Genomic DNA, 143,134 nt, shown 5'->3' with positions numbered 1-143,134 from the left:
ATCAACATGGGTTTATGGAAAATAAATCCTGTCAAACTAACCTGATATCTTTTTTTATGACATGATATGTTTGGTTGATAAAGGTAATAGTTTTGATGTAATAGACCTCTGTAAAGCATTTTCGTGGTACCACATGACATTTTGATTAAAAAAAACTAGAATGATATAAAATTAACATGGCATACATTAAATGGATTAATCACTGGCTAAATGACAGGTCTTGAAATGTTACTGTAAATGGGAACTAATAATTGAGATGGTGCTCTTCTAGGAGGGTCCCACAGGAATAAGTTTTGGCCCTATATTTAACATTTTTATCAATGACCTGGAAGAAAACAAAATCATTAACGATGAAATTTGCAGATGACCTAAAGATTGGGGGAGTGGTAAATAGTGAAGAGGGCAGATCATTGATACAGAATGAGCTGGATCTCTTGCTAAGCTGGATGCAAGCAAACACTATGCATTTTAATATTACGAAATGTAATGTATATATCTAGGAACAAAGAATATAGGCCATACATACAGGATGGGGGACTCTCTCCTGGGAAGCAGTGACTCTGAAAACGACTTGAGGGTTGTGGTTGATGATCAGCTGAACATGAGCTCCCAGTGCAACTTGGTAGCCAAAAGGGCTAATGCTAGAAATTTAGGGCAGGAAAGGAGTGCAAGAGGTCATATCATAGAAGATTAGGGTTGGAAGAGACCTCAGGAGGTCATCTAGTCCAACCCCCCTGCTCAAAGCAGGACAAACACCAACTAAATCATCCCAACCAGGGCTTTGTCAAGCCGGGCCTTAAAAGCCTCTAAGGATGGAGATTCCACCACCTTCCTAGGTAATGCATTCCAGTGCTTCACCACCCTCCTAGAGAAACAGTGTTTCCTAATATCCAACCTAGACCTCCCCCATTGCAACTTGAGACCATTGCTTCTTGTTCTGTCATCTGTCACCACTGAGAACAGCCTAGCTCCATCCTCTTTGGAACCCCCCTTCAGGTAGTTGAAGGCTGCTATCAAATCCCCCCTCACTCTTTTCTCTTCTGCAGACTAAACAAGTCCAGATCCCTCAGCCTATCCTCATAAGTCATGTGTTCCAGTCCCCTAATCATTTTTGTTGTCCTCTGCTGGACGCTTTCCAATTTTTCCATATCCTTCTTGTAGTGTGGGGCCCAAAACTGGACACAGTACTCCAGATGAGGCCTCACCAATGTCCAATAGAGGGGAACGATCATGTCCCTCGATCTGCTGGCAATGTCCCTACTTATACAGCCCAAAATGCCATTGACCTTCTTGGCAACAAGGGCACACTGTTGACTCATATCCATTTTCTCGTTCACTGTAACCCCTAGGTCCTTTTCTGCAGAACTGCTGCCTAGCCATTCAGTCCTTAGTCTGTAGCGGTGTATGGGATTCTTCCGTCCTAAGTGCAGGACTCTGCACTTGTCCTTGTTGAACCTCATCAGATTTCTTTGGGCCCAATCCTGCAATTTGTCTAGGTCCCTCTGTATCCTATCCCTACCCTCCAGCGTATCTACCTCTCCCCCCAGTTTAGTATCATCCGCAAATTTGCTGAGAGTGCAAACTATCCCATCATCCAGATCATTCATAAAGATGTTGAACAGTCCATATAGTCCATTCCCCTGTGCTCAGGCAGGATTCAGTATACCTAGGCCATCCCTGATAGATTTGTCTAACCTGTTCTTAAAAACCTCCAATGATGCGGATTCCACAACATCCTAGATAACCTGTTCCAGTGCTTAACTATTCTTGTAGTTAGAAAGTCTTTCCTAATATCTAACCTAAATCTCCCTTGCTGCAAATTAAGCCATTTACTTCTTGTTCTACTCTCTGTGGACCTGAAGAGCAATTGATTACCATCCCCTTTATAACAAACTTTTACATATTTGAAGATTATTATAATTTCTCTTCTCTAGACTAAACATGCCTAGTTCTTTCAACCTTTCCTCATAGGTCACGTTTTCTAATCCTCTTATCAAAAAAAATGGACACACTTCCCAGTTTCTCCACATCTTTCTTAGTGTGATGCCCAAAACTGGACACAGTACTCCACGTGAGGCCTCACCGATGCCAAGTAGAGTGGAACAATTACCTCCTATGTCTTAATACAACATTCCTGTTAATACGTCCCAGAATGACATTTGCCTTATTCTCAACAGCATCTTCACTGCTGACTCATCTTCACTATAAACGCCTGCTTCTTTTCTGCGGTACTGCTGCCTAGACAGTTATTCTTTTTCAAGGAATGTCCCTGTGGGTGCTCCACTTTAGGTGTCTGTGCACCCTGTGCCTGAAATCGGCGACACCAGCATGGTCTTGTGCCACTCGAGGCAGTTACAAAGCACTGTGCAACCAACTGTCCCTCAGTTCCTTCTGTACTGCCTTTGGCTTGAGTTGGAACAACTTAGCAGCACCTCATTTACCCTTAGAAAACATAGCTTGTAGTATTCAGAGTAGCAGCCATGTTAGTCTGTATCCGCGAAAAGAACAGGAGTACTTGTGGCACCTTAGAGACTAACAAATTTATTAGCGCATAAGCTTTCATGAGCTACAGCTCACTTTGTCGGATGCATAGAATGGAACATACAGTAAGATGGATAGATCTATCTATCTATACAGATAAGTTGAAAGTTATTACAAACTGTGAAAGGCTAATTAAGATGAGCTATTATCAGCAGGAGAAAAAAAACTTTTGTAGTGATAATCAGGCTGGCCCATTTAGACAGTTGACAAGAAGGTGTGAGGATACTTAACTTAAGGAAATAGATTCAATATGTGTAGCTTGTAGTAGTTAGTTATCAGGGTTACTACCCTTACTTCTTTATTCTTTATCCAAAAATAAATTATTCTCCTCTATCCCCTTAGAGCAGGAAGATAAGTTAGAATCCTTCCAAGTTACTACTCCCTTTTACTGAAAACAGTGTCTCTCCAGCATGCCTGGATCACCCGGCTTTAAACGCTGTCTGACTTGCAGACTGTCAATTCCGATCTCGGATGGACACATGCTTTGCGTCCGCTGCCTTAGTGAGACTCTCATTCCCCAAAAGTGTCCACACTGCTGAACCCTGATGGCTAGAACAAGGAAGGTGAGAGACCTCCATTTAAAACTTTTGATGATGGAGAAATATTTGAGACTGGCCTCAGACCCCGAGTCAAGGACCCCTCCTGGCCAATGGTCACCATTAGCAGCCTTTGACAGAGGTCCTGCCTCAACAGCCTCCACAAAAGAGCCTGTACCTAAAAAAGCCACACTCAGGCTTCGCCTCGCTGGGAATCCACTAAGAAAAAGCAATTGCCTCCTACCAAGTCCTCCTTGGTACCGTTGGCACTGAGTACATCGGACTCTGAGGCACCAGGTCCCTCTGGCACTATGAGAACACAGAGAGCAAAAGACCGGAAGCGGGCAAGCTCGACCTGTGTCTCACAGGGCAAACTAATGCCCTCGGCACCAGTACACATGGAGCTGAAGAGGTGCTCGGCATCGAACAGCAAAATGGTGCTACCTGCAGTACCTACACAACATGGAACAAGACCTGCAGCATCAACTTCTGTAGATCATATGCCAGCAATGCCAACTCTGGCACCGACACACCCAGTGCCACATCAGTTCTTGCAACATACAGACCTGATGTCTCCTCAACGCCAGAATCTCCACTCCTTAGTACTGATGGCACTCCAACTTGATTGGTACTGAACCGACTGACTACTCCACCGCAGTCAGCTCCCACTCTTTCCAGCGATGCTGAAGATGAGGATGAAGGAGTGATTTATACACCTCATAGCTCCTCACCCAAACCTGGACCATCACACTGGCCAGAATACCCCTCTACTGCGGAAGCATGTACCTGGTTTGGGCACCTGTGGGCTCTGGCAGCCATGCCATTCCAACCTAACTAGCCATACTGGGATCTGTGAGCATTATACAGGGCTCAACATTGGAGGGCCCCTAGTCCATCAAGATCAAGAGCTCCACAATTGCCATAGAATCATACAATATCAGAGTTGGAAGGGACCTCAGGAGGTCATCTAGTCCAACCCCCTGCTCAAAGCAGGACCAATCCCCAACTAAATCATCCCAGCCAGGGCTTTGTCAAGCCTGATCTTAAAAACTTCAAAGGAAGGAGATTCCACCACCTCCCTAGGTAAAGCATTCCAGTGCTTCACCACCTCTCCTACCACCCTCAGAGACACAGGAAGAAATGACTGAGGAAACTGGGGGAAATCTCAGATCAGAAAGCCTCACCACCGCCTTCTGTCATCTTTGTCACCAGACAAAACGATAATGCTCCCACCACAGGGGATGACTTCAGGCAGTTCCAGGAACTCTTTAAAAGGGTGGCAGAGTCACTGGACATATCCCTCGAAGAGGTGCTGGAGTCCCAACATAAACTGTTAGACATACTCCAGACATCGACCTAAACAAAGATTGCGCTATTGGTAAGTGATGCTATTATGGAGCCTGCCAAAACCATCTGGCAGACACCCACAACTGCAACACCATCATGCAAAAGATAGATGCTATGTAGTACTTTCTGTCCTAAGGGAGCAGAATTTTTGTTTACACACCCCACACCAAACTCCTTGGTAGTGGAGACAGTAAATGAGAGAGGGAAACAGTACCACACCAGAGCAACCCCATGTGACAAAGACTGGAAGAGGCTAGACCTCTTCGGTCTCAAGACATATTCTTCTGCCCCATTACAATTTCACATAGCGAATTACGAGGCTTTACTGGCCAAATGTACTCTCAAAGATTTCTCAAAAATGTCAGAATTTATTGACCATTCACCCGAGGATAAAAAAGAACAGTTCAAGGCTAATATCGCTGAAGGCCATCTCATCACCAGGACAGCACTACAGGCCTCACTTGACTCTACAGACACGGCTGCACAATCCATCGCAACATCTGTTGTCATGCGCCATGCATGTTGGCTACATCTCTTGGGATTTCCTAGGGAAGTCCACTCGACTTTCGAGGATCTGCCCTTTGAAGGCCGAAAGTTATTTGTGGCTAAACCACATGAGTCCCTCCACACCCTTAAGGACTCAAAGGCAACCTTAAAATCTCTGGGCATCTACACACCTGCAAATAAAAAGAAACAGGGCTGGTATTATATCCAGATATTTCACTCACCGCCATACACACAACCCCACAGGCAGTACGACCAACGGCATAAACAAAGACAAACCAGATGTCGGCAAAACCAAAATCAACCTTCGACATCCCAGCAGTCCACCTTGAGACAACAATTTTGAAGGTGTGGTCGCGGGCATGAGACCACCATACTTTCTAACTCAGGAAACAGAAACTGTCTCCCGTCCATTCAGAGATCATCTGCCACCATATTACCAAGTCTGGAACACCATCACAACAGACGGGTTTTGGAAATTATTCAAAATGGTTATTCCATCCCCTTTACCTCTATCCCACCTACCCACCCTCCTTCCCTATCCCTCTTCAGTAAGCGCCACAAAGAGCATAATAACACTCTTCACAAACTTAGGGCTACAAATAAATAGGCAGAAGTCCACACTGACCCCCATCCAGATACTAGGATTTATCAGAGCTTGCCTCATCTGTGCAACAGGGACACTACCTCAACCACTCTTTATCAGACTTGTCAACTTAATTTCAACAGTGACAGACAGTCCACAAATATTGGCCAGGACATGTCTCCAACTACTAGGATATATGGCAGCAGCAACATTTGTTGTTGAACATGCCAGACTTCACATGAGATGCCTGCAGGCCTGGCTTCGAACAGTGTACAGTCCACACAGATTCAGCCTAAGTAGACAGCTCACGATGCTAAGGAAGGTAAAGGACTCACTCAAATGGTGGACACAATCAAGAAATGTCTGCACAGGGGCCCCATTTCTACAAAGGACCCCAACAATGACAGTCACCACAGATGCCTCTCTAATAGGCTGGGGAGCACATTTACTCAACAACACAATTCAAGGCTGATGGTCCCCTTCAGAATCCAACATGCACATAAACTTGCTGGAGCTAATGGCAATCCACAACACATGCAGTCGCTTTCTACCTCTAATAAAAAACAAAGCCATCAGGATCCTCACGGACAATGTAGTGTGCATGTTTTACATAAACTGCCAGAGGGGTGCAAGATCACAATCCGTATGCACAGAAGTGATATGGCTCTGGAATTGGTGTATCAGCAACAACATCCACATGTTGGCATCTTACCTCCTGGGATGCCAAAACTCAACAGCCTTAAGCTGAGATTTTGCACAGAGCTACGAATGGGAGATAGATCCCAGTGCTCTACATACAGTATACAAAAGATGGGGATTCCCTACCATAGACCTCTTTCCACCAGCACAGAATGCCGAGTGACCATGATATTGCTCCAGAGCAGGATTGCAAGCCCTCTCCCTAGGCGACACTCTCCTCGTCAAATGGGATCATAGAATCATAGAAAATTAGGGTTGGAAGAGACCTCAGGAGGTCATCTAGTCCAACCCCCTGCTAAAAGCATGCACCATTAATGTGTGCATTTCATCCGACCCCACTCTTAACTCGTGTCATACACAAGATCAAGAAAGACAAATCCAAAGGAATCATTAAAAAAGCTACTGTACCCAATGACTGGAAGATAGCTAATGTAACGCCAGTATTTAAGAAGGGCTCTAGGGGTGATCCTGGCAATTACAGATCGGTAAGTCTAATGTCAGTACTGGGCAAATTAGTTGAAACAATATTAAAGAATAAAATTATCAGACACGTTAAAGAACATAAATAGTTGTGCAAAAGTCAACATGGTTTCTGTAAAGGGAGATCATGTTTTACTAATCTATTAGAGCTCTTTAAGAGGGTCAACAAACACGTGTACAAGGGGGATCCAGTGGACATAGTGTACTTAGATTTCCAGAAAGCCTTTGACAAGGTCCCTCACCAAAGGCTCTTACGTAAATTAAGTTGTCATGGGATAAGGGGGAAGATCCTTTCATGGAGTGAGAACTGGTTAAAAGACCGGGAACAAAGGGTAGGAATAAATGGTAAATTTTCAGAATGGAGAGGGGTAACTAGTGGTGTTCCCCAAGGGTCAGTCCTAGGACCAATCCTATTCAACGTATTCATAAATGATCTGGAGAAAGGAGTAAACAATGAGGTGGCAAAGTTTGCAGATGATACTAAACTGCTCAAGATAGTTAAGACCAAAGCAGATTGTGAAGAACTTCAAAAAGATCTCACAAAACTAAGTGACTGGGCAACAAAATGGCAATGAAATTTAATGTGGATAAATGTAAAGTAATGCACATTAGAAAAAAATAACCCCAACTATACATACAATATGATGGGGGCTAATTTAGCTACAACTAATCAGGAAAAAGATCTTGGAGTCATCATGGATAGTTCTCTGAAGACGTCCACACAGTGTGCTGCGGCAGTCAAAAAAGCAAACGGGATGTTAGGAATCATTAAAAAGGGGATAGAGAATAAGACGGAGAATATCTTATTGCCCTTATAGAAATCTATGGTACGCCTACATCTTGAATACTGCTTACAGATGTGGTCCCCTCATCTCAAAAAAGATATACTGGCATTAGAAAAGGTTCAGAAAAGGGCAAATAAATGATTAGGGGTTTGGAATGGGTCCCATATGAGGAGGGATTAAAGAGGCTATGACTTTTCAGCTTGGAAAAGAGGAGACTAAGGGGGGATATGATAGAGGTATATAAAATCATGAGAGGTGTGGAGAAAGTGAATAAGGAAAAGTTATTTACTTGTTCCCATAATATAAGAAGTAGGGGCCACCAAATGAAATTAATGGGCAGCAGGTTTAAAACAAATAAAAGGAAGTTCTTTTTCACTCAGCGCACAGTCAACCTGTGGAACTCCTTGCCTGAGGAGGTTGTGAAGGCTAGGACTATAAAGAGAACTGGATAAATTTATGGGGGTTAAGTCCATTAATGGCTGTTAGCCAGGATGGGTAAGGAATGGTGTCCCTAGCCTCTGTTTGCCAGAGGGTGGAGATGGATGGCAGGAGAGAAATCACTTGATCATTACCTGTTAGGTTCACTCCCCCTGGGGCACCTGGCATTGGTCACTGTCGGTAGACAGGATACTGGGCTGGATGGACCTTTGGTCTGACCCAGTATGAACATTCTTATGTTCTTATGTTATAATAGCGTCAACATGGCCCAGGCAAACATGATTCCCATACCTTCTGAGGATGGCAATATGCCCACCTCAAACCCTTCCCCTAATATCTCACCACCTCTCACAAGATGCGGGACATGTTCACCATCCCAACCTCGCAGTTCTGCACCTAAAGGCTTGGCTGCTCCTTGACTAAGAGGGGTCGAGACTGCCTGTTTAGAGGAAGTAAAATACATATTACTGAACAGCCGTAGAATGAGTAAAAGAAACACATATATCCATAAGTGGAAACGGTCCAACACTTCGTGCCAAGATAGACAGATTTTTGCCTATATCTTGCTTGTTACCAAGGGTCCTGGATTACATATTAGAAATTAAAAATTTGGGGCTGTCCACAAGCTCTATCAAGGTATACTTGGTGGCTATCACAGCCTTTCACAAGAAGGTGGATGGGGTCACCATATTTGTTCACCCAACGACTAAACGCTTTCTTAGAGGCATTAAGAACGCTTACACCACAACAAGGAACCTGCCATTCGTGTGAGACGTCAACCTCGTCTTACGCTGACTTATGGGAAAGCCATTTGAGCTCCTCACTTCCTGCTTATTACTCCACCTATCTATGAAGGTGGCCTTCCTCATCGCCATCACATCTGCCAGCCAAGTGGGAGAACTAGGTGCCCTAATGGCATATCGCCCTTACACAAAGATAAAGTTACTTTAAGACCACATCCCAAGTCCCTACCCAAAGTCACCTCTCCCTTTCATTTGAACCAACCCATTTACTTACCTGTGTTTTTCAAAAAAAACATATGCAGATGAAAGGGAGGCATCACTTCACATATTGGACGTTCACAGAGCTTTGACTTTCTACATTGAAAGAATAAAAACATTTAGGAAATCATGAGACTATTTGTCTCCATAACAGAATGCTCAATAGGACAAACAATCTCAAAACAGACTATCCAAATGGATATCAGGATGCATCCACCTTTGTTACCAAAAGAGTCACCTACAAGTCCCAGCGGGAGTACACTCTACCAGAGCACAGGCAGCATCTGTGACTTTTCTCAACAACGCACCCATTACTGACATTTGCAGAGCAGCAACCTGGGCATCAGCCCACACATTCATGAAACGCTATGCTATAGAGCAACAATCAGCATCAGATGCTTGCTGTGGGCTCGCTTTGTTATCCACCATCCAAAAGGCAACTCTGAAGCCCCTCCCTTCCACTGAGAGAGACTGCCCAACAGGCACCTAAAGTGGAGCACCCACAGGGACACTCCTCAAAGAAGAAGAGAGGGTTACTCACCTTGTGCAGTAACTGGGGTTCTTCAAGATGGTTGTCCCTGTGGGTGCTCCACTACCCTCCCTCATCCCCCTCTACTTCAGAGTTTTCACACGGATTCTCTGCAGTAGAAAAGGAACCAAGGGACGGTTGGTTGCGCAGTGCTATGTAACTGCCTCAGGTGGTGCAAGACAGTAACGGCGCGTGCACAACCCAACAAGGCAGGTGCAGGGCGCACAGACATCTAAAGTGGAGCTCCCACCGGGACAACCGTCTCAAAGAACCTCAGTTACTGCACAAGGAGAGTAACCTTCTCTTCCCCCATTTTGCAGTCATGCATTTGATTTTTTTTTTCCTTCCTGCGCCTAGTAGTTTCTAATTATCTTTATTGAATTTCATCTTATTATTATTGATTTCAGACCAATTCTCCAATTAAGATTGGATTAGATTGAGTTCTAATGCTGTCCTCCAAAATGTCCAATTTTTTCAGTCTTCCCTCATAGGCCATGTTTTCTAGATCTGTAATCATTTTTGTTGTTGTTCTCTGGATTTTCTCCAATTTGTCCACATCTTTCCTGAAATGTGGTGCCCAGAACTGGACACAATACTCCAGTTGAGGCCTAATCAGTGCCGAGTAGAGTGGAAGAATTACTTCTCGTGGCTTGCTTACAATACTCCCAGAATGATGTTTGGTTTTTTGGTTTTTTTTCTTCTCCCAACAGTGTTACACTATTGACTCATATTTAGCATGCAATCTAATATGATCCTCAGATCTCTTTCTGCAGTACTCCTTCTCAGGCAGTCATTTCCCATTTTGTATGTGTGCAACTGATTGTTCCTTCCTAAGTGGAGTACTTTCCATTTGTTCTTATTGAATATCATCCTATTTACTTCAGACCATTTCTCCAGTTTGTCCAGATCATTTTGAATTTTAATCCTATCCTCCACAGCACTTGCAACCTCTCACAGCTTGGTATAGTCCGCAAAATTTATAAGTGTACTTTCTATGCCATTATCTAAATCATTGATGAAGATATTAAACAGAACCCGGACCCAGAACCGATCCCTGCGGGACCCCACTCGTTATGTCCTTCCAGCATGACTGTGAACCACTGAAAACTACTCTCTGGAAACGATTTTCCAACCAGTTATGAACCCACCTTATAGTAGCTCCATCTAGGTTGTATTTCACTAGTTTGTTTATGAGAAGGTCATGCAAGACCATGTCGAAAGCATTACTAAAGTTAAGATATACCACTTCTGCTACTTTTCCCCTATCCACAAGGCTTGTTACCCTGTGAAAGAAAGCTATCAGGTTGGTTTGACATGATTTATTCTTGACAAATCCACGCTGACTGTTATTTATCACCTTATTATCTTCTAGGTGTTTGCAAATTGATTGTGTAATTATTTGCTCCATTATCTTTCAAGGTACAGAAGTTAAGCTGACTGGTCTGTAATTCCCCAGGTTGCTCTTTTCCAGTCTTCTGGAATCTCTCCCTTCTTCCATGATTTTTCAGAGATAATTGCTAATGGCTCAGATATCTCTTCAGTCAGCTCCTTAAGTATTCTAGGATACATTTCATCAGGCCCTAGTGATTTGAAGACATCTAACTTGTCTAAGTAACTTTTGACTTGTTCTTTCCCTATTTTAGACTCTGATCCTACCTCATTTTCACTGGCATTCACTATGTGAGACGTCCAATCGCCACCAACCTTCTTGGTGAAAACTGAAACTAGGAAGTCATTAAGCACCTCTGCCGTTTCCACATTTTCTGTTATTGTCTTTCCCCCCTCATTGAGTAACGGGCCTACTCTGTCCTTGGTCTTCCTCTTGCTTCTAAGGTATTTGTAGAATGTTTTCTTGTTTTCTTTTATATCCCTAGCTAGTTTGATCTTGATTTGTGCCTCAGCTTTTCTAATTTTGTCCCTACATACTTGTGTTATTTGTTTATATTCATCCTTTGTAATTTGACCGAATTTCCACTTTTTGTAGGACTCAAAAAAGAGTTTTAGATCATTGAAGATCTCCTGGTTAAGCCAAGGTGATCTCTTGCCATATTTCCTATCTTTCCAACGCAGTAGAATAGTTTGTTCTTGTGCCCTTAATAATGTCTCTTTGAAAAACTGCCAACTGTTTACAATTGTTTTTCCCCTTAGACTTGCTTCTCCCACCAAGATAGCACTGTGCACATGAGAGCTTATGCTGGCAAAACTTATGTCGCTCAGGGGTGGGTTTTTTTCATAAGTGCTAGTGCAGACATGGCCTTAGAAAACATTGTGACAGTGCTCCTCTGCGTTGGTGGGTTCCATGCTACCACTTAGTGGTGGGCTGGTGTATTCCTCTCTACCTCAGAATTTCCCCATGTCCCTGGGCTTGCTGTCCATACCTTGCCTGAGTACGGTTCCTTCCGGCCTCCCTGACTGGGAAGGGGGAGGGAAGCCTCTTAGTCTTTGGTAGCCTCTCCGGGCCTGGTGGCAACAAACCAGGCCCCCAGTTCGGTCTCTCCCCTCCAGTGAGGTCTCTTCCCTCAGACCTTGGGGGTGCAGAAGGGCTGTTCACCCTGTTGGGTAGGGTTTTCCCTGCCCTTCACCTCTGTACCTGTGGGGTTTTCCCTCCTGGTGCTCGTCAGCATCTGCACCACCCAGCTCTCCAGTAGCACACTTTCCTCCCACCACTCCTATCATGCATGCCTATCTGCCTGGAGGGGAGGCTTTTAACAGGTTCTGGCAGGCCCTTGATTGGCCCCAGGTGTCCTAATTAACCTAGAGTAACCTCTGTTCGGTTACCAAGGGAAAAGGGACCCAGAGCACTGACATCATGCATGCCAAGTGGCTCCGGCTGGTGGTGTCAGGCTCTGCATCCCTGGACCTGTTTGAACAGGTCAGCCTCATGACCCTGAACAGTTTGCAGAAATGCGTCTTCAGCTACAACAGCAACTGCCAGGAGACGCCCAGTGACTACATCATGGCTACCCTGGAGCTCAGCTCCCTGGTGGTGCAGCGCCATCACCGCCTGCTTCTGCACTGTGACTTCCTGTAGCCATCTGGCCTCACACTGTCACAACATGCTTTATAGTGATAAACTCAAGGGTATCAAGTTCTTTAGCTTAGTGAAGAGAAGGTTAAGAGGTGTCTTGATCACAGTTATTTACTGCCTGTTAGGATATAGATATTCAGGTCTGTCTGTAAAGGCCTATACTCTAAGAATTTAGGTGTATTCTTATCACTTGGCTAGTTATAGAGGTACAAAAGAAAGAATCAAAATCACTGTCTCCCGGTGTAAGGGCCTTCTCTTACTGTGACAGTTTGAGGCCCTGTGCTTAGGCTAAGGCCTTTGACTAAGCAGCAGAGGCAGCCATAAGCTGGGAAGCGAATGGTTACATCCTCACATTCCAAACTAGTCACATTGAAATAAGGTGCTATTGGGCTGTTAGGAATACAATCCTGTCCTGATAATGCCTATTGCCTCCAGAGAAAGGGAAGTGCCTAGAAAATATAAAAGGAAACTTAGTTTGATAGCATCCTGTCTGGCAAGAATTCACTTATCAATAGCTGGGATGTGAAATCCTCACTTCTGTATTGTTTTGTCATTATAGTTCCCACTTTGCTATTGTTTGTCTGTATAATCTCTGTCTGGTTCTGTGATTGTTCCTGTCTGCTGTATAATTAATTTTGCTGGGTGTAAACTAATTAAGGTGGTGGGATATAATTGGTTACATAATCATGTTACAATATGTTAGGATTGGTTAGTTAAATTTCAGGAAAATGATTGGTTAAGGTATAGCTAAGCCGAACTCAAGTTTTACTATATAGTCTGCAGTCAATCAGGAAGTGAGGGGGTGGGTTTGTGGGTGGGGGAGTTGGGAACAGGGAATGGGGGTGGGGAAATTGGAATCATGTTTTGCTAAAGAAGGGAAATGGAAACAGGGAATGGGGGTAAGGATATTGGAATAATGTTTTGCTAAGGGCAGGAATGGGAATAGGGACACAGGTGTAAGAGCTTGGAAGGAGGATACTAAGGAAGGAAACTGGAATCATGCTTGCTGGAAGTTCACCCCAATAAACATCGAATTGTTTGCACCTTTGGACTTCGGGTATTGTTGCTCTCTGTTCATGCGAGAAGGACCAGGGAAGTAAGTGGGTGAAGGAATAAGCCCCCTAACACTGCCTACATGGGGAACAAATATTTGATAATGGATTCTTTAATTTAGCAAAGATGCAGCAAGATCCATTGGTTGGAAGTTGAAGCTAGACAAATTCAGACTGGAAATAAGGTGTAAATTTTAACAGTGAGGGTAATTAGCTATTAGAACAACTTACTAAGGACTGTGCTGGGTTCTTTGTTTCTGGCAATTTTTAAATCAAGATTGGCTGTTTTTCTAAAAGATGGGCTCCATTTAAACAGGAATTAATTTAGGGAAGTTCTCTGGCATGTTATACAGGAGGTCAGACTAGATGATCACAATGGTCTCTTCTGGCCTTAGAATCTGTGAATGTTTGTAACCAACCAGCAATCTTTGGGTTGCCAGGAAGTGTTGGTCACAGGTGGGCCAGGAGCCAAAGTTTGGGACTCACTGCTTTGATCTTGTGCTGGATGGCCAGTTCACCAGTGCTGACGTTGTTCTGAGCTGCTTTTAGCAGGACTTGTATGATAAGTGATGGCTCACTCCATAAACCCTGCCTGCCTGCTGGATGTGACTACCTTCTCCAGATGCCATAGTGAAGAGCACCTCAGGAATTTCTGTAAATAGTGAAAAAAACGTTGCCTGTCTATTCAGCAGAGGTCACACAATTTGTCATTCTGCTGTTTTCCTTTGATTAAAGTTGACAGAGCTGAAGAATCTGCAGCAGCAGTACCTGCAGATTGGCATGGAAACAGCTGAGATCTCTCACTTAAAGACTCGACTGCAGGAGTATCAGCTAGAGGCTGATAAACAGCATTGTCTCCAAGAACAATTGAGGCAGGACAGCATTTCCTGCCAACAGGAGCTCCACCAGCTCAGGTGAGAACAGCCCTTCTGCATAGTGGTCCATGGGGGCAATAATCTCCTTGATGCAAGATTTGGGGAGGTCCCATTGGGAATCGAGCGGATGGCTGGAGGATGAGGTCAGGTTGTTATATGAAACTCATTCTGGAATAAGCCAATGGCTCTTCTAATTTTGTTTTTTGCCTCCAGCGGTAGCTAGTATTGCATATTGCAGAGGAATGTATAACTGCCCCCATCCAATATTATACCTAATTTATGTAGTACTAGAACATGGGAGCAAACTTCTCCCTCCCCCACCTGGTGACCAGCTTCTTTTCTGAGGCCCCTTACATTGTTAACCTAATTTGTGTTACTGCAGAAGCCATTCTTACTTATGAATGACTAATTCTTTATTTTATTAGTTTGATGCCCAACCCATGCTGCCGTCACCCTTAACAAATGCAGTCCATAAATATTCCTACAGCAGTCTGTCCTTCCCCACAGAGCTAAAATTAACCAGCCAGTGAGAAGGCTAAGTGATTTACCTCTTATCCCTGCCTTGCACACTGACAAAAGTTGTTTATCACAGTCTAGTCCAAGCTGTCTGAAGACAAAGGAAAACATATTGTCCAGGGGTACTGTAAGTGTGTAGCAGTGAACATGCTGCAGTCCCCACGCCGACTGCAAAATGACTTTCTGAACCCTGCTCTGTCTAAGTCCTCAACTGTGTGAATTGGGTATCTCTGTCTCTATGCAGCAGTGTCTTGTTGCAAAGAAACTCTCCTGGCATAGGTTAACTGTGGGGAGTAATGAGACTGTTCCCCTGCTAGGCCTGTGCTGGGCTTCGTGAGTACTGCAGGTGACTACGCAGGACATACTGTAGGACGTGCCGTCTATAATGTTGACTATGTGTTGCTTTGCAGACAGGAGAAGACCACATGGGAGATGCAGAACAAGAGGGAAAAAGAGCAGTACTTGATGGCCTTGGCGGACAAAGACCAGCAGCTAAGTCACTTGCAAAGGATTGTGCAAGATTGTGTGAAGTCACCCCTGTCCAAGACGCAGGTCATAGAGGAGCAATATCAAAGGCAGGTGAGCAAGGATGGAGTTCCCTTCATATTATAGTGGATTTGGAAGCTTGGAATTCAGTCAGGAAGAAGCCAAAGTGATGGAGGATGGATCTAGACTGTTCTCAGTGATAGCAGATGACAGAACGAGGAGTAATGGTCCAAGTTGCAGTGGGGGAGGCTTAGGTTGGATATTAGGAAAAACTTTTTCACTAGGAGGGTGGTGAAGCACTGGAATGCGTTACCTAGGGAGGTGGTGGAATCTCCTTCCTTAGATATTTTTAAGGTCAGGCTTGACAAAACCCTGGCTGGGATGCTTTAGTTGGGGATTGGCCCTGCTTTGAGCAAGGGGTTGGACTAGATGACCTCCTGAGGTCCCTTCCAACCCTGATATTGTATGATTCTATGAAGAGTGAGGTCACAACATCTGAAAGCAGGTGGGTCAAATGTATTAGAGGGAAGTTTTTATCTGAGCGTCCTCTGTATGTTTCCATTCATGGGATGCACCAATTGTGCAGTGGGGATCACAGAATCATAGATTCTATGATCATAGGATATCATAGATTATCAGGATTGGAACGGACCTCAGGAGGTCATCTAGTCCAACCCCCTGCTCAAAGCAGGACTAATCCCCAACTAAATCATCCCAGCCAAGGCTTTGTCAAGCCTGACCTTAAAAATATCTAAGGAAGGAGATTCCACCACCTCCCTACGTAACACATTCCAGTGTTTCACCACCCTCAAGGTCAGCTCCCAGACTACTGCACTGGGCAGCACAGCATGGGGAGGAGGTGACCAGTCCTCTGTGGAGAAAGAAGTGGTTCGGGACTATTTAGAAAAGCTGGACGAGCACAAGTCCATGGGGCCGGATGCACTGCATCCGAGAATGCTAAAGGAGTTGGCGGATGTGATTGCAGAGCCATTGGCCATTATCTTTGAAAACTCATGGCGATCCGGGGAAGTCCCGGACGACTGGAAAAAGGCTAATGTAGTGCCCATCTTTAAAAAATGGAAGGAGGAGGATCCGGGGAGCTACAGGCCAGTCAGCCTCACCTCAGTCCCTGGAAAAATCATGGAGCAGGTCCTCAAGGAATCAATTCTGAAGCACTTAGAGGAGAGGAAAGTGATCAGGAACAGTCAGCATGGATTCACCAAGGGCAAGTCATGCCTGACTAATCTATTTGCCTTCTATGACGAGATAACTGGCTCTGTGGGTGAGGGGAAAGCGGTGGACGTGTTATTCCTTGACTTTAGCAAAGCTTTTGACACGGTCTCCCACAGTATTCTTGCCAGCAAGTTAAAGAAGTATGGGCTGGATGAATGGACTATAAGGTGGATAGAACGTTGGCTAGATTGTCGGGCTCAACGGGTAGAGATCAATGGCACCATGTCTAGTTGGCAGCCGGTATCAAGTGGAGTGCCCCAAGGGTCGGTCCTGGGGCCGGTTTTGTTCAATATCTTCATAAATGATCTGGCGAATGGTGTGGATTGCACCCTCAGCAAGTTTGCAGATGACACTAAACTGGGAGGAGAGGTAGATACGCTGGAGGATAGGGATAGGATACAGAGGGCCCTAGACAAATTAGATGATTGGGCCAAAAGAAATCTGATGAGGTTCAACAAGGACAAGTGCAGTGTCCTGCACTCAGAATGGAAGAATCCCATGCACTGCTACAGACTAGGGACCGAATGGCTTGGCAGTAGTTCTGCAGAAAAGGACCTAGGGGTTACAGTGGACGAGAACCTGGATATGAGTCAACAGTGTGCCCTTGTTGCCAAGAAGGCCAATGGCATTTTGGGATGTATACATAGGGGCATTGCCAGCAGATCGAGGGACGTGATCGTTCCCCTCTATTCGACATTGGTGAGGCCTCATCTGGAGTACTGTGTCCAGTTTTGGGCCCCACACTACAAGAAGGATGTGGAAAAATTGGAAAACGTCCAGCAGAGCGCAACAAAAATGATTAGGGGACTGGAACACATGAGTTATGAGGAGAGGCTGAGGGAACTGGGATTGTTTAGTCTGCGGAAGAGAAGAATGAGGGGGGATTTGATAGCTGCTTTCAACTACCTGAAAGGGGGTTCCAAAGAGGATGGATCGAGACTGTTCTCAGTGGTAGCTGATGACAGAACAAGGAGTAATGGTCTCAAGTTGCAGTGGGGGAGGTTTAGGTTGGATATTAGGAAAAACTTTTTCACTAGGAGGGTGGTGAAACACTGGAATGTGTTACCTAGGGAGGTGGTGGAATCTCCTTCCTTAGATATTTTTAAGGTCAGGCTTGACAAAGCCGTGGCTGGGATGATTTAGTTGGGGATTGGTTCTGCTTTGAGCAGGGGGTTGGACTAGATGACCTCCTGAGGTCCCTTCCAACCCTGATATTCTATGATTCTATGATTCCTAGTGAAAAGTTTTTCCTAATATCCAACCTAAACCTCCCCCACTGCAACTTGAGACCATTACTCCTTGTTCTGTCATCAGCTACCACTGAGAACAGTCTAGATCCATCCTCTTTGGAACCCCCTTTCAGGTAGTTGAAAGCACCCCCTTTCAGGTCGTGGAAAGGAGCTCGAGAGGTCATCTAGTCCAGTCCCCTGCACTCAAGGCAGGACTAATTATTATCTGGACCATCCCTGACACGTGTTTGGAGATTTTTAAGAGCAGGTTAGACAATGATGGTCCTTCTACAGCCTCCATAGGGAATTTATTCCAGTGCTTAACCACCCTGACAGTTAGGACGTTTTTCCTAATGTCCAAACTAAACCTCCTTTCTTCAATTTATAACCATTGCTTCTAGTCCTATGCTCAGAGGTTAAGAAGAACAATTTTTCTCCCTCCTCCTTGTAACAACCTTTTATGTACTTGAAAACTGTTATCATGTCCCCTCTCAGTCTTCTCTTTTCCAGACTAAACAAACCCAGTGTTTTCAATCTTCCCTCATAGGTCATTTTTTCTAGACCTTTAATCATTTTTGTTGCTCTTCTCTGGACTTTCTCCAGTTTGTCCACATCTTTCCTGAAATGTGGCCCCCGGAACTGGACACAATACTCCATGTGAGGCCTAATCAGCGCGGAGTAGAGCGGAAGAATTACTTCTCATGTCTTGCTTACAACACTCCTGCTAATACATTCCGGAATGATGTTCACTTCTTTTGAAACAGTGCTGCACTATTGACTCATATTTAGCTTGTGATCTACTATGACCCCTAGATCCTCTTCTGCAGTACTCCTTCTCAGGCAGTCATTTCCCATTTGTATGTGTGCAACTTATTGCTCCTTCCTTCGTGGAGTACTTTGCATTTGTCCTTATTGAATTTCATCCTGTTTACAGGTGAGTCTCATCTTACACTGGGCTTACGTTCCGCAGTCAGCGCGTAAAATGAAAATCGCGTCAAAATTACAGTCAGTCTAGTCAAAATTACATTGAGTGTAATGGCGGGCAGAATCGCCCGTACTACAGGTATAGTATGTAAATTATTTTTCTCTTTTTTTTTGTTTTTGCCAGCCGTGCAAAGCTGAATTCGCGCATGTTAAATGCATGTAAGATGAGACTCGCCTGTACTTTAAACCATTTCTCCAGTTTGTCCAGATCATTTTGAATTTTAATCCTACCCTCCAAAGCACTTGCAACCCCTCCCAGCTTGGTATAGTCTACAAAATTTATAAGTGTACTCTCAATGCCATTATCTAAATCACTGAAGATATTGAACAGGCCCGGACCCAGAACTGATCCCTGTGGGACTCCACTCATTATATCCTTTCAGCATGACTGTGAACCACTGATAATTACTCTCTGGGAATGGTTTTCCAACCAGTTATGCACCCACCTTATAGTAGCTCCATCTATGTTGCATTTTCCTAGTTTGTTTATGAGAAGGTCATGCGAGACAGTATCGAAAGCTTTACTAAAGTCAAGATATACCACGTCTACCGCTTCCCCCTATCCACAAGCCTTGTTACCCTGTCAAAGAATCTATCAGGTTGGTTTGACATGATTTGTTCTTTACAAATACATGCTGACTGTTACTTTATCACCTTATTATCTTCTAGGTGTTTGCAAATGGATTGCTTAATTATGTGCTCCATTATCTTTCAAGGTACTGAAGTTAAGCTGACTGGTCTGTAATTCCCCGGGTTGTCCTTATTTCCCTTTTTATAGATTGGCACTATATTTGCCCTTTTCCAGTCTTCTGGAATCTCTCCTGTCTTCCATGACTTTTCAAAGATAATTGCTAATAGCTCATATATCTCCTCAGTCAGCTCCTTAAGTATTCTAGGATGCATTTCATCAGGCCCTGGTGATTTGAAGACATCTAACTTGTCTACATAATTTTTAACTTGTTCTTTCCCTATTTTAGTCTCTGATCCTACCTCATTTTCACTGGCATTCACTATGTTAGACGTCCAATCACCACCAACCTTCTTGGTGAAAACTGAAACCAAGAAGTCATTAAGCACCTCTGCCATTTCTACATCTTCTGTTATTGTTTTTCCCCCCTCATTGAGTAACGGTCCTATCCTGTCCTTGGTCTTCCTCTTGCTTCTAAGGTATTTGTAGAATGTTTTCTTGTTTCCTTTTATATCCTAGCTCTTGATTTGTGCCTTGGCTTTTCTAATTTTGTCCCGACATACTTGTGTTATTTGTTTTATTCATCCTTTGTAATTTGACCTAATTTCCACTTTTTCTAAGTATCTTTTTTGATTTTTAGACATTGAAGTTCTCCTGGTTAAGCTAGGGTGTTGTCTTGCCACATCTCCTACCTTTCCTATGCAGTGGGGTAGTTTGCTCTTGTGCCTTTAATAATGTCTCTTTGAAAAACTGCCAACTGTCTTCAATTGTTTTTCCCCTTAGACTTGCTTCCCATGGGATCTTACCTACTAACTCCATGAGTTTGCTAAAGTTTGCCTTCTTGAAATCCATTGTCTTTATTTCGCTGTTCTCCCTCCTACCATTCCTTAGAATCATGAACTCTACCACTTCATGATCACTTTCACCCAAGATGCCTTTCACATTCATATTCTTCTTCGAGTAATTGATTGCTCATATGCATTCCACAATAGGTGTGCGTGCTCGCCACATGCACTGGTGCAAGAAGTTTTTCCCCTAATAGTACCCGTAGGGGATCGCCCCAGCAACCCCTGGAGTGGTGTCCCAGCGACCCCTGGAGCGCGCTCTCCTCCCACCCCGAATTCCTTCTTTTTACCAGTGAAGGTGCATTGGAACTGCTCTGCTCCAGCTTTTCTGCAGCTTTTCTCTTGAACTCTTGTTCATTCATAGTTAGTAGTACCTGTAGTTGAAGTAGTTTAGATTAGTGTTAGTTTAGTTTAGTGCGCCCGTGTCAGGGCATGTCCCATGCCCCAGGCTTTAAGTCGTGCGACACTTACAGGTGCCCAATGCCAGTAAGTGACCCGCATGCCAATGAGTGTTTACGCTGTCTGGGGGAAACCCATCTGAGCGATCTCTGCAAGATTTGCAGATCTTTCAAGCCTCAGTCGAAGAAGGAAAGGGACATTCGGCTCTGAGCCATTCTGATGGAGTCGGCGCTGACCCCAACTCTGGTGTGCTGCTCCGAGTCGGTACTGCAGTGTCGGTGCACAGCAACCCTTCAGTGCCTTCCACCGGTCGGCACCGCTCCCCATGCACGGGGCACACCAAGAAGGCTAAGAAGAGGTCTTCGCAGCTGAGACACCAGAGCAAGACCAGAGGAGAATCTAGACCCATGTTGGGCAGTTCTCAGTCCCCGTCGGCCACTAGGCCTCTGACTCAGGTTGAGCAGAGTAGCTTGGCCCACGCAGCGCAGGCCTCCCCGGATGTACGGGTGCCCTCCACGCTGGAGGCACTGCAAGCGGCCCGGGACGTTATGTCTCTGCCGGTACCTGCGGCACCGCTACCGTTGGCTCCCCAGTCCAGAGGCAAGCCACTGCTTGGGTCTCCGCAGTCACAACCTGATCGGTACCGTTTGTGGTCGAGGCAATGTTCCCAACACCGTTCGCAGCTCAGCAACCACCCCGTGTGCAGTTCGCGCCCATCCCCATCGACCCCCACCAGGTTGTCTGGCTGGATTCCGACTGACAGAGGTTCCAGGCACTGCTCCCCATCGAGATCGAGACAGACAGCACTGGAGGTCCTCATCTCCAAGAGGCTACCGTAGCCCGTCGTGATACAGGCATCAACGCAGTTCCCGTTCTTCGTCTCGCTCCAGGACCCCACTGCGGCACCGCTCCCGCAGTCCCGGGCATCGATCGCCGGCACCTTGCCGTCGCAGATCCGACTGCTGGAGCCGATCGTGGAGCAGCTGCTACCGGCGATACCACTGTTCCACGTTGGGATCATGGTCTCATGGTCAGCACCGTTCCTGACACCACCGCTCCTCCCGGTCCAGGGACAACGGCAGGTCGTACGCCAGCCGGGCTTCCCTTCGTAGTCGTCGGTTGATGGAACAGCCTAGTCAGGCGGAACAGCCCGCTCTGCCAGTGCCACAGCAGGTGCAGTGGCACCTGGCTCCTTGGCCGCCACCGTGTACCAGTGGGCCCCGTGGCCCCTGACGCAGCCCTCAGTGGAGGCTCGCTCGGTGGCCAGAGCCTTGGAAAGACCATCGGCCTCTCTTTCCCAGCCTCCCAGAAAGGAGTCGGTGTGGCGTGCATCTTTGGTTCCGTGCCCAGAGGACGACCAAGTGGTGGGATCTCTGGTACCAGTGGGTACACAGAGTACCACACCCGCATTCTCATCCTCCCCGATGAGGTGATTACGGCGCCTCCTCCCTCTGTTCCGGAGAACTCTAAAGCCTACCAGGAACTATTGAAAAGGGTGGCATCAAGCCTCAACCTTCAGGCCAAGGAGGTGGAGGAACCCTCAGACTTCCTCTTCAACGTCCTCTTGGCCTCGGCACCAGGCAGGGTGGCCCTCCCACTCCATGAAGGGGTGGAAAAAATTTCAAACACATGGCAAACCCCGGCTTCCTTGCCACCCATCTCTAAGAGGGCAGAACGGAAGTACTTTGTGCTCGCCCAGGGGCATGAATACCTGTACACCCACCCTTTTCCCAACTCCCTGGTGGTCGAGTTGGTCAACCACAGAGAGAGGCAGGGCCAACCAGCCCCTACTTCGAAAAATAAAGACTCAAGGAGGCTGGACTTATTTGGGAGAAAGGTTTATTCATCCTCAAGTTTCCTGTTAAGGGTGGTTTCAGAGTAACAGCCGTGTTAGTCTGTATTCGCAAAAAGAAAAGGAGGACTTGTGGCACCTTAGAGACTAACCAATTTATTTGAGCATGAGCTTTCGTGAGCTACAGCTCACTTCATCGGATGCATACTGTGGAAATCGCAGAAGACATTATATACACAGACACCATGAAACAATACCTCCTCCCACCCCACTCTCCTGCTGGTAATAGCTTATCTAAAGTGATCATCAAGTTGGGCCATTTCCAGCACAAATCTAGGTTTTCTCACCCTCCGCCCCCCCACAGACAAACTCACTCTCTTGCTGGTAATAGCCCATCCAAAGTGACCACTGTCTTCACAATGTGTATGATAATCAAGGTGGGCCATTTCCTGCAGAAATCCAGGTTTGGGGGTGAGAGAACCTGGATTTCTGCAGGAAATGGCCCACCTTGATTATCATACACATTGTGAAGACAGTGGTCACTTTGGATGGGCTATTACCAGCAAGAGAGTGAGTTTGTCTGTGGGGGGGCGGAGGGTGAGAAAACCTGGATTTGTGCTGGAAATGGCCCAACTTGATGATCACTTTAGATAAGCTATTACCAGCAGGAGAGTGGGGTGGGAGGAGGTATTGTTTCATGGTGTCTGTGTATATAATGTCTTCTGCGATTTCCACAGTATGCATCCGATGAAGTGAGCTGTAGCTCACGAAAGCTCATGCTCAGATAAATTGGTTAGTCTCTAAGGTGCCATAAGTCCTCCTTTTCTTTCTGTTAAGGGTGGCGAACCATCAGGCTCTCCTGGGACAGTATGAGTTCAATTTGTGGGGCTCTCTACCCAAATTCAAGGACTCCCTCCAGGAGCGTGACAAGAAAGAGTTCAAAGCTCTGCTGGAGGAGGGTACAGCGGCTGCCAGGGCAACCCTGCAGGCAGCGTCAGATGCCGCGGATACAGCTGCAAGGTCTATGGCCTCCGTGGTGTCCGTGAGGAGGGCGTCGTGGCTCCTGCTGTCCAGCAAGGCGCAGAACTCCTTGCAGGACTTTCCGTTCAATGACAAGGCCCTGTTTGCACAGCCTGAAAGGTTCCTGCACAATGCTTAAGACACTTGGCCTCTATGTCCCGACTCCGGCCAGGACCAAGTTTAGGCCTCAGCAGGCTCCCACCCAGGCCACCCACTCTAAATATAAGCCGCCTCATAAAAAGTCTCGGGACTATAAAAAGTGCCCGCAGACGCAGTCCCAGTCTGGCCCCCAGCCTGGGCCTTCCAAGGGGAAGCAGGCGGGAAAACGTCAGTTTTGACGGGATGCCTGGGGGCAACTTCCGAGTTCATACCAGCGATCCACCCGCAATAAAGCTTCCCTTCTCCAACCGATTGTGTGCTTTTCTTCTGGAGTGGTCGCGGCTGACTTCAGACTGTTGGGTCCTCAACATCGTCTCCTGGAGCTATACCCTCCAGTGGGGCTCTACCCCACCTAACCACCCTCAGTCCCAGTCCCTCCTGGGGAACCCCTCTCATGAGGCCCTGCTCAAGCAGGAGGTGGGGCAGCTCCTTGGTCTAGGAACGGTGGAAGTGGTGCCAGCAGAGTTCAGTCGCAAGGTGTACTACTCCCGCTATTTCCTTATCCCGAGAGCGAAAGGTGGGCTCAGGCCCATCCTGGACCTGTGAGGCCTGAACCAGTACATGGTAAAGCTCAAGTTTTGCATGGTCTCTCTGGCCTCCATCATCCCCTCCCTGGGTCCTCGGGACTGGTACGCCGCCCTCGATCTGCAGGACGTGTACTTCCACATTCATATATTCGAGGGGCACAGATGTTTCCTCTGTTTCACGGTTGGACAGGAGCACTACCAATTTATGGTCTTCCCGTTTGGCCTGTCCACTGCTCCCAGGGTGTTCACAAAGTGCATGTCTGTGATAGCAGCCTACCTCAGACGTTTGAGGATTCAGATCTTCCCCTATTTCGATGACTGTCTGGTCAAGGGCAGCTCCAGGTCGTGGGTGCTGGATCACGTGGCACTCCTCCTGTCCACATGCGCCACCCTGGGCCTGTTGGTAAACGACACCAAGTCCACGTTAGTTCCGGTGCAGCGCATAGAGTTTATTGGGGCGGTCCTGGATGTGACATCGGCCAGAACCTCCCTTCCACCGGACAGGTTCGAGACCCTAAGAGGGCTCATCGACACAGTCACAAGGTTCCCTGTGACCACAGCCAGAGCATGCCTCTAGCTCCTGGGTCACATGTCAGCATGCACATATGTGATTTGCCATGCCAGGCTCAGGATGAGGCCCCTCCAGCTCTGATTGGCCTCAGTGTTCTCCTAGTCCAAGGACAGGATGGACATGGTCCTCACTGTCCCCGAACCGGTGATTGCCTTCCTGCAATGGTGGTCCTTCCCGGGGAACATGCTCCACGGGGTCCCGTTCAGGGGCAGGCCCCCATCGGTGGAGCTGGTGTCCGACACGTTGGAGCTGGGGTGGGGAGCCCACGTGGGGAATGTTCAGATCCAAGGTCTGTGGTCCGTGCCGGACTTTGCCCTGCATATCAACATCAAGGCACTCAGGGCGGTCCGTCTGGCATGCGTAGCCTGCCGCTCGCACCTGGAGGGCAGAGTGGTCAGGGTTCTCACAGACAACACAGCTTCGATGTTTTACATCAAAAAACAAGGCGGGGCCCGCTCCTCAGCCTTCTGCCAGGAAGCCCTGAGGCTGTGGGACTTCTGCATAGCCCACGATATTTGTCTGGAGGCCCACCATTTACCAGGCACCCGGAATTCCCGGGCAGATCACCTGAGCCGAGACTTCTCCTCTCAGCACGAGTGGTCACTACACCCAGAGGTGGTGCACAGGATTCTCCAAACATGGGGCACTCCTCAGGTGGACCTGTTCGCAACACGGCAGAACCACCAGTGTCCCTGCTTCGGTTCCGGGGTGGGGGTTGGGTGTGGGCACCATCTCCGATGCTGTCCTCCTATCCTGGTCGGGCCGGCTTCTCTGTGCCTTCCCCCCGATCCCACTGATCGGCAAGGTCTTGGAGAAGACATAAATGGAGAGGGCCTGGGTCCTCCTGATCGCCCCAGCGTAGCCCAGACAACATTGTTACAGGACTCTCACAAACCTGGCAGTCGCCCCGCCGTGGCTGTTGCCACCCCGCCCGGACATGCTCTCCCAGGATCAGGGCCGCCTCCTCCATCCCAACCTAGTGGCACTCCCCCTCACGGCGTGGCTGCTCAGTGGTTACGCCGGGAGGAAAGGACGTGCTCGGAAGGGGTTCATCCTCCTGGAAAGCAGACAGCCCTCCACGCTTCGGGCCTACTTGGCAAAGTGGTCTCGATTTTCATGGTGGGCGGCTGATTGGGCCGTGTCGCCCGTGGCTTCCCCAATTCAGCTCATTTTAGACTACCTTCTTCACCTTAGAGCCCAGGGCCAAGCGCCCTCGTCCGTCAAGGTGCGCTTGGCGGCCATATCTGCCTTCCACCTGCCAGTGCAGGGGCACATGGTTTTCTCCTATGCCATGACTGGCCGATTCTTTAAGGGATTGGATCATCTGTTCCCGTATGTTAGTCCCGCAGTGGGACCTGAACTTGGTGCTGGCCCAGCCGACGGGTCCCCCGTTTGAGCCGCTAGCTACATGCTCCTGGTCGCACCTCTCGTGGAAGGTAGCCTTCCTGATGGTGATCACATCAGCCAGATGGGTCTCGGAGCTCAGGGCCCGGACCCCCGAACCCGCGTACACAGGGTTCCATAAGGATAAGGTCCAGCTTCGACCACATCCTTCGTTCCTCCCCAAGGTGGTCTCCACCTACCACATGAGTCAGGATATCTTCCTGCCGGTGCTCTGTCCCAAGCCCCATGAGTCCAGTGAGGAGTGCCGCCTCCACATGCTGGATGTGAGACAGGCTCTGGCCTTTTACCTGGAGCGGACTAAGCCATTCAGGAAGTCCTCACAGCTGTTCATCGCCTCGGCCAAACGCATGAGAGGTCTGCCTATCTCTACTCAGCGGCTCTCCAACTGGATCGCCTTGTGTATTCGTAACTGTTACGATCTAGCAGGAGTCCCCCCACCGCTGATTGTGAGGGCACACTCGACTAGGGCGCAAGCCTCTTCAGCTGCCTTTCTAGCCTATGTTCCCATTCAGGACATTTGTAGCGCTGCCATCTGGTCTTCGGTTCACATGTTCACCTCGCATTATGCGATCGTCTCCCAAACCTGCCGAGTTCGGCAGGGCCGTGCTCCGTCCTGAGAGTCTGTGAACTCCTACCCATCTCCAACAGATATAGTGTGGAATCACCTATTGTGGAATGCACATGAGCAATCACTCGAAGAGGAAAAGACAGTTACCTTTTCTGTAACTGGTGTTCTTCGAGATGTGTTGCTCATGTCCATTCCACATCCCACCCTCCTTCCCCTCTGTCGGAGTTGTCTGGCAAGAAAGAACTGAGGGTGATGGGAGCACAGCCCCCCTTATGCTGCTCCAGGGGTCACGGGGGGGGCATTCCCCCCTATGGGTACTGTTAGGGGAAAAACTTCCAGCACCGGTGCACGTGGCAAGCACGCACACCTATTGTGGAATAGACATGAGCAACAAATCTCGAAGAACGCCAGTTACAGAAAAGGTAACTGTCTTTTACAGCAAGCTTTTCAGATAGCTCTTTTAAAACTATTGGATGCAAGTTATTTGGACCTGCTGATTTAAGTGTCTAACTTTAGCAGCTTTTGTTTAACATCCTCCAGGTATACTAGTAGAATGGAAAGAGTATTATCACCATATGATAAGACTATATCATCTGATTTTTTCCCCAAATACAGAACAGAAATATTTGTTGAACACTTCTGTCTTTTTTGCATTATTATTGATAATTCTGCAATTTCCATCTAGTAATGGACCAATAGCATTGTCAGGATTCTTTTTGGTCTTAATACATTTTAAAAACTTCTTCTTACTATCCTTAACTCAGCTGACCATAGAGTTCTCCTTGTATCCTTGGGCTTCACTAATCAGTTTTCTACAATCCTTAATTTCTGCTGTATATTCATTAATATCAACTTCCCTGTTTTTCCATTTGTTGTTGTTGTTGTTTTGTTTTATATTTTTACAGCTGCCATCACTTATCTTTTAAACCAGGTGGGGATTTTTAACAATATGGCCTCCTTCCTCAATTATGGGATTGTGGTTTTTTGTGTGTCTAGTAAGGTGTTCTTGAATTATTCCCAATTATTGGTCACATTTTTATGATTGACCTCTTCCTCCTAGCTGATATGGCTAATAATTGTTTTCAGCTTTGTGAAACTGGCCCTTTTAAAGCACCGTGTGTGTGTGTATGTGTGTGTATATCTATGTATATATATAAAAAATTGGTCTGAATTTTATTCTGTTTGCACATTACAAATGTGATCAATCATGGTCACTTGTACCGGCTATACCATCAACTTTTAGGTCTGTGATCAGTTCCTCTTTATCTGTTAGAAAACGGTCTAATATAGAATTTCCCCATGTTGGATGCAACACTTTTTGAGTTAGGAAATTGTAATCTATAATTGTTAGAAATCTCAAGGATGTTTTAGTACTCGCAGCATAAGACCTCCAGCATGTGTCACTCAAATTGAAGTTTCCCCCACAGCTTTTTTTCCTACACATTATAGAAAGGTGCGTAAAGAGGTGGTCATCCTGTTCCCTAGTGTGTTTTGTGATCTGTAGCAGACACCAACTAGTCCCCTATCTTGAGCTTTATCTGTTAGGACCTTGATCCATAAGCATTCAGGATCATTTTTGTATGAGTTATCCAAGACTCAGAAACAGGTAATGCTATTTTTGACACAGAGTGCCACTCCCCCACCCCTTTGCTCACTTGATCCTTCCTAAATAGGTTAGAAACATTGATTTTAACATTGCAATCAGGCAAATCATTCCACCAGGTTTCAGTAATGCCAGCTAGATTGAATTTATGCTCATAAATGGGTAATTCCATTTTCTCCTTTTTATTACCCATGCTCCTAGCATTGGTGTATTGTCAATTCAAGAATTTCTCTTCTCTTTATATCCTTTGGTTCCTTGATTAATTTTGTTCTCAACATCTCATTTTCGTGCTGAGTGCTCGTATCGTCCCTCTTTTAACCCTCTCTGTTTGCTGTTAGTTCAACCCTTTTCTGACTATTCTAACCAGCCTGTCCCCAAGGAGATTCATCCCACTTCTGCTGAAGTGGAAGCCATTCAAACTATACAGCCTTCTTTCTCTCTAGGGAGCTGACCCCTGCCAAGCACAGACAAGGCTTTCTCCTGCTAAGGACAAGTGGTATTGAGGTGCCTCACAGCCCTGGGAAGCATCACAGCCCCACAAGTGATTCCATGGTTCCCAAACCAAATGTGGATTGTGACACAGATCCAGTGTGGATCCAGCTTTTAGACAGGAATGTGTGCACCAGACCACAAGGGTACACTTTCCTTTGCCCTCAAGGCCAAAGGGAAAAAGCACAGGTCTGTTCCAGCACCAGAAATCTCTCCTCCTATAATGCGGAGAGAATGCAGACATGAACCTGTCAGAACAGGTATTGCTGTGCTAACATCCCCAGAAACTGGGTTCTGGTTCCCTCTTACAGGTTCTCAGAAACTTGACAGATCATCCCTTAGCTCCCTGTTATGGGTTAGGCCCATCACCACGTCAGTTCCTTACTTGAATCTGGCACTGGACCAATGATGGGTGCTCTAGGTGTACCTCAGATAGATAATTTCTATGACTCTGACTATAGAGAATTCTCTTTGGCACAAGCATGCTGGTGTGTTAGAGGTTAGGGACCCTCAGTGTCCCAGCAGCAGCCATATAAAAGGTTCCAGATCCAGAGGCTCTGAGGGTTGTTTGTTACTTATATAATAATCCCTACTTATTTGTTGTTGTTCACGTGCAAAGTGCTGTACAGTTATCAGTCCTCTCAATATCCCTGTGACGTGGACTAGTGAGAATTATCCGCATTTAGCAGATGGAGACACTGGGGCAGAAGGTGTGGCTTGACTAAGGCTACAGATGATGTCCATGCCAGACTGGGATGAGATCTCAGGAATTCCTGATTCATGGGACCCTGTTCAGTAACACTGTAAATACTTAGCAATGCTGATCTCAAGCAACCACTCAAGGTATCAACAAAAAAAATGGGAAGAGCTATGTTTGGGGATAGTGCTTTAAGAAGCTCTCTTAGGATAGCAAGCTGCCTAATAAGGATGTTCTCTGCTGCTGATTTCATACTTTAAGCTGAAGTTGAGTATTTAGTGTGGTCGACAAAGCCACTGTCTCCGAGACCTTACAATCTATAGGTCCAAGTGGGAACAATACAGTGTTCAGGTGTGGAGTTCTTGCATGGATCATGTGAAGGAAAGGGAGGCAGAGTGCCAGTTTCTTTATTCTCTAAACTGAAGAGCCATAGGGGCAAGGATGGCTTTGCTGATGCTCTTGCACATTCCCATCCATATACTGGTGTCTTTTGAGCCATTGCTGCTGCAGATCTCTAAGGAGGCTGTTGGGCAAACAGGGAAGGTCAAGAGTCCCATGTGTAAGCCAACTGAACTTTCACTAATTGTTCTGCTCTTCAGCTGCCCTTTGTGCTGTGGCCATTGTCAAAGTTTGACTCAGACTCACAATTTATCAGACCTCTCTGTTTTATTAGCAAAGCTGCTCTGCTAATACATTTAGAAGTGAGCCCCCCGAGTGGGGCTTGTGTCTCTTAATTTATACAGCTTGCTGGAGAACAAGTTACAGAGAAGTTACAGACAAAAGAAGAAAAGATTTTAGTCACCACTCTTCGAGATCCCTGAGACCAGTCACGTATCTTCAATTACCTGCCACCCTTAACAATCTCCTTTAACAGCTTCCAGTTAACTTAACTAATTGCCCTTCACACCTTCCATTCTGATGCCTGCTTCTTAGACGTGCTGGCTCTATCTTAATTGCTTCTCCATTCAAAAGCTAACTGTCCCTACGTGTGCTCCCTCAGATACTTTGTAACATGTTTTGGCATGCCCTCTCATATACAATGTGTCCAGCATGTCCCCTTATACAACGTTATACTTCCACACCATTTACTCTCACCCCTTTGGCACTGGCAAGCAATGTTCCAGATATAGGATCAATGGAAGGTTTTGTGACTTGTACACCAGACAGGTGTGTGGTTAAAAAGGGGATGGGATTCAACAAAGAGATCTCAGCAATAGGTACTTTATCACTCTTTTCTTGGCAGACTTCTCCAGAGACCCCCAGCTCCAGTGAAACTTTGGGAGGGGACCCGTCCAGCCTAGAATCCGAGACAGATCGCCTCCGGGTCCAACTGGGTGACAGCCTGAAAGAGCTGCACCAAAAGGAGCTGAGAATTCAACAGTTAAACAGTAAGGTACAGCAAGTTGCCTCTGCCTGCTTATGGAACTTGGGACAAGGAAGAGAACAGACCTCCTCTAGGACTTGGAGGAAGGAGCAGACCTCTCCCTGCTTAAGGGGCTTGTGCTGGGAATGTAGGGCTTGGGGAGAACAAACTTCTGTCCCAGAGCCTGCAGACCCCCACCGGAGAAGTAATGAGACTCGGGGTGGATATCAGGAAAAGCTGTTGGACTGCAGAACAGCTTCCCTAGAGAAGAACTGGGGGCCCCATCACACCTTGACAGGGCCATGGGTCCAGCCAGAGAATCATCCCCAGGGGAAGAGCTGGGGCCCCGTTTCTCCCTGGCACAGGGGTGGATCTGCCTGGGAATGGTCCCAGAGGAAGGGCCAGGCCCTGTCACTCCCCATTAGGGAGATGGATCCAGTTCATGAACTGTTTTCTGTGGCGGGGAGCCCCAACACTGGGGACACTTTAAACTGGGCAAAATACTAATAACTATAGCTAGGGAACAGTCCTGCACTAGCTTCTGGGAGATTGATTTGGCTCCATCCAGTCCATCTCTTACATCTCTTACTTCTCCATTAGCCAGGTCTGTATTAAGGCATAAGCACTATGGGCCTGTGTCTAGGGCCCCAACTCCTGGAGTCGTATGATTACATCAGTATAGGAGTTCTCTTTTTTTTTAAAAAAAAAAGAAAAAAAGTAAGTTCCTTGCCCTTATGGTTGTGAAGAAAAGCTAGAAACTGTGGCCTGAGTGTAACCAATACACTCACTGTCTGAGTTTGCAGACAGCCTGAGATAATAGCTCCAAAAGGGAGGAACTGTCCCATGTATCTCAATGGAGTGTTAACTCTGACCCACTGCTTTAAAGGCACAGACAACCCATCCCAGACAAAGGTTTTATGTGGCAGAAGGAGAAGAGTATAGCAGACCCAGCCCGCATGAGATCATAGAATATCAGGGTTGGAAGGGACCTCAGGAGGTCATCTAGTCCAACCCCCTGCTCAAAGCAGGACCAATCCCCAACTAAATCATCCCAGCCACGGCTTGTCAAGCCTGATCTTAAAAACCTCAAAGGAAGGAGATTCCATCACCTCCCTAGGTAACGCATTCCAGTGCTTCACCACCCTCCTAGTGACTCATATCAACCCTCCTGTTGACTCATATCCATCTTCTTGTTCACTGTAACCCCTAGGTCCTTTTCTGCAGAACTGCTGCCTAGCCGTTTAGTCCCTAGTCTGTAGCGGTGCATGGGATTCTTCCGTCCTAAGTGCAGGACTCTGCACTTGTCCTTGTTGAACCTCACCAGATTTCTTTTGGCCCAATCCTCTAATTTGTCTAGGACCCTCTGTATCCTATCCCTACCTTCCAGCATATCTACCACTCCTCCCAGTTTAGTGTCATCTGCAAACTTGCTGAGGGTGCAGTCCAAGCCATCCTCCAGATCATTAAGGAAGATACTGAACAAAACCGGCCCCAGGACCAACACTTGTGGCACTTCACTTGATGCTGGCTGCCAACTAGACATGGAGCCATTGATCACTACCTGTTGAGCCCGACTATCTAGCCAGCTTTCTATCCACCTTATAGTCCATTCATCCAGCCCATACTTCTTTAACTTGCTGGCAAGAATACTGTGGGAGACCGTGTCAAAAGCTTGCTAAAGTCAAGGAATAACATGTCCACTGCTTTTCCCTCATCCACAGAGCCAGTTATCTCATCATAGAAGGCAAATAGATTAGTCAGCCATGACTTGCCCTTGGTGAATCCATGCTGACTGTTGCTGATCACTTTCCTCTCCTCTAAGTGCTTCAGAATTGATTCCTTGAGGACCTGCTCCATGATTTTTCCAGGGACTGAGGTGAGGCTGACTGGCCTGTAGTTCCCCAGATCCTCCTCCTTCCCCTTTTTAAAGATGGGCACTACATTAGCCTTTTTCTGGTGTCCGGGACCTCCCCGGATCGCCATGAGTTTTCAAAGATAATGGCCAATGGCTCTGCAATCACATCCGCCAACTCCTTTAGCACTCTCGGATGCAGCGCATCCGGCCCCATGGACTTGTGCTCGTCCAGCTTTTCTAAATCGTCCCAAACCACTTCTTTCTCCACAGAGGGCTGGTCACCTCCTCCCCATGCTGTGCTGCCCAGTGCAGCAGGCTGGGAGCTGACCTTGTTTGTGAAGACAGAGGCAAAAAAAGCATTGAGTACATTAGCTTTTTCCACATCCTCTGTCACTAGGTTGCCTCCCTCATTCAGTAAGGGGCCCACACTTTCCTTGGCTTTCTTCTTGTTGCTAACATACCTGAAGAAACCCTTCTTGTTACTCTTAACATCTCTTGCTAGCTGCAACTCCAGGTGTGATTTGGCCTTCCTGATTTCACTCCTGCATGCCTGAGCAATATTTTTATACTCCTCCCTGGTCATTTGTCCAATCTTCCACTTCTTGTAAGCTTTTTTTTTGTGTTTTAAGATCAGCAAGGATTTCACTGTTAAGCCAAGCTGGTCGCCTGCCATATTTACTATTCTTTCTACACATCAGGATGGTTTGTTCCTGTAACCTCAATAAGGATTCTTTAAAATACAGCCAGCTCTCCTGGACTCCTTTCCCCGTCATGTTATTCTCCCAGGGGATCCTGCCCGTCAGTTCCCTGAGGGAGTCAAAGTCTGCTTTTCTGAAGTCCAGGGTCCGTATTCTGCTGCTCTCCTTTCTTCCTTGTGTCAGGATCCTGAACTCAACCACCTCACGGTCACGGCCTCCCAGGTTCTCCTACTAATTCTTCCCGGTTTGTGAGCAGCAGGTCAAGAAGAGCTCTGCCCCTAGTTGGTTCCTCCAGCACTTGCACCAGGAAATTGTCCCCTACACTTTTCAAAAACTTCTTGGATTGTCTGTGCACCGCTGTATTGCTCTCCCAGCAGATATCAGGATGATTGAAGTCTCCCATAAGAACCAGGGCCTGCGATCTAGTATCTTCCGTTAGTTGCCGGAAGAAAGCCTCGTCCACCTCCTTCCCCTGGTCTGGTGGTCTATAGCAGACTCCCACCACTACATCACTCTTGTTGCTCACACTTCTAAACTTAATCCAGAGACACTCAGGTTTTTCTGCAGTTTCATACCAGAGCTCTGAGCAGTCATACTGCTCCCTTACATACAGTGCAACTCCCCCACCTTTTCTGCCCTGCCTGTCCTTCCTGAACAGTTTATATCCATCCATGACAGTACTCCAGTCATGTGAGTTATCCCACCAAGTCTCTGTTATTCCAATCACATCATAATTTCTTGACTTTGCCAGGACTTCCAGTTCTCCCTGCTTGTTTCCCAGGCTTCTTGCATTTGTGTATAGGCACTTGAGATAACCTGCTGATCGCCAGCATTCGTTGACTTCCACGATTCGACGGTCTCTACCCGGGCCTTTTCCTTCCACAAAGAGGATGGACGAGAACACCACTTGCGCCTCAGACTCCTTTATTCTTCTTCCAAGAGCCACGTAGTCTGCAGTGATCCACTCAAGGTCATTCTTGGCAGTATCATTGGTGCCCACGTAGAGGACCAGCAAGGGGTAGCGATCCGAGGGGTTGATGAGTCTCGGCAGTCTCTCCGTCACATTGTGATCCTAGCTCCTGGCAAGCAGCAGACTTCTTGGTTTTCCCGGTCGGGGCGGTAGATAGATGACTCAGTCCCCCTGAGGAGGGAGTCCCCGACCACCACAACCCTCACCCAAGCAGAGACAGTCTGGCAGTGGGATAGGTATTGAAGGACAGTGGGGATGGGCACTTGCTGCTATTCCTGCCTTCCTGGGAGAGAGAAGGGGGCCCTTGCTGCTCCCAGAGGGTGAAGGATCCCAGCTGCCATTCCTGGATGGGAAAAATTTCCTGATGCGGCTGCCCCTGAGCTCTCTGGGATGGGATGAGGGCCCCCTGCCACTCCAGGTGGGGTACAGGGCTATATTGTGGGACTGGACCTCTGGAGGGCCCTATATCTTGGTGTGTGTAAGGCTCCAAATTGCTTTAATTCAGTCCTGATGACAGTCTGTGGCCCTGGCACCAAGCGTCCTTTTCACATTCACATTGTGACGCAGTTCCTGCCAACTGGTAAGAAACAGATCCCGGACAGCTTCTCCTCTGCTTGCATTCCATATGTTTTGGGTCATCTCTCTTTGCGTGCGTAAAGAAACAAGGAACGATGTACAAAAGAAAATGATCAGAACTGCAAAGTCAAGCACTCAAAAGTTAGAAAATGGTAGAATTACGGTGGCCTGTGCATGCTTTAATTGTGGTCCCTTATTCCTGTGCATTTTGGTGCAGTCCCCTATGTTAGTCACTACATATGTTTCAGCTTCTGCAGCAAATTATCCAACAGACAACAGCCTCATTTACTACACAACAATGCCTTATTCACCATCCACCCTGGGCACTGAATGATCCAGGAATCCTGGACACATTCAAATCTCAGACACGTATAAAATTCTGCTCACTGAATTTTTCCACAAACTTTACTTGGCAAACTCAGTATTAAGCCTGGAGCTGGACATTTCGTATTCTGCCTACTTTACAACACCTAAACCCCTCAGCATTCAGTACGATCTGCAGCAGTGTAGTCCCAATAAAGCAGCAGTCATCATCATTCTTTAAGGGCTAAGCCTGCTCTCTGGGGGGCATCTTTATAAAACAGCCATCCTGATTACGTGAAGTCTAGTTTCAGTGAAATAAATTGCATGGCTTTTATCTTGACTGTGGCCCCCTTATCACTTGCCTCATTGCTGAGTTTGTTTTGTTTTTTTAAATCTCTGCAGTCTTCCCTCTCTCACTACCCAGTGTGACCCATCCTCTCTCCAGCAGAAAGACCTTCCCCACGCCAGTTCCCTTCTGCTGCTGGTCCTTACTCTCAAATGCCTCGTTGAGAGTCAAGAGCAGGGAGGTAGATTATATAAGGAAAATGAGCCACAAGTCAGTCAGTTTCTATCAACTTAGGTCATTGATCTTTAGTACCCCCTGCCTGCCTTCTGCAGCCCTACGGGTTCATAGATACTAAGGTCAGAAGGGACTATTATGATCATCTAGTCCAACCTCCTGCACAACGCAGGCCACAGAATCTCACCCACCCACTCCTGCGAAAAACCTCACCTACGTCTGAGCTATTGAAGTCCTCAAATCATGATTTAAAGACTTCAAGGAGCAGAGAATCCTCCAGCAAGTGACCTGTGCCCCATGCGACAGAGGAAGGCGAAAAACCTCCAGGGCCTCTTCCAATCTGCCCTGGAGGAAAATTCCTTCCCGACTCCAAATATGGCGATCAGCTAAACCCTGAGCATATGGGCAAGATTCACCAGCCAGATACCCAGGAGAGAATTTTTTGTAGTAACTCAGATCCCACCCCATCTAACAGAAGCCATCTCATTCCCATATAAACTAATATGGAAGTCACTGAGCCGAAGAAGTTAACAGGATTCAAAGAGGGATTTGGACATTTATGTTGATAACTCTTATAATGTTAGATATTCTTATTGCTAACACAAATTTTAGAAGGGATATTAAGCCTCCTGCTTCAGTGCTAAAACCAACCTCTAACTACTGAAGATCAGGATGAGACCTAATCTGGGGGCAGATTATTCCTCATCTGCTATTGTGAGGTTCTTGTACCTTCCTCTGAAGCATCAGGTACTGGCCACTATCAGGGATGGATCCAGGACTGCATGAGTCTTGGGTCTGATTGAGTCTGACAATCCCTACCTTCCTAATAAAGCTCTTTTTCTGTGGATGCCAAGGGGAGCAGCTTCTCTCAGAAATTCTGTTTTAGCATCTTTGCTCGGTCTTCTTCCCAGCTCTCTCAGATCTTTGAGGAGAAAAATGCCCTCTCTATCCAGCTGCGGGGCAGCAGCCAGAATCTCCGTGAGAGCCACCAACACTGCCGTGAGGTCCTGAACCGCTGCATGGCCCTGGAGAGGCAGCTGCAGGAGCTGCAATCCCCAAACAAGGACACGGTAAGGGGTGGAGTAATGGAGGGAAGGTGGTGTATTCCTTGTGACAGCCTAGTTGAATTGAAGGGCAATTCTCACTGCAGACTTTGTTTGCTGTATGACATGGCAGCTGGTCTGGACTCTGTTCTGTTTGAGACTTTAATCCGGCTCTCCCATTGCTTTACTGATTGCCCTGCCCAGCACTTGATGCCTTGCCGCACATATACTCTGTTTCAGAGGTCACTCGTGACAGATGCTGCTCCAGGAGCCCCTCAGGAAAAGAACGAACTTCAAAGAGAGTGTTACACTCCAGAATTGCAGGAATTACAGCTGAGGTAAGGACAGAGGGAAGGGTGTAAATCCTGACACAGGACCTTGGCTGATGCCCAGTGGGGCAGGGAAAAGTCTGAGTCCTGCTGTAGCACCCTAGAACCTTCTGGAATCTCTGAGGTGCACTCAGTTGTTGTGACTCACTATTCCTTTAGATGAAACCACAGACACTGACTGCAACATGTAGCAATTGCTGCTGCCCAGTGCGGGTCAGCTTAGCTCCCCATTCACTACGTTGGCTCATCAGTAGATATTGAGTTACATTTATGGTTCTGGTCTCAATCTTCAAGGCTCTCAATGAGCTGGACCAGGGCTGCCTCTTGGACTGAGACCTACTATGATAACTGTGCTCCTTGGGAATAATGGAACTAAAGGTGGGAGTGGGTGATGGAGCCCAGGGCTATGGAACTCCTTTTCTGCATTGACCTTCATGGCTCAGTGCAAGATCCACCTCCTCATCTCAGCATTCCCACAGTAAGTAAATAAAACCCACCTGTTTGTGGAGACAAGGGGGAGACTCTCCATGTACTAGAGCAGTGAATACAATATAAGCAGAGGTCCCCAGAGAGACATTTTGGGCATTTCAGTGTTCTATTTTCTACCAGGTTATCAGAGGCCAAACATCTGCACAGCAGCACAAAGCAGGACCTGAGGCGTTTGGAAGAGCAGCTGCATGAGGAACGAGACCAGCGTCTTGCTGCAGAGGAGGCTTTCTCAGCAGCACAGGATCAGATCAGGAGGTGGAGTGTTTCTAATCAAGCAAGCTGTGTTACCTTAGTGCATCACCAAGTTTCTAGCTGTCTGTCCATCTCTGCTTTTTATAGAATGTCCATCACTGCGAAATCTGGGCTCCACATTGGAAAGGCTGAAATTTGGTCATGATTTTTCCTTAAAATCCCAGTTTTAAAGGAAGCCTTATGGTCATTCCCAGTCATTTCTGAGCAAAGAAGGTTTCTGTCTGAAATCTAGGACAGTTCTTCCACCTGTGAGTAGGGAATCTCCATTAGTCTGCCCTGGCCACCAGAGCTTTTTGAGCCTTATCTGTATTATGGCAGTGCCCAGATTCCTCGCTCAGGATCAGGCCCATTGTGCTGGGTGCTTCACAGACACTCCACCAGGCATGGCTCCTGCCCCAGTGAGCTCACAAGTTAATTTGAAATAAGACTCAAACAATGGGAAGTTGGGGTAGGGCTGGAACTAAGGTCATGTCCTTCCACAGGGAGCTGGTAAGTAATTTGGATTCCCGGGGGTACCAAATTTTTACAAATGAATTCTCCTCAAGTGATGCCATAATCATGCCTTTACTGACTGACCGATTCGTTGTAGGCATCATGGCCTATTGTTTGTGGTTTCCTATTATCTCATTGTGTGTCCAGAGCACTGGTCAGGGCACTGAAACCTATTAATCATAGAATACTAGACAGGATCTCAGTGGATCATCTAGTCCAGTCCCCTGCACTCAAGGCAGGACTAAGTATTCTCTAGATCATCCCTGACAGGTGTTTGTCTAACCTGCTTTTAAAAATCTCCAATGTCAGAGATTTCATAACCTCTCTAGGCAATTTATTCCAGTGCTTAACCACCCTGACTCAAAGTTTTCCCTTGCTGCAATTTAAGCCCATTGCTTCTTGTCCTATCCCCAGAGGTTAAAGAGAACAATTTTTCTCCCTCCTCCTTGAAACAACCTTTTATGTACTTGAAAACTATTATCATGTCCCCTCTGTCGTCTCTTCTCCAGACTAAACAAATCCAGTTTTTTCAATCTTTCCTCATAGGTCTTGTTTTCTAGATCTTTAATCATTTTTGTTGTTGTTCTTTTGACTTTCTCCATTTTGTCCACATCTTTCCTGAAATGTGATGCCCAGAACTGGACACAATACTCTAGTTGAGGCCTAATCATATAGGCCTTAAACACCAGTCTCTTGAATCACACCCAGAAGTGGCTAGGAAGCCAGTGCATGAGCTGGAGTAATGCACTGTTTATGGCTATCACTGCCCAGCAGGCCAACAGCCATGTTCTGCACTGGTTCTGGCTTCTAGGTGACCCATGTGAGCAGCTTGCTGCAGTGTGTGTTCTAGCAGTTAATTAATGTTTCTCTGTCTTCTGCAGGTTGGAGTCAAGTGAATGGGCATCTGCTCTGGGTTCCAGCATTGATTTGTCTCCACCCCATGAACACTCCTTGCTGATTGACCCCATGGACAGTTCCTTTAGCAAGGTAAGAATACTACTGCAGTGGCTGTGTCCAGGGAACTAGTTTCATAATGTAGGACATGTGAACAACTGCTGCTGCAGAGGAATGTGGCCAGAACATGGGGAATGGAACGATGTTGATTCTAAGCACTGGATATAGTTCATAGCCTCTAGAACCTGCCACTCCCACTGCATGGCTCAAAATATCTCCACACCCTGCATCACTCAGGATCTGCAACTACATATATGGCTCTTGCAACTGTGACCTTGGGAACTGGTTGGGCTCCTGGAGTCCAAGGTTGCATCAGGGGCTTCTCCCCTCTTGCAAGATCTTGTAATATTTGCCCAAAGTTCTGAATAAAAGAAAGCAGCAGCTGATTGTGCAGAGAGGGCTTATGGTCTCAGTAAAATGTACCTATCCCTATGTCCATAGTCTCATGTACAAAGTGCAATAGTTAGACACCTCCCCCTCCCCCTCCAAAGGGATGGACCTTACTCTGTGCCCAGAAGGTCAAAAATCTCAGATTATCAGAGTCAAGGGTCACTCCGTGAGAATGACCCAGCGGTTCAGTGTGAGCAAGCGCAATATCATAGAATGGTAGGACTGGAAGTGACCTTGAGAGGTCATCTAGTCCAGTCCCCTGCACTCATGGCAGGACTCAGTATTATATGTTGCCTGATCATGGCTGCAGTGGTAGCAGCAAGTTGCCAGGACAGCAACCATATAGGCCTTATACACTGAACCACATCCAGAAGTGGCTAGGAAGCCAGTTCATGAGCTGGAATAATGCACTACTTATGGCTAGCACTGCCCAGCAGGCCAACAGCCATGTTCTGCACTGGCTCTGGCGTCTAGTTGACCCATGTGAGCAGCTTCCTGCTGTGTTTGTTCTAGAGATCACTAAAACAGGTCATTGGGGCACCCGAGATGGTCCTAGTTACCCTGCCGAGCACGTAGGGCCACAATGCCATATAAGAACACAAAAGCATCCCCAAATGGAAATCTCTAGAGACCATCCCGCCATGTTACCAGTCCCCTGTCTTCTCTGGATGGAGTCTCAGCAAGCTCATTCCTATCCAGGCACCTGTATTTGCTTCCCAGCACCTGGCTAAGATGCCACTGGAGATGCAGAGCTGTATACCAGCTGCATGTTGAGTGCTGGCCTTGCAGAAGCCCAGGCTGTCTCAATATGTGTTGAATCCCCATTGAGAGAGTTCTTGGGCAGAGGAGCCCAGTGGTTCCCTCTGTAGAATCCAGGAGGAAAGGTCAAACCCACTGGAGCAACACAGCCCAGCCAGAGTCAGCAGCTGAGTCATCAGAGCTGGTGGCAGCGCTGTGGTGACTGGATGCTGCCTTGTGCTCATAGCTAGGAGAGTGTTATCATCCAGACTCTATTCCAGGGGTGGCTAGCCTGAGCCTGAGAAGGAGCCAGAATTTACTAATGTACATTTCCAGAGAACCACAGTAATACATCAGCAGCCCCCATCAGCCACCCCCCGCTATCCCCAGCACCTCCTGCCCGCCGGCAGCCCTGACGATCAGCACCTCCCCCTCCCTCCCCGTGCCTCCTGCCCACTGCGATCAGCTGTTTCACAGTGTACAGGAGACTCTGGAATGGAGGGGGGAGGAGCAAGGGTGCAGCAGGCTCGGGGAGGGGGCAGGAAGGGGCGGGAGCCTTGGGGTAAGGGGTGGAGTGGGGGCAGGGCCTGGGGTTGAGCAGTGGAAAGTTGGCACCTATAGCTCCAGCTCTGGAGTCAGCACCTATTCAAGGAGCCGCATATTAACTTCTGAAGAGCCGCGTGTCGCTCTGGAGCCACAGGTTGGCCACCCTTCACTATTCCATGCTCATTCTCAAGCCTCGCCAATGTGAATCAGGAAACCTGAGGTGCCCAGTGAAGCCAATGCTCTAAGAGCACTGGTGTCTGAGTGCCAATGCTCGTAACAACCCGTTCAGCAGAAGCTGGCATCCTGCCCACCAGCTATGGACAGGTTAATGATCTTAGGCCAGTTCCCTGCTGCCTGGCCAAAGGGGTAGGATGGAGTCCCCAGCACCTCAAGTATTCAGCAGTGCTATCAACATCACTTATTATCATCTGTTGATCAAGATATATCCGTGATATATTGACTTCAGCAAAGCTTTTGATTCGGTCTCCCACAGTATTCTTGCCGGCAAGTTTAAAAAAGTATGGATTGGATGAATGGACTATAAAATGGATAGAAAGCTAGCTAGATTGTTGGGCTCAACGGGTAGTGATCAACAGCTTGATGTCTAGTTGGCAGCCGGTATCAAGCAGAGTGCCCAAGGGGTCTGTCCTGGGGCCGGTTTTGTTCGACATCTTCATTAATGATCTGGATGATGGGATGGATTGCACCCTCAAAAAGTTTACAAATGACACTAAGAAAGAAAGAAATCTGAGGTTCAACAAGGACAAGTGTAGAGTCCTGCACTTAGGACAGAAGAATCCCATGCACTGCTACAGGCTGGGGACCCACTGGTTAAGCGGCAGTTCTGCAAAAAAGGACCTGGGGCTTACAGTGGACGAGAAGCTGGGTATGAGTCAACAGTGTGCCCTTGTTGTCAAGAGAGCTGACGGCATATTGGGCTGCATAGTAGGAGCATTGTCAGCAGATTGAGGGAAGTGATTATTTCCCTCTATTTGGCACTGGTGAGGCCACATCTGGAGTATTGCGTCCAGTTTTGGGCCCCTCACTGCAGAAAGGGTAAGGGGAAATTGGAGATAGTCCAGTGGAGGGCAACGAAAACGATTCAGGGGCTGGGGCACATAACTTATGAGGAGAGGCTGAGGGAACTGGGCTTATTTAGTCGGCAGAAGAGAAGAGTGAGGGGGGATTTGATAGCAGCCTTCAACTATGTGAAGAGAGGTTCCAAAGAGGATGGAGCTCAGCTGTTCTCAGTGGTGGCAAATGACAGAACAAGGAGCAATGGTCTCAAGTTGCAGTGGGGGAGGTCTAGGTTGGATATTAGGAAAAACTATTTCACTAGGAGGGTGGTGAAGCACTGGAAGGGGTTACCTATGGAGGTGGTGGAATCTCCATCCTTTGAGGTTTTTAAGGCCCAGCTTGACAAAGCCCTGGCTGGGATGATTTAGTTGGGGATGGTTCTGCTTTGAGCAGGGGGTTGGACTAGATGACATCCTGAGGTCTCTTCCAACCCTAATCTTCTGTGATTCTGTGTTTCCTTACACTGCACCTGAAGGGGTTGAAACTTAGACCTGGTCTACAGTACAGAGTTAGGTCAACGTAAGGCAGCTTACATTGACCTAACTCTGTAAGCGCCTACACTAAAATGTAGCTCCCACCGACGTAACTCTCCCACTACACCAACTTAACTCTACCTCTGTGAGACAAGTAGCGCTTAAGTCGATGTAGTTAAGTGTATGCCGTATCATTGTAGACACTGCGTTGCTTACATAGACTGTTGCTGCCTTTCAGAAACTGTCCCATAATGCGCCACACTGGCAGTTAAATCAGTGCAAGTGGTCCTGGTGAGGACGCGCACTGCTGACACAAGGAATGTAATGTGGACATATGAAACCAATTCAATTACTGCGGTGGCTGTACATCGGGGTGGGCAAACTTTGTGGCCCAAGGGCCACATCTGGGTATGGAAATTGTATAGCGGGCCATGAATGCTCACAAAATTGGGGGTTGGGGTGCGGGAGGGGGTGAGAGCTCTGGCTCGGGGTGCGGGCTCTGGGGTGGGGCTGGGGATGAGGGGTTGGGGGTGCAGGAAGGTGTTCAGGGCTGGGACCGAGGGGTTCAGAGGGCGGGAGGGAGATCAGGGCAGGGGGTTGGGGTATGGGAAGGAGTCAGGGGTGCATGCTCCAGGCGGCGCTTACCTCAAGCAGCTCCCAGAAGCAGTGGCATATCCCCCTCGGGCTTCTCTGCAGAGGAGTGGCCAGGCAGCTCTGCCTGTTGCCCTATTGACAGGCGCCGCCCCTGCAGCTGCCATTGGCCCCGGTTCCTGGCCACGTAGGAGTTGGAGGGGGGACATGCTGATGCTTCCAGGAGCCACACGGAGCCGGGCAAGCCCCCGACCCTGCTTCCTGGCAGGAGCTCGAGGGCCAGATTAAAACGTCTGGAGGGCCAGATGCAGCCCTTGGGACGTAGTTTGCCCACCCCTGCTATACACTGACATAATTCAGGTCATCTTAATTTTGTAGTGTAGACTTGCCCATAGGCACAGATGTTAGGGAGTGTGTTGTACACTCTGCCACTCAGCCCTTCTTTGAGCAGGCTGTGGGTTTGTGGGGAGTGTGTGTGGAGGGAGGTGTTTGCTAAGCTCCACACCATCATGAAGAGGAAGGGCTGGTGAGCAGAACAGGAATATGTGGGACACTGTTTCACTCTTGCTTTGCAGTTTCACCTTTAAGGTCTCCCTTGCAGTGTGATTCCTACCCTGGTGGGATGGTGGAGCTAGAGCAGGGCTTATGAGATGGGAGAGGAGGTGGATTAGGTGGGATAGGAGCCCTTCAGAGTTCTGTGTCGGTGGTGCAGGGGGTGACCCTGTAGTTAAATGGCAAATTGACCCTACAGCTCCATAGCCAATCAGGCTCTGAAGCTGGAATCACATGGTTGGAAACCTGTGAACACTGGTTAGACTAGTGCATCCTCCTCGATGAGCTCTATGTCTGTGCCTTGTTGGACTGGTCTCCCATGTCCTGTGGGGCTTTGAGTGCAGGTGGCTGGGCTCAGCACTTACTGGCACTAACTGGTTTCTCCTTTACTCTTCCCCTCAGACTCGGAGCAACTCTGGTTTGTGGCGGCAGCTGCGCTTTCTCTTCTGTTCCAGAACCCGCCTACCACTGCTGGTGACCGTGTATTTGCTCATGCTTCACATCCTACTCTTCCTGTGCTTTACAGGCCGCCTGTGAGCAGGGCCAACAGTCTCTCCCTGAGCATCAGACCTTTACCCCATGCCTGTGCCAGACAGGTTTTTGGGCCAGCAGTCACCAGTGCCCCGCACCAGCTGGCCACCCACCTAGCTAGCTCTGTGGGGCAACTGAGCCCAGCAGTCTCCAGCACTCACCCCTGAGCTGCTTGCTCTGGCCCAACTGGGTGGCTGCTGACAACCTTTCACACACACCCTCACGAAGTGTTACCAGGTCATCTTTTCTGAGCCAGGCTCCTCAGGCTGGGAATGAGTGAAGACGGTGTAATCTGCAGCTTCCACCTGCAGACGGCTCCACTCCAGCTGTTAATCATTTATGATGGGGGTTGCAAAGAAAATGCTGTCAGGTACTGCAGCTCCCAGTGCCTTCAGAAGGTTCGCTGGCACCACTGCATCTTGTCATGCTTACACTCAAGCCGGTATCAATGGCTGTACCAGCCTAGAAAGTGGCATTGGCCACCTGCCCCTCAGTCCACATGTCACTGGCTTTGCAGGTGATGGCTCACCCTACCCATCTGCAGTGTTCCTTCCCTTTCACAGATAGCACTATCGTATTGCAGAGATTGCACCAGTCCATGAGCAAGGGAGGGAAGCTCCCTCCCCGCTGATCCCCCAGATCTTAAACCCAGCCACTTGGGCCCTTCTAGTGATGATTAAAAACAAGAAAGGGAAGTTGTGGAGTTTTTACGGGATACTATATAGAGCCAATCAGGGTCTGTTTTATAACTTTTTCAGTGGGGCTAATTTTTGGGTTTCAGCTCAGTAGAGTTCCCTGCAGGAGAAGGGCAATCACTGCAGCATGCAAACATGCTGAGCCTTACATCTAAGGGCTTTTGTAAGTATTTGCTGTTATGCCCCTGCAGGAGAAGGGCAGTAATTTAATTATTGAAAGAGAATAGGGGACTTGACCTTTTATCTCTAATTTAATCATTGCACTAATTATAAAGCTTGTGCAGTTCTTGCTGCGGATAGGGGAGAGGAGAAGAGAAGTCCTGCTCCTGCACCCTGTTTCCTTTGAAAAGACTAAACCTGGATAATTTGTGCTACAGGGTATAGCTCCAAGGGGTCTGGGCTCTCCATGGATTACAAGAACCCCACAGACAAACCCCTCCCTGTTGTAAGGGGAAGATTCCTAAGGCCTCTGCCCCACCCCCACTTCATGAGACTTCTTTTTGGAGAAGCCTGTGACTGGTGTTGCTGGGGTGGCTGCATGTACCCTATGCCATACACTCTAAGTGCAGTTGGGCCTGTTCCCACTGATTGTGTAGATGGCGGAGTTCAGAGCTCTCTACGGAGCCCCTGAACATGCTCCATACAGAGAATGAGATACTGATGTACCTGGAGATGAGGATTCTGAACACAGTGGTGACTGCTCCAGTTGAGAAAGGAGGGTGGAACCTATCAGATAAGCCTTCACTTAGAGCTGCCGTCTACTTTGTAAGGTGTGCCTCTCCCTTCCTGGTTTTAGAATGCCCTCCCCCCACACACCGTTTAATGGAGGAAAGTTAATTCTCCTGACGCTGTTCTTAGTCCAGGTCTCCAGGGTCGCTGAACTGAGCCTGTGAAGAGACAGGGACTGGTTCCTTTGCTGTCCCTACAGCAACTGGGCCTCTGGCTAGGTCCAGAATACTGAAGCCATATATCTGTGCTCCCCCATGAGTATTTATAGAGAGCGTGCCCTGCAGGATTCCCCCCTTGATTCTATGAAATCCAGTGACTGAACCTCTCTCCTATAGCTTCCGGGGGCACATGCTCCTGTGTACAATAAAGATTATTTTTCAGAGTGAAGCCGAGTGGTGTTTTGGTGTGTGTCGCTATAGGAACTGACCTCTGAGGTTCCAGAGCTGCAGGCCATGAGCATGATCTACTGTGGGAGCAACACAAGACAGCGGCCGCTCTCATTTTGCTTTATCCCTGGTGCAATGGGAATTCCCTTTCTGTTTCCTCATATTGATGTGTGTCCCCATGGAGATTGCAGTAGCCTCCTCCTCACCTCTTTCAGATGCACAGATCCTACAGTGGCTGTGGGGGACAGGAGTTATAATTTTGAGAACAGTTCTGGTGAGGTTTAGCACCTGCCTGCTGCCTTTACTGTTTCTTGCTATCTGAGTTTAGGCAGAATTATGTAGCCCCATGGGCATTTGCAGTTTCAAGACCTGGTGGATTACATGGTAGCCACCTTGACTCTCCTGATGGTACCAGCGGAAGAGACTTCCCACCCAGTATTTGACATAATCGGTGCCACTGCCAAGAGTAAAATATCACTTCCTGTCCTGGATGGGTTGTTGCAACTCGCCAATCTGTGTGGTCCAATGCCACTTGTGAACCCATCTCCAAGAAGGCTGACATGCTCTACCAGCTACCCTCTGAAGGGCTCTCATACTTTCATGCCCACTCTGTGCCCAACTCAATGGTAGTGGCTGCTGCCAGCAACAGAGCAAGGTCATGCCAATCACACTCCATGATAAGTGATGAAGATGGAAAGAATCATAGAATCATAGAATATCAGGGTTGGAAGGGACCTCAGGAGGTCATCTAGTCCAACCCCCTGCTCAAAGCAGGACCAATCCCCAACTAAATCATCCCAGCCAGGGCTTTGTCAAGCCTCACCTTAAAAACTTCTAAGGAAGGAGATTCTACCACCTCCCTAGGTAACGCATTCCAGTGCTTCACCACCCTCCTAGTGAAAATTTTTTTCCTAATATCCAACCTAAATCTCCCCCACTGCAACTTGAGACCATTAGTCCTTGTTCTGTCATCTGCTACCACTGAGAACAGTCTAGAGCCATTCTCTTTGGAACCCCCTTTCAGGTAGTTGAAAGCAGCTATCAAATCCCGCCTCATTCTTCTCTTCCGTAGACTAAACATCCCCAGTTCCCTCAGCCTCTCCTCATAACTCATGTGTTCCAGTCCCCTAATCATTTTTGTTGCCCTCCGCTGGACTGTTTCCAATTTTTCCACATCCTTCTTGTAGTGTGGGGCCCAAAACTGGACACGGTACTCCAGATGAGGCCTCACCAATCTGGAATAGAGGGGAACGATCACATCCCTCGATCTGCTGGCAATGCCCCTACTTATACATCGCAAAATGCCATTGGCCTTCTTGGCAACAAGGGCACACTGTTGACTCATATCCAGCTTCTCGTCCACTGTAACCCCTAGGTCCTTTTCTGCAGAACTGCTGCCGAGCCATTTGGTCCCTAGTCTGTAGTGGTGCATGGGATTCTTCCGTCCTAAGTGCAGGACTCTGCACTTGTCCTTGTTGAACCTCATCAGATTTCTTTTGGCCCAATCCTCCAATTTGTCTAGCTCCCTCTGTATCCTATCCCTACCTTTCAGCATATCTACCTCTCCTCCCAATTTAGTGTCATCTGCAAACTTGCTGAGGGTGCAATCCACACCATCCTCCAGATCATTTATGAAGATATTGAACAAAACCGGCTCCAGGACCAACACTTGGGCACTCCGCTTGATGCTGGCTGCCAACTGGACATGGAGCCATTGATCACTACCCTTTGAGCCTGACAATCTAGCCAGCTTTCTATCCACCTTATAGTCCATTCATCCAGCCCATACTTCTTTAACTTGCTGGCAAGAATACTGTGGGAGACCGTGTCAAAAGCTTTGCTAAAGTCAAGGAACAACACGTCCACCGCCTTCCCCTCATCCACAGAGCCAGTTATCTCGTCATAGAAGGCAATTAGATTAGTCAGGCATGACTTGCCCTTGGTGAATCCATGCTGACTGTTCCTGATCACTTTCCTCTCCTCTAAATGCTTCAGAATTGATTCCTTGAGGACCTGCTCCATGATTTTTCCAGGGACTGAGGTGAGGCTGACTGGCCTGTAGTTCCCAGCATCCTCCTTCTTCCCTTTTTTAAAGATGGGCACTACATTAGCCTTTTTCCAGTCGTCCGGGACTTCCCCTGATTGCCATGCGTTTTCAAAGATATTGGCCAATGGCTCTGCAATCACATCCGCCAACTCCTTTAGCACTCTCAGATGCAACGCATCCGGCCCCATGGACTTGTGCATGTCCAACTTTTCTAAATAGTCCTCAATCACTTGCCTCTCCACAGAGGGCTGGTCACCTCCTCCCCATGCTGTGCTGCCCAGTGTAGTAGTCTGGGAGCTGACCTTGTTCGTGAAGACAGAGGCAAAAAAAGCAGTGAGTACATTAGCTTTTTCTACATCCTGTGTCACTAGGTTGCCTCCCTCATTCACTTTCCTTGACTTTCTTCTTGTTGCTAACATACCTGAAGAGACCCTTCTTGTTACTCTTAACATCTCTTGCTAGCTGCAACTCCAGGTGTGATTTGGCCTTCCTGACCTCACTCCTGCATGCCCGAGCAATATTTTTATACTCTTCCCTGGTCATTTGTCCAATCTTCCACTTCTTGTAAGCTTCTTTTTTGTATTTAAGATCAGCAAGGATTTCACTGTTAAGCCAAGCTGGTCGCCTGCCATATTTACTATTCTTTCTACACATTGGGATGGTTTGTTCCTGTAACCTCAATAAGGATTCTTTAAAATACAGCCAGCTCTCCTGGACTCCTTTCCCCCTCATGTTATTCTCCCAGGGGATCTTGCCCATCAGTTCCCTGAGGGATTCAAAGTCTGCTTTTCTGAAGTCCAGGGTCCGTATTCTGCTGCTTTCCTTTCTTCCTTGTGTCAGGATCCTGAACTCGACCATGTCATGGTCACTCCCAGGTTCTCCTCCACTTTTGCTTCCCTTACTAATTCTTCCCAGTTCGTGAGCAGCAGGTCAAGAAGAGCTCTGCCCATAGTTGGTTCCTCCAGCACTCGCACCAGGAAATTTTCCAAAAACTTCCTGGATTGTCTGTGCATTGCTGTATTGCTCTCCCAGCAGATATCAGGGTGATTGAAGTCTCCCATGAGAACCAGGGCCTGCGATCTAGTAACTTCTGCGAGTTGCCGGAAGAAAGCCTCGTCCACCTCATCCCCCTGGTCCGGTGGTCTATAGCAGACTCCCACCCTTGTTGCTCACACTTCTAAACTTAATCTCAGGTTTTTCTGCAGTTTCATACTTGAGCACTGAGCAGTCATACTGCTCCCTTACATACAGTGCAACTCCCCCACCTTTTCTGCCCTGCCTGTCCTTCCTGAACAGTTTATATCCATCCATGACAGTACTCCAGTCATGTGAGTTATCCCACCAAGTCTCTGTTATTCCAATCACATCATAATTCCTTGACTTTGCCAGGACTTCCAGTTCTCCCTGCTTGTTTCCCAGGCTTCGTGCATTTGTGTATAGGCACCTGAGATAACCCGCTGATCGCCCCTCTTTCTCAGTATGAGGCAGGAGCCCTCCCCTCTCACGCGCTCCTGCTCGTGCTTCCTCCCGGTATCCCACTTCCCCACTTACCTCAGGGCTTTGGTCTCCTTCCCCCAGTGACCCTAGTTTAAAGCCCTCCTCACTAGGATAGCCAGCCTGCTTGCGAAGATGCTCTTCCCTCTCTTCTTTAGGTGGAGCCAGTCTCTGCCTAGCACTCCTCCTTCCTGGAACACCATCCCATGGTCAAAGAATCCAAAGCCTTCTCTCCGACACCACCTGCGTAGCCATTCGTTGACTTCCACGATTCGACGGTCTCTACCCAGGCCTTTTCCTTCCATGGGGAGGATGGACGAGAACACCACTTGCGTCTCAAACTCCTTTATCCTTCTTCCCAGAGCCACGTAGTCTGCAGTGATCCGCTCAAGGTCATTCTTGGCAGTATCATTGGTGCCCACATGGAGAAGCAGGAAGGGGTAGCGATCCGAGGGGTTGATGAGTCTCGGCAGTCTCTCCGTCACATCGCGAATCTTAGCTCCTGGCAAGCAGCAGACTTCTCAGTTTTCCCGGTCAGGGCGGCAGATAGATGACTCAGTCCCCCTGAGGAGAGAGTCCCCAACCACCTCCACCCGCCTCCTTCTCTTGGGAGCGGTGGTCGTGGAACCCCCAACCCTAGGACAGTGCATCTCATGCCTTCCAATTGGCAGAGTCTCCTTCTGCTCCCTTCCCTCAGACGTATCATCTGGTCCACTCTCCGCATTAGTACCTGTGGAGAGAACCTGAAAACGGTTACTTACCTGTATCGGCGTTGCTGGTACATGGACGTTCCCCTTTTTTCTTCTGGAGGTCACATGATGCCAAATTTCTTCACCGTCTTCCTGTCCCCGATGTGCAGCCTGCTCTGAATCTTCAGAACCTTGTGCCTGTAGAAGCATATCCTGACGTCTGTCCAGGAAATCTTCAGTTTCTGCAGTTATGCAGTTCTGCAGTTCTGCAACGCAGGGTCGATACCTGTTGCTCCAGACCTTGAACCTTCTCTTCCAATATGGAGACTAGCTTGCACTTTGTACAGAAAGTCGCTTCTGTCCTGTGGAAGAAAGACAAACATAGTACATCCAGTGCAGGTCACAACAGCTGAACACCCCCCATCCATATCACCTTCTGTCATAAATATAAAGTGAAGGGTAAATCCCTTTAAAATCCCTCCTGGCCAGAGGAAAAAATCCTCTCACCTGTAAAGGGTTAAGAAGCTAAAGGTAACCTCGCTGGCACCTGACCAAAATGACCAATGAGGAGACAAGATACTTTCAAAAGCTGGGAGGAGGGAGGAAAACAAAGGGTCTGTGTCTGTCTGTCTGTGATGCTTTTGCCGTGGACAGAATAGGAATGGAGTCTTAGAATTTAGTAAGTAATCTAACTAGGTATGTGTTAAATTATGATTTCTTTAAATGGCTGAGAAAATAGCTGTGCTGAATAGAATGAATATTCCTGTCTGTGTGTCTTTTTTGTAACGTAAGGTTTTGCCTAGAGGGATTCTAGAATCATAGAATATCAGGGTTGGAAGAGACCTCAGGAGGTCATCTAGTCCAACCCCCTGCTCAAAGCAGGACCAATCCCCAATTAAATCATCCCAGCCAAGGCTTTGTCAAGGCTGACCTTAAAAACTTCCAAGGAAGGAGATTCTACCACCTCCCTAGGTAACGCATTCCAGTGTTTCACCACCCTCCTAGTGAAAAAGTTTTTCCTAATATCCAACCTAAACCTCCCCCACTGCAACTTGAGACCATTACTCCTTGTCCTGTCCTCTTCTACCACTGAGAATAGTCTAGAACCATCCTCTCTGGAACCACCTCTCAGGTAGTTGAAAGCAGCTATCGAATCCCCCCTCATTCTTCTCTTCTGCAGACGAAACAATCCCAGTTCCCTCAGCCTCTCCTCATAAGTCATGTGTTCCAGACCCCTAATCATTTTTGTTGCCCTTCGCTGGACTCTCTCCAATTTATCCACATCCTTCTTGTAGTGTGGGGCCCAAAACTGGACACAGTACTCCAGATGAGGCCTCACCAATGTCGAATAGAGGGGAACGATCACGTCCCTCGATCTGCTCGCTATGCCCCTACTTATACATCCCAAAATGCCATTGGCCTTCTTGGCAACAAGGGCACACTGCTGACTCATATCCAGCTTCTCGTCCACTGTCACCCCTAGGTCCTTTTCCGCAGAACTGCTGCCTAGCCATTCGGTCCCTAGTCTGTAGCTGTGCATGGGGTTCGTCCGTCCTAAGTGCAGGACCCTGCACTTATCCTTATTGAACCTCATCAGGTTTCTTTTGGCCCAATCCTCCAATTTGTCTAGGTCCCTCTGTATCCTATCCCTGCCCTCCAGCATATCTACCACTCCTCCCAGTTTAGTATCATCTGCAAATTTCTCCATGTTTTGAATCTAATTACCCTGTAAGGTATTTACCATCCTGATTTTACAGAGATGATTCTTTTTTACTTCTATTAAAAGTCTTCTTGTAAGGAAATTGAATGCTTTTTCATTGTTCTAAGATCCAAGGGTTTGGGTCTGTGGTCACCTATGCAAATTGGTGAGGATTTTTACCAAACCTTCCCCAGGAAGTGGGGTGCAAGGGTTGGGAGGATTTTGGGAGGAAAGACGCTTCCAAACTACATTTTTTCAGGAACCCAGATAAAGTTTGGTGGTGGCAGTGGAAGTCCAAGGGTAAAATAGTTTGTACCTTGGGGAAGTTTTAACCTAAGCTGGTAAAAGTAAGCTTAGGAGGTTTTCATGCAGGTCCCCACATCTGTACCCTAGAGTTCAGAGTGGGGAAGGAACCTTGACACCTTCCTTCTACGAGCTTCCTCAGGAGTTGTAGTAATTACTCAGAGAATCCGGCAAGATGTAAGTCTCAGTGGGCTTTCCCCAGGCAGATCCCAGGCAAACTCCTTCTGTTAGCTGCTGTGCTGTTCACTGCTCTGCTGGTTCGCAGCTGACTGGCTTTTTATACAGTCAGGCCCACTTAAGGCTCACCTGGAACAAAGCACTCCCAGTTCCCACCCTTTTCAAACAACCAATCAAGCACACAGTCAAACTGTCCTCACAACAAACACTCAGATACTCAGATAGTTGAAAGCAGCTATCAAATCCCCCCTCATTCTTCTCTTCCACAGACTAAACAATCCCAGTTCCCTCAGCCTCTCCTCATAATTCATGTGTTCCAGTCCCCTAATCATTTTTGTTGCCCTCCGCTGGACGTTTTCCAATTTTTCCACATCCTTCTTGTAGTGTGGGGCCCAAAACTGGACACAGTACTCCAGATGAGGCCTCACCAATGTCGAATAGAGGGGAATGATCACGTCCCTTGATCTGCTGGCAATGCCCCTACTTATACATCCCAAAATGCCATTGGCCTTCTTGGCAACAAGGGCACACCGTTGACTTATGTCCAGCTTCTCGTTCACTGTAACCCCTAGGTCCTTTTCTGCAGACCTGCTGCCTAGCCATTTGGTCCCTAGTCTGTAGCAGTGCATGGAATTCTTCAGTCCTAAGTGCAAGCCCCCAGCAACCTGCACTTGTCGTTATTGAACCTCATCAACATTTTGGCCCAATCCTCTAATTTGTCTAGGTTCCTCTGTATCCTATCCCTACCCTCCAGTGTATCTACCTCTCCTCCCAGTTTAGTGTCATCTGCAAACTTGCTGAGGGTGCAATCCACACCATCCTCCAGATCATTAATGAAGATATTGAACAAGACCGACCCTTGGGGCACTCCACTTGATATCGGCTGCCAACTAGACATGGAGCCATTGATCACTACCCGTTGAGCCCGACAATCGAGCAAGCTTTCTATCCACCTTATAGTCCATTCATCCAGCCCATACTTATTTAACTTGCTCGCAAGAATACTGTGGGAGACCTTGTCAAAAGCTTTGCTAAAGTCAAGGAACAACACGTCCACTGCTTTCCCTTCATCCACAGAGCCAGTTATCTCATCATAGAAGGCAATTAGATTAGTCAGGCATGACTTGCCCTTGGTGAATCCATGCTGACTGTTCCTGATCACTTTCCTCTCCTCTAAGTGCTTTAAGTAGAGTGACTCTGTGACTGGGGTCCCAGTGGGGGGCAGCTGTGGTCACTCAATTAGGGTGACCTGCAAAGAATGGGGCAGACAATCCCCATAAAGCTGGTGGATATTCAGATATTTAGATTTACCAAACAAGCATAAAACAGCGTCTTTATTATCTTACTGGTTCCTCAGAAGTATTATGTCAAATACTGGGTGGGAAGTCTCTTCCGCTGGTACCATCAGGAGAGTCAAGGTGGCTGCCATGTAATCCACCACACAGTTCCCTTAAAGTGATCCAGCCTTAGGCCTCCATCCAGGTACCTAAGTCAAATATGATGATTTCTGAAAAATCTTATTTAATCATATAAAAGAAAAGGTTCTACCAATCCCAAAGGATTGGACACATTACCTCCCAGGTTATTGAATATTCCAGATCTTACCCAAATACACGCTACAGCCAATTCTTATTAACTAAACTAAAATTTATTAAAAAACAAAGAGAGAGAGAGAGAGTATGGTTAAAAGATCAATATACATACAGACATGAGTTCAATTCTTAAGATTCAGATTCATAGCAGAGATGGTCAGCTTTGTAGTTGCAAAGCATTCTTTTAGAAATAGTTCATAGGTTAGAGTCCAATGACCAAATATTATATTCAGGGCATACCAGCATAACTAGGACCTCAGTCTTGCGAATCAAACTTCCCCTGATGAAGCCTAAGCAGATCTGAGATGACAGAATCAGGACCCAAGTGTCTTTTATACAATTGCATGTCCTCTTTGACAAGTTTGGAGTTCCTCTGGGAACAAAAGGTAATTAGGATGACTTTGAAGGAGGTCCATCACCCATACTTAGCTATAGAATTAACATAAGGCAATTTGCTTGTTCCTCCACCATTCACAGTACATTTCAAAGAGAGATGAATACCGAGATATCCTGTGTTTACAATTCATTTAAATGCTAGGATGTTCTTTTGATCTCTGAACTATCAGAATACAGCATAGACAGGGACTGTTGATTGCATTGTCAATCCTACTCATAGATATGTAAATACTCAAACATCCCTCCACATGTCTTTTGAGGGTTATTTATTTTGCAGGATGTTTAACCCTTTCTGGCCATGCATCACAGACTCATTGAGGAGAAAGGGCTTCCATCATCATCTTTCAAGAGCCAGTTGGCAAATCTCCAGGCAGGCAGGGCTAGGGCTTTGTGTTTGTCATGGAGGTCACGGATTCCGTGACTTTCTGCAACCTCCATGACTTCTCCAATGGCCAGTGTGGCTGACCCCAGGGCCACCCAAGTAGCTGGCCCCGGAGTCAGCTGCTCAGGTGGCCCTGGGGCCAGCCACACCGGCCACTGTTCTGGCGGCCGCGAGGACTGCCTGAGCAGCAGCCAATGCAGCTGACCATGGGGACCACCTGAGCAATGGTCCTTGGGGGCGGCCGGAGCCGCCGTAGCTTGTTGGCTCCCGGCTGCAGTCCCAGGGCAGCCGGAGCAACCGCTGGCCCCTCTGGGGCTCCCTCTCCAGGGCTCCCCCTCTGGCAGTAGCTGGAGCAGCTGCTGAACCCCCAGACTCCCGCTGGCAGTGGGCCCTCCAAGACTCCCCCCAGCAGCGCCTCCCCCTCTAAGAGTCAATCAGGGGTATTTATGGTATAACTCATGGACAGTTCACAGGCCATGATTTTTTGTTTGTTGCCTGTGACCTGTCCATGAGTTTTACGAAAAAAAACCCCATGATTAAATTGTAGCCTTAGTCATGGCCCATTATCAACACCATCTGTTGGAAAACATGACATTTCTCCAAGATTTAGCTGACTATAGGAGAAGATTGGCAAACTCCATCTTAATGGAGGATCAGAATGTAGCCAAGCATTCCCTTAGGGCCTTCTTCAATGCCTCAGACTCTGCTGCCAGGGTACTGGCTTCAGCTGTGACTATCAGGAGGCATGGATGGCTTTGATCCTCTTCTCTGGCTATGGAATGTCTTGTCAGTGAAAGGACTGATGATGTATTGGAAAAGCTGAAGAACACAAGATCGACAGCTCAGTCTCAAGTTGATTCCATTCACCTGAACAAGACACTCCTTCTGATACCAAAGGGAATACTACCCCCAACCTTCAACACCCTATTTTCCATCAAGTCAAAGCCCCCAGCAACCTGCAACCTCACAGTCATCACAAAAAGCAGTCTTTCATCAAGGCACAAAACCCAAATAGTCTGCTTCCTCACCAGTATCCTCTTCCTGGAACACCAAGCCTCAGTTTGGACGAGGCACCTGAGAGTCTAGAGTCAGCCAAAAAAGATCCTTTGGGGACAGGCTAGGCCATTGACAACTGGAGGCAGATCACATCAGATCAATAGGTCTTAGTGGAATGGAGCTACACCATTCAATTCAAAATACTGCCTCCCTCCAAGTCCCCACACCTGTCCTCCTTCAGGGACTACTCTGAGGCGATTCCTCTCACAGAAGTGGAGAAGTTGCTTCTGAGAGGAGCAGTCAGATACGTTCCTCCTAACCTGAAGGGTCAGTGATTTTACTTCCAATATTTTTTGGTGCAAAAGAAGGCTGAGGGTGGGGTGCAGACTAATATTACATTTAAGGGAACTGAACAAGTACATCTGAAAATTCCAGTGCTGTATGTTAATCCTGGCATCAATAATCCCTTCAATATGGGTTATGAGCTAGTTTGCAACTCTCGAACTAAAGGATCATACAAAGTGCAAACTGGTCTCCATATTGGAAGAGAAGGTTCAAGGTCTGGAGAAACTAGTATCAACCCTGTGTTGCATAAAAGAAACTGAAGATTTCCTGGCCAGACATCAGGATATGCTTCTACGGGTACAACATTCTGAAGATCCAGAGCAGGCTGCGCAGCGGGAACAGAAGAACAGTGAAGAAATTTGGCAGCATGTGACCTCCAGAAAAAGAAAGGAGAGCGTCTATGTGCCAGCAATGCAGATACAGGTAAGCAACCATTTTCATGTTCTCTCCACAGGTACTAATATGGAGAGTGGACTAGATGATACATCTGAGGGAAGGGAGCAGAAGGAGACTCCGCCAACTCGAAGGCATGAGAAGCACTGTCTTAGGGAAGGGAGTTCCATGACAACCACTCCCAAGAAAAGGAGGCGGGTGGTGGTGGTTGGGGACTCCCTCCTCAGGGGGACTGAGTCATCTATCTGCCGCCCCGACCGGGAAAACTGAGAAGTCTGCTGCTTGCCAGGAGCTAGGATTCACGATGTGACAGAGAGACTGCTGAGACTCATCAAGCCCTTGAATCGCTACCCCTTCCTGCTTCTCCATGTGGGCACCAATGATACTGCCAAGAATGACCTTGAGCGGATCACTGCAGACTACGTGGCTCTGGGAAGAAGGATAAAGGAGTTTGAGACGCAAGTGGTGTTCTCGTCCATCCTCCCCGTGGAAAGAAAAGGCCTGGGTAGAGACCGTCGAATCGTGGAAGTCAACGAATGGCTACGCAGGTGGTGTCGGAGAGAAGGCTTTGGATTCTTTGACCATGGGATGGTGTTCCAAGAAGGAGGAGTGCTAGGCAGAGATGGGCTCCACCTAAAGAAGAGAGGGAAAAGCATCTTCGCAAGCAGGCTGGCTAACCTAGTGAGGAAGGCGTTAAACTAGGTTCACCGGAGGAAGACCAAAGCCCTGAGGTAAGTGGGGAAGTGGGATACCGGGAGGACGTACGAGCAGGAGAGCGTAAGAGGGGAGGGCTCCTGCCTCATACTGAGAAAGCGGGACGATCAGTGTGTTATCTTAAGTGCCGATACACAAATACACGAAGCCTGGGAAACAAGCAGGGAGAACTGGAAGTCCTGGCACAGTCAAGGAATTATGATGTGATTGGAATAACAGAGACTTGGTGGGATAACTCACATGACTGGAGTACTGTCATGGATGGATATAAACTGTTCAGGAAGGACAGGCAGGGCAGAAAAGGTGAGGGAGTTGCACTGTATGTAAGGGAGCAGTATGACTGCTCAGAGCTCACGTATGAAACTGCAGAAAAACCTGAGTGTCTCTGGATTAAGTTTAGAAGCGTGAGCAACAAGGGTGATGTCGTGGTGGGAGTCTGCTATAGACCACCAGACCAGGGGGAGGAGGTGGACGAGGCTTTCTTCCGGCAACTAACGGAAGATACAAGATCGCAGGCCCTGGTTCTTATGGGAGACTTCAATCATCCTGATATCTGCTGGGAGAGCAATACAGCGGTGCACAGACAATCCAGGAAGTTTTGGAAAGTGTAGGGGACAATTTCCTAGTGCAAGTGCTGGAGGAACCACGTAGGGGCAGACCTGCTGCTCACAAACCGGGAAGAATTAGTAGGGGAAGCAAAAGTGGATGGGAACCTGGGAGGCAGTGACCATGAGATGGTCGAGTTTAGGAAGAAAGGAGAGCAGCAGAATATGGACCCTGGACTTCAGAAAAGCAGACACTGACTCCCTCAGGGAACTGATGGTCAGGATCCCCTGGGAGAATAACATGACAGGGAAAGGAGTCCAGGAGAGCTGGCTGTATTTTAAAGCATCCTTATTGAGGTTGCAGGAACAAACCATCCTGATGTGTAGAAAGAATAGTAAATATGGCAGGCGACCAGCTTGGCTTAACAGTGAAATCCTTGCTGATCTTAAATACAATAAAGAAGCTTACAAGAAGTGGAAGATTGGACAAATGACCAGGGAAGAGTATAAAAATATTGCTCAGGCATGCAGGAGTGAAGTCAGGAAGGCCAAATCACACCTGGAGTTGCAGCTAGCAAGAGATGTTTAGAGTAACAGGAAGGATTTCTTCAGGTATGTTAGCAACAAGAAGAAAGTGTTGGCCCCTTACTGAATGAGGGAGGCAACCTAGTGACAGAGGATGTGGAAAAAGCTAATGTTCTCAATGCTGTTTTTGCCTCTGTCTTCACGAACAAGGTCAGCTCCCAGACTGCTGCACTGGGCAGGACAATGGGGAGGAGGTGACCAGCCCTCTGTGGAGAAAGAAGTGGTTCGGGACTATTTAGAAAAGCTGGGAAAATCCCTGGAAAAAGTCCCTGGAAAAATCATGGAGCGGGTCCTCAAGGAATCAATTCTGAAGCACTTGGAGGAGAGGAAAGTGATCAGGAACAGTCAGCATGGATTCACCAAGGGCAAGTCATGGCTGACTAATCTATTTGCCTTCTATGATGAGATAACTGGCTCTGTGGATGAGGGGAAGGCAGTGGATGTGTTATTCCTTGACTTTAGCAAAGCTTTTGATACTGTCTCCCACAGTATTCTTGCCAGCAAGTTAAAGAAGTATGGGCTGGATGAATGGACTATAAGGTGGATAGAAAGCTGGCTAGATTGTCGGGCTCAAAGGGTAGTGATCAATGGCTCCGTGTCTAGTTGGCAGCCGATATCGAGGAGAGTGCCCCAAGTGTCGGTTCTGGGGCCAGTTTTGTTCAATATCTTCATTAATGATCTGGAGGATGGCTTGGACTGCACCCTCAGCAAGTTTGCAGATGACACTAAACTGGGAGGAGAGGCAGATACGCTGAAGGGTAGGGATAGGCTACAGAGAGACTTAGACAAATTAGAGGATTGGGCCAAAAGAAATCTGGTGAGGTTCAACAAGGACAAGTACAGAGTCCTGCACTTAGGACGGAAGAATCCCATGCGCCGCTACAGACTAGGGACCGAATGGCTAGGCAGCAGTTCTGCAGAAAAGGACCTAGGGGTTACAGTGGACGAGAAGCTGGATATGAGTCAACAGTGTGCCCTTGTTGCCAAGAAGGCTAACGGCATTTTGGGCATATAAGTAGAGGCATTGCCAGCAGATCGAGGGACGTGATTGTTCCCCTCTATTCCACATTGGTAAGGCCTCATCTGGAGTATGGTGTCCAGTTTTGGGCCCCACACTACAAGAAGGATGTGGAAAAATTGGAAAGAGTCCAGTGGAGGGCAACAAAAATTATTAGGGGACTGGAGCACATGACTTATGAGGAGAGGCTGAGGGAACTGGGCTTATTTAGTCTGCAGAAGAGAAGAATGAGGGGGGATTTGATAGCTGCTTTCAACTACCTGAAAGGGGATTCCAAAGAGAATGGAGCTAGACTGTTCTCAGTGGTAGCAGATGACAGAACAAGGAGTAATGGGGTCAAGTTGCAGTGAGGGAGGTTTCGGTTGAATATTAGGAAAAAACTTTTTCACTAGAAGGTGTGACAGGGTCGGACCAGATGGCTATAGGAGAGTAATAGAAGGCAGATATATTAGCCCCAAGCTAAGTAGGTCCCTTTTTCCTGGGTAAGGTAACAGGGAAGGTTCCAGAACAATCAGGAACCTTCTGGAGACAATTAAGACAGGCTGATTAGAACACCTGCAGACAATCAAGAAGCTGTTTGAATCAATTAAAGCAGGCTAATCAGGGCACCTGGGTTTTAAGAAGGAGCTCACTTCAGTTTGTGGTGTGCATGTGAGGAGCTGGGAGCAAGAGGCACTAGGAGCTGAGAGTTAGAACGCGGACTGTTGGAAGACTGAGGTGTTCAAGCATTATCAGACACCAGGAGGAAGGTCCTATGGTGAGGATAAAGAAGGTATTGGGAGGAGGCCATGGGGAAGTAGCCCAGGGAGTTGTAGCTTTCGCACAGCTGTTCCAGGAGGCACTCTAGACAGCTGCATTCCACAGGGCCCTGGGCTGGAACCCAGGGTAGAGGGTGGGCCCGGCTGCTCCCCAATCCTCCCAACTCGTGGTCAGACACAGGAGGAGTCGACCTGGACTGTGAATTCAGAAAAACGGCCAAGCTGAGGGCTGCCGTGAAGCTCCAAGTTGAGCAAATCCGCCAATAAGCGCAAGACCCACCAAGGTAGAGCAGGAACTTTATCACAGAGGGTGGTGAAGCACTGGAATGCGTTACCTAGGGAGGTGGTGGAATCTCCTTCCTTTGAGGTTTTTAAGGTCAGGCTTGACAAAGCCCTGGCTGGGATGATTTAGTTGGGGATTCATCCTGCTTTGAGCAGGGGGTTGGACTAGATGACCTCCTGAGGTGCCTTCCAACCCTCATATTCTATAATTCTATGATTCTATGATACTTATTTCCATATTGCAATTCCTCAACAACATCACAAGGACTTGTGCACATCACTGGACGTGCACAAGTCCATGGGGCCGGACGAGTTGCATCCGAGAGTGCTAAAGGAATTGGCGGCTGTGATTGCAGAGCCATTGGCCATTATCTTTGAAAACTCGTGGCGAATGGGGGAAGTCCCAGATGACTGGAAAAAGGCTAATGTAGTGCCAATCTTTAAAAAAGGGAAGAAGGAGGATCCTGGGAACTCCAGGCCAGTCAGCCTCACCTCAGTCCCTGGAAAAATCATGGATCAGGTCCTCAAAGAATCAATCCTGAAGCACTTACATGAGAGGAAAGTGATCAGGAACAGTCAGCATGGATTCACCAAGGGTAGGTCATGCCTGACTAATCTAATAGCCTTCTATGATGAGATTACTGATTCTGTGGATGAAGGGAAAGCAGTGGATGTATTGTTTCTTGACTTTAGCAAAGCTTTCGACACGGTCTCCCACAGTATTCTTGTCAGCAAGTTAAAGAAGTATGGGCTGGATGAATGGACTATAAGGTGGGTAGAAAGTTGGCTAGATTGTCGGGCTCAACGGGTAGTGATCAATGGCTCCATGTCTAGTTGGCAGCCGGTGTCAAGTGGAGTGCCCCAAGTGTCGGTCCTGGGGCCGGTTTTGTTCAATATCTTCATAAATGATCTGGAGGATGGTGTGGATTGCACTCTCAGCAAATTTGCGGATGATACTAAACTGGGAGGAGTGGTAGATATGCTGGAGGGCAGGGATAGGATACAGAGGGACCTAGACAAATTGGAGGATTGGGCCAAAATGTTGATGAGGTTCAATAAGGATAAGTGCAGGTTCCTGCACTTAGGACGGAAGAACCCAATGAACAGCTACAGACTAGGGACCGAATGGCTAGGCAGCAGTTCTGCGGAAAAGGACCTAGGGGTGACAGTGGACGAGAAGCTGGATATGAGTCAGCAGTGTGCCCTTGTTGCCAAGAAGGCCAATGGCATTTTGGATGTATAAGTAGGGGCATAGCGAGCAGATCGAGGGATGTGATCGTTCCCCTCTATTCGACATTGGTGAGGCCTCATCTGGGGTACTGTGTCCAGTTTTGGGCCCCACACTACAAAAAGGATGTGGATAAATTGGAGAGAGTCCAGCGAAGGGCAACAAAAATGATTAGGGGTCTGGAACACATGACTTATGAGGAGAGGCTGAGGGAACTGGGATTGTTTAGTCTGCAGAAGAGAAGAATGAGGGGGGATTTGATAGCTGCTTTCAACTACTTGAGAGGTGGTTCCAGAGAGGATGGATCTAGACTATTCTCAGTGGTAGAAGAGGACAGGACAAGGAGTAATGGTCTCAAGTTGCAGTGGGGGACGTTTAGGTTGGATATTAGGAAAAACTTTTTCACTAGGAGGGTGGTGAAACACTGGAATGCGTTACCTAGGGAGGTGGTAGAATCTCCTTCCTTAGAAGTTTTTAAGGTCAGGCTTGACAAAGCCCTGGCTGGGATGATTTAGTTGGGGATTGGTCCTGCTTTGAGCGGGGGTTGGACTAGATGACCTCCTGAGGTCCCTTCCAACCCTGATATTCTATGATTCTCTGATTCTATGATCAAACTTACTGCCGTTTCATGGGGCCTGGGCACCATTTCCAGTACAAGGTGCTTCCATTTGGCCTTTACATGGCACCCAGCGTGTTGTACAAAGTGCTCTCTTTGTAGTGGCATATCTGAGGAAGTAGGATATTTTCATTTACTCTTATTTCGATGATTGGCTACTGAAGGCAGATGGGTGCGAGAACCTGTTAAGCCACATAGTTACCATGAAGTATATAGTTTGTTCTGGAATGATAGGTATGGGGGGAAAGGAAGCAGCATTGCGCTGTACGTGAAGGATGTAAACGCTTCCTCCAAGGTCTAAGAGGAAGTGAGTGACAGGCCTATTGAGAGTATCTGGTTGAGGATAAAAGGAAAAAGAATAGTAGTGATGTTATGGCTGGGATCTATTATAGACCACCAAATCAAGAAGAGGAAGTGGATGAGGCATTCTACAAGCAGGTAACAAGTTTAGCTAACACACGTGAGCTAGTATTAACGGGGGATTTTAACTTGCCTGATATCTGTTGGAAGACTAATACAGCAAAACATAATATGTCCTGCAAGTTCTTAGCATGTGTAGTGGAAAACTTTCTCATTCAGAAAGTTGAGTAAACAGCTAGGGGTCATCCATTTTGGATCGGGTTTTGACCAACAGGTATGAATTAGTTGCAAACCTGAAGGTGGACAGGAGCTTGGGAGGAAGTGATTATGGTCTGATAGAATTCAAGATCCTAAGGAAAAGAGGACAAGAGACCAGCAAAACAAAGACACTGGACTTCAGAAAGGCAGATTTCAACAAATCCGAGAAATAATAGGTAAGGTCCCAAGGAGAGGCCAATTGGGAGGAAAAGGAGTCAAAGGGGGCTGGCAGTTCCTAAAAGATGTAATGCTAGAAGCTCAACATCAAGTTATTCCGACGCAGAGGAAAGAGAAGAGCCACAGGAGATCAATGTGCCTGCACAAGATGCTTTTTGGCTATCTAAAATCCAAAAGGGTTACATACAGAGAGGTTTGTCTCCAAAGAAGTATACATGGGAATAGCACAAGCATGTGGGGACAAAATCAGGAGAGCCAAGTCAAAGAATAAGTTACAGCTGGCAAGAAATATTAGAGACAACAAGAAGGAGTTCTTAAAATATGTCAGACAAAAAAGAAAGATCAAGGATGGTGTGGATTTGCTGCTCAATGAAGAAGGTGAGCTGGTAACGGAAGATAAGGCCGAGCTCCTCAATGCCTACTTTGCTCCAGTCTTCTCAAAAAAAAATAACATGTCAGACAACTAATGAAGTTATCATAAATATAAAAGTGGAGGGGATGTAACTCAGAATAAGTAAAGACCACATCAGAAATCTTCTGACCAATTTGAATGAATTCAAGTCAGCAGGGCCTGATGCTATTCACCTGAGGGTTTTGAAGGAATTAGCTGAAGAAATCATGGAGCCACTGGCAATAATATTTGCAAACTCACGGCTGACAGGAGAGGTCCCGGAAGACTGGAGAAGGGCTAAGGTGGTGCCTATCTTTAAAAAGGAGGAACCATGGAATAATAGGCCAGTCAGCCTGACCTCGATACGTGGGAAGCTACTAGAGCAATGTATAAAACATTCAATTTGTGAATACCTGGAGGAGGAAGGGGTGATCACTAGCAGCCAGTATTGCATTACTAAAGACAAATCATGCTAAACCAGTTTGATTTCCTTCTTTGATAGAATAACTGGTTTGGTAGATGGGGGAATGTGATTGACATAATGCACCTGTACTTTAGCAAAGTTTGTGACACAGCCCTACATGACAGGTTTCAGAGTAACAGCCGTGTTAGTCTGTATTTGCAAAAAGAAAAGGAGTACTTGTGGCACCTTAGAGACTAACCAATTTATTTGAGCATGAGCTTTCGTGAGATACAGTTGCATCCGATGAAGTGAGCTGTAGCTCACGAAAGCTCATGCTCAAATAAATTGGTTAGTCTCTAAGGTGCCACAAGTACTCCTTTTCTTTTAGCCCTACATGACATTCTAATAGGTAAGCTGGAGAAATGCGGGCTTTGCAGAACTACCGTTAAGTGGATACATAATTGGTTAAACAACTGCAAATAAAGAGTAACTATTAATGAAATGACGTCAGAATGGAAGTAGGTCTTACGTGGGGTTCCAGAGGGATTTGTTCTGGGTCTGGTGGTGTTTAACATCTTTATTAATGACCTGGATGTAGGTATAGAGAGTATGCTGATCAAATTTTCAGATGACACAAAGCTAGGGGGATTGCAAACACTTTGGATGATAGAGCTAAAATTCCAGGAGATCTTGATAAATTAAGCTATAGACAGCAAAGTGAAATTCAACAAAGACAAATGTAAAAGGTGCTACACTTAGGGAAGAAAAACCAAAGGCACAAACACAGAATGCGGGATAACTGCCTTGGTAGCAGCACTGCTGAGAAGGATCTGGGAGTTGTGATGGATTATAACCTCAAAGTGTCAACGGTGCTGTTGCTAAAAAAGCAAATGCAATTTTAGGTTGCATTAACAGAGGCATAGCATGCTAGTCACAGGAGGTGATAGTACAGCTCTACTCTGTGCTGGTTAGGTCTCAGCTGGAGTACTGTGTCCACTTTGGTCACCAGTGTATAGAAAGGATGTAGAAAAACTGGCGAGGATTCAGAGGTGAGTGACAAAGATGATCAAAGGGTTGGAATGCAAGCCATGTGAGCAAAGGCTGAAGGAACTGGGTATGTTTTGTTTCAAAAAGAAGAAATTAAGGGGTACATGATATGGTATTCAAATACTTGAAAGCCTGCCATAAAAAGATGGAGAAAAGTTGTTGTCTCTTGCAACAGAGGGCAGGGCAAGAGGCAAATTACAGCATAGCAGATTTAGGTTAAATCTCAGAAAAAACTTCCTAACTGTAAGAACAGCAGGACAATGGAACAAACTGCCTACTTAAGTCACGCAAGTGCCTTCACTGGAGGTTTTCAAAAGGAGGCTGGAGAGCCACATTTCTGGGATGGTTTAGATGAAACAAAGCCTGCAGCTGGGCAGGATGTTAGACTAGATAAGTGGTTCTCAACCAGGGGTACCAGAGGTCTTCCGGGGGGGTACGTCAACTCATCTAGAGATTTGCCTAGTTTTACAATAGGCTGTAGAGCCCTCCAGTGGGACTGGGATCCCATCGGTCCTGGGGGACCCAATGCCATAATAGTGGGAGTGGGATAAAACAATCAACAAACAATGCAGGAGTGGGTGGGAGTGGTTATTGCGGGGAGGGACAGGGGCGGGATTAAAAAAAATTATCCTCTCATGCCACAAACAACATGAACATCACAGCCAACAGCCACCACTCTCCAGCCACCAAATGACAAAGCTCACAAGTTAAAAACAGGCTCAAGTATCACACTGAAATGTAAGTACAATATTTATATTCCAATTGATTTTATTTTATAATTATATGGTAAAAATGAGAATGTAAGCAATTTTTCAGTAATAGCGCATGTTGACACACTGGTGTTTTTGTGTCTGATTTTTGTAAGCAAGTAGTTTTAAGTGAGGCAAAACTTGGGGCACACAAGACAAATCAGCCTTTGAAAAGGGGTACAGTTGTCTGGAAAAGTTGAGAACCACTGATTTCAAGAATCAAAGTTTAGCTAACTCATTGTTAAAAGTTTATTTGGCAGCCATTTTTGCATATCAGACTCTAGTTGATGGTAGATTGCTGCTTGTTCATGCTTCAGTTGAAAAGTTTCTAGCAGGTCTGTGAAATGTTCATCCTCCTATTAGAGACCCTGTCCCTTCAATTTTGTCTTAACCATGTTGGTGAAATCTCTGTTTGAACTTTTCCATGAGTGTTCATCATATTGTTTATCCTTGAAAATGGCTTTCATTATTGCCATTATGTCAGCCAGGAGAGTGAACTGAATGCACTTATGGCTGAGCCCATGGTACACCCACATCTTGATTACTGAGTGCAGTTGTGGTCACTCCATCTCAAAAAAGATATATTGGAATTGGAAAAGGTTCAGAAAACGGCAACAAAAAAGATTAGGGGTATGGAATGGCTTCCGTATGAGGACAGATTAATAAGACAGGGACTTTTCATCTTGGAAAAGAGACGACTAAGGGGGGATATGATAGAGGTCTGTAAAATCATGACTGGTGTGGAGAAAGTAAATTTATTTACTCCTTCTCATAACACAAGAACTAGGGGAGGTCACCAAATGAAATTAATAGGCAGCAGGTTTGAAACAAACAAAAGGAAGTATTTCTTCACACAACGCACAGTCAACCGGTGGAACTCCTTACCAGAGAATGTTGTGAAGGCCAAGACGATAACAGCATTCAAAAAAGAACTCGGCAAGTTCATGAAGGCTAGGTCCATCAATGGCTGTTAGCCAGGATGAGCAGGGATGGTGTCCCTAGCCTCTGTTTGCCAGAAGCTGGGAATGGGCGACAGGGGAATGATCACTTGATGATTCCCTGTTCTGTTCATTCCCTCTGGGGTACCTGGCATTGGCCACTGTAAAGAAGGCAGGATACTGGGCTAGATGGACCTTTGGTCTGACCCAGTATGCCCTTTCCTATGAGCCACCGTTGACTTCATTTCATAAGATCAAGGTAGTTCTCAGACCTGATCCTCGCTTCTTACTTAAGGTGGTGTCTGATTTCCATGTTAATCAGTCTATTAATTTACACCCCCTTTCCCCTCCAACTGCATTAAAATAAAGGCGAATCTGTACTCTATACACTGGATGCCAGAAGGACTCTCACTTATTATTGGGACAGAACTAAGAGTTTTGTAAAATGTCTGGACTGATCATGTATTCCAAGAATAATATGGGGCATATGTTTTTCTTCCCAGAATGTTTCCCCGTGGCGCATGTATTATTTCATGCATTAGTGTTGTGCGCTAGCAACAGTTCCCATGCCTGCTTCATTCAGCTCACATTCCACTAGAGCTGTGGATCAGAAAATTATCTTTGCAGCACCATTCTGAATGGTTAGGAGCTGGGGAAGACAGCATAACCCTAGCCCTTTGCTTTGACCATGTCCTCCTTCTCTTTGAATCCCTCTTGGCTCCCCCTTCTCTACTGCATCAAACATCAGTTGCTTGTCTCACTTTCATGGCCCTTCCAAGTCAATCTGCATGCTGCCTGTCAGCTCTCATTTGCTTAGCAGGCAGTTACGGCTTGCCTCTGATCAGCCCATGATGTCAGCCTCCATCACCCACTTGTCACATTTTCAAACAACTTTGTGCTCTCTCTCTCATGCTGCCCCACGTGCTTGGGAGCACATCTCGTAAACATCTGGAAAGCTCCCATGTTATCCCCCTTCAGATCCCTTTTCCAACCTTTCCTACCCTGTCCATCATGCTGAGCAGTATTGTCGCATTGTTCATTTGTACTCCATCCATCTGTCTATCCATTTTTTCTCCCTTGTTTTAGAGTGTAAGATGCTTGGGGCAGGGACTGTCTTTTTGTACTGTATTTGTACAGCACCAAGAACAATGGGGTCCTGATCCATGACTAGCACACCTAGGGGCTACAATAATACAAATTATTATTTATTATTAAGGATCAAAGTTCCTGGAGATCATCAAGTGGTTCCTTTCCATCCTCCTTGACCAACCTATTCTACTGTTGCACTCTGACTTGGCAAGAACTTTTTGGAAATGTCCTTTAAGGCACCTAAACTCCCAATTCTCCAACAGCTCCTGTAAGCAGAGGTTTGATATCTCAGCTGCTCACTTGACTTAGCAGAGCCAGTTCTAGGGGCTTGAGTCATTAACATTTTGACAACACAACAGAAGTATGTGGCACTTTCTGGAGCAAAATCAAATGTGGTCCCTGTCCTGGGGAGTTCACAGGCTATTACTGACTAACTTAAATGTGCCCCATCAACTCCTATTGGCTTAGGCAGAGTACCATCCCAGTGCCTGACAGTTCCTGAGAGAATAGATATGGCTGATTCTGTGTCTCCCTGATGCTTTTAGTACCATGTTTTCTTCCTGGACTTTGTGTGCGCATGTAACCCTTCTGCCCATCAGAGTTGGCAGCAACAAGGGCCGGGTTCAGTATCTAGGGGTTCCATTCCAATAACACAATGCAAAACCAGCTCGAACCCCCAGCCAGTGACCTGGGACAAATATATACCACCCCCGTTGGGCGCCTCCAAGAGGCAATACTTCCCCTCTCGCAAGCATGGAGTCTGAGTGTAGCAAAAAGTCTTTTAATAACAGAGATAAACAATGTGGCATTATGTTGGGGAAACACCATGAACAGGATTCATAACATAACCCATGAGCAAAAACCCATCCAAAGCAAATTGGGGCGTGTCCTTTCCCTTGGGTTGTTGAGTCCAGCAACCCGAAATCACCCAAAGTCCCAAAAGTCCAATGGCCCAGAAGTCTCTGTCCCTGGTCAGGGCAGCCCCAGAGTTCAAAAGTTTATCTGCAGAGTTTTACCTCCCAACCTGGGTAGAGATGGGGGCGGGGGGGGGGGAGAAGAGGTAAGGGGCACCTTACAAGATCTGAAGTTGACTACCCCACAGCTCCACAGGGCTTCGCTCCGCTCCACCAGCCAGTCCACAAACTGCTCCGCTCAGCTCCGCATCCCACAAGCAGCTCCTGCCGTCCCATGAACTGCTCCACCAGCCAGTCCACAAGCCGCTCCTGCCGTCCCACAAACTGCTCCACAATATATCTTCAGGCTCCCCCACTACTTAACACAACACTCAGTGATTTCAGCTCTTAGTCAGTTTTTGGCTCTTTTGTGATTTCAGCTTGTAGTAGGGGAGCCTTAGCGCTGGTGCACCATTAGCCCAAAGTGAATTCAGCTCAGCAGCCTGTAACTAGACTAATGCAATCAACATTAGCTCTGATATTCCACAGTGGAGAGAGGAGGAAGTGCAATTAGCATGCAAGGCCCTCACCGGGGGCACATACCACCAAGTATAAATACCTACCCCCAACCTCTCTCAATTCACAGAGTTTTGGAACCCATGTCCCTTGCCTAGCGAGTGCTACTTAGTTGATGGCGAGTCCCTCCATCATAACAAAAGGCCCAGTACAGTTCCAAGCACAGTTCCCATAATCAGGGTAATAACAATTTATTCTTCCTGCCCCAATAACAGAGACACTGGGGATCCCACAGCAACCAAAGTGACCATTTGGACAGCTATGGCCTCATTCTAGGTGGGGTGGGTGTGCCTATGCAAATGAGATCAGCCCCTGAAGTTCTTTTCCACAACTTGCCACACCTCACCACCAGGTGTCAGGGTGGAGCTCATCCTGACTCTGCTTACACGCAGCACTGACTTATTCCACTCAGAAGCTGCGCAGAGGGCTGGACTGCAGGAAGTGCAGTTAGCTGAAGTTAAAACAGGAACCGTCACAGAGCTCTGCAGTCTCATAGCAGCAGCCGGAAATCAGGTAGCTGGGCAGAAAGGAGCAAGCGGGACGCACCTCCTCCAAGGTAAGTACCAGCGTAGAAGTGGCATTTATCGAAGGAAAGTTACCAAAAAATGTTGAGGCTCCATGGCCTTCAGGGATGGGAGTGGGAAATTCTTCCCTGATCAGGCCAAAGTCTACTCTGCACCTCTTGGCAGTTACTTCTCAAATGCAGGCTTTGCTCTCTGGGAGCTGTTGTAATTTTTCAGGGTCCAAACGACGGACGCCCCCATCTAAATCAGGCTAACCAAGTCTCAGAACTTCACGCAAGCAGGTGTTTATACTTGTGGCTGGTCTGGGCTATAGATACATTAGGGATAATTAAAATGGGGACAAATTAAACTCACTGTGGTGTTGCCCAGTCTCAGTGTAGGGGCTATCCTAATCCTGTATGGTAGTACAGGCCATGGTTTGTAAAGAGACCCACTCTAGAATGGTGTGTCTGGCCAGGTCAGTATAAAGGTCGTCAAACTGTTATAACTGGTTAAAAAGATGGCCTGCTAAGCCAGTGGCTCTCAACCTTTCTAGATGACTGTACCCCTTTCAGGAGTCTGATTTGTCTTGCATACACCTGGTTGAGAGCCACTGTGCTAAGCTGAGGCCTTGGCTAGGCTGCAAAAACAGTCATGCCAAGGAGCCCTGGGTTAGCCTAGTCATCAGTGCTTTCGTGTCCAAATGTGAGCAGTCTTGTGCAGGCCACACAGAGACCTTGTCCCTGCATTGTCAGTCTCTGATCTCTCGCTCCTCAGACTCCTGTCTCTGATTGTCCCAAGAGCCTCATGTGACAGCGACAAGCTCAGAGCAACGCGCCAGGATGGACTCTGGTTTATTCATTTGTACATTCACCCACCCCCACCCCACCCTATTTTTAATTTAAAGTCTTTACCGGCCAGATGTTGCCGGTTCGGGGTTAGTGGCCTCTGCCTGACTTTTCAGACACTTGGGTCCACCCCTGGAGGTGAGGAAGGGGGGCCAGAAGCCAGGCCCTTCGCAAAGAGGTGGCTCAGAGCAGCAGCGTGAGCTCCCAGTCCTCGGACCTCAGCCCTGAGGAGCTGTCAGCTCTGGCTGAGGGGCAGAAAAGACTCAGAAAATAATAAATGGGGGGGGGGAAGGCATCTGCTTGGGACGATCAGTCTACGTCAGAGAGTGGCACAAGATGTGGACAAGGTGAGTGAGCTGGCACCGCCCCTGACAGTCCGACTGGAGCCACCGGAAACCAGCCTTTCGATCTCTATTGCTTGGTTTTATATAAACACTGATTCTTTTTTCAAGCAGCAGCAAGAAACGCGGGGAAGGAGTTCTGAGGTGAGACGCTAGCTCTTTTAGTGGCTGATCTTAGACATCTGGGACCATGTTGTGGGGAGATTTAGTGGTCTGAACAGTTTTGTCTCTAAATAAGGAATGTGTCTCCTTTAAATATAAGGGCAGAATTTTTTAAGTTTTACACTGAAATAGCATTCAACTTCCTCTTCCCCACTTCCTGGGCCCAGCACGTCCTCCAAGCTGGGCTTCCTGTCTTCTCAGCACATACAAACCGTACAGCCGCAGACCTCCCCATACACAGGTTATAAAGCCTGTCTCAGGGCTAGGGTGTGTAGTCCCTGACTGCCATCGCTAGTTACATCTTTCTTTTTGAAACTCAAAGACAAATAAAACATATTTTGGTAGAAACAAAAACAATAGCCACCAACGAATACAGGCAATTGGCAAAAGGCACAAATAGAGAAGCCATGTTAGACAAGCTGAACTCCCTGACAGATGAGACAATTATTCTGCCTGCATTTGCTGCTACTTCTGTCAGTGTGGGAGCACTGTGTATAGCAGGGGTGTCAAACTCATTCTGCGGTGATGGCTAACTTACCCTTTCAGTTAGGTCCATGGGAAAGTGCAGAATGCACCTCTTTAGCTAATACAGTGAACTGAGTATGAACCGAAGCTCCACCACAGGGGTGGCCAGCCTGGGGCTCCGGAGCCACACGCGGCTCTTCAGAAGTTAATGTGCGGCTCCTTGAATAGGCAGCGACTCCGGGGCTGGAGCTACAGGCGCCAACTTTCCAATGTGCCGGGGGTGCTCACTGCTCAGCCCCTGGCTCTGCCCCAGGCCCTGCCCCCACTCCACCCCTTCTTGCCCCCTCCCCTGAGCCTGCCGTGCCCTCGCTCCTCCTCCCACCCCCCACCCCCAGCCTCCTGCATGTATAGCAGACCCCAAACACTATTCCAGTTTCTTCCCCAAAGTGATTTTGATCTTAACAAATTCCCTTGTATCCATTCTGCAGAGGTAGCTGTAAGGTGCTTCACTTGCATGATGTGCAACCTGCTGGATCTGATTGCCTTCTATGATGAGATAACTGGCTCTGTGGATATGGGGAAAGTGGTGGACATGATATATCTTTACTTTAGCAAAGCTTTGGATATGGGCTTGCCAACAAGTTAAAAAAGCATAGATTGGATGAATGGACTATAAGGTGGATAGAAAGCTGGCTAGACTTCGATGTCTAGTTGGCAGCCGGTATCGAGCGGAATGCCCCAGGGGTTGGTCCTGGGGCCGGTTTTGTTCAACAGCTTTATTAATGATCTGGATGATGGGATGGACTGCATCCTCAGCAAATTCGCAAATGACACTAAGCTGTGGGGAGAGGTAGATATGCTGGAGGGATAAGGTCCAGAGAGACCTAGACAAATTGGAGGATTAGGCCAAAAGAAATCTGATGAGGTTCAACAAGGACAAGTGCAGAGTCCTGCACTTAGGATGGAAGAATCCCATGCACTGCTACAGGCAGGGGACCGACTGGCTAAGCAGCAGTTCTGCAGAAAAGGATCTAGGGATTACAGTGGATGAGAAGCTGGATATGAGTCAGCAGTGTGCCCCTGTTGCCAAGAAGGCTAATGGCATATTGGGCTGCATTAGTAGGAGCATTGCTAGCAGATCGAGGGACGTGATCGTTCCCCTCTATTCGGCATTGGTGAGCCCACATCTGGAGTATTGCATCCAGTTTTGGGCCCCCACTACAGAAAGGATGTGGACAAATTGGAGACTGTCCAGTGGAGGGCAACGAAAATTATCGGGGCTGGGGCGCATGACTTACGAGGAGAGGCTGAGGGAACTGGGCTTGTTCAGTCTGCAGAAGAGAAGAGTGAGGGGGGATTTGATAGCAGCCTTCAACTACCCTAAGGGGGTTTCCAAAGAGGATGGAGCTCGGCTGTTCTCAGTGGTGGCAGATGACAGAACAAGGAGCAATGGTCTCAAGTTGCAGTGGGGGAGGTCTAGGTTGGATATTAGGAAACACTATTTCACTGAAAGAGTGGTGAAGCACTGGAATGGGTTACCTAGGGAAGTGGTGGAATCTCCTTCCTTAGAGATTTTTAAGGCCTGGCTTGACAAAGCCCTGGCCGGGATGATTTAGTTGGTGTTGGCCCTGCTTTGAGCAGGGGGTTGGACTAGATGACCTCCTGCGGTCTTTTCTAACCCTAATCTTCTATGATTCTCTAATGGAAGAGAAGGTCTGAGGTTTGGAGATGCAGCTAGAAACTATGGTTCAGTTTAGAAGGAGATTTGAGCAGATGATGGAGGGAAGGTTGAGAAGAGGGAGAAGGAAAACTCAAGACTTGCAGATAAACGCTCGACAAGAGTACTGTGAGGGTAGAAATCTGGATGAAGAAAGTGTCCCACGGAAGACTGTGACTATGAAAACAAGATAGAGGAACAGACCGGCTAGTGAAGGAGAAACAGAGCTGAGGAACAGGGTCACTGAGTTGGAAAATGAAGTGGAGAGGCAGGCAGTAACAGAAGATGGAAGAGCAAGGAAGAAGAGAAGAGCAGTTAGTCCGAGAAGATGATAGGAAGAGACAATGGCGATTGCCAGCGTTTGGAGCCCCAAGAGGATAGAAGATACAAGGGAATTCTGCAGAATAATGTACATCCTGCCGCTTCCACATTTAGTCTTCTTCAGTTGGCCTCTTCCATTCTTCAGGTCCCTGTAGCTGCCATAGCCTTCCCTCCTAAACACCTGGTCAAGACCCTGCCCCCCCCCCCAAAAAAAAATCCCAAACACACACACACACACCCTCCCCCAACTTCCCCTTAAAAACTTCTATGCAAACGCTCCTGTTTTCAGCTGTTTGCTGGCTCCTATGCTGCTGACTGGCCAGCAGGCTGCCTTTGTAGGCTGGCTGCTTGAGGAAGCCCCACCACCAGTCAACAGCTCTGCTTCTCTTACAACATACTGCCCCCATCAGACTCCGAAACTGAAAACAAACTAGGAAGCAAGCAAACACTCTTTCAAGAATTCACTCACCGGCCCGAAGGAAGAGGTGCTTGAGTCCCTTATTCTCCAACAGATCTCCACTCAGACCCCCCTGTTTTCCGCTCTGTTTGCTGGCTTCCATGCTGCTGTGTTGCCTAGGGAAGTTGTTCCTCCCCAAGTCGAGGTTCAGCTGTGATCAATAGAGGGCTCTTCCAGCCAGCGGACAAAGGTGTAACACGATCCAATGGCTGGCAGCTGAAATTAGACAAATTCAGACTGGGAATAAGGCAATAATTTGTAACAGTGAGAGTGATGAACCATCGGAACAACTTACCAGGCTCATGGCGGAGTCTCTACCACTGGAAATTTCTAAATCAAAATTGGATGTTTTTCTAAAAGATCTGCTGTAGGATGTTGGGGAAACTCAATAGCCTGCGTCGTATTAAATGAGTATAAATAAATGGTCAGGCTAAATGATCACAGTGGTCCCTTCTGGCCTTAGAATTTATGAACCTATGAGCCTGGTCATTGTGCACTTTACATTGTGGACGGGAGGAGACTATAGGCTCGTCCCAACCCTGCCTCTAACACTGTGCTCTCACCCTGTGCAGATGTGGAAGGCAGCTGTAGGGCACAATGTGGCCGTGAAGGAGGAGTCCCAAGGAGATGACTGGGACACGGACCCTGATTTTGTGGTGAGTTTCACTCATGTTGCTGGACTGTGTCAATCATGGGTACTCAGAGCTAAGAGCTGGGACTTGAGCCCTGAATAGGTCCTAGGAGAGAGATGGGGCTGGAGAGTTCATTCTGCTTCTTGGGGATGTTTGTTGCTGGATCTACCAGCCTGGTCTAGTGGCTGGGGCACCTGGCTGAGAACTCGGTGACCTTGGGTGCTCTTCCCAGTTCTGCCATGACTTGCTGTGCATGCTTGGGCGAGTCACTTCTTCTCAGTGCCTCTGATTCCCTTCCCAGCATTTTTGTTTCATGTCTCTTTAGACTGTAAGCTTTTGGGTGCAGACTGTAAGCAGATCAGGGCCCCACAACAGGGCCCCAATCTCCACTGGGAGCTCTAGGAGCTACCCTCATACATGTAGTAACAATTGGCAGTCTCTGCTCAGCAGAGGTGTAAGACTGACATAGCAGGGGTCTGCAATAGAACTGTTCTGGCGGCAGGACTGGAATAGTAGAGTGCTGTGGGTTGGGGTTGAGGGTCATCAGCAGAGCTGTGGGGAAGACCAGAGTTTGACTAGGAGATGCTGTGGATGGTCAGGCTTGTAGAGCATTTAAGATACTTCTAGGCAGTAGGGTAGTGCAGTGCTGTGGGTTGATACGTTTTCCAGCCACAAAGAGCAGCCATATTCTTAGTCTGGGTGACTTTATTTTCGATTAAGGGAAGCAACAAAAAACTCAAGTCAAGTAACTTGAGAGAGCGGTGTGTCTCCTCTATAATATTCTGTGTCCCAAAATCGCAACTGCCCCTGCAGAGAGTGGGTTTCTAGACATACAGAGGTGCATTCGCTCTCTCTCTCATTCACTCCATCAATGAGTTGTTCGAGTCTTTACAAAAAACAAAATCAGAGTGATCCATCTCACCTAGGACACTGGCATGCAGGAATCTCATAGTTTTAATTTCTTTGCATTTGTACATTAGCATGTGTATGTCACTGGTGCAAACCACACTGAAGGAGTAAAAATGACAAGCCGCTGATTTTTCACTCGTGGCTGCAAGTAAAGAGCAGTGTGGGAGGGTGTTCCACTTTGCAAACTGCAGATACCAGTCCTCTCCCCCTCCCACTGTGGCACAAGAAGAGATATTGCATCACCCTTAGCTTTCTGCTGCAGTTGCTCACAATACATCCAGATGTAAGTAGACTGCATGTGGGTTGGTATCACAAATAACCATGACGGTGCAGTCAGGTAACATTGCAGAGCATCCTGTGACCCTGTTGGTTGCTCACCCTGTGGCACAGTGACTCTGATGGTGCAGTACCCCATTGCTGGTGCCTCTGCAAAGTTCTGGTTCATTGGATGAAACCTGCCTGGCATCTCTGCCAAGGATCCCACCAACTTCGTGGGCAGATGTCATAGTACAGATTCCTGCCCAAACAACCTCTCTGGTGACAGATCCCTGGAGCCGGAGGCCATATGTGCTGCAGGTCTGGGGCTAGGGCAGTGTCAGAGCTACAGCTGGTCAGGAACCAGAATTTTCAGCTCATGGGAATATCAATGTTAAAAGAAAATGGTTGCCAATAGAATGGAAAGCCAAAATTTTGAAATTTCCTGAGAAATGAAATTTTAGGGAAAAAAGAATTTGGGTTGGTGGGGTGGGGGTCAATCAAAATATTTTGTTTCTGTTTAGACTTTATTATATTTTTATTTTATAGTAAAACAAAACAATCACATTATTATATTTAATATTTATATTGTATATTATAATTTATAATATAAAATTCCTAAACAGCAAATTGAAATATTCCATTCCGATAAGGTCCAAACGGAACATTTTGACTTTATTGAAACATTTTGTTTTGATTTTTATGCAAAATGAAATTTAATCAGAATTGACACATTCCAGCAGAATGTGTCAATTCAACTAATCAGCATTTTCTCATGGGAAAAAGTTCAGCAGGAAACTTTTGATCACATGTAGTCCATGCGCTCATCTGCCTGGGGAAGCCATGTGTCTCCTCAGGGAGGAATTTCTAAGGGGGGGTCTCTGAATGCAGACAGGCCTGCAGTCATACTGAAATAGTCTGAAAAGCAAAAGGTGCCACCGAGCTGAAAGAAATTTTTTTGGAGACACAGCTGCTTCCTTTAGATGGAGCCTGCCCAGCTGTGGGGTAATACCATGCTGGGGATCTCAGTCCATTGATGTGTATGGGTGTGGTAAGGTGACCCCCTGTGCCAGGATCTCAGCTTGTCAATAGGTGCATGTGCAGTAATGGTGACCCTGTGCCACGGCTGGGTCTTGCTCCATCCATGGGTGCGTGCGCAGTAATGGTGACCCTGTGCCACGGGTGGGTCTTGCTCCATCCATGGGTGCGTGCACAGTAATGGTGACCCTGTGTCACGGGTGGGTCTTGCTCCATCCATGGGTGCGTGCACAGTAATGGTGACCCTGTGCCACGGGCAGGTCTTGCTCCATCCATGGGTGCGTGCACAGTAATGGTGACCCTGTGCCGCGGGTGGGTCTTGCTCCATCCATGGGTACGTGCGCAGTAATGGTGACCCTGTGCCACGGGTGGGTCTTGCTCCATCCATGGGTGCATGTGCAGTAATGGTGACCCTGTGCCACGGGCAGGTCTTGCTCCATCCATGGGTGCGTGCGCAGTAATGGTGACCCTGTGCCACGGGCGGGTCTTGCTCCATCCATGGGTGCGTGCGCAGTAATGGTGACCCTGTGCCACGGGCGGGTCTTGCTCCATCCATGGGTGCGTGCGCAGTAATGGTGACCCTGTGCCACGGGCGGGTCTTGCTCCATCCATGGGTGCGTGCACAGTAATGGTGACCCTGTGCCACGGGCAGGTCTTGCTCCATCCATGGGTGCGTGCACAGTAATGGTGACCCTGTGCCGCGGGTGGGTCTTGCTCCATCCATGGGTACGTGCGCAGTAATGGTGACCCTGTGCCACGGGTGGGTCTTGCTCCATCCATGGGTGCATGTGCAGTAATGGTGACCCTGTGCCACGGGCAGGTCTTGCTCCATCCATGGGTGCGTGCGCAGTAATGGTGACCCTGTGCCACGGGCGGGTCTTGCTCCATCCATGGGTGCGTGCGCAGTAATGGTGACCCTGTGCCACGGGCGGGTCTTGCTCCATCCATGGGTGCGTGCGCAGTAATGGTGACCCTGTGCCACGGGTGGGTCTTGCTCCATCCATGGGTGCATGTGCAGTAATGGTGACCCTGTGCCACGGGTGGGTCTTGCTCCATCCATGGGTGCATGTGCAGTAATGGTGACCCTGTGTCACGGGTGGGTCTTGCTCCATCCATGGGTACGTGCACAGTAATGGTGACCCTGTGCCACGGGTGGGTCTTGCTCCATCCATGGGTGCATGTGCAGTAATGGTGACCCTGTGTCACGGGTGGGTCTTGCTCCATCCATGGGTACGTGCGCAGTAATGGTGACCCTGTGCCACGGGCAGGTCTTGCTCCATCCATGGGTGCGTGCACAGTAATGGTGACCCTGTGCCACGGGCGGGTCTTGCTCCATCCATGGGTGCGTGCACAGTAATGGTGACCCTGTGCCACGGGCAGGTCTTGCTCCATCCATGGGTGCATGTGCAGTAATGGTGACCCTGTGTCACGGGTGGGTCTTGCTCCATCCATGGGTGCGTGCACAGTAATGGTGACCCTGTGTCACGGGTGGGTCTTGCTCCATCCATGGGTGCATGCACAGTAATGATGACCCTGTGCCAGGGAGTGTCTGCCTGTTGATGGAAGCGTGCATGGTAATGATGACTCCTGTGCCTGAGGGGTCTTGGCCCATTGATGTGGGTGAGAGGTAATGGGGATCTCTGTGCTGGAGTTTTTGGCCAGTTCTAGGGGCAGGCGAGCAGGGCAGTCGCCCAGGGCACCAGCTTCCAGGGGCCACCGAAGTGCTGTTCCCTCTGCTGTTTTCAGCCCTGTCCAGTAAAACACCTGGGCCTAGTCCAGTCTGCAGGCAGCAGCGGAGCAGTTCCCTGCACCCAGCGCTGTTGTCCCCAGCAGCCCTGTGGGCTCCTCTCATGGGGATTGGGTTTGTTTTGCAGAACGACATCTCAGAGAGGGACCAGAGATGGGGAGCCAAAACCATTGAGGGCTCCGGACGGGCCGAGCACATCAAGTAAGTCTCCCCCTTTTAGCTGTTATCCAGGCTGTCTGCTAGCACCTAGGAGCGGCCAGATCAGCTCAGTCCAGGGAGCCATTTGGTCCAGTCTCCAGAGCCAGGTGTGTCAGATGGGAGATTCCCAGGCCTGGGGAGGGGAGTCACAGCCACATGCCTGTGCACAAACACCAACCTTCAAACCCTCCCACGTGGTCCATAGCTAATTCTAGGTTCTTATTTTGGAGTGGCACTCATCCTTCCACCAGTCAGGCAGCGTAAGGGGAGGGGGAGAAAGGAAGGGGCAAGGGGGAGGAGCTCTCTATCCAGTCCCACAGCCACCACCACATAAACACACCTGTCCCCATGCAGCTGGCATGGCTTGGCCACTCTCAGCACTGCTGTATCTGTTGGTTGGGGGTGGGGGGCATATATAGCCTTTGAGAATGTTTGATTTAGTCCGGCCTCATTGCTCTTCCCCTCCCCCACATCCCTGCCTTAGGGTCAGACTTGGGTGTCTCCTTCCTGTTCTGCTCCTCTCTTGCTGTGGGGCCAGTTTCGGGTGCCTCCTTCCTTGGCCCCCTGACCTCCTCACTCTGCTCTTCCCCTGCCCTGGGGCCAGGGTTAGGGTTGGGTGCCTCTGGGGGGATTCCCCCCATGTGACCCACCCCATTAGTGGGGGCCCAGTGATGCTTTCTGGCCCTGCCTCTTAGACTGGATTCATCGTCCCCCTCCCCCACCAGTTTGGTGACTTGGCCTCAAAGGGGCAAGGTATGTTCTGGTGGATTGTCTCTGGTCTATCCTCAGACTCTGCTCAGATCTTGTATACTGGCCATTTGGGATGCGGGATCCAACAGATGTTGTACGGTTTGGGGCCCCAAGCTGTGTCCCATTTGAACCACTGCATGAGTAGGACCTGACCACACATATCCCAGCACCAGTGGCCCTGGCCCAGCCCCAGCACACCTGGCATAACTCTGTTTCCGTCTGTCTCTCTCAGAGACCAGGACATGGGCGGTCATGCCTAGTGGTTAGAGCAGGAGTTGGGGGCCAGGAATCAGTGCCAAAGGCCAGAGCTGGAGTCAGAGGCCAGAGCCAAGAGCAGGGCCAAAGTCAGAGGTCAGTAATCGGAGCTGAGAATCAGAGCCGAGTTATCTGGAGCAAGGCAAGGTGGGGCCAAGGCAGGAACAGGACTGGAACAAGGCTGGAAACAAGCAGGTGCAGGAGCTAACACAGCCATGGGCAAATGCTTTGAGCAGTCACTGAACTACTGCTGGGCTTAAGAGCAGGTCTGCTGACTCTCCCCGCCAATCAGGCACTGTAGCCAATCAGGCAGCCTGCTACATGCCAGCTGCACGTGTCAGGTTGCCCAGAGACTGACTCTGCTGCAGACCCTGATTCCTGAGGGCACCCATCCCTGCCCCCAAGGGTGCCTGCAAGGGCCTCAGGGCCCAGTTTCTCTGAGTACTTCTGATAGAACTTGCAGTAGGGTTGGGGCGTGGATGTTCTCTACCAGGTCCCAAGACCACTTGTCTGCACTGTAGCCCTCCCAGTCCACCAGGTTTTGAAGCTTTTCCCTAACTCACTGAAAGGTCAGGATTTGATGAACCAAGCATGCCGCCCGCTGCAGACCGCTGTGGGTGGTGGTGGCGGGTTTGAGGGGTTTGGGTGTAGGTTCCCACTGGAGAGTGGTAGTCTAGTTTGGCGGATGGGTGGCTGAATTTTAAGGTTCTGGATAGAGCGCCACACCTTGTTCCCCCATGGACAGATTAGGGGCAGCCTGATGATCTTGGTCCATGTGCAGTTTGTAGGCTGCTTTGGAGGACTGCAAGGATTCCTTGAGCTCCTGGTGCACTAGGTGGGAGGCTAAACACACAGTGGCTGGTACTGGGGAACTTACAGGTAAGTCTGGGCAGAAGTGGGGGTGAGAGTCATAGTTCCCAAAGAACTATGGGCTCTGCTGGATCGAGGCGTGGATTGCATTATGATAGGAGGATTTGGTGTAGCACAGGAGGCAGAGGCAGTCATACTGGTCGTAACTCAGAAAACAGTGAAGAGACTGCTCCAAGATTTGACTGACTCTCTGCTTGCCCATTACATTGTGGGTGACAGGCGGATGAGGTAAGGGAGTCGATGCTAAGGAGTCTGCAGGAATTCCTGCCAGAAACAGGAGATGAACTCAGGTCCTCAGTCTGACACAATGCCTGTGGTAAACCATGGTAATGGAAGACATTTTCCAGGAAGACATTTTCCAGGAAGCTGTCTCCCATGTGGTAGAACAGTAAGCACAGGATGAAGTGTGCCATCTCTGTGAGGAGACTGACAGCACCCAAGATTACTGAGTGTCACGGGAGCATGGCAGCTCTACAATGCGGTCCATTGATATAGCAGACCAAGGCTGTGGGGGCATGGGCAGAGGCTGGAGGAGACCTAGAGGTTTTGATCGTGGGTTCTTAGTACAGGTGCAGAAGTCGCAGGACCTTACATAATCTTTGATGTAGGCCTGGCCACCAGAAGCTCCTTGAGACCAGATTCCAGGTCTTGAATTGACCAGAATGGCCTATAAGCAGTAGATCATGGCATAGCTTCAATACGTGAAGCCTAGGTTTTCCCTCTGGAACATAAATATAACTCTTGCAATAGAGGAGGTCATTTTGTAAATGGAACTCGGAGTTGGGTAGGGTAGTCGCCTCGTTTAGGGTCTGGTGGATCTGGTTTGCAAACAGGTAATTGAGAAGCAGGGAGCAGATGGAAGACATCAGATTGCTGTCAATGATCTCATTGGCAAAGTTGGACACCTTGAACACAGTGACAACAGGCTCTTTGCCAATGCGAGATATTCATCTTTGAGGCATAAGAAAAGCAGACTTTGACTCCCTCAGGGAACTGATGGTCAGGATCCCCTGGGAGAATAACATGACGGGGAAAGGAGTCCAGGAGAGCTGGCTGTATTTTAAAGAATCCTTATTGAGGTTACAGGGACAAACCATCCCAATGTGTAGAAAGAATAGTAAATATGGCAGGCAACCAGCTTGGCTTAACAGTGAAATCCTTGCTGATCTTGAACACAAAAAAGAAGCTTACAAGAAGTGGAAGACTGGACAAATTACCAGGGAAGAGTATAAAAATATTGCTCGGGGATGCAGGAGTGAAATCAGGAAGGCCAAATCACACCTGGAGTTGCAGCGAGCAAGAGATGTTAAGAGTAACAAGAAGGGTTTCTTCAGGTTTGTTAGCAATAAGAAGAAAGTCAAGGAAAGTGTGGGCCTCTTACTGAATGAGGGAGGCAACCTAGTGACAGAGGATGTGGAAAAAGCTAATGTACTCAATGCTTTTTTTGCCTCTGTCTTCACAAACAAGGTCAGCTCCCAGACTGCTGCACTGGGCAGCACAGCATGGGGAGGAGGTGACCAGCCCCCTCTGGAGAAAGAAATGGTTCGAGACTATGTAGAAAAGCTGGACGAGCACAAGTCCATGGGGCCGGATGCGCTGCATCCGAGAGTGCTAAAGGAGTTGGCAGATGTGATTGCAGAGCCATTGGCCATTATCTTTGAAAACTCATGGCGATCGGGGGAAGTCCCGGAGGACTGGAAAAAGGCTAATGTAGTGCCCATCTTTAAAAAAGGGAAGGAGGAGGATCCGGGGAGCTACAGGCCAGTCAGCCTCACCTCAGTCCCTGGAAAAATCATGGAGCAGGTCCTCAAAGAATCAATTCTGAAGCACTTAGAGGAGAGGAAAGTGATCAGGAACAGTCAACATGGATTCACCAAGGGCAAGTCATGCCTGACTAATCTATTTGCCTTCTATGATGAGATAACTGGCTCTGTGGATGAGGGGAAAGCGGTGGACGTGTTGTTCCTTGACTTTAGCAAAGCTTTTGACATGGTCTCCCACAGTATTCTTGCCAGCAAGTTAAAGAAGTATGGGCTGGATGAATGGACTATAAGGTGGATAGAAAGTTGGCTAGATAGTCGGGCTCAGCGGGTAGTGATCAATGGCTCCATGTCTAGTTGGCAGCCGGTATCAAGTGGAGTGCTCCAAGGGTCGGTCCTCGGGCTGGTTTTGTTCAATATCTTCATTAATGATCTGGAGGATGCCGTGGATTGCACCCTCAGCAAGTTTGCAGATGATACTAAACTGGGAGGAGTGGTAGATACGTTGGAGGGTAGGATAGGATACAGAGGAACCTAGACAAATTAGAGGATTGGGCCAAAAGAAATCTGATGAGGTTCAACAAGGACAAGTGCAGAGTCCTGCACTTAGGACGGAAGGATCCCATGCACCGCTACAGACTAGGGACTGAATGGCTAGGCAGCAGTTCTGTGGAAAAGGACCTAGGGGTTACAGTGGACAAGAAGCTGGATATGAGTCAACAGTGTGCCCTTGTTGCCAAGAAGGCCAATGGCATTTTGGGATGTATAAGTAGGGGTATTGCCAGCAGATCGAGGGACGTGATCGTTCCCCTCTATTCCACATTGGTGAGGCCTCATCTGGAGTACTGTGTCCAGTTTTGGGCCCCACACTACAAGAAGGATGTGGAAAAATTGGAAAGAGTCCAGCAGAGGGCAACAAAAATGATTAGGGGACTGGAACACATGACTTATGAGGAGAGGCTGAGGGAACTGGGATTGTTTAGTCTGCGGAAGAGAAGAATGAGGGGGGATTTGATAGCTGCTTTCAACTACCTGAAAGGGGGTTCCAAAGAGGATGGATTTAGACTGTTCTCAGTGGTAGCAGATGACAGAACAAGGAGTAATGGTCTCAAGTTGCAGTGGGGGAGATTTAGGTTGGATATTAGGAAAAACTTTTTCACTAGGAGGGTGGTGAAACACTGGAATGCGTTGCCTAGGGAGGTGGTGGAATCTCCTTCCTTAGAAGTTTTTAAGGTGAGGCTTGACAAAGCCCTGGCTGGGATGATTTAATTGGGGATCGGTCCTGCTTTGAGCAGGGGGTTGGACTAGATGACCTCCTGAGTCCCTTCCAACCCTGATATTTTATGATTCTATGATTCAGTTGCCAACACGTAACTCACATATTCATGTCAAGCACATAGCATTTATGCTAGGCCCAAATGGTCGATAGCATATTACAACATATACATCCCAATACTGGATGGCCTTGTTCCACTCAGCATCAACTGTCAAGTGTTGGAACTCTGCTGCATATTTAGCAACTGGCCGGCATCCCTGCTATAACACCAGACACGCGGCTTCGGCAGTATGCTTGCAACTCGGGTAATCAAAGATCTTCGCCATAGCTCAAATGAATCTCTCAAATTGGCCCAGGAGTGGGTTTGATTTTTCCAGGAGCAGAGAGGCCCAAGTCAGGGCCTCCCCAGGAAGCAGGCTCAGAATCAATCCCACCCAGATGTGGTTAGTGGGATACGACTGTGAGTGTAGCAGAAAGAGGAGCCAACGCTGATTTAGGGACACATGAAATTAGTCACAATTGCCATTGGACTTGTCAGGCAGGGGGAGCTTGGGCTCATGGGAGCAGGGGGTCAGAGCTGAAGGCGATGTGGCTTGAGTTTATAGGGCTGCATTCTGCAGAGTGGCAAGTTGGGCCTGCAAGGTCTATGGGGTCCCACTATCTTCATCAGAGAAATATAGGCCTTTTTAGGATCCATGCTTGCCGTATAGGCTCTAGTTCCCTGACGGTTTGTGGTTTTAGGGCTGCCCAACCTGTCAGAGACCAGAATGTGAATGGCCATGCCTAGTGGTTGGAGCAGAAGTCAGCAACCAGATGCCAGAGCCAAGGGTCAGAGCTGAAGACAGAAGTCAGGAACTGGAGCAGAGGGTCAGAGCAGGGATACCTGTAGCAAAGCAAGACAGGAGCAGGGCTGGAAACAGGCAGGTGCAGGAGCTAATGCAGTCGTGGCTGAATGCATTGAGCAGCTGCCAAACTACGCCGCTGCTGGGTGGAATAGCTAGTCTGCTGACTCTTCCTACCCATCAGGAGGTGTAGCCAAACAGGCAGCCTACTACAGGCAGCTGCATTCATTAGGTTGCTCAGAGACTGGCTCCGCTGCAGGCCCTGATTCTGGACAGTCTCAGGTTTGGCCCATGTTAGTGGCTACGATCCAGCCTCATGCTCATGGACCCATTCTGGGGCCCCAGACCCTGGTTCATGTCTATTAGCAGCTGGCCATGCCTGCTGAATGTCAGGAAGTAAGGGTTATGCTTTGTGGAGGTGTTTGCAATGTTATAAACATAGGTCAGCTCTGGCAGCTAGGAAGGTCAGTCTCTCCGCTGTGTCCCTGACTGGGTCCTTGGCCCTGCTAGTGGCATCCAGTTGGCTCACTCACAGAGGCCATTGCCTTGTGGGTAGTCGGTTGTCGTCCTTATGCCAGATTAGGTCAGCCCAGAGGTCAATTTCCCCCCGTCTCCAGTGCAAGTGGAACCCCAGTTATCTGAGCTGGAATCCCATAGTGTATAAGGCAACACTGCTGAGCCCACTGCTTTGCAGGCTCCACTGGAGGCATAGGCTGCACTTGTTTGCAGTGGCTGCAGCGTCACTATCATAATGATATAATTGATTGGCAGGTCACAATGACAAAGTGAGTCGCTTGTGTGCTGTGCAAGCCCAGTCAGCTGGTCTGTGGGGATGAGGCTGTGGCAAGTCTGAACTGGGATGCTAGCTAGTAGCCAGGGTTGAGGTCACTGGTACACAAGCCGTAGACAGGAAAAACAGATTCTTTGTGTTATAATGTCAGGGTTACTGCACCTTTGAGACCTGCAGTAGTCTGCTCTAGGAATGCTCGTCAGATCTCAGGCCTCAAGCTGTCTCCTCTCTGGTCAGACACCTGCATCCCTCTCCTTTCTGTCTGGGGCTTTAGGCTACAGCCCCCTGCTCTTTACTGCCATTGTCCTGTGGTCTGACAAACATCCAGCCCCTGCTCTCTGGTTTCTGTCGAAGGACAATGACAGTGTTTTTGCAAATGAGGAGACAGCTCTTCCTAAGCAAACACATTTATTAAAGGACAAAAGCATACAGAAAAAAACAATACAGGCATCTACACACACGCTAAACATACCAGAAGTCTCCCAGCCACCCTATTGGGCCCTGGCAGGCCAAAGTCCTTCCAACACATTAGCAAGGGTTTGGGACCCTCTTGGACAAAAGGTCCTGTCCATTTTCTAGCCCAGAAAGAAGGCACTGAGTCTGGTTAAGCTCAGCCTCTACATCCCAGAAATCTTTTCCTCCCAGCGTCATGGAAACTGGTAAAACCCATACATCTCCTTGCCCCAGGTGGCCAAGCTTCCAGAGCAGGGTATTGGCATGCCCAGCCTTGGGATTCTGTATTTATCACCCCCTAGTGATTTCAGATTCCACAGGAACACCCCGCTCCCATGAGCCAGGAACACATAAAAATACATCACCTATATTGGTTCAAAGGCCTATGAATAGTCTATGGCTCAAACCATCTGGCCCACCTCAATAGAAAGTCTTTTTTGAAGTTTTCATGCTTTCAATGTAAGATATGCTCTGGTCCCCATGTCAATCAATATCTATCACACTTTGTAAGCAGCATTGTAGAAAGAAGTGATGGATGGACAGACAGACATCAACTCTGGCAGCTTTGGGTGCCAATTTGAAGAGAGCTTGTTGTGGGGGCTCTAAGCGAGGCAAGGGGTGCAGGGGAGAGAAGGTCACACAGAGAGGTGGTATTTCACTAGAGCTCGGTGTAAGGGAATGGCGATAGATCCTCCCCGGCACCAGACCTCCTCTAGTTGTTTCATTACCTCTGGGACGGGCTAGTGATGTAGCTGGGAAGGGTCCTCCGGCCTATGGGACTGGGCACGACACGCAGGGCCTCCTCAGCCATTATGAGCCCAAGAGAGCCCAGGAGATCAGCACCATTAGTTGTGAGTGACATCTCCCTGTGTGGATGGAGTTTGTGCCATCACTCCCACTCCTAGGAGGTAGCCCAGCTGCAGTGCTCTGTCTGGGAGGGGGAAGGGGAAACCACCAGGACACCTGGGCCTTATGAATAAAAGCAGCTTTAGGACTTCAGATTTGCAGAGTTCCTGGGGACAAGGCAGGTGTGACTCTGCAGTCCCTGGAACTGCAGCTACTCCCATGGTTGGCCTTTGGCATCTACCTAGAGTGAACAGAGATGTGGCAGGTTAAATGGCTGAAAAATAGAACAGGGGCTTCTGCATTTATGTCCTGATCCCACAAGCCAGAGCTCAGTCCCCTGCCCCACACGCAGTCTCCCAAAGGTTCCTTGTACAGGGCTATGGGAGACCAGGGGAAGGTCACATATGCCTCAGCACCTGCTGCCAATGAGCCAGTTAGGTCCCCACAGACCTCGCATTTCATCCACTCTCAGCCCTCTTCCATCTCCACCCACTTGAGAGTCTGAGCCAGATGGAATGTGCCCCTAAGGGCAGGGGTGGGAGCCCTTGAAACCTAGAGCAGGGGGAACCCTTTAGGGGTGGAGGAGGTGTCATAGAATAGAATATCAGGGTTGGAAGAGACCTCAGGAGGTCATCTAGTCCAACCCCCTGCTCAAAGCAGGACCAATCCCCAACTAAATCATCCCAGCCAGGGCTTTGTCAAGCCTGACCTTAAAAATATCTAAGGAAGGAGATTCCACCACCTCCCTAGGTAACGCATTCCAGTGTTTCACCACCCTCCTAGTGAAAAAGTTTTTCCTAATATCCAACCTAAACCTCCCCCACTGCAACTTGAGACCATTACTCCTTGTTCTGTTGTCCGCTACCACTGAGAACAGTCTAGATCCATCCTCTTTGGAACCCCGTTTCAGGTAGTTGAAAGCAGCTATCAAATTCCCCCTCATTCTTCTCTTCCGCAGACTAAACAACCCCAGTTCCCTCAGCCTCTCCTCATAAGTCATGTGTTCCAGTCCCCTAATCATTTTTTTGTTGCGCTCTGCTGGACTCTTTCCAATTTTTCCACATCCTTCTTGTAGTGTGGGGCCCAAAACTGGACACAGTACTCCAGATGAGGCCTCACCAGTGTCGAACAGAGGGGAACGATCACGTCCCTCGATCTGCTGGCAATGCCCCTACTTATACATCCCAAAATGCCATTGTTGACTCATATCCAGCTTCTCGTCCACTGTAATCCCTAGGTCCTTTTCTGCAGAACTGCTGCTGAGCCATTCGGTCCCTAGTCTGTAGCGGTGCATGGGGTTCTTCCATCCTAAGTGCAGGACTCTGCACTTGTCCTTGTTGAATCTCATCAGATTTCTTTTGGCCCAATCCTCTAATTTGTCTAGGGCCGTCTGTATCCTATCCCTACCCTCCAGCGTATCTACCTCTCCTCCCAGTTTAGTGTCATCTGCAAACTTGCTGAGGGTGCAATCCACACCATCCTCCAGATCATTTATGAAGATCTTGAACAAAACCGGCCCCAGGACCGAACCTTGGGACACTCCACTTGATACCGGCTGCCAACTAGACATGGAGCCATTGATCACTACCCGTTGAGCCCGACAATCTAGGTGGTGTGTCTTGGGGGTCGCAGCACAGGTGGGAATGATTCTGGCCTTGGGAGTGGTGCACAAGGGGTACACTCCTGGCTGGGGATTGTGTGTGTGTGTGTGGGGGGGGGTGCATGGTTTGTGTGTGAGAGAGGGATTCTGGCATACAAAAGGGGACTGATCCTGGCCTGGGTGTCACTACTAAGGCTGAACCATTTCCCTCAGACTGAGCTAACAGACACCAGTGCCCGCAGCTCTGATGGGATTTTTGGTTTCTGAGGAACAGTGAGGGGTAAGTAGGCTGTTGCCATGGTGATGTCTACTTACAGGAAGAGGAAGTGGTGACTGCATTCACTGACCTGAAATCAGCCAAATAAGGGCTTCTGCAAATCACCAGCAGTGAAACTGGGGGGAGGGGCTGGGGGCATGTGCTTTTGCACCCATTCCTGTCGCCTACTCCACTTGGGCCTTGCCCTGAAGGATTCTGGGTGTTTCCTTTGGGCGTGGCTCATGCTGTGACCTCTCGCTCCATGCTTAAGGAGCTGGGATTTGGGCCCTGGCACCATAGCTTTGTCTCAAATCCAGCAGCTCCTGAAGTGCACTCTCTCATGGCCCAGGGAACACCTACTCAGCATCCACCCTTCTGCAATCCTGGGCTGGACTCCGATTCCCCAGTTGGTAGAGGCCCTAATCCTGTGGCCTGTGAGGCTGTGGCTAGGCATGGACATGGCATGCCAGCCAGTTATGTGCCAGCTGCCATTTCCCGCCCAAAACAGGCCCATGGTCCTGCACAGGGGCCTGCAGGGGATGCATTGGCAGTGTCACATTTTCTGTGCTGTTTTAGTGGTGGAGACAGCACTTCGAGAGCAAAGTCTGCAGACAGCCTGAAACAGTAGCTCTGGAAGGTGAGAACTGTCATGTTCCTATATGAGATATGGACTGGCAACAGAGCTTGCTTGTACACCCAGATGTGTTCATCATAGAACTGGAAGGGACCTCGAGAGGTCATCTAGTCCAATCCCCTGCACTCCTGGCAGGAGTAATTTTCGAGACTGGGGGTGGCCAACCTGAGACTGAGAATGAGCCAGAATTTACCAATGTACATTGCCAAAGAGCCACAGTAATACGTCAGCAGCCCCCCATCAGCTCCCCACCAGCCCTGCTCCCAGTGGCTCCCAACCACCAGCAGCCCTGCCGATCGGTGCCTCCCCCTCCCTCTCTGTACGTCCCAATCAGCTGTTTTGTGGTGTGCAGGAGGCTCTGGGAGGAGGGGGAGGAGTGAGGGCACGGCAGGCTCAGGGGAGGGGGTGGGAAGAGATGGAGTGGGGGCAGAGCCAGGGGTTGAGCAGTGAGCACCCCTGGCACATTGGAAAGTTGGCACCTGTAGCTGCATCCCCGGCGTCAGTGCCTATACAAGAAGCCGCATATTAACTTCTGAAGAGCTGCGTGTGGCTCCAGAGCCACAGGTTGGCCACCCCTGATCTAGACCATCCCTGACAGGTGTTTGTCTAACGGGCACTTAAAAATCTCCAGTGATGGAGATTCCACAACCTCCCCAGGCAATTTGTTCCAGTGCTTAACCACCCTAACGGTTAGGAAGTTTTTCCAAATGTCCAACCTAAACCTCCCTTGCTGCAATTTAAGCCCATTGCTTCTTGTCCTATCTTCAGAAGTTAAGGAGAACAATTTTTCTCCCTCATTCTTGTAACAACCTTTTATGTACTTGAAAACTGTTATCATGTCCCCTCTCAGTCTTCTCTTTTCCAGACTAAACAAACCCACTTTTTTCAATCTTCCCTCATAGGTCATGTTTTCTAGACCTTTCATCATTTTTGTTGCTCGTGTCTTGACTTTCTCCAATTTGTCCACATCCTTCCAGAAATGTGGTGCCCAGAACTGGACACAATACTCCAGTTGAGGCCTAATTAGAGTGGAGTAGAGCGGAAGAATTACTTCTCCTGTCTTGCTTACAACACTCCTGCTAATACATCCCAGAATGATGTTTGCTTTTTTTGTAAGAGTTACATTGTTGACTCATATTTAGCTTGTGGTCCACTATGACCCCCAGATCCCTTTCCACAGTACTCCTTTCTAGGCAGGTTTCAGAGTGGTAGCCGTGTTAGTCTGTATCAGCAAAAATAACGAGGAGTCCTTGTGGCACCTTAGAGACTAACAAATTTATTTGGGCATAAGCTTTTGTGGGTTAGAACCCACTTCATCAGATGCATGGAGTGAAAATACAGGAGCAGCTATAAATACATGAAAGGATGGGGGTTGCTTTACCAAGTGTGAGGTCAGTCTAACAAGATAAATCCTGCTGTTAATTGATTTATCTCATTAGACTGACTTCACACTTGGTAAAGCAACCCCCATCCTTTCATGTATTTATACCTGCTCCTGTATTTTCACTCCATGCATCTGATGAATTGGGTTCTAACTCACAAAAGCTTATGCCCAAATAAATTTGTTAGTCTCTAAGCTGCCACAAGGACTTCTCGTTATTCTTTCTAGGCAGTCATAAGATCTTTTAATGCTCTGCAGACTATGGGTGAGGTTCATTTATGTAAGGTATTTTATACAAAGTGCCACCTAGTGGCCAAACAGTAAAATACAATTTAGCATTCCATTACATCTCCCTCTTTAAGTTCTACATTCCTACCATTTACATTATTACACGGTCTTTGAAGTTCAGTACAGAACAATAAGTTAAGTGTGTCTGAATCACACTGTTTTTCTAATTACTCTACCTGAAGGCATAACAGCTTGGTCTTCCATTAGTAGCAACGATTGACTGGTTGGTTTGGAATCCTTGAGTCATTGTCTTCTGCACCTGCTATTTGTAGAGTTTCCTCTATTGATTGCTGTTGCTGAAGAACAAACTGTAGGAGCTGACAGTCAATCTTGATCACATATGATCTGGGTGTGGAATTCTTTTTTTGTTGTTTTTAAACAACGATATCTGAAATTGTCCATCCATTTTTTCCATCCAATTTGACTTGAACACAGTCACCAGTTTCTAGGCCTGGCAGCTCTCTAACTGAGTGACGTCTGCTGTAAAAGTGTTCATAAGGTTTTTTTTTTTTTAGGCTTTTATCCAGGTTGGTCACTTTCTTCATGTCTGGCCATTTTGGAAATAGGTTCTTTTCAAAACTTGGTCTGAATTGTCTTCCCATTAGGAGTTGTGCTGGACTACATCAAGTAGCTGCTATTGGTGTTGGTTTGTAACTCAGAAGGGCAAAGAATGGATCTTCCTACTGTATGATTTCTTGGCTGTCTGTGCAGCTCTCTGTCTCTCCGTTTACTTGGAGGTAACGTGGGCCGCTAGTAATATGATCAAAATCATATTTTGTTTAGAATAACTTAAATTCTGTTTCAGTGAATTGTGGTCCATTGTCTGTCACTAGCTGTTCTGGAATGCCAAAGTGAGCAAAAGTGCACCAGTTTCTCAATAAAACTATGATATGGTATGTCTGTCAAATATGTTATTTCTATACACCTGGGAAAATAGTCCATGACAACAAGGTCATGATGTCCTTTGAATATGCATAAATCTGCAGCTAGTTCTTCCGAGGTCTATCTGGTAGGGGTGTTGTTATTAAAGATTCTTTGTGTTGTATTGGTCTATTAGTTCTGCAAGGTCCACATGCAGATACTTTATGTCCTTGCTGATGCCTGGCCACCACACTGACTGGTTGGCCCATTCATGGCATTTAGTTAATCAATGATTCCCTTCATGGACGAAGTTTAGGATTTTTCTTCTCATTTCGTTTGTAATTGCCTTTAACAATGAGTGCATTTGACTCACTTAATACGCACTGCAAAGTAGTCTCTTGTCACTTTGTTAGCGTGGGTTAGGTACTTGGGCCAGCCACCCCAATGTAACTTAGAACTTCCTGAAGTTGTGTGTCTGTTGTAGTTGCTTTTTGGAGCTGGAGTAGTCTCTTTCCTGACACTGGTCTGTATGTGTCCACAGCATCCACATACGCCTTTACGTCATCTTTGAGCTCATGGGTAGCTGTGTGTGATGCTGGGCTCCATGATGGAATGTCTGCTAGTCCCAGATTCTTCCCAGGAACATATTTAGTAATTGGTTAATTGTATTAACCTTAGTAATAGACTCTGGCATCTCAGCCGTGCTTGATCCAGGTCTTTTCCATTGCTGAGAGTTACAAGTGGTTTGTGGTCTGCTATCAGCGTAAATGAATCTAGTCCACACAGATATCTGTTAAAGTTGTAACATGCCCAAACACTTGGCAGGCACACCTTGCCAATCTGTACATATCATTTTTCTGCTTCTGTGAGTGTGCAAGAGCAAAATGCATCTGGCTTCCACTTCAAGCCCTGTTGTTGCAACAATACGTAGGTCGTAGTTGCTTGTATCCTCACTGACCATTGTGGGTTTGTTCACATCATAGTACTTGAGAACTGGAGCTGTGGAGATCATTTGAAGGTAATTTCTTGATTTACCCCTCATAGCCAAGAGGTGTTGGATTTTAATAATACATTCATAGAATCATAGAATATCAGGGTTGGATGGGACCTTAGGAGGTCACCTAGTCCAACCCCCTGCTCAAAGCAGGACCAATCCCCAACTAAATCATCCCAGCTAGGGCTTTGTCAAGCCTGACCTTAAAAATATCTAAGGAAGGAGATTCCACCACCTCCCTAGGTAATGCATTCCAGTGTTTCACCACCCTCCTAGTGAAAAGTTTTTCCTAATATCCAACCTAAACCTCCCCCACTGCAACTTGAGACCATTACTCCTTGTTCTGTCATCAGCTACCACTGAGAACAGTCTCGATCCATCCTCTTTGGAACCCCCTTTCAGGTAGTTGAAAGCAGCTATCAAATCCCCCCTCATTCTTCTCTTCCGCAGACTAAACAATCCCAGTTTTGCATTCAGAACAATTCAATGGTTTTGTCACTGTAGAAAGGTCCTGAAAGTATCAACCAAGGTCATATGCCATCCCCAGTATGCGTCTCAGTTCTGGTACGTTAGTTGATGCATTCAATTCATGAATGGCTTTTACTTTCTCAGGGCTAGGACAGATCCCATCTTTGTTTATTGTCTATCCTGAAAACTCAATTTGGGGTAGGCAGGAAACACATTTTTCCTTGTTTTGCTTCAGTCCAGACTGACCAATTAGGCTTAGGGTGAGTGTTTTGTTGTGTTCTTCCATTGAAGATCCATATATCAGAATATCATCCATGAAACTACAACTCAATTTGTTTTCATTGACAGTTCTGCCATCGGTCTTTGGAAAATTAAAGGTGCACTGGTAATCTTCGAAAGCAAAATCTCTCAAAGGGTCTGATAAATGTAGTTTATTTCTTTGGATAAAGGAATCTGCTGGAATCTCGAGGCATCCAGCTTGCAGAATACTGTAGCTCCTTTCATTTTGGGAAGGAAGTCATCCAATGCTGAGAGGATATATTGTTCTCTCACAGCTCCTTCATTGAGGCTTTTAAGATCCAAACGTATCTGTATTTTTCCATTTTGCTTTATAAATGGTACCATTGGGGCACACCATGCTGTTGGCTCAGAGATTTTCTTGATTATGCCAATCCACTTCATTCTGTTTAATTCAGTTTCCACTTTAAGGGGTAGGAATCCTACGAGGTGTATGTACACTATATGGTTCAGCATTGTTTCTTAAAGTGATTTATATTGGATCTCCTTTCAAAGTCCAATATGACCCAATATTCCATCTATTTCTTCCACATTTCTCACTAGGCCCATCATGGCTGCTACGCTGCAGCTGGGAAGGCTGATGGTCAGTGGTCCTTTAATCACATACACCCTGAATGCAAAGCTGTTGTCTTTGAAAGTTGTTTCTATGGTGAACTGGCCCAAGTTCAGAATATCTCCAGGGCTAGTCAGAGCTGTGTCAGGTGACTTTAGCTCTGGGAGAGGCTGAAGGTGACTGTAAGTCCCTTCTCAGATGACTGTGACATCAGCTCCTAAGTCAATAGTCTTGCCATGAATATTCAGTTTTACTCTCCAGACAGGCTCTGTGTCCTCAGAAGTGACGTATCCAAGAAAGAATAGTGCTTGATTGTCTGTAGTTTGAGTCAACTCCCTGACTTCCTTAGTGCAGGGTATTTCCTGCATTTATTACACCACGTGCCTCTGGCTGGATATGGATCAGCTCTTGGGATATGATTTTTTCCACACCTTGTGCATGTAGGCTGGAATTTGTCCCTCTTAGCCTAGGAATTCTCTCTCCTTGCCACAGAGGTTTTATGATAATGACTTGTAACCTTTGCTCTATGTATAGCTATGGCTAGGATTAAAACTCTCTTAAGCTGTAGCTGCTGTGAAAGGTTTTATCTGTTATCCCCATAACCAATCTGTTCTTGATATTTTCATATTTTGCGTTCCCCAAAACTGTAGTTTTCAGCCAATGTATGCAGAACTCTTGTAAAACATTCTACATTTTCCCCTGGTTCTTGAATTCTCTGGTGAAAACTTGCTCTTTCATAAAAACACATTTCTCTGAGGTATAAAGTATGCTTCAAACATAGCCAGAACCCTTTAATAGTCATCCTTGTGACTGTCTTCAGTAAAGTCAAAGGATTTAAAGATACGTTCTGTTTGTTTCCCCAGAGCATAAATTAAAGAAGATAACTTGTGAAGCTTAGCAGCAAAGTGAAATCTTGCAAAATCTTGTTTCTAGTCTGTCCATTCTGAAGGTTTGTCAAAGCTGAAGTTCTCCATGTCATTGAAGAGGGGCATGTGGATTCTTTGTTGCTTTGGTACTTCTATTTTTGTTTGTAGTTTACTGCTGACACCATGTCATGTCCCTGTGCTAGATATGGACTGGTTACAGAGCTTATACACCCTAGCTCTGTTCAGCATAAGATCCTTTAATGCTCTGCCAAGTATGGTTGAGGTTCATTTAAATAAGGTGTTTTATGCATAGTGCCACCTAGTGGCTGAACAGTATAATACAGTTTAGCATTCCATTACAAGAACTGCCCCCCGTCCTACCAATAAGAAAAGGAGTACTTGTGGCACCTTAGAGAGTAACCAATTTATTTGAGCATCAGCTTTCGTGAGCTACAGCTCACTTCATCAGATGCATTCAGTGGAAAGTGTAGAAGATCTTTTTATACACACAAAGCATGAAAAAATACCTCCCCCCACCCCACTCTCCTGCTGGTAATAGCTTATCTAAAGTGATCACTCTCCTTACAATGTGTATGATAATCAAGTTGGGCCATTTCCAGCACAAATCCAGGTTTCTCACCCCCCCGCCCCCCCCCCCCCCCCCCCAAACCCACTCTCCTGCTGGTAATAGCCCATCTAAAGTGACCACTCTCCTTACAATGTGTATGATAATCAAGGTGGGCCATTTCCAGCACAAATCCAGGGTTTAACAAGAACGTCTGGCGGGGGGGGGGGGGGGGTAGGAAAAAACAAGGGGAAATAGGTTACCTTGCATAATGACTTAGCCACTCCCAGTCTCTATTCAAGCCTAAGTTAATTGTATCCAATTTGCAAATGAATTCCAATCCAACACTTTCTAACACGGCTGTTACTCTGTGTGGGTTTGTGTGTGTGTGTTTTGTGGGGGCGGGGGGGTGAGAAAACCTGGATTTGTGCTGGAAATGGCCCAACTTGATTATCATACACATTGTAAGGAGAGTGATCACTTTAGATAAGCTATTACCAGCAGGAGAGTGGGGTGGGAGAAGGTATTGTTTCATGGTCTCTGTGTATATAATGTCTTCTGCAGTTTCCACAGTATGCATCCGATGAAGTGAGCTGTAGCTCACGAAAGCTTATGCTCAAATAAATTGGTTAGTCTCTAGGGTGCCACAAGTACTCCTTTTCTTTTTGCGAACACAGACTAACACGGCTGTTACTCTGAAACCCGTCCTACCAATGGGGTGTTAACTCTGAAACTACTTCCCTGCTGCTGACCATGGCAACAGAGTGATCAGTGAATGTGCTTACCTCACTTCCCAGAATGTCTCCTGCTCCTTCCTGGTTCCAATCCCCACTTCCCTCATAACTGGCTGCACCTAGGGTGACCAGATATCCCGATTTTATAGGGACAGTCCCGATTTTGGGATCTTTTTCTTATATAGGCTTCTATTACCTTCCAGCCCCATCCTAATTTTTCACACTTGCTGTCCGGTCACCCTAGCTGCACCAACCACCAGCTTCCCCAATTACTTCTTCAGCGCTGCCCTACATTGTCAGTGCAAAAATCTGCTACATGAAGAAAATGGAATATGTAGGGAAAGTGTAAATAATGTAATAGTGCACAAGAGGAAGGGAGCACCATGCTGAATGGACTGTTCATTTTCACATCCAAATCTCCAGAGCTTCATTACATGAGGTTGCTGCGCTGAGGCTGCAGAGTTCAGATCTGCCTCACGGGGGAGCGCCCGAGCCTTGGGCACATGATGTGGCCCCTGGCTGTGAAGTGCGCTGATGGGTCTGAAGAGGCAATGCCATAGGCCTGGTCTGTGTTTCATTTGCAAAGAGTGAGGCTGGATGTAGATTATGTTGAACAATTGGATTTATTAAACCTTGTGGCTGAGTTGCTTCCAGCCTAACTTCTCACATTCCCTGTTCCACTGGTGTCCTGTTAATAACAATCCCTCCAGGGAAAATGGGCCCTCTGACTCAGGTTCCACTGATCATGATACAGTCTGCACTGCAGCATGCTCCAGTCTGTAATGGAGTGTAACAACTGTTGGGTTGGACCAAGTCTGAGGGTTTTGTAGTGATTTGCCCTGACCCTCTATTTCTTCCCAGCATCCACCAGCTAAGGAGCAAGGTGTCTGAGGAACATGAAGTCATCAAGAAGAAGGAGCTGGAGACTGGGCCCAAGTCCTCTTATGGCTACGGGGGCAAATTTGGAACAGAGCAGGACCGAATGGATAAGGTAAAAGCTGCTGTGGCTTGTCTGTGCTCTGCAGAGAGTTCCCTGTCCCAGCAGTGGAGGGATGGGTCTGTCTGAGTGACTGTTCCCCGGCAGGGAAAGAGCAGGAGCAGAGATTTACAGACGTTAGAAGTGGAATAGGTCTGTGCAGTCCCACCCATCTCCCTCCCCATGGACCAGAGCAGGATTATTCCTAATGAACTGTTAGTAGAGCTTTGTCTGTCTAACTTTAAATGTCCCACGTGATGGGGCCCCCAACCTTTCTCCTGATGGGATGATTCCCAGCCAAATCCATCTCCCTGACGGAATATTTCCTGATTAATTATCACAAACATCCCGTTTCTTAAATCTGTCCCATTCCTCCTAGTTACATACCCTTCAGGGTCCCAGAATTGAACGTGCTGATGCAGGTGGGCTCACAGCATCTGGTTTTGATTTTAAACATCAAGAGACGGAGAAACCCTTGGTAGTTTATTCCAGTGGTTAATCTCGCTCGCTATTAATTTATGCTTTATTTCTCATTTGCACTTGTCTGGCTTCAGCTTCCAGTCACTTGTTCTTGTTCTTCTTCATTTCTCTGCTAGGTTAAAAATCCCTTTAGCACCTGGGGTTTTCTCCCTGTGAAGGTACTTATTTACTGTTATCAAGTCTTGATCTTTTGGATAAGCCAGAAAGATTGGGCTCTTTAATCATAGAATCATAGAATATCAGGGTTGGAAGGGACCTCAGGAGGTCATCTAGTCCAACCCCCTGCTCAAAGCAGGACCGATCCCCAATTAAATCATCCCAGCCAGGGCTTTGTCAAGCCTGACCTTAAAAACTTCTAAGGAAGGAGATTCCACCACCTCCCTAGGTAACGCATTCCTGTGTTTCACCACCCTCCTAGTGAAAAAGTTTTTCCTAACATCCAACCTAAACCTCCCCCACTGCAACTTGAGACCATTACTCCTTGTTCTGTCCTCTGCTACCACTGAGAACAGTCTAGATCCATCCTCTTTGGAACCCCCTTTCAGGTAGTTGAAAGAAGCTATCAAATTCCACCCCCCCGCCCCTTTAAGGTTCTGACTGTACCACATTCTCTCCAGCGCTTGAATAATTTGTGTAGCTCTTTTTCTGTACCTCCAACCAGTTTCCTCACCATTGGGAAATTAGCCCTTTTGAAGCACCAAGTGTATGTACTGCTGGGTGGGACAGTCCTCTTTTTGCCCATATCGAATGTAATCAGGTCATGAGCACTATGTGGGAATGGCTCCGGGGATGCTGCCCAAGAGCTCAGCCAAGTGTCTCTCAGAGCAGGGCCTGGGCTCAAGCAGGGTGTGTTAGTCAGTGGGACTAAATGGCAGTGCAGTATGTTCTGTTTGTGCCTCTGCCCGTGTGTCTGTCCTGACTGCTAGACCAGAATTAAGTGGTGACTGACTCTGTCAGTGTGTCTGTCCTCTCTGTTGGATAGGAACAGTGGTGGTGCCTGCCACTATTCTTTTTGGTTTCCTAGAGTGCACTGGGCCACGAGTACATAGCCGATGTTGAGAAGCATTCCTCTCAGACAGATGCAGCTAAAGGCTTTGGGGGGAAATATGGAGTCCAGAGGGACCGAGCCGACAAGGTAGGTGGCCGCGGTGGTACAGGTTAGAGCCCTGCAGCGGGTCAGGAATCCCACAGGACCCGCTGCCATAATCACAGGAGTGGGTAAAATGTACTTTGTTGCAGGCAGGATTGGGTGGGCAAAAACACCAAACTGAGGTAGTTTGCTGGAAAACACTAAATCTCTCGTCAGTTTGTCATAAATAGAATTTCAGCAATGGAGAGGAAGTTTTTCTTTTTTTTAAAAAAATAAAGGTTTCAATAATTAAATTTAACCGAGGGATAGAAAGAGATTTGATGTCTATTATAATAGGAGTTAAAGTATTTTTACATGGTTTAAGCAAGATTTGTTTTATTCTTTTGGTGGTAAAAATTGTGTCTGAATTGTGTGTGTGTGTGCGCGTGTGTGTGTAACCTTTTTTTATTTGGGAATATCTCTCTCTTGCCGGATTTGCGGGATCTAAGGTTTTTGCAGGTGGGAGTTGGATAAAAGTGCAAGAAACAATGCAGGTGGGAGTGGGGATTGTGGGGCAGAATGGGAGAGGGATTAAAAGAATAGTCCGGCTCTGGTGCAGGGCACAGTGAGAACACGCAGCCGGTGCCCTGCTCTTGCCGCAGCAGTAAATTGAAGGTCTCAGCCTTTATTTTCAAGGCATGCAATGGTCTGGGCCCAGGATTGCTGCATGCTTTGTGTGCCTCGGAACCACCACTGACAACTCACTCCTCTGGCACAATGCAATTGCCTTCTCTTCTGAAGGGTGCCAGGAACCGGGCCCTGCCTGAGCACCCTGCTCCTTCTCACTGGGGAGCCCTGCTCGCATATCGGGTGTCAAACTGACACTTTTCACTAAATCCACACAGTGGTTTCCAAACTCATATTTATGGCTATCTGCAATTTTTTTCAATTATGCAAACCAGCTAATTCATTTGCATAAACTGTCACCCATGGAGCTACACAAAACTTGGCAGCTCTGCACCTAGCATGTGTCATGCTGCCCCCGTCTGGCTGGATACCTGATTTGTGCAGCGTGTGTAACTGGCATCACAGAATGGGGCAGCCCTGGTCACTAAGCTCAGCCACTGACCTTTGGCGGGGGGGCAGGGGAGCAGTGGCTGTGGGGTGGGAGCAGCTGATGAGAGGGGAACACATCTGATGAAGTGAGCTGTAGCTCATGAAAGCTTATGCTCAAATAAATTGGTTAGTCTCTGAGGTGCCACAAGTACTCCTTTTCTTTTTGCGAATACGGACTAACACGGCTGCTACTCTGAAAACTGTCATCTTGGCATCTCAGCGGAGGATGAGCAAGGGGAAGGGCTCTGTGATGTGAAGCCCCCACCCCCACCCCGGGGCAGAGCTGGTGACCTCCCAGGCAGTGCTGTGTGAGGCGTCTCTGCGCACAGGGAGCCCTGGTGCTGCCCTGATCAGCGGGCAGCCCATCGTGACCAGCTAGGGAGAGCTCGAATCCCCTGGTTATGTCTCAGTCAGCGCTGCTGCCCCTGCCGGGGCTTCTACTGGTGTCATGGCTGCTGAGCAGGGCGGTGCCTGAGGAGACCCAACAGCCTTACAGAGTGGTGTGGCAGTGGGCGTGGGGGGTGGGGATGAAGGGGTCTTCTTGTGGAGGGCCTCAGAGCGAGGGTGCCATCCTGGGGCAGCCACGGACAGACAGGCGGAGACAGCTGTGAGTGACGCAGACAAACCAGAGGTCAAGACAGGGGCTGGTGGCACAAGGGGGGACAAGAATGGATGGGGTGGCACAGAGTGGGCAGGGCTTGATGGAGAGGGCAGAGCAAGAAGCCTACGTATGTTAAGGTGGGCTGGCTTGAAGCCTGTGACCCCGAGGTGGAAGGGTCTCTGGTCACAAAGGCAGCTGCCCAGCTGGGAAGGCGGAGGGTGAAGGGGCCAGTCCCTGGCTCTCACTGGGAACCCCGTCCCAAGGAACCAGCTGATGCTCTTCTCCTTCCTTCTACAGTCAGCGCTTGGGTTTGAGTACAAGGGTGAGGTGGAGAAGCACTCATCCCAGAAAGGCAAGTTCAGTGGTAGTGTTCACCTCCCATGACACTCCCACCACCCCATCTGCTATTGCTCCCCTTGCCACGTCCTGACTCACCCCATCCTCTCTACCACTCCTTCCCTCCCCTCCCCACTGCCTCTCCCTTCCTCATTCTCCCTCACCACCTCCCCTCCCAGCCCACCCTCTGCCACAGCGCTCCCCTGTACTCTGCCAGCCCCTCACTCCCTCCCCCACCACAACCTGTTCGCGCCTCCCCCCTGCCCCCTTCTGCTGCTCCTGGACCCCATCCTCCCTCCTCTTCCACTTCCTCCTAGCCTCATCCCTTCACCCCCACCGCTGCCCTCTCTCTCTTCTTGCATTTCTCCTGCCCCTCCCTGTGTCCACCTACCCTCTGCAGTGGATTGGAGGGCAGCAATTATCTCTGCTTGTGTGCTCTTCTCCAGATTATGCCAAGGGGTTCGGTGGCCGCTATGGGGTGGAGAAGGACAAGCTGGACAAAGCAGCCGTGGGGTTCGACTACAAGAGTCAGACAGAGAAGCACGAGTCGCAGAAAGGTCAGGCCTGTGGAGTCCATTGTTTTCGAGTGCCCAGCCTTTGTCTGGCCTTTCCCACACGAAGTGAAACATGGGCAGGAAGGGGCCAGGAGTACTTGAGGGGGCACTGCCCACAGCAGTGTAACTCTGAGAAGCCCAGCACATTTCTGGGGAGCCCCACGCTGAGACAAGCCAGGACCCGCCACTTCCAGCAGGCACCGTGGCAGAATGGGCCCTGTGGAGGGGTTTGGCTGCCTCACGGGCCAGGTTAGGATATTCCAGGCCCAGGCAGCGCAGCCGGCAGCTAATGGGGGGAGCGGGTAAGCAGGCAGGTGAGGCTGGCCTCATTGCGGAGCGGAGGCATGGGAGGTGGCACTGAGTGATGTGGAGGGAGCGAGTTCCCTCTCTGTCAGCAAGGAAGGGCTGAAGCAGTGGTGGATAGCAGGCTGTGTCTGTGTCCCATGGCTCTGGAATTCTGGACTAGGACCCCTGTGTGGGGAGCTCAGGACTGAATGAAGATGGAGACCAAATTCCCTCTTGCCCCAGGAACCCGACAGGGAGGCAGGTAAATGAGGGAGCACCATGTGTGTGCGGTGTGAATGCCTCTCTCATCCGACAAAAGGCCGGGTGGTGGGGGGTGTCTCTCTGGAGCAGGGCTAGGCTTAGGGTGACCAGATAGCAAGTGTGAAAAATCGGGATGGGGTTGGGGGTAATAGGCGCCTATGTAAGACAAAGCCCCAAATATCGGGACTGTTCCTATAAAATCAGGACACCTGGTCACCCTAGCTGGGCTGTTGATGAGGGAACAGTGTCTGAAGGGACAGTCCAGCCTTCAGTACACCAGCCTACTCTCTACACATACCCCAGGTGAGGGGCGCGGTGAGCTGGAAACGGCTTTTATTTTGCCCACTTTAACAAGGCAATGAGGAAAAAATCAGTTAGATTGGCCCACTTGAGCCCTGCTCCACCCTCCCATAAGCCCCCTGTGAGCTTCTCCATCCCCACCCCTGCCAGCATCCCATTAGCCTTACCTCAACCCCCCCACCAGCCGCTGACCCAGGGACTGGAGCTGCCTTCATTAGAGTTATGTGAGCCTGAATTAATGGACCGTCTATGTTTGTCTCTCTGTTACTGTTCCCCCCCCCCGTGCTTTGGCTTCCCCTGTGACTGCAGACTATGCCGTGGGCTTTGGTGGGAAGTTTGGGGTGCAGAAGGACCGTCAGGACAAATGTGCCCTTGGCTGGGAGCACCAGGAAGAGTTGAAGCGTCATGAGTCCCAGACAGGTGTGTGCTGCGGCGAGTTGGGGGTGGGGGCATATTCATTTGCGGCCAGTTGGGAGTTGGGGGGGGGCATATTCGTTTGGGCCAAACTATGGTGCATTTGGCCCAGCTAAATCTCAGGGGCTCACCGCACTGCACTGTGATACAGGTGGGGGAACGCTGAGAATTGAAACACAAAAAGCAGGGCATTGTGGGGGTTCAGACTCCTGGAGCAGTGGGGGTCAGGGAATAGGGCACGGGCAGGGCAGCAGCCGAACAAGGACTGGGAGGCTGGGGTACCTGGATCAATGTGTGTTGGAGGACAGAGCACGGGAAGTGCTCACCTACAGCAATGAAGAGTGGAGGTGGGGGGTGCCTGCCTCCATAGGGGGTGGCCAATGGGGGGGTGCCCAGCTCAGTGGGCTATTGGGAGGGTACCCCGATCAGTGGGGGATGGGCTAGAGGGAGGGCACCTGGATTAATGCCACATTGCACAGATGTAGAATTCATTCTTGAGGAATCTATTCTGAAGAACAACCCCCAAGCCCTGGGGCTTGGACATCTCCCCAGTGGCCAACTGCCACCTTCCCCAGGATGGCTGCTATTGCTGATGTGCCACTGGCCAGTCAGTAGGTCGGTGGCAGCAAATAACCTTCATGGCGAGCACTCAGCATTGGTCCCCCTAGCAACAAAGATGCCACTGGAGCACCTGCTGCCATTGCGACGATTGTTCATAAACAAATGCAGACCCTGCAATAACACCCTTTAATTTTATACTTGGCATTTTAAATTCGTGCTACATTGAATGGGCATAAAGGGTCCATGGTCTGTTTTGGTTCCTGTTTGGAGAAATGTGTTACAGTCAGGATTCCAGAGCAGATACTTGGCTATGAATCTGAAATTGGCTGTGCAGAGCTATTCTGAGGTGTTGACTAAAATTCCCAGTGTGCGGCACGTTCCTGTGGCACGCAGGGAGCAGACACTGGGTGGGGCACAATCAGGCAGTGATTCCAGGGACTATTTGTGGAGGCTTTTTCCAGTGTTTTCCCAGCTCCAGTCAAAGCATCTCCCAGGCCTCTGGCTGAGATGAAATGACTAGGGTTCTGAAGCCCTTGCTGTGATGGGTTTCATCACAGAAACCCCCTTGGGACTGCCACCTGATGTGCCAAGACTACTTCTGCCCCTGCTTTCCCTGCCAGCTTGAGACTTGAGCACCCTGTCTTGCTGAGCCAGACACGCCAGTCTGCCCCAACACAGACCCAGGGTCTGAACAACGTGCCCCAAAGCTGCAGACTTAGCTGAAAGCAACTTAAGAAGTGTTCCTGCCTTTAACACTTAGATGCTCAACTCCCAATGGGGTCCAAACCCTAAATAAATCTGTTTTACTCTGTATAAAGCTTATAGAGGGTAAACTCATAAATTGTTCACCCTCGATAACACTCACATAGAGATATGCACAGCTGTTTGCCCCCTGCCCCCAGGTATTAACCCCATACGCTGGGTTAATTAATAAGTAAAAAGTGATTTTATTAAATACAGAAAGTAGGATTTAAGTGGTTCCAAGTAGTAACCGACAGAACAAAGTGAATTACCAAGCAAAATAAAATAAAACACACAAGTCTAAGTCTAGTACAGTATTAAAACTGAATACAGATAAAATCTCACCCTCAGAGATGTATCAATAAGTTTCTTTCACAGACTGGATGCCTTCCTAGTCTGGGCAAAATCCTTTCCCCTGGTACAGCCCTTGTTCCAGCTCAGGTGGTAGCTAGGGGATTTCTCATGATGGCCGTCTCCTTTGTTCTGTTCCACCCACTTGTATATCCTTTGCATAAGGCGGGAATCCTTTGTCCTTCTGGTCTCCCACCCCTCCTTCTCAGTGGAAAAGCACCAGGTTAAAGATGGATTCCAGTTCAGGTGACATGATCACATGTCACTGTAAGATTTCATTACTCACTTGCCAGCACACAGGTATACAGGAAGACTTACAAGTAAAACAGAGCCATCTACAGACAATTGTCCTGGTTAATGGGAGCCATTAAGATTCCAAACCACCATTAATGGCCCACACTTTGCATAACTACAGTCGGACCTCAGAGTTATATTTCATATTTCTAGTTTCAGATACAAGAGTGATACATTTATACACATAGGATGATTACACTCAGTAGATTATAAGCTTTGTAATGATACCTTACAAGAGACATTTTGCATGAAGCATATTCCAGTTACATTATATTCACACTCATTAGGATATTTTTATAAAATCATAAAGAGTGCAATGTCACACCTGCCTCAGGGCACCAGATGGGGAGTCAGGAGGATGTTTCCCCCTGCTGGAGTATTGCCCATTGGGTGCTGGGTGCACGATGTGGGTTTGCTGTGTAATGGGGATTTCATGCCTTCTCCAGGAGCATCCAGCTTTGGTGCCTGACTGAGTGGGCTAGTTCTGAAGTACAAATAGATTTGTTGGGCTGCTCTGGCAGTTCTTGTTTGTTCATGGGTTGCTGGAATGGGACAAAATCCTCCCTGATGTGTTTGGGCCCAATCCTTCCCCGGCTGCATGGGGCATCTCCCAGTGAAGTCTATGGGACCTTCCACCGATAGCTGAGGGCAGACCGAACCCTTTGTGTGTTGTAGACTATGCCAAGGGCTTTGGAGGTCGGTACGGCGTTCAGGAGGACAGAGTGGATAAGGTAAGCCTGCTGTGCTCAGCATAGTTCGCAGTTATGCCCCCAGAACCCCCAAACCTTGCTCCTCTACAAAGGGGAGTGGCACCCGCTGCGCCTCTTCTCACGCAGCCTTTCCCCCATGCAGTTATTTAGCTCTGGTGGTGGAAGGGTAGGGCCTGGTGTGGTGAAGCGTGGGGGGAGAGAGATGGAAAGTGGGGGACCATGTGGTATTTCCATTTTAAGTCCTTTCTGAATTGCTCTCCTCTTGGGCTGAATTCTCCCATTTCACTGCGCGAGTTTGAGCAGATCCAGGTCAGTGATTTGTGAGTGAGCAGCAGATGCCCTTCCCATGACAAAAAGGTTTTTCTGAACCGCTCTGCAGTGAATGGGGCTACAGTAGGAATCTGGCGGGGAAGGGTCATTCCTCTCGTAAGTTCTTCATTCTGAAGGACCTCACTCACTGTGGTCCCAAAACTGCTTTGCATGCAGATTTGGTGTCATTTCCCTTCTGTCTCTCTCACACACTTTTTTATTGTTAATTATTTACATCAGAAATAAAGAATCGCAAGCCTGGGGTTACAAAGTGTCATTTCTATCAACAAGAAGGATTCCTGCACCATTTTCCATCTTCTTCATCAGTGTTTGTGTGGCCCTCGTGCTGGTCGTCTTGGCGCAGTGCACCCCACATTTTGGCCATGGCAGGATCCGAGTTACGAGAATGGTCTGAGTGTGTTCCACTGCCCATTGGTTTGGGTCTGGCTGAGTTACAAGTCTTTTGGGATCCTGCGCTGTGCAGTCACGGTTGGTTGGGTTGGGTATTTTCTGAGTTCAGAAGGTGCAATGGCAAGGGAAGCTGCACTGAGCAGGCACATGCTGGGAAATGAGCTTCAAGGTCAATAACAGTGGTGAGCATGCGCTAAGGCCATGGCTCTGTTGGAAATTACCTTTGTAGCTACCTGCCTCATCTCCAGTCAGAGGTGAAAGTAAGCTGGTCCAGTGTGGTACGGCGTACGGCAAGAGCCAGTAATCTGTGCCGGACCGGACCAGCTTCCCCAGGCTGGCGCTTTAAAGGGCCTCGGGCTCCCCGCAGCGGCAGGAGCTGCAGGCCCTTTAAAACATCGCCTGAGCCCCGCTGCCGGAGCTCCAGGGTAGCGGCGGCAGGGCTCTGGCGGTGATTTAAAGGGCCGAGAGCTCCGCTGCGGTAGCGGTGGCTGGAGCCTGGGAGCCCCCGGGCCTTTAAATCTTGATTTAAAGGGCCTGGGCATTTAAAGGCCCCACCTCTTCCGGTTGAGGCCCCGCCTCTTCCAGTCAAGGCCACACACCCCTGCTCAGGAGTCCGGAGTATGGGTAAATCCTTTGTTACTTTCACCCCTGTCTCCAGTACTGCACCTGTGAACAGATGTGGTGCTGGCACAAAAGGAAATGGAATGTTAGGGTCCTATAGGTGCAGCGTATGCAGGGGAAAGTGTTGATTTTGGTATGATTTTACCCACAAGGATAAGCGATCTAGATTCTGTTCTATGCAGGTTCTCATATTGCACTCAAACTGCAGTATTTGAGTACCTTCCCGTCATTCATTGACGGATGTGACTAAGAGTTGTCACATGTGATTTGTTCTTTCTCTCTCCCTCTCCCCCGGGGGAGAATTTTGTGTGCAGTGGAGTGTTTTGTTTTGGTATGGTTTTCATTGTTTGGGGGGTATTTTATGCGCATTTTGCTCTGTGCATGTTAGAGAAGGCAGGTTTCAGAAGTGTGCCTGGCACTTGGAGCAGAGCAATGGTGGTGAGATTTGGGGTGGTCCTTAGTTCCTTTGTTTGACAGTCTGGGACTGTCCTCTGAGAAAGCACGGTCTCCTATAGAAATGGCCTTGCACGAGGTGTAGCCAGCTCTGCTGTGCAGAGTAGGGGACTTATTGACCATGGTCTACATCCCTGGAGTTTAGGCTCTTTTAGATATGCTGGGACTAGGCCTCCGAGCACCCTGAAGATAAGAATTGAGACCTTGAATTTGATGTGATATTCTATAGCGAGCCAGTGTCAGGAGTGGAGAGCAGGTTGGATGCTCTCATGTTAGCCTATGTTGCTGCGGAGATACATGGCAGCATTCTGTGCCAGCTGGAGTTTCCTAAATGCTGATGGCTTCATACCCAGGTATACTGCACTACTGTAGTCCAGAAAAGAGTTGACAAAGGTGTGCATAATCCAGGCCACCAGGATGGGATGAAGTCTTCTAGCCAACTAGAAATGGTTTGTTTTGTGAGAGCTCAGTGTCAGTGAGGAATCAAAGAGCCTCCTAAGCTATGCATGTTGACATTAAATTGGACTGGACCGAGAACTGATCCTTGTGGGACTCCACAGTTGAGGAGTCTGGTGGCAGAGGTGCAGTTTCCCATCACCACTCATTGGATGAATCCCTCCAGGAAGTGACCATTTTAGTGCATTTCCCTGGAACTGAGTCACCTCTCTTAGGTGAGATTGCAGGATCAGACTGGAAATAAGGTGCACACTTTTAACAGTGAGGGCAATAACCAGTGGAACAATTTACAAAGATCATGGTGGATTCTCCATCACTGACAACTTTTAAATCAAGATTGGATGTTTGTCTAAAACCCATGCTGTAGGAATTATTTCAGGGCAGGTCTCTGGCTTGTGTTCTACAGGAGGTCAGCTTAGATGATCACAATGGTCCCTTCTGGCTTTGGAATCTAGGAAATATGAATCCATGACTCTCATGGTAGACAGTACTAAATGCTGCAGTGAGTTCCAGGAGGATGAGAATGGATGACTGACTGCCCTCTGTCCATTGATATCAGGAGAGTGCCATCCATGCCACTAAAATGGTTTCAGTCCCATGTCCGGGCCTTAATCCAAATGATGCCAGGTTTAGGATATTAACATCAATTAGATGATCTTGAATTAAGTGTTCGCCTACCCTGTCTATGAGTTTACTCAGAAGTGGGAGGTTAGAACCAATGTTTCCAGGGTTGGCTTTTTCAGTGTCACTTTCCCTATTGTGAATTTGAAGGGAGAAGAGATGATTCCTTCCCTGAATGAGGTGCTAGCCATTTTGGTCAGGAGTGGCACCAGTCCATGACTCTCTTTCACAGGCCAGGAATAGGATTCTCTGGTCATGCCTCCTGTTTGGCATCCAGGACATCTTGTAGAGTGAATGTACTAACCTTGGAGAATGCAGGCAATCACTGGTGTGGGGGGCTGTTTGAGAAGTCTTCCCAAATGTGTGGGAATATACAGATCACTTTGTGTCAATGACCTGTCCTCCTTTGGGATTATGTTTTACCTCCTTTCGTGAGCTACAGCTTATGCTCAAATAAATTGGTTAGTCTCTAAGGTGCCACAAGTACTCCTTTTCTTTTTGCGAATACAGACTAACACGGCTGCTACTCTGAAACTTCATTATTTACTTTCTCCACACCATCATTATTTTATAGATCTCAATCATATACCCCCTTAGTCACCTCTTTTCCAAGATGAAAAGTCCCAGTCTTATTAATCTCTCCTCATATGGAAGCCTTTCCATACCCCTAATAATTTTTGTTGCCCTTTTCTGAACCTTTTCCAATTCCAATATATCTTTTTGAGATGGGGTGACCACATCTGCACTCAGTATTCAAGATGTGGGCGTCCCATGGATTTAAATAGAGGCAATGTGATATTTTCTGTCTTATTATCAGTCCCTTGCTTAATGATTCCCAACGTTCTGTTCGCTTTATGACTGCTGCTGCACATTGAGTGGATGTTTTCAGAGAACTATCCACAATGACTCCAAGTTCTCTTTCTTGAGTGGTAACAGCTAATTTTTACCCCATCATTTTATATGTATAGTTGGGATTATGTTTTACCATGTGCATTACTTTGCATTTATCAAATTTGAACTTCATCTGCCATTTTGTTGCCCAGTTACCCAGTTCTGAGGGATCCTTTTGTAGCTCTTCGCAGTCTGCCTGGGACTTAACTATCTAGAGTAGTTTTTTATCATCTGCAAATTTTGCCACCTCACTGTTTACCCCTTTTTCCAGATCATTCATGAATTTGTTGAATAGGACTGGTCCCAGTACAGACTCCTGGGGGACACCACTATTTACCTCTCTCCATTCTGAAAACTGACCATTTTTTCCTACCCTTTGTTTCCTATTTTTTAACCAGTTACCGATCCATGAGAGAACGTTTCCTCTTATCCCATAAGAAATATCCCTATTCATTGACGATTCCCCATTTACAATTGTTAGGAGTGCTATCAGTTAACCAGTTTTTAATCCATTTGATAGATGTCATATTGATTTTTATACAATGCTATTTTTTAAGCAGAGTACTGTGCAGAACTAAATCTAATGCCTTACAGGAGTCTATTACATCAGCACAGTTACCTTTATCAAGCAGGCAGGTACTCTCTTGAAAGAGTATCAATTTCACAGCATGGCACAGGACATTTAAGAAGGAAGAGGGCAGTACACCTGTGACTTGTCAGCTGACCCCCAACCGAGCTTAAAGGAAGGCATCTGGGCCATATAAATGGACAGAATGGTCTGAGAGTTTGTGAGGCAGAGGCTTAGGTGAAAGCTGCTGGAGTTCAGTCTGGCAAGGGCAGTTGAGAGCTACCAGGGGACTGGAGGAGGCCCCCAAAGGAAGCTGTAGCTGATGCCTGGGGGAAGGCTGAAGCAGGAGAGCAGCAAGAGGGGTTTGCCAGCTGACCTTCCCAAGTCAGAGAGCCTCGACCAGAGGGCTGGAGAGGGCTGAAGGCCACAGAGCAGCAGAGGGAGTAGACTACTGATTTCTAAGCCACGAGCTGAAACTAAGGGAGAGGGCTGAAGGCAAGGGAGCTGCAGAAGGACTGATGTCGCCATGCTGAAGAGCTGAAGCCAGGGGAACAGTGCATGGGCTTGCCTTCTGGGAAGAGAGGATTTGCACTCTAGCTGGAATTGCTGGGCAGTTTACCTGGCAGAAGGAAGGAGAGGACTGAAGAAGAGCCCAGGTTTGGTGGAAGATGCCACATGGGTATGTGGTGTGTTGAAAGATTAGATGTTAAGGACTATGTGCATAGAATTTGGGGGTTTTTGTTATGGTCTATCTTCCACTATGTTTTTGTAATAAACTGGTGCCAAAGAGGAGGAGAATTGAGGCAAGAAAGCTTGTATGGCATTACCGGGAATTTTGAAAGAGGGAAACTGAGGCACACATGTTGGTCTGCCATGGCCTGCTGCTGGATGGTGCTTCACATGCTACCCTGTGACAACCAGCTTGGTTTGACAAGACCTATTTTCTACAAAACCATGTTGAATAGCATTAATTGTATTTTTACCCGTTATTTCCCTATTTTCTGCTGCCTATGTCAGCATTCCATTATTGTGGCCAGGTTGCAAAGTGCAAAGAATTAGCAACAGAAATTAACAATATTAATAGTCAGTGGAAGAGCTAAGACTCTCCTCCTGGCTCCCAAGCTCCCCAGGTGTTATCCTTACCTGTAGAGTGGGGAAACCGAGGCACAGAGTGTCTCGCCCAGCGTCACACAGCAGGCCAGTGGCAGAACTGGGAATAGAACCCAGATGGGTGTCCAGCTGGGCTGTTGCCCTGGGGACTCTGGCTCTGCTGCATCTCTTCCCTGGCATGCTGGATGTGCCATTCTCTTCCCTTTTCAGAGTGCCGCTGGCTTTAATGAGATGGAAGCTCCAACTTCCTCATATGAGAAGACCAAACCTGTGGAGGCAGGTAAGACACTCGGAAACAACCAGAGTGCCTAGCCCTGGCCCTGCAGCTGGGAAGAGCCTGTATTCCACAGCTGTTCCTACAGCCTCCGCAGCCAGAGACTCTGCACCGGGCATGTGGCTGCGGGGTTGTGCGGGTTTGGCCTGCAGGCTGGAGGGGGGAGATGATGGGGTCAGTGGGTTTGGCCTTGGGCGGGGGAGGCCGCCCATTAAGAGGGAAGGGGACCCCAGTGGGTTTGCCCTGTGGAGACAGGGGAGGCCGGTTGGGTGGCATGTCCCAGCAAGCTGACCCAGGCTGCCTGTTCCTGAAAAGCCATTTCTCTGTGCAGCCTCCAGTGGAGCCAGAAGCTTGAAGTCGCGATTCGAGAGCATGGCCAAGTCAGCTGACGAAGAGAATAGGAAGCGGGTGGAGGAGGAACGCATGAGGCGCCAGGCCCGGGAGCAGCGGGAGCGCCAGGCAGCTCAGCAGAAGCAGCAGGAGCAGGTGAGGGGCCCAGTGCCCAGCCACGGCAAGTTCTGCCCTGTCCCCCCTGGTGGGGCCAGGATCTGGGGTAGCTGTGCGCTGAAGGGGGCCCAGCAGCATTGTTCCCCTCTCTCAGGGCGGGCAGAGACTTGCCTGAGCCCCCTTGGCAAATTAGTGTTGGAGCCAGGCATCCTGATTTCCAGGCCAGTGCCTGATCTGCCTGCCTCAGGGCAGACACACACCAGGGTGACCACCCATCCCGAATTGGGCGGGACAGGCCTGAAACGTACAGTTCAAATCCCGAGCCTGGGCTGAATGTCTCCGGGACAGCATTTGTCCTGGATTCCCTGCAGTGCTGCTCCACAACTGCCTGAGGCTTGGGGACAGTGCCAGCCTCTTCCTGGTTGTGGGGGCTGAGGTGGGGCAAGAGAGGTTGTGGAACCCCTGTTGTTAAAAACAGGTTGGACAAATACTTGTCAGGGATAGTCTAGGGTTTACTTGGTCCTGACTTAGCGCAGGACCCTTGAGGTCCCTTCCAGTCCTACATTTCTATGATAAGAACCTCCACTACGTGACCAGATACCCCCTTTCCCTCCACAGGGGCCTCTGCGGTGTGTGCACTGGGGACTGGTCTCAGCCTTTCCCCACACCGTGGCCCTTTCTGGCACATGGATGAGGGGGGCCTTCCTGAAGGAGAAGCATTCCTGCTCAGAGGTGCTGGAACAATTTGTATAGTAGGGGTGCTGAGACCCATTGAACCCAGCTGTAAATCCTGTATATAATGGAAACCACTTCACTTCAAGCCAGGGTTTGCAGCAGCACCCCTAGTTCCTGCACCTCTGCTCCTGCTCTGTGGACCCTTCCTGAGGCTGATTCCTGCAGGTCCCACACGAGCAATGGCTCCATTGCCATTCGGTCCCTTAGTCTCCTGAGTGGGGTTTATGGGAAATGGGACAGGCTCCAGTGGGAGGAGAATGAGGCTTGTGTGTAAACTGCCCCATCAGGAGTAGGAAAGGGAGTCACTCTGGATCCTGTGCAAAAAGACTGAATGGTGATGATGATCTCTCTCCTGAAAGGAAACCCAGGAGGGTGAAGAGATGAGCCGTAACAAGCCAGGTCCCACGCCAGCTGTGGTACCCAGGAGGGTTTGCAAAGAACCAGCAATGCTGCCTAGTCCACAGGGACAGCAGGTACAGGGGGCAGCACTGGTTGAGGGCCACAGCTGCCGGGGAAAGACAGTGTGTAGGTCAGAATCAAGGGGGCAGGGGGAGGGCTGTTACTATGAAGGGTGGGCAGTGTGGGGAGGGGGTCATGGCTACTGGGCACTTTACGTTTCCCACCTTCTGCAGACCAAATCTGGAACTGGACTCAGGGGAGGGGTGAGCAGCAGCTGAGTGGGCAAAGGTCTGAAGCACAGCTGAGGGGCAGAAGAGATTTCACAGGGCAGCACGAGAGGCCTGGAACACTGGGAGAATGGTTCCAGTTCTAAGTGGCTCTGGATACTACCAGATGTTGATAGTGCTGGACTGTGCCTACATCTCTGTAACAGGGCAGGGAGCTGCTGCGGCAGTGTTATATAAAGGGCATGCCAAGTCTTTCTGCACCTCAGCTTAATGCTCTGCTAAAGTACAGGCCAGAGCTGACTTTTCAGGACTCTTCAGGAAGCATGCACAGAGTCAGTTCAACCTCAGGACAAGTGTGTGTAAAATCCTGGCAAATAGATGTTAATAGCTTCCAGCAGCTTCAAAGAGAGAGAGCCATACCACTCTTTATGGCCACAGAACACATTGTAACGAGTATTTGGAATGCTATGAATAACTTTTAACCAAAAGCTGATAGGCCATACCTATACTGGTGTGCCTCATACAGACCTCTCACTTTGTTGCTGTTATTTACACTTAAATATAAGGTTCCAACATAATATCTACACTTCTGTACTTCAACACACACACACTCGCCTCCAATCTTCTCTCAGAGGTGATTTCTCAGTCTTTATGCTATAGCTGTAATATGTAGTGTGTCACCTGCACTCTTCAGAGCTTGACACACGCACACACTTGGTGAGACAGATCTCTATTGCTGATTGGGTCTGATCTCTGCCCATATTGAATGTAATCATGGCATGTTTCCTGTTACCATTTAAATGTGCTATGGTATCGCTTGTCTAGCCGCTGGAAAAGACACGCAATACTGACAGCACTTGCCCCAAGTTGCCTTGCTGTAGCCGGGAAGTGTGTGTGTTGTTTTTTATCAGCATTTGGTTTAAACTGGCTCAGCCATTTTTAAACCACAGGGTTTCAGCTGGTTTGCAGTTTCCAGCAGCTCCCTTCCCTTGGGACTAGCTTACAAACAGCAGTTTTGCCAATGGTGAGATTGGCACCTGCCAGGTAAAGCTCAAGTTCTGTGGCTCTGCACAGTTCTTGGGCAGCTGCTTAAATCTCTTATTGGGAAGTTTCCTTTAAAGCCCTTCCGGGGATGGGCATCATCAGTATGCAGGTAGCACATAGCACCCCTGTCAGGGATCAGACCCCTTAATACTGAGCAATGCACAGACATATGCAGGTCGAGTCCCTGCCCTACAGTTTATACTTGACATGGGTTAGTTTCCCATTCTTCCCTCACTGCACAGCAAGAGGCAGACACACAGGATGAGGAACAGCCCCCTGCACTGCCACCGCGGCCCTCAGACCTGGGCGAAGGCTCCAGCAAGCTGCATGAGGAGTCGCATGGGGAGGAGGCCATCTATGCCGACAGCGTGGATCTGCAAGGGGACTATGAGGAGCTACCAGAGCCCTCAGACTATAACGATGGTGCTGACGTGGACAGAGACTATGAGGAGCTGCTGGAGCCCTCCAGGGAGCCGGAGGCCATCTGCGATGAGGGTGTCGATACGAGTGAGGACTATGAGGAGATCCCCCCAGAGAGTGCATCCAGCAGCATCAGGAACATTCCCTGCTCTGGTGAGTGACAGGGGAATGAGCTCCTGGGGCATGACTCTAGGGATGCAGGTGTCTGTCTGCATTTCAGAGCCAGGCCAGGCAGGCACTGTAGTGCCATAAAAACACCAGAGAGGAACTCAGCACCATGTTGTTCTGCAGTGATTGTCCTCCCCAGACACCGTGGGGAGCCTTGCTGGGGGCAGCCTGCTTTGCTCCTCCAGTTGGGAGAAATGGTGATGGGGTGGGGGTGGGGGGTAAGCAAAGCACTGCCCTACTCTAAGTTCTGAGACTAGCGCAATTAGTCCTGGGCCAGCAATAGACTCACCTGCTCAAGAGGGGCCAGGGTGGGCTCGCCCGAGGATGGGACAGTGTAGTGTGCTCTGGTGCATAGTGCTGTGTTTTGCAGGGAGTGATTTCCAGCCATGCCCCAAAGTCTCTGCTGATTTGGTTCATTTCCAGCTGCAGTTCAAAGAACTGATGTTGACCTACAAATGTCTAAGTGATTTAGAGCCTGCACCCTCCTGGTGTGAGGCCTTCAGAGTTGATACCAGCTGGTTTTAAAGGGAGTGGCTTCCAGCAGGGCATTCTGAGTGAGAGGAGCTGAGTGGCACACGCTCCCTTGTGACTCACAGGGCATTCTGTCTGGTCTGTGGCTGAGGTTTTCATACCTGCTAGGAGTGTGCAGCCAAATCCCCCTGTTAGCTTTTAACCCAGTGTCCCAGGGGCTGAGAAGGGATGATGGGGCGTGGGGTGGTTCTGTTTAGTTGCAGATGGCAAAAGATCAATTTGATACAGTGGAAGAGGCTCATTTTAACAAACCAAAATTACTAGCACCTTCCTGCCCACCTTGTCGGTTCCCAGCACCTGCAGGAGACAGTGCCCAGTGCTGGCCCTGCACCTGCACAGAAGGAAACAACTGAGAAGAGCCCTGCATCCTGCCAGCCCATGGAGCAGGTTCTGGGCACCGGGAGAGGCACCAGAGTGGAGCACATAGACACTTGCTGTGGGAGGTGGCGAACAAAACTGCTTCTCAGAGCTGAACACTGAGCACTCTGCCTGGGCCTGGGAGCCCAAGTGAAAGAGAGTCTGGCTACACCTCTTTGGCCCTGCTGGGCTGTGTCCTAGCCTGCTTTTGGCCAAGCACCTGGACCCTCTCTCTTTGGCAGCAACTAGGACTCTCCCCTTGAGCGAGTACCACACAGTGCATGGCGCAGGGCAAGGCCACTACGAGTGGCTAGCTTAGCTGACTTCACGCCTAACCTGCTGACTTTTGTGCATTGCATTGTAAGGCACTTCTCTCTCCCACTCAGTGAGAGCTGGGTGCCTGACTCCCTTGTGGTAAGTGTCAGCCAGTGCATCCATCTTGTGCCCTGGCTAAGGACCGAGAGGTGCAGTGAGTGCTCTGTCTGGTCTGGCCCTTTTCCGCAGAGACAACAGCCACTCTGAGAAGGGATGAGACCTTTCCCCAATGATGGGGCCTGAGGCTCAGAAGGGGAAGGGAGATCACCCCTGTAAACCTGGCAGGGTCTGTGCATGGTTTGGGGCTGCCTCCTCCTGAGCTGCCCCCTGGTGTTTTCCTGCAGGAGTATCTGAGAATGTGTACGAGGCAGATGATGCTGGGATTTCTGCTGTGGCTCTGTACGATTACCAAGGAGGTGAGTCTGTCTGTTTGGCCTGGGGAGTAGAGGGAAGGAGGTGATCTGCCTGCATGGGAACATGTGGGAGGGGTTATCCTGGATGGCAGGCAGGGGAAGGAGAAGGGCTGAAGGTTCTGCCTGAATAACGATGCAATTTTAACCTCATGCTTCAAGGCCTAAGCCAAACTCTAGCTATGAGGGTACGTTACACTGAAGGTTGCCAACCGTCAAATCACACAATCCCAAATACTCTTGCCCGGCCCTGAGGCCCCGCCCCTGCCCCTGCCCCTTCTCCGAGGCCCCGCCCCACTCATTCCATCCCTCCTCCCTCCGTCCCTCACTCACCTTCACGGGGCTGGGGCAGGGGGTTGGGGTGTGGGCTCTGGACTGGGGCTGAGGGGTTTGGAATATGGGAGGAGGCTCTGGGCTGAGCCTGGAGCTGGGGATAGGGGTGCAGGAGGGGATGCAGGATGCAAGTTTTGGGAGGGAGTTTGGGTGCAGGAGTGGGCTCTGGGCTGGGGCAGGGGGTTGGGGTACAGGAAGGGATGAGGGGTGCAGGCTTCAGCCAGGCAGCGCTTACTTTGGGCGGCTCCCAATCGGCGGTGCAGTGGGGCTAAGGCAGGCTCGGTGCCTGCCCTGGCCCCATGCCGCTCCCGGAAGTGGCCGGCACGTCCCTGCAGCCCCTGGGGTGGGGGGGTCAGGGGGCTCCACGCGCTGCCCATGCCCTGAGCACCGACTCCACAGCTCCTATTGGCCAGGAACTGCAGCCAATGGGAGCTGCGGGCGCAGAGCCTGCCTTAGCCCCGCTGCACTGCTGACTGGGAGCTGCCCGAAGTAAGCAGGACCAGGGTGTTCTGCGCGCTGCCCCCTCCATGCGCCACTCCCGGAAGCGGCAAGCACATCCCTGCATTACCCCTGCCTGCAGGCACCACCCCCACAGCTCCCATTGGCTGTAGTTCCTGGCCAATGGAAGCTGTAGAGTTGGCATTCGGGGCGTGGGAAGCGTGCAGAGCTCCCTGCCCCACTGCAGGGATGTGCTGGCTGCTTCTGGGAGTGGCGCAGAGCCAGGGTAGGCAGGACGCTGCCTTACCCCCACTGCGCTGCCAGACTTTTAGCGGTCTAAAGTCTCCTGGTTTGGCTTCAGTACCCTCCAGGAGAAAGAGCCCGATTCCGGGAGACTCCCAGCGAAATCAGTTGACAACACTCGTCACACTGCAATCAAAGACGTGTGGCACCGAGTCTCAGAGCGCGGGTCAGTTGACTCAGGTTAGCAGGGCTCAGGCGGTGGGCCTAAATATTGCAGTGTAGACATTTGGTCTGGGGCTGGAGACTGGGCTCTGAGATCCACCCCCTTTGCTCAAGGCCGAACCTATAAACTGCAATTTTTAGCCCACCAGCCCGAGCCCCGTGAGCCCGAGTCAGCTGACTTGGCCAGCCATTGCTTTGCTGCAGGTCTTTGATTGCAGTGTAGATGTACCGTTAGAGACCAGAATGAGACCTAATGTGGGGGCAAAATACCCCTGCCCTGCTTCTGCCCTGTTCTTGTGCACTCCTCTGAAGCATTTGGTACCAGCCACTGACAGATCCTGATTCCAGACTAGGTGGGCTGTGGGTCTGATCCAGTCGGTCAATTCCTATGGTCCTATGCTGGGATGGGACACTGAGGAAGGGGAGGTGGGGGGAACCACTGGTGTGGGATGTAAGTGGAGAGGTGGAGAGGTCTGCCAGGATGTGGTGGTGGCCTCTGCTGTACTCCCCACTGGGGTAATTTTTGCCCCCTGCCCATCCCAAGGTGTCTTTGCCCCAGGAGCAAATTGCATTGTGCCTCATTTTCCGCTTTCATTTTTGCAGAAGGTGACGATGAAATTTCCTTTGACCCCAATGACACCATCACTCACATCAAGATAGTGGATGAGGGCTGGTGGCGGGGGTGCTGCCATGGCAGAGTTGGCCTCTTTCCAGCTAATTATGTGAAGCTACTTCAGTGAGACCTGCCATTGCCCGAACCCCTCTGGGCTGCTGCCTCTTACTGCTTCAGCGCTTTATGTGTAGCCAGGGAGCAGCTCAGCTCAGCCCGGCTTGCCAGCGTGAGAGAGAAATTAATAAGAAATGACAAATAGGATCCTGGGGGGCAGCCTGGCCCATGTGGGAATGGGGTGGGGGGTGAGCAAAGAATGGGGCATGGGGTCTTTCCCCTCTTGGAGGTGCTGGTTCCAATCCAGCCCCAGGGTGGGAGCACTGGCTGCCTCAGGGGAGTGGGGAATGGGATACGGGACCTTTCCCTCTAGGTTCTCATTTAAGATCAACCCCTGACTAGTAATCAGCAAAGTCTTCTGCATGTGCTGGCCTCTCTTACCTGTGTGGGGGGCTTAGCTCAGTTCCGGGTGCACCTATATCTGTGTAACAGAAACTGTCCCATGGATGGCAGCTGTCCCAGAGGCCAAGAGCAGACTATGCCATGAGGAACAAAGTCCTTGTAACACTCTGAGGGGTTCAGCTCAGGCCAGGGTAAGGCACAACAGCAAATAGGAGGGGGAGGCTTGAGCTTTTGCTGCCTGGGGATAAACAGGACTTCAGCCTCCAGGGCGGGGAACTGGGAACCTTTGCCTTCACTAATCGTACCAAGTTCTCCTGTGTTGAAAGTGTGACTTTGGCTGTACTATGCTGCTCCATTAAATGGGAGATGCCTGTGCAGAGGCAGACAATAAAGGAGAGTCTTGCTAAAGCCTTAGACTTCCTGCCTTTTGTTCCTCTGTCCAGTGAAACCATGGCTGGATACCGCGTCCCAGTTCTGGGGTCAAGCATTTGAAAAGGGTATTGGAAACATTAGAGAGGGTTCAGAGAAGCATGAGCCGAGGTCTGGGAAACAGGCCGTAGAGTGAGACACTAAAGGACCTTATCTAGTTAGCGCAGGTTGAGAGGTGACTTGAACGTGAGCTAGAAGGTGATACCAGAGGGACGATTAATGGGGCAGACACAGGCAGAACAAGAGCTAATGCACAGGGGCAATGGAACATTTCTACTTGGAAAAGAAACTCTTTTTCTGTCTAGAGTGAGTGTAATTAACCACTGGGACATGGGCCCAGGGATGTAGTAAATTGTCCATCAGTTGGAGTCTTTGAATCAAGCCTGGAGTTCTCTCTGAGTCGGTCTAGTTCAACCACAAGTTTTTGGCCTGGAGACAGGAATCACTGGGTGAAATTCTCTGGTCTGCATTAGGCAGGAGGTCAGACCAGATAATTGGCCTTAAATCTGTGGATCTAATATCAGGACGGTGCCGATGCTATCGGGACATCTGGTCACCCTAGGGCCATGGCCCCACCTACCCCCTCCCCAGCTCCTCACTATGATTAGCATGTGTTCCTGAGCCTTATGTGTATGCAGTGTGTGTGTGTGGCGGGAGGCCGCATTGTGTCCCATTGGCAAGACCTAGGGCTAATGTGGCCCTTGGCACCAAGCTCTGAGCTCCTTATGCCCATTGGAAGCAAAGTAAAGCTGAGTCAGGGCCTAAGTCTGGCCTCCTTGAGGCCTTCCATTCCTGTGCCTCATCCTTCCAACCCCTTTGGAGCCCACTCACCAACCCCAGTGACCACAGCAGATGCACCACTTCTGGGAGCCTTTATTGGGATTTATTACAGTACGTCTGCAGTGTGCCCACCCTGGGGTTGGCCTGTTACATGAGAGAGATCTGGGCAACTCACACAGCTTGCCCCAAGCCTACTGCACAACAGGGTGCAGGGAACGGACTGAACTGGAGTAGGGTAGGGGTAATGTGTGTCCAATTTCTTTTAGACGTATACAAGAGAAATCCAATACAAGCCCCTCTGTTAAAGAGCAAACAGACGCAGGTTCCTCACACCAACCACCTCCTGGCAGCTGCTGAGCTAGACCACAATCCCGAGGCTAGGATTTGCTAACTACTACTTTAGAGCCATTTAAATACCATCAGAGTAGTAATAACCCAACCCCGGGCCTGTTTAATAACAGCTGAGCAGCTACGTAGCACAGTCTAAGCTGTAAACAAATCACAGCACATGGATGATAGCTTCAGCAATAAGCAGCAAAGCCCTTGGCTATCAGCGCTCAGTCCACTTGTGCCAGCACCTCTTAGCTGAGGGTCTCCGGGAGCTTCACAGATATGGATGACTCAAGCCCCTTGGGAGTAGCATAAGGTCCCTGTTCGTTGTTGGGCACCGAGCCAGCTAGCACAGAGCTACCAGCACTCTGTCAAGACACAGCCCACTACAGGAAGGCAATTGTGTGATTTATTTTGGAGCAGTTTCTCTGCAGTAATTTGTCCTGTCCCCTCTCCTCAGGAACGTCTGGGCTCTTGGAAACATTTGCTATTTATTTCTTGTGTTGTCTGCCTGGTGTCCCAATCTGTCATGTTCCTGTACCAGGTACGGACAGGCTGCAGAGCTTGCATCTGTACCAGAGGCACTCCAGATCTGCTCATCATGAGCTCAGTCAATGCAGTGACCATAGAATCATAGAATCATAGAATATCAGGGTTGGAAGGTGTCACGGAGTCCCTGGGCGATGCTCTGGAACTGCTCCCCATGAAGCCAGTCAGGACTCTGGGGCAGTCGCCTTTCTGTGAGCAGCCTGTCTCCAGGACACACAGCTCACACAGCTTCCACCTTCCTGGATCTGACCTCGGAGCATTCAGCATCCTCTGCCCCTCCGTGTGCCTCCCACAGCGAGTCCACCCAGGCGGGGCTCCTGGGGAAGCCAGAGGGTCCTGCACCCCAACTTTGCAGTCAGACGTGACTCTCAGCCAGCCAGTCAAACGGAGGTTTATTAGATGACAGGAACATGGTCTAACACAGAGCTTGCAGGTGCAGAGAACAGGACCCCTCAGCTGGGTCCATTTTGGGGGGGGGGGGCAGTGAGCCAGACAACCACGTCTGCCCTTCACTCCATGTCCCAGCCAGCCCCAAACTGAAACTCCCTCCGGCCCCTCCTCCTCTGGGCTTTGTTCCTTTCCCGGGCCAGGAGGTCACCTGATTCCTTTGTTCTCCAACCCTTTAGCTCTCACCTTGCAGGGGGGAAGAACTCAGGCCATCAGTTGCCAGGAAACAGGGTGTCGGCCATTCTCTGTGTCCAGACTCCTGCACACACCTGCCCTCTAGGGCTCTGCAAGGATCATACACCCTTCTCCCACCCCCTAGATACTTAAGAACTGCATAGGGGAAACTGAGGCACCCCCACAATATTCGGAGGAAACATTAAGAACAGTCCCACTTCGTCACAGAAGGGACCCCAGAAGGTCATCTAGTCCAACCCCCTGCTCGAAGCAGGACCAAGTCCCAGTTAAATCATCCCAGCCAGGGCTTTGTCAAGCCTGACCTTAAAAACCTCTAAGGAAGGAGATTCTACCACCTCCCTAGGCAACGCATTCCAGTGTTTCACCACCCTCTTAGTGAAAAAGTTTTTCCTAATATCCAGGTTAGCTTAGAAAATATTTGATACAGGGTGTTGCATCCGATGAGGTGAGTTGTAGGTCACAAAAGCTTATGCTCTAATAAATTTGTTAGTCTCTAAGGTGCCACAAATACGCCTTTTCTTTTTAGGTTGTCACCTAGTGGCTGAACAGTGTAATACAGTAATACACTGCCGCTTCTCTAGAGGCTCTGGCGGACAGGGCCCAGTGATGCAGGAGCACGTCTGTTCTTCTGGGGCAGGGGAGTGCAAATACATTCAATCAAATGGGATCTATGAAAATTGCTGTAGATGCGGGGGAGGCGCCTGTAACGCAGCTGGTGCCAAGGGGCAAACCCCACCCCCAGGTTACATAAACATTCTTTCCAGAAGCGGCTACGGGGTGCACCCTATTGGCAGCTAGCCAGGGAGGAAGTGGTGTCGGGGGAGCGCTAGGAGTTGGGAGGTCTCTCATGGAGGAAGCTTCCTAGGCTCTACTCCCCCAACCCCTCCTCCCCATTCCTCTTCCCGCCTTGGATGCCCTGCAGAGGGAAGCACCCTTCCAGCACCCATCTGCCAGGGAGAGGAGGGGAGGGAAAGGGAGCGATCGGTGATGCTGCCTCACCCTGCAAAAAGTGTGAAACGATCATGCCTGCCCTGCAGTAGCCCAGCCCCTGCTGCCCAGAATACCAACATTTGAACAATTATGTTTCTAGCTTTTATGGTTGTATGGAAACCCAGTGAATGTGTTTATCCCCATCCCAAACTGCCTCCCTTGTGGCTCAGACACCCAGCTCCCACAGTGTAGTTCTGCATTTTCAATACAAATCTCTGCAGTACCTTGAAATCTGAAAATTATGGAGCAGCCTAAAATAACTTGAATATTATGATAATCAATAATGTGTGTGTGGGAGGAGAGGGGATTTTTGCTGATTGAATTATTTCACATGACGGCTTTTATTGTTCTGATGCTACTCTAGCGGCTCCTGTCTACTACATCAGTTTTGCAGAATCTAGGGGCTTTGTGCAGGACATAGGTCGAGCCATTTAGCTTCAGAGACATGGCAGAGAGCCTTGCTAACAATGGTAGCTGTGAAAGGAGTCCCTCTGCCCCATACCCTGGCTCCTTACACAGCTGCCAAGTCTAACAAGCCATTTCCCTTGGAAGTGAGGAGGAGCCATTACAGGCAGAGCAGAGCAGGAGTCACCTCCCAGCTCTCTCCTCATCTGGGACCTCACTGCCTGACTTGGGAAGAATATTCTCTCCTCGGGCTCCCTAGAGCCTTCCTCAGGGCCCCCTTCACTTCCTGGTTGCGGAGGCTGTAGATGAGGGGGTTCAGCATGGGGTTGACGATGCAGTACAGCGTGAGACCAGGGTGTCCACCCCCATGGAGTAGCCTGCACTGGGGCGATTGTAGTTGAGGTTGGCCATCCCAAAGTATACGGTGACCACGATCAGGTGTGCAGCGCAGGTGGAGAAGGCCTTGCGCCTTCCTGTGTTAGAGTGGATCCTGAGGATGGCTGCCAGGATGTAGAGGTAGGAGATGACGATGAGCAGAAATGGGCTCAGGCCCACGAAGATACTAGCCAAATGGAGTGTGAGCTCATTGACATAGGTGTCACTGCAGGCAATCTTCAGCAGGGGAGGGACATCACAGAAGAGGTGGGGAAGCTGGTTGGCGCCACAGAAGGATAAGCTGGAGGCCATGAAAGTGTGTATGGCTGAGTCCAGGAGACCCCAGAGCCAGGACCCCATGGCGAGTGGGAAGCACACCCTCCGGCTCATGATGTCAGTGTAGCGCAGGGGGTTGCAGATGGCTGCGTACCGGTCATAGGCCATGACGGCTAGGCGTGCGCACTCGGCTCCCGCGCATGACATCAGGAAGAACATCTGGGCCATGCACTCGCAGTAGGAGATGGTCTCCTGCTCACGCAGGAAGTTCACCAGGATCTTGGGCCTGGATCCCAATAGGACCAGGATCTTGGGGACCGTGACTGACGAGAAGCAAATATCCAAGCAGGATAAGTGGCTGAGGAAAAAGTACATGGGGCTGTGAAGATGGGAATCCAGCTGGATGAGGGTGAATATCATGGAATTCCCCACCAGGGTGACGAGGTAGAGCTCTAAAAACACCAGGAAGAGGAAGGCCTGGCCATGGGGAAGGCTGGAGAAGCCCAGGAAGATGAACTCCGTCACCTGGGTCTGATTCTCCTGTTCCATGGGGCCGGTAAAGTTTGTCTGTGGGGAGAGGGACAGGAAGAGAGAAGAGACTGGGAGTGAGTCAGGAATTCAGAGCTAAACCATCTTCAGCAGCACGCCTGCAATTTCACATGCAGAAGGGCTGGACACTTAGGGTATGTCTACACTGCGGTTAGACAGCTGGGGCTGGCTGCTGCCAGCTGACTTGTGTTTGCGGGGCTCGGGCTGTGGGGCTGTTTCACTGCAGTGTAGACGTCCAGGCTCAGGCTAGAGCCCTGGGCTCTAGGCCCCTGTGAGGTGGGAGGGTCCCAGAGCTCAGGCTGCAGCCTGTGCAGGAAGGTCTACACAGCAATGAAACAGCCCTGCGAGCCTGAGTCAGCTGGCATGGGGTCAGCCATGGGTGCCTAACTGCAATGTAGACATACCTTGGGTCTGTCAGGAGCTTCCACCCCCACAATCCTCCTTTAGTTTTGTCCTTCCTGAGCCCTGACAGGCTCAGAATGATCAGGTTCCTAGTCAGGATCGGGACCACATTGTGCAGGGCATGTATGCAGGGAGGCGTGCATGGTAGGCCAGTGCCCTGCCTGAGCTGACAGCCCGTTAATTTGTCTAGCTTCACCTATTCCAGCCATTGGCTCTTGATATGCCTTGGCCTGCTAGATTAAAGAGTCATCTATAGTCAAATATTTGTCCCCCATGTGGGTGCTACATTCTTTGTTCCTAAGTGCATGACCTTACATTTGGCCATATTAAGCTTTCCCATTTACCAAGCAATCAAGATTGCTCTAGATCAGTGAAAGGGCTCAACAATCATTTGAGGGCTGGAATGAAATTGGCTTGCACTAAGGGACTCAGGAGCTTGATTTGTTTAGCTTACCAAAAACAAGGTTAAGAGCTCCCTTGATTGACATGTGTGAGTACCTTTTGTGTGGGGAAGTAGTGCTAGTAAAGGGCAGCTGGCGGAGAAAGGTGTAACAAGAACCAATGGCTGGAAATTAAAGCCAGACAAATTCAAATTAAAAATAAGGCTCCAATTTTTAACAATGAGAGTGATTGACCATTGGAACAAACTGCCAGGAGAAGTGGTGGATTTGCCATATTTTTGTCTTCAAACCCAGGCTGGAGACCTTTCTGGAAGATGTGCTTTAGCCAAACACAAGTTGTTACATTCAATACAGGAGCAACTATGGGCTATAATCCTTTGGTCTAATTTCGGTTGCTGGGTTTAATGTATAGGGGCTGGATATGTGTGTGGGTGGTCTGTGATATACAGGAGGTCAGACTAGATGATTTAATGACCCCTTCTGCTGTTACAGTCTACAGAGCAAATAACATGTTAGCATGCATAAGGAATGGGATAAAAACTAATATTGAAACTGATTGTGCTGTTATGTAACTCAGTGGACCAACTCACCTGATATACTGGGTTCTGTTCTGGTCACCCTATCGTAGACAAGATATAGCAAAAACAGAGGCACTTTTTAAATGTGTGATAGAAACCCAGAAAATATCCATTTGAAGGGAGTGTTAAAAGATTGAGACTGTTTAGTTTAGAGAGGAAACAAATTAGAGGAGATATGATGATGCGCTACAAAATAATGAAAGGGAGAGAGTAGAGCGGTTGCTTCTGTTTACCCTCTCTCACAAGAGCTGATTTCTCTGTTACGTTCACAGCATACACACAGACAGGTTTAGATACAAATATAAATAATCTTGCTGAAAGGCTGCAGCATAGAATTAGAATTCAGAACAATTACACACAAGAACCAAAAATCAGACAGGAAATAAGCTGCTCCCTAAGCCAGAGAGAGACAATGCCCCACCTCTGTCTAGACTGACTGCGGCTCCCAGAAATGTCACCACAGAGCCGCTAGCCTGCAAGCAGAACCAGAAAACTCACCCACTCCAGGTTACAGCTTGCAATCCAGCACAGCCCTCAGTGCACCACGCTCAGGAGCACACAAGGCAACTGAGTGCAATAGATTGAAAGCTCAGTAGGAATCAGAGAAGGATCCCACGTGTATACAGATAACGAGAGCATTCAGAGCCACGTGAAATAGAGTAACACAATTATAAGGGCTGTAAAGTCTCCCACTCAGGGCAAGAGCCAGCCTCTGACTGATGGGGTTCAGAAGAACTTCCTGCTGTGGAGTTGTTATTTCATTCTGGGTTTCTTGCCTTTTCCTCTGAACAGCTTCAAGGTTGAGATCTGTAGGGTTGAAAAGAAAGTGAACAGCTTCCCTCTCATAACCTAGAGACACTGGGAGGAACAGGCGAGGGCCATGTCTACACTAGCGAGCTTACAGTGGCACAGCTGTACCAAAGCAGCCGATCGCTCCCATAGCCACTCTTGGCCAACGGGAGCGAGCTCTCCCGTCGACATAATTAAACCACCCCCAACGAGCGGCGGTAGCAATGTCGGTGGGAGAGCATCTCCCGCCGACATAGCGCTGTCAACACCGGCACTTCTGTCGGTGAAACTTACATCGCTGAGGGGGGTGTTTTTTCACGCCCCGAGCAACGTAAGTTACACCGACAAAAGGGCTAGTGTAGACATAGCCTCAGTTGGAGCCTGAACTAGTGCAGTGTGTGTGAGGGTCCAGTCAGAAACCAAGGTTGTTATTACAACAGCAGCCCAGAAACAGGAGAGAAACTGCACAGAGTCCGGTTCCGTGACCGAATTAATGTTGCTGTGGAAACCATGACACTGTCTTAATTTTGTGTTAAGGTTCTTTTTACTTTTGATTTCCCTATTTTTAAAGAAAATGCTGGAGTTACAGGACAGGCAGCCACATGGGAGGAGATTCTGGCAGAGAAGAGCAAGGTCTCTCTCCTTACTGCTCGTGGGTAACGTCCCACCCCTGGCCCAGCTGTGGCGCTAGCTGCATGGTCAGAGGTTTGGCACAGCTGTCTGGTCACGTTCCTAAAGCTTCACAGTTTCACCAAGGTGCTGGGTGCTCTGGGTAGGGGAAATGCTGCCTAGGCCTAGGGCTGAACTTCTGCTCGGGGTGAATTCACCCTCTGTGCTGGGAGAGAGCAGCTGCCCTTCCCTGAGAAACCGTGAACCCTACCACTAGGGACCCTGCAGCAGCTTTGCTCCCAGGGGGCTTGGACAGAGAATCGCTTTGCTCTCCAATGTTCCACTGGCACAGACATTTCCCTTCCACGCCTGTCAACTCTTCTTTGGGGAGATGCCCTACTGGACTCCAGCTCCCGCACCCCACCCCTCTTTCCCACGCACCCCAGGAATCATAGAAATGTCAGGCTGGAAGGGACTTTATCTTTGAAAACTCGTGGCGAACGGGGGAAGTCCCGGATGACTGGAAAAAGGCTAATGTAGTGCCCATCTTTAAAAAAGGGAAGAAGGAGGATCCTGGGAACTACAGGCCAGTCAGCCTCACCTCAGTCCCTGGAAAAATCATGGAGCAGGTCCTCAAAGAATCAATCCTGAAGCACTTAGAGGAGAGGAAAGTGATCAGGAACAGTCAGCATGGATTCACCAAGGGAAGGTCATGCCTGACTAATCTAATCGCCTTTTATGATGAGATTACTGGTTCTGTGGATGAAGGGAAAGCAGTGGATGTATTGTTTCTTGACTTTAGCAAAGCTTTTGACACGGTCTCCCACAGCATTCTTGTCAGCAAGTTAAGGAAGTATGGGCTGGATGAATGCACTATAAGGTGGGTAGAAAGCTGGCTAGATTGTCGGGCTCAACGGGTAGTGATCAATGGCTCCATGTCTAGTTGGCAGCCAGTGTCAAGTGGAGTGCCCCAGGGGTCGGTCCTGGGGCCGGTTTTGTTCAATATCTTCATAAATGATCTGGAGGATGGTGTGGATTGCACTCTGAGCAAATTTGCGGATGATACTAAACTGGGAGGAGTGGTAGATACGCTGGAGGGGAGGGATAGGATACAGAAGGACCTAGACAAATTGGAGGATTGGGCCAAAAGAAATCTGATGAGGTTCAATAAGGATAAGTGCAGGGTCCTGCACTTAGGATGGAAGAATCCAATGCACCGCTACAGACTAGGGACCGAATGGCTAGGCAGCAGTTCTGCGGAAAAGGACCTAGGGGTGACAGTGGACGAGAAGCTGGATATGAGTCAGCAGTGTGCCCTTGTTGCCAAGAAGGCCAATGGCATTTTGGGATGTATAAGTAGGGGCATAGCGAGCAGATCGAGGGACGTGATCGTTCCCCTCTATTCGACACTGGTGAGGCCTCATCTGGAGTACTGTGTCCAGTTTTGGGCCCCACACTACAAGAAGGATGTGGATAAATTGGAGAGAGTCCAGCGAAGGGCAACAAAAATGATTAGGGGTCTAGAGCACATGACTTATGAGGAGAGGCTGAGGGAGCTGGGATTGGTTAGTCTGCAGAAGAGAAGAATGAGGGGGGATTTGATAGCTGCTTTCAACTACCTGAAAGGGGGTTCCAAAGAGGATGGCTCTAGACTGTTCTCAATGGTAGCAGATGACAGAACGAGGAGTAATGGTCTCAAGTTGCAATGGGGGAGGTTTAGATTGGATATTAGGAAAAACTTTTTCACTAAGAGGGTGGTGAAACACTGGAATGCGTTACCTAGGGAGGTGGTAGAATCTCCTTCCTTAGAGGTTTTTAAGGTCAGGCTTGACAAAGCCCTGGCTGGGATGATTTAACTGGGACTTGGTCCTGCTTTGAGCAGGGGGTTGGACTAGATGACCTTCTGGGGTCCCTTCCAACCCTGATATTCTATGATTCTATGATTCAAGAGGCATCAAGTCCAGCCCCCTGCACTGGGACAGGACCAAGTAACCCTAGACCATCCCTGACAGGTGTTTGTCCAACCTGGTCTTAAAACCCTTCAGTGACAGGGATTCCCCAACCTCCTTTGAAAGACTTTTTCCAGAGCTTAACCACCCTGGAGTTAGAAAAGCTTTTCCTAGTATCTAGCCTAGATCTCCCTTGCTGCAGATTAAGCCCAGCTACAATAACACTGCATACCCACCTTAGAGTAATCTAGAATCTAGATTTAATCTAGAATGCATTTCCCTAGTTTGCTTTTTAGAGTGTCCTTTGGGACTATGTCAAAAACCTTACTAAACCCAAGACACAGCATGTCTACTGCTTCCCCCCTCCACTAGTTCTGTAACCCCGCTGAAGAAGAAAATCAGGTTGGTTTGGCATGCTGTGTTCTGGACACATCCATGCTGGCTAGTCCTTATACCACTGTTTTTTTCTAGGTACTTTGTTCCAGTATCTTTCCACATAGTGAAGATAGGCTGGCTGGTCTATAATTCCCTGCGGCCTCTTTGTTCCCCCTTTTGCAGATAAGTGCTATATTTGCCCATCTTCGGGGATCTCACCTGTCCGCCACGAGTTTTCAAAGATAATTGCTAATGATCCTGACATTGTTTCAGCTACTTCCTTAAATACCGCAGGCCGAATTTCATCAGGCTCTGTGGACTTGAACACATCTAACTTCGCTAAACAATCAGTGACTCTCTGACCCTTTCTCTCCATGCAGCGGAAGCAGCAGGATCACTGGCTGACAGCCCCATGGGGAAGGGGCTGGGACTGGCTTTCAGCTCCTTCATCCCTGGGTTTCAGTGAGTGTTGGAGCCCAGAGCAGAGGCTGCAGAGCGACTTACCCAGCAGGGTGTCCTGTCGCTGGGTCCATCGCTCAGGCTGGAGCCACACGGGCATGGCGGAGAGGAGGGGGTGTCAGTAGCTCTAGCTGGGCCCTTGCTGAACCTCTGCCATTGGGAGTTGGTGGGATGGCAGCTCACGCCCACACCAAATGCTCTGTGAAGAGAAAAGATCATGGAAATGCCTGGGTCTCACCTGCCTGAGGAGGAACCTGTCTGCTCCCTGGGTCTGAGGCTGGGGCTGCCTGGAGGGTATGGTATTTAACCCTGGGTGAGGGAGCCCGGGGGGACAGATTCTCAAAGGTGGCTCATCGCTAATGACAGGAACAAAGCCCGGAAAAAACACTCCTCTTCCCACTCCACCCCCATGGGGCTTCTTTGCTGTTGGTACTGGAGCTAAGCTGGCTGGCTGAAACCAAAAACATGGACTTTACTGGCCCCACCCAGCCCAGGATCACCCAACCCCAAGCCACTACTGTTTAACACCAGCCAAAGGGCTTTGCTGCACATCTTAACCCTCGCACTTCACTCCACTCTTCTGCACCCCCTGTAACTTGGACCCAGGATCCTGCCTTATCTACCTCACCCAAACACTCGCCGTTACACCCAGCTCCTGACCGTACTGCCCTTCAGATCCTGCTGTACCTCCCCCTGCATCATCCTCACACCCAGCTCCTGACCCTACTGCCCTTCAGATCCTGCTGTACCTACCCCTGCATCATCCTCACACCCAGCTCCTGACCCTACTGCCCTTCAGATCCTCCTGTACCTCCCCCTGTATCATCCTCACACCCAGCTCCTGACCGTACTGCCCTTCAGATCCTGCTGTACCTCCCCCTCCGTCATCCTCACACCGAGCTCCTGACCCTACTGCCCTTCAGATCCTGCTGTACCTCCCCCTGCATCATCCTCACACCCAGCTCCTGACCCTACTGCCCTTCAGATCCTGCTGTACCTACCCCTCCGTCATCATCACACCCAGCTCCTGACCCTACTGCCCTTCAGATCCTGCTGTACCTCCCCCTGCATCATCCTCACACCCAGCTCCTGACCCTACTGCCCTTCAGATCCTGCTGTACCTACCCCTGCATCATCCTCACACCCAGCTCCTGACCCTACTGCCCTTCAGATCCTGCTGTACCTCCCCCTGTATCATCCTCACACCCAGCTCCTGACCCTACTGCCCTTCAGATCCTGCTGTACCTCCCCCTGCATCATCCTCACACCCAGCTCCTGACCCTACTGCCCTTCAGATCCTGCTGTACCTACCCCTCCGTCATCCTCACACCCAGCTCCTGACCCTACTGCCCTTCAGATCCTGCTGTACCTTCCCCTGTATCATCCTCACACCCAGCTCCTGACCCTACTGCCCTTCAGATCCTCCTGTACCTACCCCTGCATCATCCTCACACCCAGCTCCTGACCCTGCTGCCCTTCAGATCCTGCTGTACCTCCTGAGTGTCTCTGGATTAAGTTTAGAAGTGTGTGCAACAAGAGTGATGTCGTGGTGGGAGTCTGCTATAGACCACCGGACCAGGGGGATGAGGTGGATGAGGCTTTCTTCCGGCAACTCACGGAAGCTACTAAATCGCATGCCCTGATTCTCATGGGTGACTTTAATTTTCCTGATATCTGCTGGGAGAGCAATACAGCGGTGCATAGACAATCCAGGAAGTTTTTGGAAAGCGTAGGGGACAATTGCCTGGTGCAAGTGCTAGGGGAGCCAACTAGGGGAGGTGCTTTTCTTGACCTGCTGCTCACAAACCGGGTAGAATTAGTGGGGGAAGCAAAAGTGGATGGGAATCTGGGAGGCAGTGACCATGAGTTGGTTGAGTTTAGGATCCTGACGCAGGGAAGAAAGGTAAGCAGCAGGATACGGACCCTGGACTTCAGGAAAGCAGACTTCGACTCCCTCAGGGAACAGATGGCCAGGATCCCCTGGGGGACTAACATGAAGGGGAAGGGAGTCCAGGAGAGCTGGCTGTATTTCAAGGAATCCCTGTTGAGGTTACAGGGACAAACCATCCCGATGAGTCGAAAGAATAGTAAATATGGCAGGCGACCAGCTTGGCTCAATGGTGAAATCCTAGCGGATCTTAAACATAAAAAAGAAGCTTACAAGAAGTGGAAGGTTGGACATATGACCAGGGAAGAGTATAAAAATATTGCTCGGGCATGTAGGAAAGATATCAGGAGGGCCAAATCGCACCTGGAGCTGCAGCTAGCAAGAGATGTCAAGAGTAACAAGAAGGGTTTCTTCAGGTATGTTGGCAACAAGAAGAAAGCCAAGGAAAGTGTGGGCCCCTTACTGAATGAGGGAGGCAACCTAGTGACAGAGGATGTGGAAAAAGCTAATGTGCTCAATGCTTTTTTTGCCTCTGTTTTCACTAACAAGGTCAGCTCCCAGACTGCTGCGCTGGGCATCACAGAATGGGGAAGAGATGGCCAGCCCTCTGTGGAGATAGAGGTGGTTAGGGACTATTTAGAAAAGCTGGACGTGCACAAGTCCATGGGGCCGGACGAGTTGCATCCGAGAGTGCTGAAGGAGTTGGCGGCTGTGATTGTAGAGCCCTTGGCCATTATCTTTGAAAACTCGTGGCGAACGGGGGAAGTCCCGGATGACTGGAAAAAGGCTAATGTAGTGCCCATCTTTAAAAAAGGGAAGAAGGAGGATCCTGGGAACTACAGGCCAGTCAGCCTCACCTCAGTCCCTGGAAAAATCATGGAGCAGGTCCTCAAAGAATCAATCCTGAAGCACTTACATGAGAGGAAAGTGATCAGGAACAGTCAGCATGGATTCACCAAGGGAAGGTCATGCCTGACTAATCTAATCGCCTTTTATGATGAGATTACTGGTTCTGTGGATGAAGGGAAAGCAGTGGATGTATTGTTTCTTGACTTTAGCAAAGCTTTTGACACGGTCTCCCACAGTATTCTTGTCAGCAAGTTAAGGAAGTATGGGCTGGATGAATGCACTATACGGTGGGTAGAAAGCTGGCTAGATTGTCGGGCTCAACGGGTAGTGATCAATGGCTCCATGTCTAGTTGGCAGCCGGTGTCAAGTGGAGTGCCCCAGGGGTCGGTCCTGGGGCCGGTTTTGTTCAATATCTTTATAAATGATCTGGAGGATGGTGTGGATTGCACTCTCAGCAAATTTGGGGATGATACTAAACTGGGAGGAGTGGTAGATACGCTGGAGGGGAGGGATAGGATACAGAAGGACCTAGACAAATTGGAGGATTGGGCCAAAAGAAATCTGATGAGGTTTAATAAGGATAAGTGCAGGGTCCTGCACTTAGGATGGAAGAATCCAATGCACCGCTACAGACTAGGGACCGAATGGCTAGGCAGCAGTTCTGCGGAAAAGGACCTAGGGGTGACAGTGGACGAGAAGCTGGATATGAGTCAGCAGTGTGCCCTTGTTGCCAAGAAGGCCAATGGCATTTTGGGATGTATAAGTAGGGGCATAGCGAGCAGATCGAGGGACGTGATCGTTCCCCTCTATTCGACACTGGTGAGGCCTCATCTGGAGTACTGTGTCCAGTTTTGGGCCCCACACTACAAGAAGGATGTGGATAAATTGGAGAGAGTCCAGCGAAGGGCAACAAAAATGATTAGGGGTCTAGAGCACATGACTTATGAGGAGAGGCTGAGGGAGCTGGGATTGGTTAGTCTGCAGAAGAGAAGAATGAGGGGGGATTTGATAGCTGCTTTCAACTACCTGAAAGGGGGTTCCAAAGAGGATGGCTCTAGACTGTTCTCAATGGTAGCAGATGACAGAACGAGGAGTAATGGTCTCAAGTTGCAATGGGGGAGGTTTAGATTGGATATTAGGAAAAACTTTTTCACTAAGAGGGTGGTGAAACACTGGAATGCGTTACCTAGGGAGGTGGTAGAATCTTCTTCCTTAGAGGTTTTTAAGGTCAGGCTTGACACAGCCCTGGCTGGGATGATTTAACTGGGACTTGGTCCTGCTTCGAGCAGGGGGTTGGACTAGATGACCTTCTGCGGTCCCTTCCAACCCTGATATTCTATGATTCTATGATTCTATGATTCCCCCTGCATCATCCTCACACCCAGCTCCTGACCCTACTGCCCTTCAGATCCTGCTGTACCTTCCCCTGTATCATCCTCACACCGAGCTCCTGACCCTGCTGCCCTTCAGATCCTGGTGTACCTCCCCCTCCGTCATCCTCACACCCAGCTCCTGACCCTACTGCCCTTCAGATCCTGCTGTACCTCCCCCTGCATCATCCTCACACCCAGCTCCTGACCCTACTGCCCTTCAGATCCTGCTGTACCTCCCCCTGCATCATCCTCACACCCAGCTCCTGACCCTACTGCCCTTCAGATCCTGCTGTACCTCTCCCTGCATCATCCTCACACCCAGCTCCTGACCCTACTGCCCTTCAGATCCTGCTGTACCTCCCCCTGTATCATCCTCACACCCAGCTCCTGACCCTACTGCCCTTCAGATCCTGCTGTACCTCTCCCTGCATCATCCTCACACCCAGCTCCTGACCCTACTGCCCTTCAGATCCTGCTGTACCTCTCCCTGCATCATCCTCACACCCAGCTCCTGACCCTACTGCCCTTCAGATCCTGCTGTACCTCCCCCTGCATCATCCTCACACCCAGCTCCTGACCGTACTGCCCTTCAGATCCTGCTGTACCTCCCCCTGCATCATCCTCACACCGAGCTCCTGACCCTACTGCCCTTCAGATCCTGCTGTACCTCCCCCTGCATCATCCTCACACCCAGCTCCTGACCCTACTGCCCTTCAGATCCTGCTGTACCTCCCCCTGCATCATCCTCACACCCAGCTCCTGACCCTACTGCCCTTCAGATCCTGCTGTACCTCCCCCTGCATCATCCTCACACCCAGCTCCTGACCCTACTGCCCTTCAGATCCTGCTGTACCTCCCCCTGCATCATCCTCACACCCAGCTCCTGACCCTACTGCCCTTCAGATCCTGCTGTACCTCCCCCTGCATCATCCTCACACCCAGCTCCTGACCCTACTGCCCTTCAGATCCTGCTGTACCTCCCCCTGCATCATCCTCACACCCAGCTCCTGACCCTACTGCCCTTCAGATCCTGCTGTACCTCCCCCTGCATCATCCTCACACCCAGCTCCTGACCCTACTGCCCTTCAGATCCTGCTGTACCTACCCCTGCATCATCCTCACACCCAGCTCCTGACCCTACTGCCCTTCAGATCCTGCTGTACCTCCCCCTGCATCATCCTCACACCCAGCTCCTGACCGTACTGCCCTTCAGATCCTGCTGTACCTTCCCCTGTATCATCCTCACACCCAGCTCCTGACCGTACTGCCCTTCAGATCCTGCTGTACCTCCCCCTGTATCATCCTCACACCCAGCTCCTGACCCTACTGCCCTTCAGATCCTCCTGTACCTACCCCTCCGTCATCCTCACACCCAGCTCCTAACCCTACTGCCCTTCAGATCCTCCTGTACCTCCCCCTGCATCATCCTCACACCCAGCTCCTAACCCTACTGCCCTTCAGATCCTCCTGTACCTCCCCCTGCATCATCCTCACACCCAGCTCCTGACCCTACTGCCCTTCAGATCCTGCTGTACCTTCCCCTGCATCATCCTCACACCCAGCTCCTGACCCTACTGCCCTTCAGATCCTGCTGTACCTCCCCCTGCATCATCCTCACACCCAGCTCCTGACCCTACTGCCCTTCAGATCCTGCTGTACCTCCCCCGTATCATCGTCACACCCAGCTCCTGACCCTACTGCCCTTCAGATCCTGCTGTACCTCCCCCTGCATCATCCTCACACCCAGCTCCTGACCCTACTGCCCTTCAGATCCTTCTGTACCTCCCCCTCCGTCATCCTCACACCCAGCTCCTGACCGTACTGCCCTTCAGATCCTGCTGTACCTCCCCCTCCATCATTCTCACACCCAGCTCCTGACCCTACTGCCCTTCAGATCCTGCTGTACCTACCCCTCCGTCATCCTCACACCCAGCTCCTGACCCTACTGCCCTTCAGATCCTGCTGTACCTCCCCCTCCATCATCCTCACACCCAGCTCCTGACCCTACTGCCCTTCAGATCCTGCTGTACCTCCCCCTGCATCATCCTCACACCCAGCTCCTGACCCTGCTGCCCTTCAGATCCTGCTGTACCTCCCCCTGTATCATCCTCACACCCAGCTCCTGACCCTACTGCCCTTCAGATCCTGCTGTACCTCCCCCTCCGTCATCCTCACACCCAGCTCCTGACCCTACTGCCCTTCAGATCCTGCTGTACCTCCCCCTGCATCATCCTCACACCCAGCTCCTGACCCTACTGCCCTTCAGATCCTTCTGTACCTCCCCCTGCATCATCCTCACATCCAGCTCCTGACCCTACTGCCCTTCAGATCCTGGTGTACCTCCCCCTGCATCATCCTCACACCCAGCTCCTGACCCTACTGCCCTTCAGATCCTGCTGTACCTCCCCCTGCATCATCCTCACACCCAGCTCCTGACCCTACTGCCCTTCAGATCCTGCAGTACCTCTCCCTGCATCATCCTCACACCCAGCTCCTGACCCTACTGCCCTTCAGATCCTGCTGTACCTCTCCCTGCATCATCCTCACACCCAGCTCCTGACCCTACTGCCCTTCAGATCCTGCTGTACCTCCCCCTGTATCATCCTCACACCCAGCTCCTGACCCTACTGCCCTTCAGATCCTCCTGTACCTACCCCTGCATCATCCTCACACCCAGCTCCTGACCCTACTGCCCTTCAGATCCTGCTGTACCTCCCCCTGCATCATCCTCACACCCAGCTCCTGACCCTACTGCCCTTCAGATCCTGCTGTACCTTCCCCTGTATCATCCTCACACCGAGCTCCTGACCCTACTGCCCTTCAGATCCTGCTGTACCTCCCCCTGCATCATCCTCACATCTAGCTCCTGACCCTACTGCCCTTCAGATCCTGGTGTACCTCCCCCTGCATCATCCTCACACCCAGCTCCTGACCCTACTGCCCTTCAGATCCTGCTGTAGCTCCCCCTGCATCATCCTCACACCCAGCTCCTGACCCTACTGCCCTTCAGATCCTGCTGTACCTCCCCCTGCATGATCCTCACACCCAGCTCCTGACCCTACTGCCCTTCAGATCCTCCTGTAGCTCCCCCTGCATCATCCTCACACCCAGCTCCTGACCCTACTGCCCTTCAGATCCTGCTGTACCTCCCCCTGCATCATCCTCACACCCAGCTCCTGACCCTACTGCCCTTCAGATCCTGCTGTACCTCCCCCTGCATCATCCTCACACCCAGCTCCTGACCCTACTGCCCTTCAGATCCTCCTGTACCTCCCCCTGCATCATCCTCACACCCAGCTCCTGACCGTACTGCCCTTCAGATCCTGCTGTACCTCCCCCTGCATCATCCTCACACCCAGCTCCTGACCCTATTGCCCTTCAGATCCTGCTGTACTTACCCCTCCGTCATCCTCACACTCCGCTCCTGACCCTACTGCCCTTCAGATCCTGCTGTACCTCCCCCTGTATCATCGTCACACCCAGCTCCTGACCCTACTGCCCTTCAGATCCTGCTGTACCTCCCCCTGTATCATCGTCACACCCAGCTCCTGACCCTACTGCCCTTCAGATCCTCCTGTACCTACCCCTCCGTCATCCTCACACCCAGCTCCTGACCCTACTGCCCTTCAGATCCTGCTGTACCTCCCCCTGCATCATCCTCACACCCAGCTCCTGACCCTACTGCCCTTCAGATCCTGCTGTACCTCCCCCTATATCATCCTCACACCCAGCTCCTGACCCTACTGCCCTTCAGATCCTGCTGTACCTCCCCCTGCATCATCCTCACACCCAGCTCCTGACCCTACTGCCCTTCAGATCCTGCTGTACCTCCCCCTGTATCATCCTCACTCCCAGCTCCTGACCCTACTGCCCTTCAGATCCTCCTGTACCTTCCCCTGCATCATCCTCACACCCAGCTCCTGACCCTACTGCCCTTCAGATCCTGCTGTACCTACCCCTGCATCATCCTCACACCCAGCTCCTGACCCTACTGCCCTTCAGATCCTGCTGTACCTCCCCCTATATCATCCTCACACCCAGCTCCTGACCCTACTGCCCTTCAGATCCTGCTGTACCTTCCCCTGCATCATCCTCACACCCAGCTCCTGACCCTACTGCCCTTCAGATCCTGCTGTACCTCCCCCTGCATCATCCTCACACCCAGCTCCTGACCCTACTGCCCTTCAGATCCTGCTGTACCTACCCCTCCGTCATCCTCACACCCAGCTCCTGACCCTACTGCCCTTCAGATCCTGCTGTACCTCCCCCTCCGTCATCCTCACACCCAGCTCCTGACCCTACTGCCCTTCAGATCCTGCTGTACCTCCCCCTGCATCATCCTCACACCCAGCTCCTGACCCTACTGCCCTTCAGATCCTGCTGTACCTCCCCCTATATCATCCTCACACCCAGCTCCTGACCCTACTGCCCTTCAGATCCTGCTGTACCTTCCCCTGCATCATCCTCACACCCAGCTCCTGACCCTACTGCCCTTCAGATCCTGCTGTACCTCCCCCTGCATCATCCTCACACCCAGCTCCTGACCCTACTGCCCTTCAGATCCTGCTGTACCTCCCCCGTATCATCGTCACACCCAGCTCCTGACCCTACTGCCCTTCAGATCCTGCTGTACCTCCCCCTGCATCATCCTCACACCCAGCTCCTGACCCTACTGCCCTTCAGATCCTGCTGTACCTCCCCCTGCATCATCCTCACACCCAGCTCCTGACCCTACTGCCCTTCAGATCCTCCTGTACCTCCCCCTGCATCATCCTCACACCCAGCTCCTGACCGTACTGCCCTTCAGATCCTGCTGTACCTACCCCTCCATCATCCTCACACCGAGCTCCTGACCCTACTGCCCCTCAGATCCTGCTGTACCTCCCCCTGCATCATCCTCACACCCAGCTCCTGACCCTACTGCCCTTCAGATCCTGCTGTACCTCCCCCTATATCATCCTCACACCCAGCTCCTGACCCTACTGCCCTTCAGATCCTGCTGTACCTCCCCCTGCATCATCCTCACACCCAGCTCCTGACCCTACTGCCCTTCAGATCCTGCTGTACCTCCCCCTGCATCATCCTCACACCCAGCTCCTGACCCTACTGCCCTTCAGATCCTCCTGTACCTACCCCTGCATCATCCTCACACCCAGCTCCTGACCCTACTGCCCTTCAGATCCTGCTGTACCTTCCCCTGTATCATCCTCACACCCAGCTCCTGACCCTACTGCCCTTCAGATCCTGCTGTACCTCCCCCTGCATCATCCTCACACCCAGCTCCTGACCCTACTGCCCCTCAGATCCTGCTGTACCTCCCCCTGCATCATCCTCACACCCAGCTCCTGACCCTACTGCCCTTCAGATCCTGCTGTACCTCCCCCTGTATCATCCTCACACCCAGCTCCTGACCCTACTGCCCTTCAGATCCTGCTGTACCTACCCCTGCATCATCCTCACACCCAGCTCCTGACCCTACTGCCCTTCAGATCCTGCTGTACCTACCCCTCCGTCATCCTCACACCCAGCTCCTGACCCTACTGCCCTTCAGATCCTCCTGTACCTCCCCCTGCATCATCCTCACACCCAGCTCCTGACCCTACTGCCCTTCAGATCCTGCTGTACCTACCCCTCCGTCATCCTCACACCCAGCTCCTGACCCTACTGCCCTTCAGATCCTCCTGTACCTCCCCCTGCATCATCCTCACACCCAGCTCCTGACCCTACTGCCCTTCAGATCCTGCTGTACCTCCCCCTGCATCATCCTCACACCCAGCTCCTGACCCTACTGCCCCTCAGATCCTGCTGTACCTACCCCTCCGTCATCCTCACACCCACCTCCTGACCATACTGCCCTTCAGATCCTCCTGTACCTCCCCCTGCATCATCCTCACACCCAGCTCCTGACCCTACTGCCCTTCAGATCCTGCTGTACCTCCCCCTGCATCATCCTCACACCCAGCTCCTGACCCTACTGCCCCTCAGATCCTGCTGTACCTCCCCCTGCATCATCCTCACACCCAGCTCCTGACCCTACTGCCCTTCAGATCCTCCTGTACCTCCCCCTGCATCATCCTCACACCCAGCTCCTGACCCTACTGCCCTTCAGATCCTGCTGTACCTCCCCCTGCATCATCCTCACACCCAGCTCCTGACCCTACTGCCCTTCAGATCCTGCTGTACCTTCCCCTGCATCATCCTCACACCCAGCTCCTGACCCTACTGCCCTTCAGATCCTGCTGTACCTACCCCTCCATCATCCTCACACCCAGCTCCTGACCCTACTGCCCTTCAGATCCTCCTGTAGCTCCCCCTGCATCATCCTCACACCCAGCTCCTGACCCTACTGCCCTTCAGATCCTGCTGTACCTCTCCCTGCATCATCCTCACACCCAGCTCCTGACCCTACTGCCCTTCAGATCCTGCTGTACCTCCCCCTGTATCATCCTCACACCCAGCTCCTGACCCTACTGCCCTTCAGATCCTGCTGTACCTCCCCCTGCATCATCCTCACACCCAGCTCCTGACCCTACTGCCCTTCAGATCCTCCTGTAGCTCCCCCTGCATCATCCTCACACCCAGCTCCTGACCCTACTGCCCTTTGATCCTGCTGTACCTCCCCCTCCGTCATCATCACACCCAGCTCCTGACCCTACTGCCCTTCAGATCCTGCTGTACCTCCCCCGTATCATCGTCACACCCAGCTCCTGACCCTACTGCCCTTCAGATCCTGCTGTACCTCCCCCTGTATCATCCTCACACCCAGCTCCTGACCCTACTGCCCTTCAGATCCTGCTGTACCTCCCCCTGCATCATCCTCACACCCAGCTCCTGACCCTACTGCCCTTCAGGTCCTGCTGTACCTCCCCCTGCATCATCCTCACACCCAGCTCCTGACCCTACTGCCCTTCAGATCCTGCTGTACCTCCCCCTGTATCATCCTCACACCCAGCTCCTGACCCTACTGCCCTTCAGATCCTGCTGTACCTACCCCTGCATCATCCTCACACCCAGCTCCTGACCCTACTGCCCTTCAGATCCTGCTGTACCTCCCCCTGCATCATCCTCACACCCAGCTCCTGACCCTACTGCCCTTCAGATCCTGGTGTACCTCCCCCTGCATCATCCTCACACCCAGCTCCTGACCCTACTGCCCTTCAGATCCTCCTGTACCTCCCCCTGCATCATCCTCACACCCAGCTCCTGACCCTACTGCCCTTCAGATCCTGCTGTACCTACCCCTGCATCATCCTCACACCCAGCTCCTGACCCTACTGCCCCTCAGATCCTGCTGTACCTCCCCCTGTATCATCCTCACACCCAGCTCCTGACCCTGCTGCCCTTCAGATCCTGCTGTACCTCCCCCTGCATCATTCTCATACCCAGCTCCTGACCCTACTGCCCCTCAGATCCTCCTGTACCTCCCCCTCCATCATTCTCACACCCAGCTCCTGACCCTACTGCCCTTCAGATCCTGCTGTACTTACCCCTCCGTCATCCTCACACTCCGCTTGTGACCCTGTGTTCATTACAATCCCCCTCTATCTACCTTTTTCCCTTTCCCCTCAGGGCTCCCATCCATGACAAGAGTTGGTATGCTTTAGGAAGAGTCCTGCTAAATGCCAGCCTGGTGCCCTGCTTCGGGTGCAGGGAGCTCACCATTGACACCACTTGGTGAAATGGGAGAGGAGAGGCCTGGCACTGGGCAGGGGTCCATTGGTCTGGGGATCGCTGTTGCCATCTGTTGCCAGGCAGGCAGCAGTGATCGAATGGGCCGGTTGTCGGTGGCGGTTTGGTGATTGTCGTTAAATACCGTTAAGGTTCGAGTTTGAAGTCAATAAAATGCTACTGACGCTGGTGGGCAATGAAGGGACAAAGGATCTGCATGACTCTGCCTGGGATCACTTGGTGGGACTGGTGTCAGGCACTGGAGCCTGAAGGGGTCTAAGAGACAGGAGGGAAAAAAGCTCTAATTTTCTGTGGGGAGGGGTGCTGAGTCAACAGTGTGACCTTGTTGCCAAGGAGGCCAATGGCATTTTGGGATGTATAAGTAGGGGCATAGCCAGCAGATCGAGGGACGTGATCGTTCCCCTCTATTCGACATTGGTGAGGCCTCATCTGGAGTACTGTGTCCAGTTTTGGGCCCCACACTACAAGAAGGGTGTGGATAAATTGGAGAGAGTCCAGCGAAGGGCAACAAAAATTATTAGGGGTCTGGAACACATGACTTATGAGGAGAGGCTGAGGGAACTGGGATTGTTTAGTCTGCAGAAGAGAAGAATGAGGGGGGATTTGATAGCTGCTTTCAACTACCTGAGAGGTGGTTCCAAAGAGGATGGTTCTAGACTATTCTCAGTGGTAGAAGATGACAGGACAAGGAGTAATGGTCTCAAGTTGCAGATTGGGGAGGTTTAGGTTGGATATTAGGAAAAACTTTTTCACTAGGAGGGTGGTGAAACACTGGAATGGGTTACCTAGGGAGGTGGTAGAATCTCCTTCCTTAGAAGTTTTTAAGGTCAGGCTTGACAAAGCTCTGGCTGGGATGATTTAATTGGGGATTGGTCCTGCCTTGAGCAGGGGGTTGGACTAGATGACCTCCTGAGGTCCCTTCCAACCCTGATATTCTATGATTCTGTGATATGTGTGCACCCATGCCTCTCTTGTGGGGAGGGTTCTCTTATGGGTCCTTGAGCCTAGTGATCTCGCTCCCACAGAGAGCTGAGCAGTGGTAGCTCTGAGCCCAGTGCTGGGACACAGCAGTGGTGACAAGAGGGTAATGGTGCAGAGTGGTGGTGGCTTTCAGACGACAGCACACAGCTAAGGCAGCTTGGCCAAACCTGCAGAGAAAGCAGTGGCCTCTTCAAGGGACCCTTGTGTGGGACTCACTGCCCAGCACTTAAAGCTGAAATCACCTCAGCTGCATCAGGTGGAGGAGCCTCTGGAGCAGCCCAGGCAGCACTGATCGGCCTGCATCCTTAGACTTCTCCAGCCCAGGACAGCAGGCTGTGAGCTGGGGACAAGGGACATGGCTGGAATGCGCTGGCCATTCACAGCTGCCAGGAGGACTGAGGCTGAGACTCTGGTTAAAGTAGGTGTGCGGGAGGCTTACCTTAGAGAAGGGTCAGTTTTTAATTGCTGGCTTTCTGCAAGCTCCTTCTACTGTCCCTCCCTTTCCCCCTAACAAAGTTCTCTGTGTTTAAACCCCCTGGACTCTGTGCTTGCGGCTGCGGAAGTGTTGCCTATCAAGGCAGGGAGGCTGGAACAATTTGTACAGTTGAGGTGCTGAGAGCTATTGAACTAAACTGTAAACCCTGGATATGCTGGAAACCACTTCAAGCCTGGGGGTGCAGCAGCATCCCTAGTTCCTGCACTTATGCATCAGGGATACCCAGGGTGAGACATAGAGTTGCCCAGGTTTCTGGGTGGGGGCTGGGTCCATGTTAAGTCTTCAGAAGGAAGTCCCGGAAAATTGAGCCCAGCCTTTTTTGCTACTGACAACAGCTGGCAGCAGGGTTACATAGAAAATGAGAGAGTAGAAATCACCCAGGCCTACACTGGGTGAACTGCAGCCCCAGGGCAAGAAGACAACCTGGGGGTAGCCAAGACCAAGCCGTGCAAGTGAGTGGGTTCAGCGGGGCACGGTTGCCCTCCTTGCACATAGGGCCCTGCTGAGAGCCCATCAGACTTTACCTGGGAAGTGTGCTGAAGCTGGCGCTGTTGATGTAGAAAGCCCTCAGTGGTGCAACTCCCCGGCCCCTATCCACCTCTTTGAAACTTGTGC

The 143,134-nt window shown here is 49.4% G+C and overlaps 2 protein-coding genes and 1 pseudogene across 9 annotated transcripts in view; 2 read left to right on the top strand and 1 right to left on the bottom strand.

Moving 5' to 3' along the window:
- GOLGB1 (golgin B1) overlaps window positions 1-46,164 on the top strand; it is a 105,891-nt gene extending 59,727 nt beyond the window's left edge. For 3 of the 6 annotated variants that reach the window (XM_043522131.1, XM_043522121.1, XM_043522125.1), the window contains 7 exons: window positions 14,262-14,440; window positions 15,328-15,496; window positions 30,855-31,004; window positions 36,808-37,277; window positions 37,878-38,012; window positions 39,383-39,488; window positions 44,225-46,164. In XM_043522131.1, coding sequence (XP_043378066.1) covers window positions 14,262-14,440; window positions 15,328-15,496; window positions 30,855-31,004; window positions 36,808-37,277; window positions 37,878-38,012; window positions 39,383-39,488; window positions 44,225-44,359 — 1,344 coding nt within the window. In that variant the 3' untranslated portion in view covers window positions 44,360-46,164. The remainder of the gene's footprint in view (window positions 1-14,261; window positions 14,441-15,327; window positions 15,497-30,854; window positions 31,005-36,807; window positions 37,278-37,877; window positions 38,013-39,382; window positions 39,489-44,224) is intronic. The other 3 variants (XM_037889521.2, XM_037889523.2, XM_037889524.2) reach the window with 3 other exon arrangements.
- A 23,507-nt stretch (window positions 46,165-69,671) lies between these two features.
- On the top strand, window positions 69,672-118,764 carry HCLS1 (hematopoietic cell-specific Lyn substrate 1). Of its 3 annotated transcripts, none has more exons than XM_037889520.2 (15): window positions 69,672-69,859; window positions 74,690-74,773; window positions 78,826-78,899; window positions 97,097-97,226; window positions 98,716-98,826; window positions 100,775-100,829; window positions 101,260-101,370; window positions 102,523-102,633; window positions 105,250-105,305; window positions 110,935-111,004; window positions 111,330-111,484; window positions 112,540-112,653; window positions 114,093-114,423; window positions 115,986-116,057; window positions 117,891-118,764. In XM_037889520.2, exons 2-15 carry the CDS (start codon window positions 74,690-74,692, stop codon window positions 118,025-118,027), a joined length of 1,611 nt encoding a protein of 536 aa, XP_037745448.1. In that variant the 5' UTR covers window positions 69,672-69,859; the 3' UTR covers window positions 118,028-118,764. The 3 variants fall into 3 exon arrangements, with proteins under 3 accessions (XP_037745448.1, XP_043378048.1, XP_043378042.1); XM_043522113.1 differs by having other exon boundaries at window positions 69,704-69,859; window positions 111,330-111,473; window positions 112,538-112,653; XM_043522107.1 differs by lacking the exon at window positions 69,672-69,859 and adding an exon at window positions 71,098-71,139.
- Window positions 118,765-121,722: 2,958 nt separating this feature from the next.
- On the bottom strand, window positions 121,723-123,694 carry LOC102939000 (annotated as a pseudogene).
- Window positions 123,695-143,134: the final 19,440 nt, after the last annotated feature.

This window comes from Chelonia mydas, chromosome 1, assembly GCF_015237465.2.
Source record: "Chelonia mydas isolate rCheMyd1 chromosome 1, rCheMyd1.pri.v2, whole genome shotgun sequence".
Classification (NCBI taxonomy): Eukaryota; Metazoa; Chordata; order Testudines; family Cheloniidae; genus Chelonia; species Chelonia mydas.
This window is presented reverse-complemented; position numbering and strand designations above follow the sequence as displayed.

Bases quoted from the DNA above. Each gene is read 5' to 3' on its own strand.
- HCLS1 (XM_037889520.2), top strand. From the start codon at position 74,690: ATGTGGAAGGCAGCTGTAGGGCACAATGTGGCCGTGAAGGAGGAGTCC. The intron at 100,830-101,259 runs GCAAGTTCAGTG...GCTCTTCTCCAG, and splicing joins GAAGCACTCATCCCAGAAAG to ATTATGCCAAGGGGTTCGGT. The intron at 114,424-115,985 runs GTGAGTGACAGG...GTTTTCCTGCAG, and splicing joins CAGGAACATTCCCTGCTCTG to GAGTATCTGAGAATGTGTAC.